General features: G+C 35.8%; 1 protein-coding gene and 2 pseudogenes across 1 annotated transcript; 1 reads left to right on the top strand and 2 right to left on the bottom strand.

Moving 5' to 3' along the window:
- Positions 1-17342: 17342 nt before the first annotated feature.
- Positions 17343-18795, bottom strand: LOC123000136 (calmodulin-like; annotated as a pseudogene).
- A 7219-nt stretch (positions 18796-26014) lies between these two features.
- GPR174 (G protein-coupled receptor 174) lies at positions 26015-88574 on the bottom strand. Its single transcript, XM_057312715.1, has 4 exons — positions 88525-88574; positions 88170-88274; positions 62084-62176; positions 26015-29405 (listed from the first exon to the last, which is right to left on the bottom strand). Exon 4 carries the CDS (start codon positions 28843-28845, stop codon positions 27853-27855), a length of 993 nt encoding a protein of 330 aa, XP_057168698.1. The 5' UTR covers positions 28846-29405; positions 62084-62176; positions 88170-88274; positions 88525-88574; the 3' UTR covers positions 26015-27852.
- An 11864-nt stretch (positions 88575-100438) lies between these two features.
- On the top strand, positions 100439-100728 carry LOC113242105 (U6 snRNA-associated Sm-like protein LSm8; annotated as a pseudogene).
- The last annotated feature ends 43451 nt before the right edge of the window (positions 100729-144179 follow it).

Below are 144179 nucleotides of genomic sequence, written 5' to 3'. Positions count from 1 at the left end.
TGATCCAGATTAGAGCAGAGATCAAGGAATTAAAAACCAGGAGCACAGTAGAGCAGATCAACAGAACTAGAAGCTGGTTCTTTGAAAGAATAAATAAGATCAATAAGGCACTGGCCAGACTTATTCAAAAGAATAGAGAAAGGACCTAAATTAACAAAATTATGAATGAATGGGGAGAGATCACAACCAACACCAATGAAATAGGAAGGATCATTAGAAACATTTATCAACAGCTTTATGCCAATAAATTAAACAACCTGGAAGAAATGGATGCCTTCCTGGAAACCTCTAAACTATCAAGACTGAAACAGGAAGAAACTGATTATTTAAACAGACCAATTAATTATGAAAAGATTGAAGCAGTGATCAAAAACCTGCCCCAAAACAAGAGTCCAGGGCCTGACAGATTTCCCGGGGAATTCTACCAAACATTCAAAGAAGAAATACTACCTATTCTACTGAAACTGTTTCAAAAAATAGAAACAGAAGGAAAACTGATAAACTCATTCTATGAGGACAGTATTACCTTGATCCCCAAACCAGGCAAAGACCCCATCAAAAGGAGACTTACAGATGAATATCCTGATGAATATGTGTGCCAAAATTCTCAACAAGATCCTAGCTAATAGGATCCAACAGTACATTAAAAAGATTATCCAACATGACCAAGTGGGATTCATCCCTGGGATGCAAGGGTGGTTCAACATTCACAAATCGATAACTGTGATAGATCATATCAACAAGAAAATAATCAAGAACCATAAGATCCTCTTAATTGATACAGAAAAAGCATTTGACAAAATACAGCATCCTTTCCTGATTAAAACACTTCAGAGTGTAGGGATAGAGGGTACATTCCTCAATTTCATAAAAACCATCTATGAAAAGCCTACAGCGAATATTATTCTCACTGGGGAAAAGCTGAGAGCCTTTCCCTTAAGATCAGGAACACGACAAGGATGCCCACTCTTGCCGTTATTATTCAACATAGGACTAGAAGTCCTTGCAACAGCAATCAGAGAAAAAAAGGGGGGATAAAAGGTATCCAAATCATCAAAGAAGAAGTCAAACTGTCTCTCTTCACAGATGACATGATACTCTATATGGAAAACCCAAAAGACTCTACCCCCAAACTACTAGAACTTATAGAGCAATTCAGTAATGTGGTGGGATACAAAAACAATTCTCAGAAATCTGTTGCATTTCTACACACGAGCAATGAGACTGAAGAAAGAGATATTAGGGAATTCATTTCATTTACAGTAGCACCAAAAATCATACCTTGTCTTGGAATTAACTTAACCAGAGATGTAAAGGATCTACATTCTAGAAACTACAAATCACTCTTGAAAGACATTGAAGAAGACACAAAAAATGGAAAAATATCCCATCCTCATGGATCGGAAGAATAAACATAGGTAAAATATCTATGCTACCCAGAGCAATCTACACTTTCAATGCCACTCCAATCAAAATACCAATGACATTTTTCAAAGAACTGGAACAAACAGCCCTTAAATATGTGTGGAACCAGAAAAGGCCCCAAATCTCCAAGGAATTGTTGAAAAGGAAAAACAAAGCTGGGGGCATCACGTTGCCGGATATCAAGCTATACTACAAAGCTGTGATCACAAAGACAGCATGGTACTGGCAAAAAAAAACAGACACGTAGACCAATGGAACAGAATAGAGAACCCAGAAATGGACTCTTGGCTCTTTGGGCAACTAATCTTTGACAAAGCAGGAAAAAACATCCAGTGGAAAAAAGACAGTCTCTTCAATAAATGGTGCTGGGAAAATTGGACAGCTACATGCAAAAGAATGAAACTTGACCACTCTCTCACACCATACACAAAGATAAACTCCAAATGGATGAAAGACCTCGATGTGAGACAGGAATCCATCAAAATCATAGAGGAGAGCATAGGCAGCAACCTTTTGACATTAGCCACAGCAACTTTTTTCATGACACATCTCCAAAGGCAAGAGAAACAAAATAAAAATGAACTTGTGGGACTTCATTAAGATAAAAAGCTTCTGCACAGCCAAGGAAACAGTCAATAAAACTAAGAGGCAGCCCACGGAATGGGAGAAGATATTTGCAAATGACACTAGAGATAAAAGACTGGTATCCACGATCTACAAAGAACTTCTCAAACTCAATACATGGGAAACAAAAAATCAAATAAAAAAATTGGCAGAAGATATGAACAGACACTTTTCCAATGAAGACATACAAATGGCTAACAGACACATGAAAAAATGTTCAAAATCATTAGCCATCAGCGAAATTCAAATCAAAACCACATTGAGATACCACCTTACACCAGTTAGAATGGCAAAAATTGACAAGGCAGGAAACAACAAATGTTGGAGAGGATGTGGAGAAAGGGGATCCCTCCTACATTGTTGGTGGGAATGCAAGTTGGTACAGCCTCTCTGGAAAACAGTGTGGAGGTCCCTTAAAACGTTAAAAATTGAGCTACCCAATGATCCAGGCATTGCCCTACTGGGTATTTACCCCCAAAGATACAGACATAGTTAAGAGAAGGGCCATATGCACCCCAATGTTCATAGCAGCATTGTCCACAATAGATAAATTGTGGAAGGAGCAGAGATGCCCTTCAACAGATGCCTGGATTAAGACTCTGTGGTCCATATATACAATGGAATATTACTCAGCCATCAGAAAGAATGATTACACAACATTTGCAGCAACGTGGATGGGACTGGAGGAGATAATGCTAAGTGAAATAAGTCAAGCAGAGAAACACAATTATCATATGGTTTCACTCATTTATGCAACATAAGAAATAGGAAGATTGGTAGGAGAAGGAAGGGAAGAATGAAGGGGGGGTTAACAGAAGGGGAATGAACCATCAGAGATTGTGGACTCTGGGAAACAAATTGAGGGCTTCAGAGGGGAGCGAGTTGGGGGATTGGGATAGGCCAGTGATGGGTACTAAGGAGGGCACGTATTGCATGGTGCACTGGGTGTTATATGCAAATAATATATCCTGGAACATTACATCAGAAACTAAGGATATACTGTACGGTGACTAACATAAGATAATACAAAATTATTATAAAAAAAATAACAATAATAGGGGACTTGAACCCTTCACTTACATGCAATCCAGTGATATGTCACACATGTAATTCTAGTATACAAGTTAAACATATCATAATAAAAAAATAATGTTAAAGAACAAAAGCATTAAAAATAGCCCTAGGTACAATAATTTGCTGACGGGTGCACAATATAAAAACTGACATCAAAAACATAAAATGTGAGGGGAAGAAAATGTTCATGTGTCATGTATCTGTTATGCCATTAATATCCATACTATGTAAAGAACTCCTACAACTCAACAACAAAACAACCAAATTCAAAATGGGCAAAGGACATATATAAACACATCTCCAAAGAAGATATACAAATATCCTATAATCATATAAAAGATGCTCAACTAGTCACTAGGGAAATGCAAATCCAGACCACAATGAGATACCTCATTACACACATTAAAATTACTTCTATCAAGAAGAAGAAGAAGAAGAAGAGGAAGAAGAAGAAAGAAGAAGAAGAAGGAGAAGGAGAAGGAGAAGGAGAAGAAGAAGAAGAAGAAGAAGAAGAAGAAGAAAGAAGAAGAAGAAGAAGAAGAAGAAGAAGAAGAAGAAGAAGAAGAAGAAGAAGAAGAAGAAGAAAAAGAAGAAGATAATCATGGGTGTTGGCAAGGATGTGGAGAAACTGGAACCACTGTGAATTACTGATGGGAATGCAAAATGGGGTAGCCACTGTGGAAAACAGTATTGTCATTCTTCTAAAAATTAAAAATTGAATTACCATATGATCCAGAAATTCTTCTTCTAGGTATGTATCCTATAATTCTTTAAAATAATTTAAATCAGGAGTTTGAACAGATATTTATACAATGTTCACAGCAGAATTATTCACAATAGCCAAAAGGTAGAAACAACCTTTTTTTAAATATTACGTGTAAAGAAATACTAATAAGCATATGGAACTATTATGCTAAGCAGATATTAAAGGACAAATACTGCATGACTCCATTTATATGAAAACCTAAAATACGCAAATTTATAGACACAGAAAGTAGAATAGTGTTACCCAGGGGCTGGCAGAAAGAGAAATAGGGAACTATTATTTAATGGGATGAGATTGATAGTAGCAATGGTTACACAACAATATGAATGTACTTAATGTTACTAACCTAAACACTTTAAAATAATAAATTTTATGTTATGTGTGATTTTATCACAATAAAAATAAGTATAAATATTTTCAAACATCTTTTTGACCTAAATTTACAAATACCTATATTATTCTAGACACTACACTAGATAAGTCATTGATCACGGATGATAAGTATTATGAGTGTACAACTTGGGTTCCAAGTAAGATTCTATCACTAATCAACTCTGAATTTGTGTAAATAATTTCTCCTCCATGGACTTTAGGTTTTTATCTGTAAAATAAAGGAGTTTAATTAAGTAAAATCTTAATTTACATTAGAATCATTTAGGGTATTTGTTAAAATGTTCATTACTTGGCCTCACTTGAGAGATTATGTTCATTGATTTGAGAAAAGAGATATTTAAAATGAATTTTAAACAAGTACTACCCAATTATAGTACAGGTAGGCTATAGGCCACTTTGAGAAATACTCTACCAGAATACATCAGAATTCTTTTAGCTCTAAAATCATATGAATCAATTTAATCCACTGTTTGTTCACAGTTTCTGAAATTTTCCCATCAACCATTTCTATTCTTTAGAGTGTTATCTCTAGTTTGTACCCTGTTATCACCATTAATATATTCATATTCATTAGCATGGATTATTTCACCAGATTAAATGAGCTTTCAAGATTTGGCACTGAGATAATGAGGCAGCTCAGGGGGCATATGACAAGTGCCATACAAAAAGGCAATGTATATCTGGAAAACAGAAAACAACAGGGAAGATTGGAAGGCCTAGGTTTTAAGAAAGAAATGATTTATTAGGTCTTTCCCCGTCCATCTGGTCTGGGTGAGTTAGCTATAAAAAGTTATTGAAAACCCAGCGCATTTGATGTTTTCCACCAAAATAACTGAAAAACTGTGACATAACAACTAAAGACAGAATATGTGTTAAGGGCAGAGCTGAGTTTTTAGGGATCTGGAAGTTGAAATACCTTGAAGACAATGCTTCCAATCTAGTTCTCAGAACAATGAGATCCACTGAAAGGTTTCTGTGAAATTTTCAGAGAGGGAAATTGCCTTTGGTGAGCTAGGTAGGCCAAGAAAAACTAGCTCTTATTTGAATACACAATTATTAATCTTATTTAGCTGAAAACAGAGTTAACAGTCTTAATAGTTTCGACAGGTCTTAAGTTATTCTCTATATATGGGCAGGGCCTTTCTTGTCATCTTCAGACAAAGTCAACTAACAGCAAATATTTCTTTCTTAGATCACTGGTTGGGTTGTGGTGTGTGGGGGCAAGAGACAGAAAGCAAAAAAAAAAAAGGAGGGTAGGAAGGAAGAAGGGAAGGAAGGGAGGGAGAGAGGGGGGATGGAAGGAAGGAAGGAAAGAAGGAAGAAAAAAAAGATTTTTAAGTGGTAAAGGGGTTGAGTGAGATGCTTTTATTTATTATGTATTTTTTTTCTATTTCTCAAGAGGAAGGGAACATACATTTCCATGCCAAAGCATCTCACAGAAATTACCTCATCTACTCCACGATAACCCTAAGAGAAAATGATGCATCAGAAGGGGAAGTGTGAAGGGCATTGTTGAGTTTGAGTTTGAAAATTGTGGAAAGGAGTGATCTAGGATGTACCCAGAAATGTAACGTGAAGGGGGGAGAGTTAGAGTTAAACTCACTATTTCTATACATTTGTGAATAGAAGCAGTGAGTTTAACCTTAACCTGAAAGAGTTGTTACTATTTTCATTTGATGGATGAGGGTTTTGAAGACATTGTTAATAAGTGTCAATGAGAAGATTCAATCTTATTCAGTTTTTTTCCAAAGTCACTGGTCTTTCATCTTTTCAATATGTATTTTTTAATTTGTTCTCAAAATTTGTTAGGAAATTTCTTCTGGACACTGAGCCTAGGCTCTTGGGCTCATATAATTTGCAGGAGCTAATATTTGGCCATGAGTCCCGTCACTACTCTACTTGAAACCTGAAAATGAAATTACTTCATTTAAACCTATGGAATAGTGGTTCTCAAATACCAATTAATAATAACATTTTCACAGAAATGAGAAAAATATAAATAATACATTTTCACAAGGCTAAATGTATTCCATTTAAACATTTTTTTTTTATTCCAAGCTTGGATTCTTACTTTAAATAAGGGTGGGAGATTAAAATGTCCTTTTTAGGGGCACCTGGTGGCTCAGTTGGTTAAGTGTCTGCCTTTGGCTCAGGTCATGATCTCAGGGTTTTGGGATCAAGTCCTATATCGGACTCCTTGTTCAGAGGGGAGTCTGCTTCTCCTTCTCCCTTTGCTCCTCTCCCCTGCTCATTCTCTCTCTCTCAAAAATACATAAATAAAATCTTTTAAAAAATAAAATAAAGTCCTTTTTAAAAATGAAATAATGGTAACAGTAGATGTATTGGCGATTTGCTTTAATGCATTTGGAAAAAAATCTATGTCAGTCCCTCCTATTTTTTTTTCTGTATGAAATATTTTCTGTACTGTGAAATACACGTCTATTGTGATAACAACCCTTGTTGTGATAACCTATTTGGTACATTCTAGGGATTTGAGAACCCTTAATTAAGAAGGAAATCAGAGGCAAACCAAGTAGCACTTTGTCTTTCTTCTCCCTAAACTGTTAAAAGGTTCTTACTCATTTCAGTACAAGGCACTAATCTTGACATAAAACACTAAGTTCTGAAATGCCTGTCTTTGTGAGCACCACACTGGGTAATTTTGCAATGTTTTACAATCTAGAGCAAATTTGTGATTTTCTTAACCAGTGAGGCCTTAGAAGACAAGAATATATTTACCCTCATATGTCATGGGATAGAGAAGACCTTCAGTAAAATTTCTGATTATACAGGTGATACAGATAATTTCATAAAACCACAAAATGTTAAGACTATAAGGGTCCTTACAAATCATAATCCAATAGCCTGAGTTTACACATGAAGATACTGAAGCCCTAAAGATAATTAGTTGGGTTTTCTAAGGATAAATAATAAAGCTGTTGTTTGTTATAATAGCAGTTCAGAAAGATTAATGTATTTGTCCAACAAGAAGTATTTTATCAAAGATAATTTGAGTGTAGATGACAGTTTAAAGGCTTTTTCTAAATTTTCGTTTACTTTGCTGTGAAAGGGAGAGCAGTTAAAAAGAAAAGCCTTGGCCTAATTTGTTCAGATAAGCCTGTTTCTTACTACAGCAATTTAGATAACTGGGACAAATCTCAATTTTTGCTTGGACTAGAAGAATAAATATAATGAGGTTATCCCTCAATAACCTACTTAAATGACATTTTTCTTAACCTCATTGAAACTCATGCTTCTCTTTAATAAATAGACAAAGCAGTCTCATGTCCTTCTCTAATTTTATTTATTTATTTATTTATTTTATCATGTTCAATTAGCTAGCATATAGTACATCATTAGTTTTTGATGTAGTTTTCAATGATTCATTAATTGCATAAAGATTAAAAATAGATTAAATATTATGAATAAATGCATAAATAAAAGGTATAATGCTTTTAGAGTAAAATATATTTCACCTTGAAAATTAAACATATAATTATGTCTATAGATAGTTAACTTTTAGCATACATTATTTAGATGATAAAATCCAGTGTCCAGCTATTATCTGGCACTAGTTGGTACTCAAAAAATATTTGTTAACAAGTGGATGAATAATAAAATAATGACAGAAGAAACCAGATTAAGATGGACTGAGAAGTGGGAGGTAAAGATGTGGAGACAACATCATTAAGCTGAATTTGTCATTATTTTCTTCATATCCCCAGTGCCTAATACAAAGCATGCTACATGGTACCCAATCAATATTTAACTATTTAATTACCATAAGTATTAAAACAAGTAAATTTCCATAACTTTGTTATTCTAGCTAATGTTGAAGATACAGCATATTGTAGATCACCTTAAACATCAAGTCTATTGCTTTGTTTCATTTTCATAGAGAAAGAAGAAAGAACAGTTTTGCAAATGATTTATATTAAATATATTTTATTATTATAAATGCCTTTTCTAAATATTTAATCTTCTCTAGTGGTTCTAATGATCCTTACTTCTCTAATTTCTCAAACCACTTCTCTTCCCCTACTTTTTCATAGCATACAACCAAAGTTGTCAGTTGATATAGAATAGTAGAATGCTGTGTAACTGAGTTAAACTTATTTACTTTCATTTCTATTCATCCATTATATATATATATATATATATATATATATATATATATATCCATTCAATGTATATATCAATATATAATTAAGATATATTTGACATACAACATTATATAAATTTAAGGTGTAACACATATTGATTTGATACATTTATATTGCGATATGATCATAATTGTAGCATTAGGTAATACCTTTGTTACATCACACAATTACTGTTTCTTCTTGTGGTTAAGAACAATTAAGACTTAGTCTCTTAGCAAGGTTAATGTTTATAATACATTTTTGTTGTCTATAACCCCCTTATTGTGTATTAGCTCTCCAGGACTGATTTATCTACTAGTTGCAAGTATGTACCCTTAAACACCATCTCTCCTATTCCCCAACCCCCAGTCTCTGATTCTACCATTTTACTATCCGACTTTGTGTGTTTGATTTTTGTCTTTTTTAGATTCTACATATAAAAGACACTATATAGTATTTGTATTTCTCTGTCTGACTTATTTCACTTAGTATTATGTCCTCAAGGTCCATCCATGTTGTTGCAAATGGCAGAATTTCTATTTTTTCACAGTTGAATAGTATTACATTGGGTATACATACTACCTCTTCTTTATCAATTCAACCACTGATGGAGACAGGTTGTTTCCAGATCTCAGTTCTTCTATATAATGGTACAATAAACATGGGAGTGCATATGTCTCTTCAATCATGTGTTTTTATTTTCTTTGGGTGTAAATCCAGTAGTGTAATTGCTGGGTCATATGACAGTTCTATATCTAATTTTTTGAGGAAACACCATACTGTTCTCTATAGTGGCTGAACCAGTTTACAATCTGACCAACTTTGCACAAATATTCCCTTTTCACTACTTCCTCACCAACATTTTTTATTTCTTGTCTTCTTGATGATTGTCATTTACAAGTGTGAGGTGATAGCACATCCTGATTATAATTAGCACTTCCTTGATGATTAGCAGTGTTGAGCACCTTTTCATGTACCTGTTAGCTATTTGGATGTCTTCTTTCAAAAAATGTCTATTTAGTTCCTCTGCCAATTTTTTAAATCTGACTGTTTGGGGGTTTCTTGTTGTTGTTATTGAGTTGTAAGTGTTCTTTATAAATTTTGGATATTAGCCCCTTATCTGATACATGACACAGTTTGCCAAAATACCCCGCTACAGACAGGGCACAGACTGGGAGCAGCAGGGAAAGGACTTTAGGTCTGACAGGATCCAGGAGCTGTGGGTGTGCTTGTGCAAACTGGGAGTGACTCGTGGTTTTAGAAGCAAAAAGGGCAGAGACATGCCCAGCCCTGAGATCCACTTCTGGGTGTGTTGCTGCGGGGCCCACAACCGAGGAGGCTGTGGGTTATAGCAGCACAGACAGAAACAGAGACTGTGTGTCCTGGAGAACTTAGTGAAGAGCAGACTGCGATGTTTCTGTTCTGAGACAGGTTTGGATGTGGTCACTTCTGCTCTGACTTTCAGAAGAGATATGGAAAGCTGCCAGGGAAAGCCACCAGAGAACAAAAGCCCAAAAAAACAATTTTCACTGAGTAACCCATATCCCAACAGGGGGCAGGACAACTCTGCCCAAGCAGGGTTGCCTAAGTAACAGCACGGTAGGCCCCTCCCCCAGAAGACAGACTGGAAGAACAAGAGGACAGCAACCCTAAGGTCCCTATAAAACAGGTGCATCTTGCTGGGGTCGTGGTTAATACTTGACTTTGTACATTCCCTCAACCAACCCTCAACAGAATGACTAAGAGGAGGAACCCCCAACAAAGAAAAGAATCAGAGACTGTGGCCTCAGCCACAGAACTAATGGCTATAGATATAAGCAAGATGTAAGAAATAAACGTCAGAGTAACAATTATGAGGTCAATATCTAGGCTTGAGAAAAATATTAGCAATAATATAGAATCTCTAAGGTCAGAAATGAGATCTAATCAGGCCGAACTTAAAAATGCTATGAATGAAATGCAGTCTAAGCTGGATACTCTGACTGCCAGAGTAAATGAGGCAGAAGAATGAATTAGTGAGCTAGAAGATAAGATGACAAAAAAAAAGGAAACGAAGGATGCCCGGGAAAACCAGACTAAAGTGCAAGAGATCAGACAGAGAGAGATTAATGACTTAATGAAATATTCCAATGTCAGAATTATTGGGATCCCAAAGCAGGTGGAGAGAAGGAGAGGACTAGAATATATATTTGAGCAAATTGTAGCTGAGAACTTCCCTAATCTGGGGAAGGAAACAAGCATTCATGTGCAAGAGGCAGAGAGGACCCCTCTAAGATCAATGAGAATAGACTGATGCACAGACATATAATAGTACAATTCTCAAATCATAGATCCAAAGAAACGATCTTAAAAGTGGCTACAGAGGGAGGAACATCAGAATAACGTCAGACCAGTCCACAGAGAACTGGCATGCCAGAAAGGGCTGGAAAAATATATTCAGGGTACTAAATGAGAAGAACATGCAGCCAAGGATACTTAACCCCGCAAGGCTGTTATTCAGAATGGATGGAGAAACAAGGAGCTTCCAAGACTGGCAGAAACTGAAAGAATATGTGCCCACCAAGCAAGCACTGCAAGAAATGTTAGGGGGGTTCTATCAAAGAAGAAAGACCCCAAGAGTAATATAGACCATAAATTTACAGAGACAATCTATAAAAACAAGGACTTCACAGGCAACATGATGGCAATAAAATTGTATTTTTCAATAATCACTCTCAATGTGAATGGCCTAGATACTCCCATGAAATGGCACAGGATTGCAGACTGGACAAAAAGACATGACCCAACCATATGCTGTCTACAAGAGACTCATTTTGAACCTAGAGATACATCCAGACTGAAAGTGAGGGGATGAAGAACTATTTTTCATGTCAGTGGACCTCAAAAGAAAGTGGGGATAGCAATTCTCATATGAGACAAATTAGATTTTAACCTAAAGACTGTAGTAAGAGATGCAAAATGACATTATATCATTTTTAAAGGGTCTATTCAACAGGAAGTTCTAACAACTGTAAATTTCTATGCCCCCAACATGGGAGCAGCCACCTACATAAGCCAACTCTTAACCAAAATAAAGAAACATATAGACAATAATACTTTAATAGTAGGAAAACTCAACACTGCACTCTCAGCAGTAGACAGATCATCTAAGCAGAAGATCAACAAAGAAACAAGAGCTTTGAATGACACACTGGACCAGATGGACTTCATAGATAAAGAACATTCACCTTGAAACAACAGAATACTCTTTCTTCTTGAGTGCACATGGAACTTTTTCCAGAATAGACCACATGCCGGGTCACCAATCAGGTCTCAACTGAAATCAAAAGATTGAAATTATTCCCTGCACATTTTCAGACCACAATGCTTTGAAACGGAAAGTCAATCACAAGAAAACATTTGGAAGGAATTCAAACACTTGGAAGCTAAAGACCACCTGCTTAAGAATGTTTGGGTCAACCAGAAAATTAAAGAAGAACTTAAAAAACTCATGGAAACCAATGAGAATGAAAACACATCAGTCCAAAACCAATGAGATACTGCAAAGGCAGTCCTAAGGCTGAAATACTTAGCCATCCAAGCTTCACTGAAAGAAAATAGAAAAAATCCCAAATTCATAAACTAACCTTCACCTTAAAGGAACTGGTGAAAGAACAACAAATAAAACTCAAATCAAGCAGAAGAAGAGAAATAATAAAGATTAGATCAGAGATCAATGAATTAGAAACCAGAAACACAATAGAGCAGCAGATCAATGAAACACGAAGCTGGTTCTTTGAAAAAAATTAATAAGATTGATAAACCACTGGCTAGACTTATCCAAAAGACAAGAGAAAGGACCCAAATTAATAAAATTATGAATGAAAGGGGAGAGATCATGACTAACACCAAGAAAATATAAACAATTATTAGAAATTATTAAAGCAGCTATATGCCAATAAATAAAGCAACCTGGAAGAAATAGATGCCTTCCTGGAAACCGATAAACTATGAAGAGTGTACAGGAAGAAATTGACAATCTGAATAGACCCATAATCAGTAACGAAATTGAAGCAGCAATCAAAAACCTCCCCCAAAAAAGAGTCCTGGTCCTGATGGATTCCCAGGGGAATTCTACGAAACATTTAAAGAAGAAATAATACCTATTCTCTTAAAGCTCTTTCAAAAGATAGAAACAGAAGGAAAACTTCCAAACTCATTCTATGAGGCCAGTATTACCTTGATCCCAAAACCAGGCAAAGACCTCATCAAAAAGAATTGCAGATCAATATCTCTGATGAATATGGACACCAAAATTCTCAACAAGATCCTAGCCAATGGGATCCAACACTTCATTAAAAGGATTATCTGCCAAAACCAGGTGGGATTTATTCCTGGGATGCAGCGGTGATTCAACATTTGCAAATCAATTAATGTGATAGAACACACTAATAAGAAAAGAGACAAGAACCATATGATCCTCTCAATTGATGCAGAAAAAGCATTTGACAAAATACAGCATTCTTTCCTGATTAAAACTTTTCAGAGTGTAGGGATAGAGGGAACATTTCTCAATTTCATAAAAAACCAGCTATGAAAAGCCCACAGTGAATATCATTCTCAATGGGGGAAAGCTGAGAGTTTTTCCCTTTAAGATCAGGAACACAACAAGGATCCCCACTCTTGCCACTATTGTTCAACATAGTACTAGAAGTCTTAGCATCAGCTATCAGACAACAAAAAGAAATAAAAGGCATCCAAATTGGCAAAGAAGAAGTCAAACTCTCTCTCTTCTCAGATGACATGATACTTTATGTGGAAAACCCAAAAGACTCCACACCCAAAATACTAGAACTCATACAGCAATTCAGTAATGTCGCAAGATGCCAAATCCATGTACAGAAATCAGTTGCTTTTCTGTACACTAACAACGAAACAGTAGAAAGAGAAATTAGGGTATTGATTCCATTTACAATAGCACCAAAGACCATAACATATCTTGGAATAAACTTAACCAAAGAGGTAAAAGATCTACACTCCAGAAACTACAAACCGCTTATGAAGGAAATTGAAGAAGACACAAAAAGATGGAAAAGCATTGCATGCTCACGGATTGGAAGAAGAAACATTGTTAAAATGTTTATGCTGCCCAGAGCAATCTATACTTTCAGTGCCACCCAATCAAAATAACAATGGAATTTTTCAAAGAGCTGGAACAAATAATCCTAAAATGTTTATGGAACCAGAAAAGACCCTGAATCACCAAGGAAAAGTTGAAAAAGAACAAAGCTGGGGGCATCACGTTGCCTGATTTCAAGCTATATTATAAAGTCATGATCACCAAGACAGCATGTAACTGGCACAAAAACAGACACATAGATCAATGAAACAGAATAGAGAGCCTACATATGGACCCTCAACCTTATGGTCAACTAATCTTCTATGAAGCAGTAAAAAATATCCAATGGAAAAAAGACAGTCTATTCAGTAAGTGGTGCTAAGAAAATTGGACAGCTATGTACAGAAGAATGAAACTTGGCCATTCTCTTACACCATACACAAAGATAACCTCTAAATGGATGAAAGACCTCGATATGAGACAGGAATCCATCAATATCTTAGAAGAGAACATAGACAGTAACCTCTTCGACATTGGCCACAGCAACTTCTTTCAAGAAATGTCTGCAAAGGCAAGGGAAACAGAAGAAAAAATGAACTTTTGGGACTTCATCAAGATAAAAATCTTCTGCACAACAAAAGAAACAATCAACAAAACAAAGAAAATATTACCAAATGACATATTAGGTAAAGGGCTGGTATCCAAGATCTATCAAGAACTTCTCAAACTCAACACCCAAAAACAACAATCCAGTTAAAAAATGGGTGGTAGCCATGAACAAACACTTCCCTAGAGAAGACATACAAATGGCTAACAGACACGTGAAAAAATGTTCAACATCATTAGCCATCAGGGAAATTCAAATCAAAACCACATTGAGATATCACCTTACACCAGTTAGAATGGCAAAAATTAATAAGGCAAGAAGTAACAAATGTTGCAGAGGATGTGGAGAAAGGGGAATCCTCTTACACTGTTGGTGGGAATGCAAGTTGGTACAGCCACTTTGGAAAACAGTGTGGAAGTTCCTCAAGACATTAAAAATAGAGCTACCATATGACCCAGCAATTTTACTACTGGGTATTTGCCCCAAAGATACAGATGTAGTGAAAAGAAGAGGCTCATGCACCCCAATTTTCATAGTAGTAATGTCCACAATAGTCAAACTGTGGAAGGAGCAGAGATGCCATTCAACAGATGAATGGATAAAGAAGATGTGTTCCATAGAGACAAAGGACTATTACTCAGCCATCAGAAATGATGAATACCCTCCATTTGCATTGCATGGATGGAACTTTAGGGGATTATGCTAAGTGAAATAAGTCAAGTAGAGACAGACAATTATCATGTGGTTTCACTTATATGTGGAATATAGGGAATGGTATAGAGGGCATCAGGAGAAGGAAGGGAAAACTGAAGGGGGGAAATTAGAGGGAGAGAGGAACCATAAGTGACTATGGACTCCAGGAAACAAACTGAGGATTTCAGAGGGGAGGGGGCTGGAGGGATGGGTTAGCCTGGTGTTGGGTATTAAGGAGGGCACATATTGCAATGAGCACTGGGTGTTATACACAAACAATGAAGCATGGAACTCTACATCAAAAAGTAATGAAGTAGTAATGGTAACTAACATAACATAATAAAAAATTAAAAAGAAGGAAGGAAGGAAGGAAGGAAGGAAGGAAGGAAGGAAGGAAGGAAGGAAGGAAGGAAGAGAAAGAAAGAAAGAAAGAAAGAAAGAAAGAAAGAAAGAAAGAAAGAAAGAAAGAAAGAAAGAAAGAAAGAAAGAATTGGGTTGTCTGTTAAAAAAAAGGCCAATGTCAAGGAGTTTTTTCCCTATGTTTTCTTTTAGGAGTTTTACAGTTTAAGGTGTTATATTAGGCCTTTGATCTTTTTAGAGTTCATTTTTGTGAGTGGTATAAGATAAAGGCCCATTTTTCTGCATGTGGTTATCCAGTTTTTCCAACACCATTTTTTCAAAAGACTTCCCCCCTGGCTCTTCATGAGCCCTAATCAAATATTAGTTGACCATATGTTCAAAGGTGTAATTCTAGGATCTTCCATTCCATTGGTTTATGTGTCTTTTTTTTTTGCATTACCATTACTATTTTAATTCCCATAGCTTTCTAATATAGTTTGAAATCTGGAAGTGTGATACCTCCAGCTTCATCTTCTTTCTCATGATTGCTTTAGCTATTCAAGGTCTTTTATGGTTCCATACACATTTTAGGATTTTTTTTCTAGTTCTTTGAACAATGCCATTGGATTTTGATAGGGATTGCATTGAATCTATAGATAGCTTTGGGTGGTGTGAACATTTTGACAATATTAGCTCTTCCAATCCATGGAAACAGGATGTCCTTCCATTTGTGTCTTTGATTTCATTCAGCAATTCTTCTACTTTTCATCATACAAATCCATTATTTCCTTGGATAAATTTATTCTTAGGTATTTTATTGTTTTTGATGCTATTTTGAATGGGATATTTTTCTTTCTTTCTTTTTCAAATGTCTCATTGTTATTGTATAGAAAAAAATCTGATTTTTGTGTATTGATTTTATATCTTGTGACTTTATGGAATCCATTGTTTAGATCCAACAGTGTTTTAGTCGAGTGTATGGGATTTTCAATGTATAAGATCATATCATCAGCAAATGGTGATAGTTTTACTTCTTCCTTTCAGATTTGAATGCCTTTTATTTCTTTGCCTTGCCTGTTGCTCTGGCTAGTATTTCCAGTGCTGTGTTAAGAATGGAGAGAGTAGGCATTCTTGTCTTGTTCTTAATCTTAGAAGACAAGAGTAATTTTTCCCATTAATATAGTGTCAACTGTGGGTTTGTCATATGTGGCCTTTATTATGTTGAGATATATTCTTTCTATACCTATCTGTTGAGAGTTTTTATCATTAAAATGCATTTTGTCAAATGCTTTTTCTGCATTTCTTGAGATAGTCATATGATTGTACCTTCTGTGGACTCTGGGAGGCAAATTGAGGGCTTCAGAGGGGAGGAGGGTGGGGGAGAGGGATAGGCTGGTGATGGGTTTTAAGGAGGGCACGTATTGCATGGTGCACGGGTGTTATACACAAGCAATGAATCATGGAACTTTACATCAAAAACTAGGGATGTACTGTATGGTGACTAACATAATAAAAAATATTATTTAAAAAAATGAAGAGTATCACACTTACTTATTTGAGTATTTTATTTTGGGGGGGTAAACTAATTTTTTATTGGAAAACGAATATGCAACTCGAAATGGATTTGTGGCAAATTGTGCCATAAGCAGATTTTCTTTAAGTAGCTAAACAAAGTTTAAAAAGTAAATAATAAAAGAAAATGTTTCTGGTATAGGGCCAGTAGTACAAAAAAAATAGCATACAAGTACCTGGATAATATACCCATTTTGCAGTAGGGTAACTTCTAAGTACATATTGTGGACTATCCATAGTCCATGCAGAGTTACAACTCCACACTTCAACAACAACATGCTGATAGTTCCTAAAGGAAACTATTTTAAAAAAAGGCATAACCCAGATGTTCCCTCATTTGACCAACTCCATCTAAGTTTAGATGTGCAGAAGAGTTTAGATACATCCAGAGTAAGCCACAGACAACATATTACTTGATCAATTTTCTAAAATAAGGTTTCAGGACAATGACAGTAAGATTAAGGAAGAAAACATGAGGAATGAAGCCCTACTTATTATACATGCATATTTATTGACAGTAGAGGAAACCTTCTACAGATAAGTTACAAACAAAGAAAAGGAAAATAAATAATTTTGTACAAGAAATTTAATATATTCTGTACAATGTCTTCATTTTGCTGTCATCATTCATACAAACTCTTCATAGTTTACTTGAACATCACTATCAATATCTGCTTCCCTGATCATTTCATCAACCTCTTCATCTGTTAACGTCTCTCCCAGGTTTGTCATCATATGGCAAAGCTCTGCTGCACTAATATAGCCATTGTTATCCTTATCAAACACACAGAATGCTTCTCTAACTTCTTCTTTACTGTGTCTTTCATTTTTCTTGCCATCATTGTCAGAAATTCCAGGGAGTCAATTGTGCCATTGCCATCAACACCTACTTCATTAACCATGTGCTATAACTCTGTTTCTGTGGAATTCTGCCCAAGAGACCTCATTACAGTTCTCAATTCCTTTGTTGTCACAATTTTTGTCAAATGATGAAAAAGTGTCTTTGAATTCTGCAATATGTTCTTCAGTCAGTTGGTCAGCCAAGCTGCAAGTGTACTGGTCTCTGAGAAATGACTACAGAACCATGAGAAGTGACTACAGAACCAGGCAGCTCGATTGTCCCAAACAGATTCATATTTGGTATTTGAGTATTTTAAATCATTCTTGCATCCCAGGGATAAATCTTACTTGGTCATGGTATCTAATTCTTTTGATTAGTTCTTAAATTGAGTTTGCTAATATTATGTTGAGAATTTTTGCTACTTTGTTTATCATGGATATTGGTCTATAGTTTTGTTGTTGTTGTGTTGTTGTTGTTGTTGTTGTTTCCTGTAGTGCCCTTATCAGGCTTTCATATTAGGGGAATGTTGGCTCCGTAGAATGAGTTTGGCATTCTCCTCCTCTAAAATTTTTGGAAGAGTTTGAGAAGAATTAGTATTAATTCTTCCCTAAATTGTTGGTGAAATTCATCTGTAAGCCATCTGGTCCTGGCGGTGTCTGTGTTTGGAAGTCTTTTTTTATGATTGAAGTATAATTGACATACAATGTAATATCAGTTTTAGGTGTTCAACATACTGATCTGACAATTCTATAAATTACACAATGTTCACACCGTGATTAAGTGTAGTTACCATCTGTCACCATACAGTGTTATTACAATATTACTGATTATACTCCCTATGCTATACTTCTGATCTTGATGGCTTATTTATTTTATGATTAGAAATTTGTACCTCTTAATCCCCTTCACCTATTTCACTTAACCCCCACCTCCCTCCCCTCCACCAACCACCAGTTTATTCTCTGTATTTATGAGTCTGTTTCTGTTTTGTTTGTTCTTCATTTGTTTTGTTTTTAAGATTCCACATATAAGTGAAGTCATATGGTATCTGTCTTTCATTGACTTATTTTACTTAGTGTAATATTCTCTGGGTTCAACAATGTTGTTGCAAAATGGCAAGATCTCATTTTTTATGGCTGAGTAATGTTCTATTGTGTGTATGTACACACACACACACACACACACACACACACACACACATACCAGATCTTCTTTATCCATTGTAAGATTGCTGACAACACTGACTCCATCTTTGGCCCTTCATCTTATTTATGCCCATGCGATGACCTCCCTCAAGGCTGTGTGTTTGAGGCACCTTGGAAGTTAACATACACCCTACCTGGAATGTGACAAGGCTTGTTCTGATCTTCCCTATAGTGATGCACAGAAGGCAACACTTTAGATAACCAGTAGACATGACTGGTGCATAGAAGGTGTCACTTTATATTATCCTTTGACCTCACCAGAATGTCCCCTGCTGTATAAAAGCTGTGGATTAAGGTCTGGACTTGGGCAGAAAGTAGCTGCTTTTGTGCCTGAATTATCTGTTTGCCCCATTCACCCAACAGTAAGTTACCCTGAATAAAATTCTGTAAACAGTATGGAGTGACTTGCATTGTTTTTTTTGGTCTCAAAATGGCTTCTCAGTCTGGAAGATATTTTGCTTTCCATCCTTTACCTTCTAACATCCATTCATCTATCAGTGGACACTTAGGTTGTTTCTATATCTTGTTTATCGTTAAGTAATGTTGCAGTAAATATCAAGGTGCATATATTTTTTTCAAATTAGTCTTTTTGTTTTCTTTGGGTAAATTTACTGGGTAAATACCCAGTAGTGGAATGACTAGGTCATTTGATATTTCTATTTTTAATTTCTTGAGGAATGTCTGTACAGTTTTCCACAGTGTTTGCACCAATTTACATTCCCCCTGGCAGTGCACAGAATACTTATTCTATTCCTTACTCATTTTTGGTCTGTTCATACTTGCTATTTTGTCCTGGTTCAGTCTTGGTAGGTTGAATGATCCTAGGAAATTATCCATTTCTTCTAGGTTATCTAATCTGTTGGCTATAATTTTTCATAGTAGTCTCTTATAATCCTATGTTTTTCTGTAGCATCGCTTATTATTTCTCCTTTTTCATCTCTAATTTTATTTGAGTCATCTGCCTTTTTTCTCCCATTGCTAAAGTTTTGTCAATTTTGCTTATCTTTTTGAAAATCCTGTTCTTCTTTTCATTGATCCTTTTTTTTTCCTAGTCCCTATTTCATTTACTTCCACTCTAATCTTTTTTCTTTCTTTCCCTTAAATGTGGGCTTAATTTGCTTTTTCCCCTAATTCCTCAAAACATAAAGTTAGGTTGATTGTTTGTCATCTTGTTTATTTCCTAATATATACATTTACCACTATTAACTTCCTTTTCAGAACTGCTTTTGTGCCATTGTATAGGTTTTGGTAAGTTGTGTTTCTATTTTCATTTGTTTCTAAATATTTTTTTGATTTCCATTTTGATTTCTTTTTTGATCTGTTGGTTGTTCAGGAGTATGTAGTTTAGTGTCCATATATTTGCAGATTTTCTGGCATTCCTAGTTTTGATTTCTTTTTTTCTTTTTTTTTTTTCCCAAAGGCCACTGAGAATTTATATTTTCCTTTTTTCACTTTTGAATTCACAGATTAGAGGACAATTTGTAGTACTTTAGTGTACAAGTAGAATCACCCTATCTCAACATTTTAAAAAACTTAAAAGGCAACACTGCTACTTTGGATCGACAGAAATTTACGTTGTAGTCTTCAGCTACAGGTTAATCATATGTTAATAATACAGCATAAACCAAAGGCCTTTTTTTGGTAATAAAACTCAGAGTAAATATAATACAAACGAGATTGTAGCTTCAGGCAAAGTAAAATTTTACTTTGCCTAGTTTTGATTTCTAGTTTTGAACCATTGTGGTCAAAAAAGATACTTTGTATGATTTCAATCTCTTATACATTTGCTAAGATTTGTTCTGTCTTATCATATGATCTATCCCTGACAGTGCTCTTTGTGCACTTGAAAATGCGTATTCCTCTTTTTTTTAGGTGGAATATTTTATACATGTCCGTTAGGTCCATTTTGTATAATATATATTTCAAGTCCGTTATTTCCTTGTTGATTTTCTGTCTATGTTATTGTATCCATTATTGAGAGTGAAATGTTGAAGTCCCCTACTCTTATTGTATTATTTTCTATTTCTTATTTTGGATTTGTTAGCATTTGCTTAATAGATTTAGGTACTCCAATGTTGGGTGTATATATATTTATGATGGCCATATCTTTTTGATGCATTGATCTTTTTATCATTATATAATGATCTTCCTTATCTTTTGTTACTTTTTTAGCTCAAAATCTATTTTTTCTGAAGTAGCTACTCCTACTTTCTTTTGGTTTCCACTTTTATGGCATAACTATTTACATCCCTTCACTTTGAGTTTATATGTGACCTTAAATCTGAAGTTGGCCCTTTTTAGGCAGCATATAGTTGATTTTTAAAAAAAAAATCTACCCAACCAATGTGTGCCTTTTGATTGGCAAATTCAATCCCTTTATATTTAGAATAATTATTGAAATATAGAACTTACTAGTGCCATCTTACTTTTGGTTGTTTTGTATTTCCACTGTTTCTTTTTCCTTTTCTCTCTGTGTATTTTTGTAAATTGGTTAATTTCCACAGTGATATTCTGTTTCCCCTTTGTCTTTGTGGATCTACTCCAGGTTTCTGCTTTGTAGTTGCCTTTTACATTATTTAAAATATGTAAAAATAAAACAGTCCATTTTGGACTGATAGAAACTTACCTTTGAATGTCTATAAAGTTTCCATTCTTTTAGTCTTCTCTTTTATATTATTGATGTTACAATTTACTTCTTTTATGTTATGTATTTGTTAACAATGTATTGTAGTTATAGTTACTTTAATTATTTTTTCCTTTGACTTTTATACTGTAGTTGAGGTGCTAACACACCATCCTAATATAGAGTTACAGTTTTTTAAGTCTGACTGTCTATTTTTCACCTTTACCAGTGTGTCATGTACTTTGATATGTTTTCCTGTCAGTGATTAGCGTCTTCATTTCAGCTTGAAGAACTTTTAACACTTCTTTCAAGGCAGGTCTAGTGATGATGAACTCTCTCTGCATTTGTTTGTCTGAGAAAACTTTTATTTCTCCTTCATATAAGAAGGATACCATTGCAGGATAAAATCTCCATCACACTTCTGCAGTAGAAGGCTCATCTAAGGAAAACAGAGCCAGGTTATTAGACATTTTTATCTTAGTTGGGACCTGTTCACATTGATCAAAAGAAAATTCTTATATTTGTTTGAATTTAGTGTTTGATGTTATTACTGAAAACATCTAAAATCATTTATCTTTAACCCCTTTTGATCATATATTGAATAGTTAATTTAAACAGTACTATAACTTATTTAAAATTTAAAGATGGAATTATATAATGTATGAAGTGTACTTTAATGTAATATGGGGTAAGGAGAATAGGTACAGGCATAGAAAAAGATTAGTCATGTGTTGATGTTGATGGAAGCTGAATAATGGGTACATGGGGGTTCATTATATTAATTGCTCCTCTTTTGAATATGTTTGAACTGTTCCATAGTTACCTACAGACTTATATGTATCTAAGTAAAAAAAGTTACTAATTTAGTGACATAGGGCAGTACTGTGATTTCATACCATTTTTAACCCAGTGTTACATATGTCACCTTATGTGAGCATGGTGAGAGTCTTATGATAAGGCTACTTCCTTCGTGCTTTCATTCCTTGAGGCCAATACTTGGACCATTAGTGTTTCAAGCTGGGTTTATTTATTTATTTATTTATTTATTTATTTTATTATTACATTAGCGTTTTAAAAATATGAATGATACTTGTCATTTTACAGGTTGTGGATATTCAATATTCCTTAGAAAATGTCAAGAAAAAATATTTCCATTATGCCCAGAATCAAACTTTGAACAGCAAAAGATCCTAGGTTTTCCTCTGAACATTGCTTCTGAAGCCCTTGCAAAAAGAAAATACTGGGGTCAGGGTGATAGGTCTAATGATAGTTCCCCCTTCCAAGGAACAGTTGCTCTATTATTCTTTGAAGAGATCTAAGAAGGCAAAGGTAAGGCATCAAATAAGAACTATGCCTATAGAGGAATCAGCAGATAGGAGTTAGATAAATAAAACTTACTCAACAAACAATAGAACAAGAAATGTGGTCTTGACAAAATCAAATAAGTGAGAAAGTTCTATTGAGGAAATGGTTAAAGAAATTCAAGAAAGTTACAGTACACTGCTTTGTTTCTCAAACATGCATTACATCCTCTATATCTGAGGAATAAGAGGTTAAAAGAGCTACATTTACTGGGGAGTTTATCTCTCACTCCTTCCCCCCAAAATATGGTGTGAAGGCAGTGAAGTTACTTCTGGTCTGGCTTTAGGAAGGCACAGAAAATGTGTATATGTGATTTGAGGGTATTGGAAGCATGGGCCAGATCCCATATTTATATCCCATTATTTTCATGTCTATCAAAACATCAGAGATTTCTCTAGGAAAGCTTTTACCACTTCTTAGGAAATTATTTCTGCAATAGCCAAAATGTGTAATTCCTTTTTTTTTCTTTTCCTTTTTCCTTTATTTTTTTTTTAATTTTTAAAGTTTATTTTTTAAATTCTAGTTAGTGTAATACTGGTTTCAAGAGTGGAATTTAGTGATTCATCACTTATATAATACCCCGTGTTCATCACAAGTTCCCTCCTTAATATTCATCACTCATTTAGCTCATCCCCTGCTCCTCTCCCATCCAGCAACCCTCAGTTTCTTCAAAATATGTAATTCTTAACAACTTGGTTATTACAGAAGATACCTGGGCCTTACCAAAGCACTAGAGATATAGTCAAGATAAAGAAGGAGTTGCTAAAGTGGAAGAAAGAGAAATAAGATGAGAAGAGGGCCAGAGATAATTGTACTGTCTTTGTATTTTTTGTTTAAGATCTGTTTTTGGAAGAGTAGAGGGGGACAGTGGAAAATTGTGGGTTTTTGTTTTGTTTTGTTTTCCTGGCAAACTACAAAACAAATCAGACTATCAGGTCTTAACAACCCTTAAGAATAGAGAGAAAACATTTATTCTGTCACTTTATCTCCTTTTCTGCCCATAAACTATATTCTAGAAAATACAGGTATTATCATTCAAATAAACTTGGTCAACAAGTAAGTGTGAGGAATAATCTTAGTAGGGTATGGATACTAAAGAGTCTACCTGTGGGAGAAGTGGATGGCAGGGGGTGGAGTAAGATGGGGGAAGTTCTTCATCTTTCTATTTGAGAATAGAATGGACCTCTCCAGGGAGAGAAAGGAAGAGTGAAGCCTTATGGGATTTATCTATGTGTGTGAGAATACTGAAAAAAATACTCAAGTGTATCATTTTCTGAAAAAGTCATTAAATATAACTTGACTTTCAGAAGCAGAAAATATGTAATTACAGAGACCATCTTTATTATTAAAATGCAAATTATAAGTTACAGATGAAAATAAATTCCAAGTGCAACATTTTCACAGTGTCTTGAAAGTAAAAACAGAAAGATTATATAAAAATGAAGTTGCATGAGAGACTATGGACTGTAAGAAACGAACTGAGGGCTTCAGATGGGAGGGGGGTGGGGGAATGGGATAGACTGGTGATGGGTAGTAAGGAGGGCACGTATTGCATGGTGCACTGGGTGTTATACGCAACTAATGAATCATTGAACTTTACATCAGAAACCAGGGATGTACTGTATGGTGACTAACATAATATAATAAAAAACATTAAAATTAAAAAAAATGAAGTTGCACAAAAGTTCCACTTATGTACGCTTTCAGATAGAGTTAGCTTGATCTGTTGTTCCTAGGGCAGATGGTTCCTTTTTTATGGAATTACAGGTTAATAGAATTAGCTGCTTACCTGAGTGACAATGAAAACATATAAACCTTTTGAATATAATAATAATAATAATAATAATAATAATAATAATGACAATAATAATAACATGGAAATCACCCCATATTCAAATCTCTGTTTTTGGAATAATTATGTGTATGTTTTGAAATCAGAACTCAAAAATCTTTATACAGGAAATGTGAGTTTATTTTGAATTGTATATTGCTATAGTTGAGGGTGTTTACTTTTGGCACCTTGATTTCATTGAACCCAGAGAGTGATAAGTGGGAGATTCAGAAAGATTTTTCAAGAAAAAGAGAAGCTCAGAGAGGAGACTGTTATCCAGATGGCAGCTGCAGTAGCATATCCTTCCTACTACTAAAAACAATGCTTTTCTCCTGGAAATAATGTCCAGAGTTGGAAGGGGAAATGTCAAAAAGAAAAAGGAAACAAGCAGAGATCTGAGAAGCTGATATATTGTGATACAGATAGATGATGATAGATAGATAGATACATACATACATACATACACACACGCTTACATACATAGAGGATATATTTCTTAGAATTATGGTAAGCAAAGTAGGTGACCACTTACTGTATGTAATTTAAAAGACACTGCTGTAAAATCCACTTTCTTAAAAAAATCTTCCTCTCCAGTTTTCTTCAGTGTCTTTCATCCTTCCATTAAAAGTAAGGTATTGACAGTTTGAATTATGGTTTATCCCTAAAACTTGAATTCAGATATCCCTGGGCAAGTTAATATTAAGCTAACATTAGTCACTAGCACCTTAGTATGAATAAATTGATCAGATCACTGACTAGAAGGACAAGGGAATAGGACAGAAGGAAAAACATATCAATGGGGAAGAGGGGTAAATAAAGTAAATTACAACACTTAATACAAACCAATATGGGCAGACCTGGGGAGAAGTGTTGGTCCTAGCTATACAGTATAAGAATACAGGACACTTATCCTTGACTCTAATGATGTAAATGATCTTCAAGGGCTTCTGGACCACCTAATAAGTGGGCTTTAACCCCCTCAACCATTCCTCTAAGAAATTCATTAATGTCCTAGAAATATTTCTTCTCCTTTTTAGAAAAAAAATAGATATGTTTAAAGTTACATTAGTATGTTAATAAAATTAAATCTCTGGTATCCCAAAATGACCCTAAAAAGTGTAATCCATGCTAATCTAAAAAATAGTAAGCAAATATAGTGTAGACAAGACTCTTCCATTATAAGTACCCACAAAATTATTACTTGTGATCCCATTACAATGCTAAATTGTATTCAAACACAACTCACTTTAAAGCAAACAGACCAGACATAGTTACAGTTACTCTTTTTAAAACACAATTTAACACTCATTTATAACTCATATAACAGATCAAAATATGTACCTTACAATGAATAATAAGGAGACAAACACACCATTGCTAGCAGCACAAAGTCTGTTTTCTAATAGGGTATTATTTTAATAACAAAGTACAAGCAAAATCAATACTTGTCTAGAGAAAACATTAGAAAACTACAGAGGGGAGGGGGGTGGGGGAATGGGATAGACCGGTGATGGGTAGTAAGGAGGGCACATATTGCATGGTGCACTGGGTGTTATACACAACTAATGAATCATCGAGCCTTACATCGAAAACCGGGGATGTACTGTATGGTGACTAACATAATATAATAAAAAATCATTATTAAAAAAAAAAAAGAAAATTTTCCATTCCTCTCAGATATTAGAATTAATTTTGATCTCCCAGTTCCCCCCAATCATATTGGTATCATAACTGTGTGCCTAAAACGACCCCTTTCCTGTGAAAATATGATGGAGCCCTTGGTTGATTTCCACATTCCTTCCAGATGAGAAGAAACATGTGTCTTCATTATATAGCACACAGACTTTTAAGTAGATCATTGTTTTAAATTAGAGGTTTTTGTTAAAACATGTTTCAAAGTACTGTAACATTTTAGACCTCATATTTAATGACTCATATATTGGGTCTGCTATCTGCATACTAGTACCAAACAGGTAGCAGGTAAATAACTGTAAGGGGAGTCCAGTGCTGCCAAAATTAACTTTTTTTTTTGCTGTTTTTTTTTCTCCAAAAAAGGTGAAAGAATCTCCTTCCATAGCTGCTGGGAGGTAGGCTGTGCAGTACTCACAATGGTATGACTGAGGCAAAGCCGGACCAGAAAAATTTCTGAAGACTCTAGAGTCCACATGCCTGGCTGCCTTCAGTTCATGAGGGTGGCTTGACAGTCGCCACTTAAAGTAAGAAATACAACGTGGTGAGGCTTTTAAGAGGTGTACCCATCCCTTCATCTTTTTGTTCTGGCCTAAGCTTACTAATTAATTAGTGCACTACTTCTTTCATAGGTTCAAAAAGTGCAGTAACCTGTCAGAGATATTCAGTGTTACTCTAGAAGCATGGTGGAAACTCCCTCTATTAGGCAGGTCCATACATTTCAATATGTATTCTTTGGAAAGTTTAAGAGAACCAGAGCTGTGATTGTCACTTATCTGCCATCTCCTGCACCTATAGAGGCAATTTAGGTCACATTGTATGTACTTTGGCCAGCTATCTGACCTGGGTGGATTCAATATGACATCTTACATAATCATAGAGGTTACTGTATGTAAATTTGTTTCTTGTTCTTATTTTAAACATACCAGAGGCCTGAGTTCAGATTTTCATTTTATGAATAAGTGTGACAGATGATATTTCATATTGACAGTTAAATGAAGAAAATAGTTATTTGAGTCTTCAAACCCTAGAGTATAATCACACATGGGAGATAAAAATGGTCCCGTGTTTAAACCACTTTGCTTTCACAGAATAACATATTGTCCATTCCAGTTAAAATACACCCAAAATATAGTATTTGAATATAAACTGTGATTACTAGTATAAATAGACAACTACATTGTCTCTAAATACAGAGACTCAGTGTCCATTGCAGCAAAACTAAGTGCTTATGATGAGCCCAAGCTAATAGTCTCTCTGTGTTTTGAATTCACATAAAACTGATGACTCTAATTGAGTGCATATATATATAGAATGTCACTGAAGTTTTACAGTTTAAATCCTGACTTAATAACAAATTATTACATAGACATTTCAACAACAGTGATGGTGGAATATAGTGCTTTAAACAAGTTCTGTTATAAAGATGTGAATTCCTCATATAGGTGAGATAGAGCATAAATGAAAAGCTGTGAGTGCTTCCTGTAATTACTTTCCAGTGGCTTGGGGTACTACAAATATGTTCTGATATACTTGCATTTCAGACCACAATCAGGTTTTGTTTTAATTTAGCATAATTCAGTTGTCAGAGTAGAAGTTGTATGGTTGTTTACAAAGGATTTTGCATGGAGTTGGATGCTGTCTTGCCTTGAAAGTCGTCTTCTGAACTCATTAGTGGTGAAGTAGTATATGACTGGGTCAAGACAAGAATTCAGACTAGCAAGACAGAGGGCAACAGAATGAAATATTAGAATCACCCTTCTGGCTAGGCAGCTTTGAATTTTGTTGGACTTGACCAGGAAATCTAAAGGAAAACTGAAGTGATAAGGTGCAAAGCAAATTAGGAATACTCCTGCACAGGTTAGAATCATCTTCAAGGCTTTCTTTTTCTCCCCAAGGTCTTGGGCCACAGGATATTTATCATGCAGTGATAAAACTGTCTTCCAGGTACAATATAGGACAATCAGAAGAGGAGTGACAAACCCAATCAACTCGCCAATGGTCATCATGGCAACAGAGTGGGCCAGGTTGACATTCCTGGTAGGAAGATCCACAAAGCATTTGGTTCTGTTGCCTGAGGTGTCATCACTGGTTCTGAGGAGAGGAAAGGGCAGACAGGCAAGGCAGATGATCAACCAGCCAGCAAGGCTGATGTATAGGTCATATTTCTGTTTGCAGTCATGGAAGCGAAAGGGGTACATGAGAAACCAAAATCGTCGCACACTTATGCAGACCAAGAAGTAGATGCTTGCATACATGTTGACATACTTCAGGTAGAAACAGAACATGCAGAGACCAGGCCCAAATGGCCAGTCATAATTCAAGTAGTAAAAGATCCTCAGTGGAAGGGAGAGAACTTGTAGTAAGTCAGCAATGGCTAAATTTATCATGAATATCACAGCCCGTTTGGTTTCCTTCATATAGCCATAAAATACCCATAAGGCTAATATGTTCCCTATGAGACCTGGCACAAGAATTACGGTATATGTCACTGCATAGATAAAATATCGAAAATCTGTCTTATTTCCATCTGGCCCAGCACATGTGTCATCAGCAGGCATGTTTCTTTCCAGAGCAGCTGTCTTTGCCAAACGGTGGTACAAAACACAAATTCACAATTAACTGCCACTCTTTCTAAAGGACTTATTGTCAATGGGTTGGAGAGAGTGAGTATAAAATTGCCTCCTTTTTACTGCATTGGTCTGAGTCTCTACACATAATCTGGGGTTTTTTCAAAGAACTATTTACATGTTTGCTTTGGATTTTTTTTATAGTAATTACACTGAAGTCTAGTGTGCAAGCACAGATAACAAGCTGTTATAATTTTCCCTCTTGTTTACTGTTATAAGGCCTTCTGGGACATCATGACAGTTGATTATCTCCCATTTAGATCGTGAATGTGCCACATAGAAGCTCCTCAAATTTCCATATGATGATAGCCATCTCTTTACAGGTGTTTGACAGGCTGTTTTTTCTTACGTTTGCCTTACATAGAAGAAAGGTTTGCTTTAGTACTCAGTAAGTCCGCAGTTCTTCAGAGGTGATTAACTTGGATAGATCAGCTTTCTGAGACTTTTTCAGTTATGTGTTGAAAGCTAAAAAATGGGAAACAAAGGCAGAGCTGCAAGTAAAAAAAAACAACAACAAATAAGCCAATTATTGTCTGGCACTTCTTGCAAAAAAAGAAAAAGACTATGTATACAAAAATCTATTCATTTGAAGGAAAATTCTGATGTACGTGAGGGTGACAAGCCAGTTTCTATAAATTACTTTAGAATCACAGGAAAGTATAGCTAGAAGTAACCTGAAAGGTAATATAATCTGTGACTGTGAACCAACTTTGAGAGCTTGTTAGAAATGCCGAAGACTCTCAGGCCCCACCTGGGACCTGCTGAATCAGCCTGCAGTTAACAAGAGCCACAGGTGGTTTTTATGCATATTAACGTTTGAGAGGCTCTGATTTAGACCACGGATTCATAAACCGCATTGTCAGACTCATCTGATGGAGTTTAAAAAAATTCAACTTTCTATAGCTTTCCTGGTGTCTCCTCCAGAGATTCTGATTCAGTATATAATGCCTCAAATTTGTATTTTTAAAAACTTCCCACATGATTCAGATATAGTCAACTGAGCATTTTTCCTTGAACCATCATTATAGGGGCCATTGACTTGGTCAAAATCCTCAGATGTCTGAAAATAAGTGGGTAACCAGCCTCTCTTTAAATACTTCATTTACATGGGTCATTTAGTCACCTTTCAATTATCTGAGATAACAGACCATAGCACCAGTAGAGAGAATCAAATCCCAAGATAGTTGACTCAGCTGGATCCATGACCTTTGTTCTGAGGTAAACAAATTTTAGCTTAGTGACTTGGATAGTTGCCTTAAGGCTGCTGAAATTTGGGAGGATTTAACTGATGTTAAAGATATGTGGGAAGGACAAAAATGAAATAGGAATTACGAAACATTCTGCTTTATATCATCAATTCCATGGGCTTTAAACTATGCTTGATTCAGCCCCTGAAGGAATTGTTTTGTTATTATTTTACCTCAATTGCTTGGTAAGAAAAACAGCATGTTTTGTTCAAAGACATGGTGCTCATTTTAACTAAAAGCCCTGATGAATGATATGCACTATGCATCAGATTGAAGAAGTTAAATACTTGAGATTTCTTAGGTAAGGACAAAGTAGAGAGACGGCTTTATAAAATACAAGGAAGCACAGCTGTAAAGAATAACATCAATATTGAAAGTGATTAAAATTAGAGATTGTTTAGTTCTCAAACTGAAATACATCTTTATAATATTTTCACAGGTAGTGATTTGGGATAAGTGACAGGCAAAATCAGGTGGCAGACCAAACAATCAAAAGCCCTGGGTTTTCAAACTCCTTTTAACTATTTATACAGAAGTCATTGTCTTCTATTGCCACTGAATAGACATTAGAAGTTTATACAAATATACATCCAGTCAATCTCTATTGAACATCCATTTTCCCTATCATGGGCAATGACTCTTAAATTTATATTTCATTTGAGCTGTAGTTCTCTTTCCAACTATATATAAGAACTCTTCTCTCGAATGTTTCGTTATCACCTTAAAATTCAACACATGAACATGAAATTATCTTCAATATTTATTCGAAATATGTCTTATCTTGTCAGATTATGTCATGTCTCTGATAAATATATCCTAATGACTTTTCCTCTCATTTAGAGGAAGATCAAAGTTCTTTACAATGGCCTACATCTTTGGGGTGCCTGAATGGCGCAGTCAGTTAAGCTTCCATCTCTTGATTGCAGCTTAGGTCTGATCTCAGGGTTGTGAGATCAAGCCCTGTGTTGGGCTCCATGCTCAGTGTAGAGTCTGCTTGGGTTTCTCTCTCCCTCTGCCCCTCCCCACTCTCTCTACCTCTCTTACTCTCTTTCTCTCAAATAAATAAATAAACAAATCTTAAAAAAAACAATAGCCTACATCTCCTTATATGATCTGGCCCCTGTTACTCTTCTGAGCTCACCTCCTAACATTCTCCATCTTGCACTCTGCTCCAGCCACTTTGCCATTCTTTCTGTTAGGGGAATGGACCAGGTACACTTTTGCTTTGAAGCCTTTGAACTGGCAGTTCCCTGTGTCTGAAATGCTTTAGCCCAGTTATTCACTCGTTTCATTCACTCACCTCCTTCTGATCTTTACCTCAGTGTTATCTTTCATGAGGCTTCCCCCAATCTTTCTATTTAAAACTGCATCTCTCCTCCAACATTCCCCAACTCCTTCAATATTTTATTTTATCCATTTTCAATCAGAATTAACATACTTTATGTTTTTTACTTATTTATTTTGTCTTTATATATTTTCCCTACTAGACTGTAAAGTCCAAGGACAGGAATTCTTAGATATTTTTTCTACCTGCTGTATACTAGAACCAAAGACTGTACAAGATGCAAAGTAAGTGCTCAGTATTTGTTGAATGAAATAGTTTCAGTAAATAAAAATTATTTAACTATAAAGATCAACATTCTCAAACAAAAATTATCATCTCTCAAAACTTAGAACCTGATTCTGCTCTAGACTTCCTTGTTTCTATTAAGTTCATCAATATTTTCCCAGGTTGTCTCAAAGTCTGGGAGACATTGACTCTTTGTCACTTGTTCTCCACTTCCAAACAAGTTTTTAAGGGGGGACAGAATACTTTGGGGGAATTAATGTATGTTTAGAAGTTTGAATGACCTGGTCTTAAATTCTTGCTCTTTCAATTAATAGCTCTGTGACCCTGGGTATATCACTAAACCTCTCTGATCCCTAATTTTTTCATTGGTAAAATGAGAAAAATCATAGTATCTAACCTACAGAATAAGTGTGAGAATTAATTGAGCTGCTGTATGTAATCTATTTAGCATAGTGTCTGGTACATAATAAGCATGAGTTATTATAACTGATACTATGACTATTTTCTGCAACTGTATTATTTTCACAACCATCTCATTTTTGAAATTTGCATTGTTTTTACTCTAGTTCAGGCCTTTATTATTGAATTTGTCTCCCTATCCCATATCTTGTCCTACTCTTTTGTGTATAATGCCGTCAGATTTTTTTTCTGAGATGAACTTTTTAAAGAGAATTAATGGCTCCCGATTACCCGTCAAATCACAAAGTGCAGTCTTGTAGTCAATGGCTTCCTTAAATTCAGTCCCTTCTACCTTTAGCTTTGTCTCCCATTACTTGCCTGCCATGATCACCACTCTAGCCAAACTGAGCTCCTTCTGTTCAAACTCACATTTTTTTTTACAAACATCTGCATATTATACTATTCATCCTGGATATTGTCTTTTTGCATACCAGTCCTACCTATTTGTAAAGACCTTTCTCAAATTTCCTATTCTTCATGGAAACTTTTGTGATTAACTCAGCACTGCTATGCTAACCCCCTTTTCAAATCCTCATTTGTATCTCTTTTTTTTTAAGATGTTTTATTTATTTGACAGCCAGCGAGAGAGGGAACACAAGCAGGGGGAGTGGGAGAGAAAGAAGCAGGCTTCCAGCAGAGGAGTCTGATGTGGGGCTTGATCCCAGAACGCCGGGATCATGCCCTGAGCTGAAGGCAGACACTTAACAACTGAGCCACCCAGGCACCCCTCATTTGTATCTCTCTTAAAGTACTTAAATTTGCTTTTTAGTTAGTAGTTTTTGTCTCTGTCTTATTTATGCCTCTGTTCCCCTGCCTATTCTACCTACCACAACGAGCCCAGAAATTCCTTGAAGTCAGGGGTTGGGGTTTAAACACCTTCATATCTCCTGGAGCACCTAGAGCCATGTTGGGAATGTGATGGGTTCGTCTAATATCTATTCAGCAAATATTTATTCAACATCTACCACTTGCCGGGCACCACACTTGGTACTGGGGATATAGACAGTGGAAAAAAGGATATGATCTTTGTCTTCTTGGACATTATTTTCTAGTGAGGCAGAATGATAATTGCCTCACAATAATAAAAAAAAGTGTCTTTGTAGGAAAAGTACAGTGTACTCTATAAGCACAAATGAGGGAAAACAACTAAAATATTAAGAACATATTTGCTTAAGTGAAGTGAAATCAAAGTCATGGCCACCCTCCCAAAGTCTATAATTTTCCTGTTGGTTATTCTGTCCTTGGCCACATTTAAGTGCATTTTCGTAGGTAAATATCCTAGCCTGTAACCTCAAAATGCTCCTGAATAGAGTATCTCCCTTACAATTCCTCTGGCTTCTTCTGGGAGAGTGGATGACATTTTTCCCTTTGTTTAAATAACATTATTTTCTAGTAGGAAAAGTTGTTTGGGATGACTGTAAAGGCTTTCCATCATGGGGGGAAAAACCCTACTTAGCTGTTCTATAATGAATATAAATTCCCCAATTTCTAAGAGTAATGGAGGCAAAAAAAGAAAAAAAAAAAAAAAGAAAACGAAGGTGGCTTTTTCCCCCCCAGAGCATGCCACTATTTTATGAGATTTTCCTTTCTCAGGAAAGAATCCCTATTATAACAGGCACTGAAACAGACTACAGTTTGAATGAGATATTTATTTGAAGAAACATTCCAGACTCCTTGATCAAATTATTTTTTGCTTTCAGGAGACTATTCTTCCTTAATTTTACTTACTTCCTTTTGGGAAGAAAAAAAAGAAAAAAAATGAAACTAATGGCCTAAATCTGGCCTGATTCCCAGCAATCTACAGGTCAGAAACTATTTCATATGGAGTTCTCATGAGAAGTTATTATTTTCATTTATGAATATTTATGTTTATCCAAACCTGAAGCTTTACTAAATTTCACTATGATATGGTTCAGGAGTATTTTCCAGCAATATTATGTTGCTTATCCAGGAAAAATGTGATTCAAATGAATATCAGGGGTAACTTTACTGAGATTTCCTCTGAACAAGTTACTATTATCTATGAAGATGCTAGACTTTGACCCACCAACATGTTTTTCTATATTTTAATAAAAGAAAGTGAATCATTAAAAATAATTAAACCGTCAAATGACCTAATTTTTAATGGTGGTCTTTGAGACATATTAGTGGCAAGTAAAGACTATATTTGGGGATGTGGAGTTCTGCCCAGCAACCATCCAGTCATAGGTCATAGGCAAATACTTACCCAAAAGCCAACTTTATTTTAGAGTTCTAGTTAGGTACATATTTTAACAAGCCAAGAAAAGGCAGACCTACTGCTTCAAGTGACTGCAAATGATGTGGGACTGAATAAGGTGTGTACATGTGTGTGGGAGGAAATAGTACCACTATGATACATAAGTAATCACAAATATTGGATGGAAAAGAGCAAAAATTTCTTCCTGATTCTGATAAACACACATAGCAAATATCAGGGATTATTTTTCACTTTTGAAGATCTTCAAAGTCAAATCTTTAATAATATATCCAGAAAACCTGTCTGACAACTGCAACTAGATAAAGAGCTGACAACGGCACATTAAGCAAAAACTTTAGAAAGTCTTTGCCTGGCTAACTCTGCTAGGGAATTCACCAGTTCTGCCTTACTGAAGGTTCAATCAGAATTTTTATTTTAAAGAAGGGTGTTCTGCTTGGAAAGCACATTCAATTAAGCTCCCAACTTCTCCTATATTTGATACCTCCTGTGATTCCCTCATAAGCCAACTTCATAAAGGGGAGAAATAACTATGTGTGGACAGAAAATGCAGTTATTGTGAGCATTGCCATTTTGCCAGGAAGTTCTTTCATTTAGCTGGGTCTAAATGTCTTTGCTGAGATCTGAGGCCCATTTCCTCTTCAACAGATAGTGCACCTTGTTACTCTGAATAGTACTCTTTTAATTACAAGGAGACAGCAAGGAGTACATTACTCAATCTCACACTACCAGTAAGTAATGCCCAGTCACATTGCCTTTCCTCAGATATCTTAGTTTGTAATCATTTCATATCCTGGAGACAAAGGCACACCAATTGGTATTGGCAACCTCAGATGCTATTTAAATCTGTACTGCTAATTAACAAGTACTTTAGCCACTATCCACTTCCTTGTTCCTACCATCCATTAAAAAATGTTTGTTTGTTCTTATACAGCTCCTATCTCTCAGCGTCTTGTTCTTATACACATGATTTAAAGCTGTTTATTTTTATTCTTTCAATTTTTCTTAAGCCATGTTTTTCAAAATGTGGTTTCTGCACTAACTGGAGTGCATATTAAAAATGAATATTTCCAGATGGAACAAATCTTAATTTCCAAAGGGTAGAGCCAAGGTAGCTACATTTTAACAAGCTTCCAAGAGAAACAAATCCGAGAGCCTTCAAATCTGAGAGTCTTCCTGGGGTTATAAGAGCAACATCAATATCAATTTAGTCATTTTCTTAAGCTCCATACCAAAACCAGTTCCTTGCAAGCATTCTCTGTGTTTTCCTATCTCCATTCCCTGGGTTCTTGATTTTCCCTCTGCATAAAGTGCTAGATCCCCATCTTTACCTATTGAAATCCTGCCCATCTTCTGAGGCCACTCTAAAAAATGCTACCTTCCTCATGAAAGCTTTCCTTATCCTCTGCCTGATTATGATCATACCCACCTATGAACTCTCATAGCATTTTGTATTATAAATATGCTTTCTTTTCTTATTCATTCCACAAAATTGTGAGCTCATTACCAGCAAAGACCATGTTTTATTGCTATATATATATAACCCTCCACCACTAAAGTGCCCAGCTATTTCACATGTAATGGGAACTCAATTACATTCAACTAAGTTTATTGAACATCTAGGCCAGAGCTTAATGCAATGGGGGGATCCCTTTACGTCTCATATATGCTGTGTTATTTTGTAAACAATTTGACTATAGCTCCATATCATTGACTATTATTTAACTTGTGGCTCATAATGGGTCTCAAGTCTTTATTTATGCATGGTTAAAATACAAGAGAGAGTAGTAAATCATTTTTCATAGGTACTATAAAACACTGAGCAAACAGTTTAGAATTACATGTAGCCAACTATCTAACTATCAGTGTCTCCTGTTTTTACAGCTCTGGGTGTATGTATCCTAACTTTCAGTTTAAAATACAGGTCACCATTTTACAAAGTTTCATTTTAAGCATTATATTTCAAGTATTTTTACTTTGTAGATGTGATGAGAAAATCACAAGTTATGGTACAGTGGGAAAACTGTATGTATTTCCTATTCTCAGTGCTGACATGGCTGTGGGGATTTTCTTCCACTCTTCTGAATGTTCATCTGGTGTTTCAGACCAGACATCAGAATTTGGACAAAAAGGGGATTTTTTTAAAGGAAAGTTAAAATCTTCCAAGTTTATATAAAATAAAGTAAGGTCCAATATAACCAGGTCTTTCTGGCTGTTTTCACTTTTTTGCAGTCCTTTTCTTGCAATTTTCTCTTTGAGAGTGTGCCCTATCCACTGCTTCGTAGGATTAATAGGCTGCAAAAGTGAAGGAGTAAAGCAACTTTATGAGGTCTGGTAAAAAGAGCAAGAGTGCAGTGGAAAATTAAACCAGTCTCCAGGGCTTCACTCCAGTGTTGGCTTTGATTTTGAGTGTAGGTGGCTACCTAATGTGGTGTGATTTCAAGGGCTGCCAAAAAGCCCTCCTGTAAGAAAAAAGAAAGTACAAATCCTGTCCAATTTGTTGGCTGGGGCCCAAACTCCTTTTTCTTAAGAATAAGACCTTTTCCCTATAGAGACAATTAAGGTTTGGAATGCCAGACTCCCACCTTTAAGATGGAGTCCAGGAACTTAAAACTGGCATTTTTTCCTGGGGAATATCAGTACCCCACACAAACTCAGACTTTCTGTATCATGTGTAATAGATACTAAAGTTTTTGCCTTCTATGCTTTTCAGCTCAGTTAGTGTATCAGTTTTTTGTTCTTGGTGCTTAGTATTTTCCCCCCATAGTTGTGTTTTACTTATATGTTGAGGACATTTTCTCTCCACTCTATTATTCAAAATCTATAACATTTTGTTTTATTTATTTTTTTAAAGATTTTATTTATTTATTTGAGAGAGAGAGAGAGAGTGCAAGCAGCAGGAGGGGCAGAGGGAGAGGCAAAAGCAGACTCCCTGCTAAGCAGGGAGCCCAACATGGAACATGATCCCAGGACCCTAGGATCATGACCTGAGCTGAAGGCAGATGCTTAACCAACTGAGCTACCCAGGTGCCCCTAACTAATCTTAATAGCATTTTGTTCTAAAGAACAAAAGGGGGGTGCCTGGGTGGCTCAATTTGTTAAGCAACTGACTTTGGTTTGGGTCATGATCTTAAGGTCCTGGGATCAAACCCCATGTTGGGCTCCCTGCTCAGCAGGGAGTCCCTCTGCCCCTACCCCCCTCGCTTGTGTGCTCTCTCTCTCTCTTTCTCTCTATCTCAAATAAATAAATAAAATCATTTAAAAAAAAAAAAGAACAAAAGCATATTACGGAAGCCTCTCAGCAGATGCCTGAGGTCTTTAGAAACTGCATTAAAAAATCCCCATTAAAAATGATTTAAATTTTAAGATTTTAAATACTAAAATGCAAGTGACAAACAAAAGAGATTGTTTAGCTCTTGGTAACTACCCTAAAACATACCCATGTAGCTCTTAATAATTACTCTAAAAAACTGCTTGTGGAATATTTGACATCCCAATAAAAGAACATTTAATCTAAAATATGGGGATCTCATTTTTGGATTTTAATAACAGATACTAGATCACGTCCTTAGATCAGACTTGGAGGGAGGCAAGGAAGAGTGGTACAAGACAATGAATGCTGCTATCCCAGATGATTAAACATAAGACTCCTCTAGTGTCAGTTTTGTCTTTGCTGGACTTGTCTTACTTTCTGGCTTTCAGTAGCCTGTCTCTTCTGGTACTCCAACTAAACAGGATTCTTTCTGTGCTTCTTAATTTTCTACCATTTTTTCCTATACTTGGAAAGTGGGCCCTATAAATTACGAAAATTCTAAAGAAGTTTACTTGGTCACTCACTTTAAAAATAAGCCTTCACTGCTCACCCCCACAGTGCAGCTGCATGTCACAGCCTGGCTGGGTCTTAGCTTGCCCCACTCACCCCAGTGCTACAGTGCAAGCACATGTTACAGATGGGTTGGGTGCCAGCCCAACCTATGTCTGCACCACAGATACAGCCCAACCACAGATGGGCACACACCACCAACCCAAGGGACACCTCTTAAGCACCTAGCTCTGGTGGTCAGAGGAGATTGTGCTTCTGGGCTCTATGTGACTTTTCCTATACAAAACCATTCCTTCAAGACTGGGAAAAGAGGTTGATTTGTGTAATATATAGAGCCAAACGTAAAGACTCAGGGAAAATAAGAAGACAGAGGAATATGTTCCAAATGCAAAAAGAAAAACCAAATATCGGAAAAAAATATATTAATGAAATGGAGATAAACAATCTATTTGATAAAGACTTCAAAGTAATGGCTATAAAGATGTTTACTAAACATGGGGAAACAATGAATGAACACAGTGAAATTCTTATAAAAAAATAGGATATGTACGAAAGTTCCAAACAGAAGTTATAGAGCTAAAGAATACATTTACTAAATTGAAAAAAATACACTAGAGAGCTTCAACAGGATAGTGGGTGAAGCAGAAGATCAAATCCATGAGCTGGAAGGCAAAGCAACAGAACTCACTCAGACAGAGCAGGAAAAAAGAAGGTAACTAAAGGGACATTTGCAACAATTTCAAGGGAATAACATTTACATTATAAGAGTCCCAGAAGGGGAGAGATAGAGAAAAAGAATGAAAAATCACATTTGAAGAAATATTGGTTGAAAACTTCCCTAATCTGGGGAATGAAACAAACCGGTTTAGAAAGCCCAGAGTCCCAAACAAAATGACCAAAAAGATCCACACCAAGACACGTCATGATTGGAATGGTAAAAGTTAAATATACAAAATGAATCTTAAAAGCAACAAGAAAAAAACAACTTCTTACATGCGAGGGAAATTTGAAAGAATATCAGAATTTTTTTTTCCAGAAACTTTGTAAGGCAGAAGAGAATGGCACAACATATTCAAAGTGCTGAAAGGAAAAACTTCCAACCAAAAATTATCTACCTGACAAGGATAACATTCCAAATTGAAGGAGAGATCAAGAACTTTCCAGATAAGCAAAACCTAAAGTAGTTTATCACCACTAAACTGGCCTTACAAGCAATGTTAAAGGGACTTCTCTAAACTGAAAGAAAATGGTACTAAATTACAAACAAGAATACATATGAAACTAAAAATCTCACTGAAAAGATAATTATATAGTAAAAGTAGCATGTCAATCACTTATAAAACAAGTATGAAAGTTATAATTAAAAAATAGTAAAATTAACTGAAAGGACAATGACTAATTATAGAATACATAAAATAAAAATATGTAAGGTGCACCTGGGTGGCTCAGTTGGTTGAGCAACTCTTGATTTCAGCTCAAGTCATGGTCTCAGGGTTGTGGGGTTGAGCCCCACATTGGGTTCTGCACTCAGCACAGAGTCTACCTGACCCTCTCCCTCTACTCGTCCCCTTGCTTGCTCTCTCTCTCTCTCTAAAACAAATAAATAAAATCTTTTTTAAAAAATATGTAAAATGTGACATCACAAGCAATAACAACAACAACAAAACATGGGGGAAAGATAAAAAATTGTTTTGGAGTGTGTTCAAATTTAAGTTGCTATGAACTCAAACCAGACTATTATATACATAGGAAGTTATATGTGAACCTTACAATAACCACAAAGCAAAAGTCTGTCATAAATATACAAAAGAAAACGAGAGATAAATCTAAATATAACACCAAAGAAAGCCATCAAACCATAAGGAAAGAGAAAAAGAAGAAATGAATACAGAGGAACTACAGAAACATTTAGAAAATAATTAATGAAATGTCAATAAGTACATACCTATCAGTAATTACTTCAAATATAAATGGGCTAAACTCTCTAATCAAAAGACTTTGAGTAGTTAGTGGGGGAAAAACAAACAAACAAACAAACAAACAAACAAACAAAAACAAACAAGACCCATCTATATGTTGCCTATGAGAAACACACTTCAGAAGTAAGGACAACACAGATTGAAAGTGAAGGAATGGATAGAGACATTCCATGTAAATCAAATAAAAAGAAAGCTGGTGTAGCTATAGTCAGCAGAAAAAATAAATGTTAAAGAAAGACTGTAAAAATAGATAAAGAAGGGCACATAGCAATAAAGGGGTCAATCCAACAAGAAAACCTAACATTTATAAATATATATATGCACACAACATAGAAACACCAAAATATATAAAACAAATACTAATGGAACTAAGAGGAAAAATTTAGAGCAATGCAATAATAAGAGAAAATTTTAACTCCCCACTTATATTAATGGACAGATCATCCAAAGAGAGAATTAATAAGGAAACAGCATCCTTAAATGACACATTGGACCAGATGGACTTAATAGATACATACAGAACATTGCATCCAAGAGCAACAAATACACATTCTTTTCAAGTGCTCATAGAATATTCTCCATTATAGATAACATGTTAAGCCACTAAACAAGTCTTAATAAATTCAGGAAGCCTCAAATTGCATCACACATATTCTCTGACCACAATGGTATGAAGCTAGAGATAAATCACAAGAAAAAATTGGGAAAAAACCCACAAAGATGTGGAGATTAAACAATATGCTTCTGAACAACCAATGGGTCACTGAAGCAATCAATGAAGAAATTTTAAAAATACCTAGAGAGAAATAAAAACAGAAATATGACATACCAAAATCCGTGTGATGCAGCAAGAGTGTTGCTAGAGGGAAGATTATAGTAATTCAGCCCTACCTCAAAAAAACTAGAAATATCTCAAACAATCTAACTTTATACCTAAATAAGCTGGAAAAAGAGTAACAAACAAAACTCAAATTCAGTAGAAGAAAGGAAATAATAAGATCAAAGTGGAAATAAATGAAATAGAGACTAAAAATAAAACAGAAAAGATAAATGAAACTAAGAGCTGCTTCTTCTCAAAGATAAACAAAATTGATAAACCCTTAGCTAGAATCTCCAAGAAAAAAAGATAGAGGGCTCAAATAAATAAAATCAGAAATGAAAGAAGTTACAGCAGATACCACAGAAGCACAAAGGATCATAAGAGTCTCCTACTAATATGCACTAATATCCCCACATGTCCAACAATTTGGACAACCTGAAAGAAATAGATAAATTCCTAGAAATTTACAATTTTTCAAGACTGAATCATGAGGAATTAGATTCTGAATAGACAGATTACTAGTTAGGAGATTGAATCAATAATCAAAAAACTCCCAACACAAAAAAGTCCGGGACCAGATGGTATTACTGGTTAACTCGAGCAAACATTGAAAGAATATTTAATACCTATCCTCAAAACCTTCCAAAAAATTGAAGAGAAAACACTTCCAAAGTAATTTTACAAAGCCAGCATTACCCTAAAACCAAAATTTGACAAAGACACCCCAAAGGAAGTAAATTACATATCAATGTTCCTGGTGTATATACTTGCAAAAATACTTAACAAAATATTAACAAAACCAAATCCAATAATATCTTAAAATGATGATGCACCATGATCAAGTGGGATTTATTCCAAGGATGCAAGAATGGTTCAACATCTGCAAATCAATCAATGTGATATATTACATTAACTAAATGAAGAATAAAAATTATATGATTAAATGATCATATATGATCACAGATGCAGAAAAAGAATTTAACAGAAGTCAATATTTATTTATGATAAAACAAAGAGGGTATGGAGGGAATGTACTTAAATATAATTCAGGCCATATATGATAAACCCATAGTTAACATCAAACTCAATGGTGAAAAGATGAAAGATTTTCTTCAAAGATCAGGAACAAGACAAGAATGCCCACACTTCCTACTTTTATTCAACATAGTTGTAGAAGTCCTGGCCAGAACAATTAGGTAAGAAAAAGAAATAAAAAGGCATCCAAAATGGAAAGGAAGTAAAACTGTCACTATTTGCAGATGACAAATACATTCCACTTTATACAGAAAACCCAAAATACCCCACCCCCAAAAAAAGCTAATAAATGAAATCAGTAAAGTCCCAGGATAGAAAATCAACATGCAGAAATCTGTGATGTTTCTACACATTTACCAAAAATCAGAGAGAAATAAAAATAATCCTTTTAAAATTGCACCAAAAAAATAAAATACTTAGAAATATATTTAACCAAGGAAGTAAAAGACCTGCACACTGAAAACTCTAAGACAGTGCTGAAAGAACTTAAAGATGACACAAATAAATGGAAAGATATCCTGAGAGAGGGAAGATGGCAGCAGAGTAGGAGGATCCTAGGGTTGCCTCATCCCACGAATACAAACAGATAACTATCAAATCACCCTAAATACCACAGAAATTGACCTGAAGACTGACAGAACAAACTCCACAACCAAATGGAGAGAAGACACCACATTGAAGACAGTAGGACGTACAGAGGCACAGTATGAGAGAGGAAGAGATCATGGACTCTGCAGTAAGGAGGGAGCCATGGTCATGGAGAAGGGTGAGAGACAGACTAACACACAGGGGAGTGCAAGGAGAAAATGAACTCCCATAGGAATTGTCTTGGAAAGCCAGAGGGGCTGAATTTCATGACTTCTAATAATGGTTGGGATTTAAAATCTGGAGTTCTAAAGGTCAGGGGGCTTGACTCAGGGAGAACCCAATGGCAAAAGGGTCACACTTGAAGAAAAGGAAGGGCAAAGAGCCTGTGGTTATATAGCATGGAACTGGCAACCTGAAGAGCATCTGGACATACAGTGGGGAGATTATTTGCTCATCTCAGAGGATGTCCCTGAGAAGCAGCATTCACGGAGAGAACCCTACTGGAACAAAGGAATGACAGGGGCCATTTCCCTCCCCTGCATCAATGTATAAGCAGAAAACCACTTGCAGGAACCAGCACATCACCAACACTCACTACGTAACTTATTTATGTCAAGCCCTGCCCTGTCATGCTTTAGTGGGACCACGCTTCCCAGTCACCCTTGCTTCAGACCCAGTGTGGCAGGGTCCCTTTCCCTGGAAGACCTGCTTATCTCCCTGACAACACCACATCTCCCCACTCTGGAGTTTTGCAAAGCCTCAGTTCTGGTCTTGGTGGCAACAGGTCTCATTTCACAAGAAAACCAGAACACATCTAGTTAAAACCCACCACATTCAGGCCAGGGACCAAACACTGCCCACAACAGGCAAAGAGAGCTTCTGCAGACAACTGGACTGAAAGCAGCCAGGACAAAAGAGCAGAAAACATGCAGCACACATTGGAGACACTCCTGCATACAGGCCCTGGAGAACAGGGGACCCTACATGACAGGAAACTACAGGACCTCTTCTTCATAAGGCCATAACCCTCAAGAACAGGAGATGTAGCTGACTTTCCTCACACACACACACACACACACACACACACACACATACACACACACAAAGGCACAGAGACTTAGACAAAGTGAGAAAACAGAGGGATTTGTCCCAAATGAAAGAACAGGAGAAGGCCATGGCCAGAGATCTAAGTGAAACAGAAATAAGTAACATGCCTGATGGAGTATAAAGTATTGATCATAAAGATACTCACTGAACATGAGTAAAGACCAGAAGACATCAGTGAGACCCTTAACATGGGAATAAAAAAAAGAACCAATTACAGATGAAGAGTGCAATAAATGAGATTAGAAACAAGCTTAATGCAGTAAACACCAGGCTGGAAGAAGCAGAGAAAGGAAGTAGTGACCTACAAGACAGACTAATGGAAATTAATCAAGCAGACCAAAAGAAAGAATAAAAGGATTATGCAAGAGGAGAACAGACTTAGGGAACTCAGCAATTCCATCAAACATAATAACATTCATATTATAGTAGTCCCAGCAGAAGAGAGAGGAAAAGGGGCAGAAAATTTATTTGAAGAGATAATGGATGAAAACTTTCCTAATCTGGAGAAGGGAACAGATATCCAGATCCACGAGACACAGACAATCCCTGCCAGAAAATAACAAAAGCAGATCTACACCAAGGTATATTATAATTAATAATGTAATAATGTAATGCAAAATACGGAGATATAGAAAAAAATTAAAAGCATCCAGACAAAAGAAGACAGTTACATACATGGGAAATCACACAAGAACATCAGCAGATATTTCACCAGAAAGTTTGCAAGCAAGAAGAGAGTGGCACGATATATATATGTGAAAAATCTGTCGCCAAGAATACTCTATCCAGCAAGGCTAACATTCAGAATACAAGAAGAGATAAAGAGATTCTGTGTTATATGCAAGTAATGAATCATGGAACTTTACATCAAAAACTTGGGATGTACTGTATGGTGACTAACATAACATAATAAAATTTTTTTATAAAAAAAATTAAAAAAAGATTCTGAGACAAACAAAATGAAAAGGAGTTCATAACCACTAAACGAACCCTGCAAGAAATATTAAAGGGGACCCTTTGAGTGGAAAGGGGAGACCAAAAGTGATGGTATAAAAAAGGAAACATAAAAGCAGTAGAAATGAATATTTCTATAAAATAATCAGCGAAGAATCTCAAACATACAAGGATGCAAAATATGACAGCACAATCCTCAAGGATGGGTAACAGAAGAGAAAAGAAAAAGCTCAAACTCAAACACATCAACTTAATATAGACTACTATATGCAGAAGAGATTACATAAATACCTAATGGTAATCATATATCAAAAACCACTAAAATATGCAAATAATAAAGAGAATGAAATCCAAATATATCACTAAGGAAAGTCAACAAAACATGAAAGGGAAAGACAAGAAAAGATCAGAGAAAATAGTCAAAAACAACTGCAAAACAAGTACTAAAATTACAATAAATACATATTGACTAAATGCTCCAATCAAAAGGCATATGCAGACAGAATAGATAAAAAACAAAAACAAAACAAACAAACAAAAAAACAAGACTCAAGTGTATGCTGCTTACAAGACCAACTTTAAACCTAGGCACCTAAAGAGTGAAAATGAGGAGATGCAGAAATATTTTTATGAAAATGGATGTCAAAATAAAGCCAAAGTATCAGTACTTACCTCAGACAAAACAGACTTGAAGACAAAGACTGTAACAAAAGACAAAGAAGGACACTATATAATAATAAAGGGAACAATCCAGCAAGAAGAAATAACAATTGTAAATATTTATACATGCAACATGGGAGCACCCAAATACATAAAACAGTAAATAACAAACATAAAGGCAATAATTTTTAATAATACAATAATAGTAAGGGACATTAACACTTACATAAATGGACAGATCATCTAAAAAGAAAATACACAAGGAGACAATGACTTTGAACAGCACACTGGAACAAATGGATTTAACAGATGTATTCAGAACATTCTATCATAAAACAGCAGAATTCACATTGTTTTCAAGTGCACATGGAGCTTTCTGCTGAATAGAGAACATATTAGGCCACAAAACAAGCATCAACAAATTAAAAAGATTGAAGTCATACCATGAATCTTTTCTGACCACAACAGTATGAAAATTGATGTGAACCACACAAAAAAAAATCTGGAAAGAACACAAATATATGGAAGTTAAATAAGATGCTACAAAACAATGAATGGGTCAACCAAGAAATAAAAGAAGAAATTAGGGTCGCCTGGGTGGCACAGCGGTTAAGCGTCTGCCTTCGGCTCAGGGCGTGATCCCAGCATTATGGGATCGAGCCCCACATCAGGCTCCTCTGCTATGAGCCTGCTTCTTCCTCTCCCACTCCCCCTGCTTGTGTTCCCTCTCTCGCTGGCTGTCTCTGTCTCTGTTGATTAATAAATAAAATCTTTAAAAAAAAAGAAATTAAAAAGTGCATGGAAACAAATGAAATTGAAAACACAGTGGTGCAAAACCTTTGGTAGGTAGCAAAAGTGGTACTAAGAGGGAAGTTTATAACAATAAAGGCTTACTTCAAGAAGTAAGAAATATCTCAAATAAACAACCTAACATTACATCTAAAGGAGATAGAAAATGATCAGCCAACAAAACATAAAATCAACAGAAGGAAGAAAATAATAAAGATTAGAACAGAAATAAATGATATAGAAAATTATAAAACAATACAACAGATCAATGAAATGAGATGATTCTTTGGAAAACTCAACAAAATTGATAAACCTCCAGCCAGACTTAAAAAGAAAAAAGAGAAAGGATGGAAACAAAGGAAATTACAAATGAGAGAGGAGAACTAACAACCAACACCACAGAAATAAAACACTATAGGACAATATTATGAAAAACTGTATAATAACAAATCAGACAACCTAGAAGAAAAGGATGAATTTCTAAAAATACATAACTTACCAAAAACTGAAACAGAAAAAAAAATCATACAGATCAATTACTGGCAAATAAATTAACTCAGTAATCAAAAAATTCCCAATGAACCAAATTCTCAGACCACATGTCTTCACAGGCAATTTCTACCAAACATTTAAAGAAGAGTTAACACTTATACTTCACAAAGTATTCTAAAAAATAGAAATGGAAGGGAAACCTCCAAACTCAGTCTATGAGGCCAGTATTACCCTGATACCAAAATCAGTTAAAGACACCACTAAAAAAGAGAACTATAGGGGTGCCTGGGTGGCTCAGTTGTTAAGCGTCTGCATTCAGCTCAGGTCATGATCCCGGAGTTCTGGGATGGAGCCCAGCATCGGGCTTCCTGCTCAGCGGGAAGCCTTCTTCTCCCTCTCCCACTCCCCCTGCTTATGTTCCCTCTCTTGCTGCCTCTCTCTCTGTCAAATAAATAAATAAAATGTTTAAAAAATAAAAAAATAAAACTAAAGAGAACTATAGACCAATATCCTTGATGAACAAGATGCAAAAAATCCTGAACAAAATACTAGCAAACTAAATCCAACTATACATTAAAAAAAAAATCATTCACCACAATCAAGTGGGATTTATTCCCGGATTGCAAGTGTTCAGAAATCAATCAACATGATACATCACATCAATAACAGAAAGGATAAGAACCATAGGACCATTTCAATAGAAGCAGAAAAAGCATTTAATGAAATATAACATCCATTCATAATAAAAACCTTCAACAAAGCAGCTTTAGAGGGAAAATACCTCAACATAATAAAGACATCATATGAAAAATCCATAGCTAATATCATTCTTAATGGAGATAAACTGAGAGCTTTTCCCCCTAAAGTCAGGAATGAGACAAGTATGACCACTTTCACCATTTTTATTCAACATAGTACTGGAAGTTCTAGCCAGAACATCAGACAACAAAAAGAGATAAAAGGCATCCAAATCAGTAAGAGGTAGTAAAACTTTCATTATTTGGAGATGACATGATAGTATATATAGAAAACGCAAAAGACTCCATCAAAAAAAATGTTAGAATCAATAAATGAATTCAGTAAACTCACAGGATACAAAATCAATGTACAGAAATCTGTTTCATTTCTATACGTTAATAATGAAGCAGCAGAAAGAGAAATTAAGAAAACAATTCCATTATAATTGCACCAAATATATTAAGATACCAACAATAAACATAACCAAAGAGGTAAAAGACCTATGCTCTGAAAATTATAAAATACTGATTAAAGAAACTGAAGATGACCCAAGAAATGGAAAGACATTTCATGCTAATGGATTGGTATAACAAATATTGCTAAAATATCTATACTTTCCAAAGCAAGCTACAGATTTAATGCAATGCCTATCAAAATACCAACAGTGTTATTCACAGAAATAGAAAAAACAGAAATAGGGAACCACAAAAGTCCCAGAATAGCCAAAGCAATTTTCAAAAAGAACAGTAAAGGTGGAGGCATCACAGTTCTGGACTTCAAGTTATATTACAAAGCTGTAATAATCCAAATAGTATGGAACTGGCACAAAAATAGACATATAGATCAATAGATATAGAAAAATGCAGAAATAAATCCAAAATCATATGGCCAATTAGTCTTTGACAAAGGAGGAAATAATATCCAATGAGAAAAAGACAGTCTCTTCAACAAATAGTGTTGGGAAAATTGGACAGGAACATGCAAAAGAATGAAACTGGACCACTTTCTTAAACCATACACAAAAATAAATTCAAAATGTATTAAAGACTTAACTGTGAGACCTGGACCCATAAAAATCCTAGAAAAAAATCACTTTCCATATTTTCTCTGACATTTGCCACAGCAAATATTTTCCAGATAAGCCCTCTGAGACAAAGTTAATAAAAGCAAAACTGAACTATTGGGACTACAACAAATAAAAAGTTTCTGCACAGCAAAGGAAACAGTCAACAAAACTAAAAGGCAGACTATGGAATGTGAGATATTTGCAAATGGCATATACAATAAATGGTTAGTATTCAAAATACATAAAAAACTGATAAAACTTAACATTGCAAAGACAAATAATCCAATTAAAAAGTGGGCAAAAGACATCAACAGACGTTTTTCCAAAGAAGACATACAGATGTCTAACAGACTCACAGAAAGATTCCCATCATCACTTATGATCAGGGAAATGCAAATCAAGACTACAATGAGATATCACCTCACATCTATCAGAATAGCTAAAATCAACAACACAAGAAAGAACAAGTGTTGGTGAGGATGTGCAGAAAAAGGAGCACTCCTGAAGGTTTGGTGGGAATGCAAACTGGTGCAGCCACTGTGGAAAACAGTATGGACTTTCCTCAAATAATTAAAAACAGAATTACCCAGGGTGCCTGAGTGGTTCAGTTGGTTAAGCATCCAACACTTGATTTCAGTTCAGGTCATGATATCAGGGTTGTAAGATTAAGCCCCGTGTCAGGCTCCATGGAGAGTGCTTAGTAGTCTCTCTCTGCCTCTCCCTCTGCCCCTCCCTGCTCTATCTCGAAAAAATAAAATAAAAACAGAACCACCCTATGATCCAGCAGTTGCACTACTGGATATTTGCCAAAAGAATACAAAAACACTAATTCAAAAGGATACATGCACTCCTATGTTTATAACAGCATTATCTACAATAGCCAATATATGGAAGCAGCCAAAGTATCCTTCAATTAATGAATGGATAAAGAAGTGGTACACACGCATGCACACACACACACACACACACACACACACACACACACACACACAGGAATATTATTCAGCCATAAAAAAGTGTGAAATCTTGCCATTTGCAATGACATGGATGGATCTAAAGAGTATAATGGTAAGCAAAGAGATTCAGAGAAAGACAAATACCATAGAATTTCACTCTTTTTTTTTAGAGAGGGAGAGAGAGAAAGAGACAGAGAGGGGGTGGGGGAGAGGCAGAGGGAAATGGAGAGAGAGAATCTTAAGCAGGTTCTATGCCCAGCATGGAGCCCGACACGGGGCTCAATATCACAACCCTGAGATCATGACCTGAGTTGAAATCAAGAGTTGATCACTTAACCGACTGAGCCACCCAGGCACCCCATTATTTCACTCTTGTGTGAAATTTAAGAAAGGAAACAAATGAGTGAAGGGCAAAAAAGAGAGACAACCAAGAAACAGACTCTTAATTATAGAGAACAAACTGAAGGTTACCAGAGGAGAGGTGGGTAGGGAGATGGGTTAAATAGGTGATGGGGATTAAAGTGCATTGTTCATGCAGAGTACAGATTGATGTATGGAGGTGTTGAATCACAACATTGTACACTGGAGATAATACAAAACTGTGTTAAATAACTGGATTTAAAACAAAAACTTATAAAACTTGGGAAGATATCTGTACTAATGGATTGCAAAATTAATATTGTCAAGACGCTCATAGTATCCAAAGGAATCTACAGATTTAATGCAATCCCTATAAAAATTCCAAAGTCATTCTTCACAGAACTAGAACAAATAATCCTAAAATTTGTGTGAACCCACAAAAGACCCTCAATAGCCAAAACAATCTTGAGAAAGAGAAACAAAGCTGAAGGTATCATGCTTCCTAATTTCAAAACAAGCTACAAATCTATAAAAATCTAAATGGTATAGAGTTGGCATAAAGACAGACAATTATGTTCAAGGGAACATAATTGAGAGCCTAGTATTAAACCCATATATACATAGGTAATCAACCTGTGACTGAGGAGCCAAGAACATACAATGGAGAAAGGACATTTTCTTCAATAAATGACACAGGGAAAGCTGGACAGCCACATGCAAAAGAATGTAATTAAACCTCTATCTGACTCCATACACAAAAATGTACTCAAAGTGGATTACATGACTGAATGTTAGCCCTTAAACCATGAAATTCCTAAAGGAAAACAAAGGTGGTAAGCTCCTTTACATTGGTCTTAGTGTTATTTTTTGGGGGGGTTGGACTCCATAGTAAAGTGAAACAAAAGCAAAAATAAACAAATGGAACTACATCAAACTAAAAAGCTTCTGCACAGTAAAAGAAACCATAATTAAAACAAAAGGACAACCTACTGAATGGGAGAAGATTTTTGCAAATTATGTCTCTGACAAGGGATTACTATACACAATAAAGAAATCATACAACTCAACAACAAAGATGAAAATAACTTAAAAACTGGCAGAGTATCCAAATAGATATTCTTCCAAAGAATGCATAAAGATAACCAACAGGTACATGAAAAGATATTCAACATCACTAAGTATTAAGAAAATGGAAATAAAAATTTCAATGACATAACACCACACACCAGTTAGAATGGTTCTTATCAAAAAGATGAAATAACAAGTATTGGAGAAGATATGGAGCAAAGGGAACCCTCATGCACTGTTGGTGGGAATGTAAATTAGTGCAACAGCTATAGAAGATTGGAGTATGCATTATTCCACAAAAATATAAAAATAGAACAATCTTATGATTCAGCAATTTCAGTTCTGGGTATTTAACCAAAGAATACAAAAATGCTCATTCAACATCACTGATCATCGAGGAAAGGCAAATCTAAATTACAATGAGATATCACTTTATATCTGTCAGAATGGCTAAAATCAACAACACAAGAAACAACAGGTGTTGGTGAGGATGTGAAGAAGGGAGAACCCTCTTACCCTGTTGGTGGGAATGCAAAGTGGTGCAGCCACTCCAGAAAACAGTTTCAAGGTTCCTCAAAAAGTGAAAACTAAAACTACCCTTCGATCCAACAATTGCTCTACTAGGTCCTTAACCCCCCAAAATACCAAAATACTAATTCAAGGGAGACATGAACCTGGATGTTTTTGGTTTTTTAAAAAAGATTTTATTTATCCATTTATTTGGGGCAGGGGGAGTGAATGGGGGAGGAGCAGAGGGAGAGGGATAAGCAGACCCTGTGCGAAGTGCACAGCCTGACACAGGGCTCAATCTCATGACCCTGAGATCATGACCTGAGTGGAAACCAAGAGTCAGATGCTTAACTTACTGAGCTACCCAGGCACCCCTACCCAGATGTTTATAGCAGCATTATCTACAATAGCCAAATTATGGAAACAGTCCAAGTGTCCATAGACTGATGAATGGAAAAAGAAGAGGACACACACACACACAGGAATATTACTCAGCCATAACAAAGAATGAAATCTTGCCATTTGCAATGACATGAATGGTGTTAGAGAGTGTTATGCTAAGTGAAATAAGTCAGAGAAAAACAAATGCTATGTGGTTTCACTCATATATGGAATTAGAAAACAAAACAAAGGAACAAAGGGAAAAAAGAGAGAGAGAGGCAAATGAAGAAACAGACTTAACTATAGAAAACAAACTAACCATTACTGGAGGGCAGTAGGGTGGGGTGTTGGTTCAATAGATGATGGGGATTAGGGAGTACACTTGTGATGAGCATTGGGTGCTATATGGAAGTGTTGGAATCACTATATATTGTACACTTGAAACTAACATTACACTGTATGTTAACTCTCTGGACTTTAAATAAAAACTTTTTAAAAAATAAAGAGTATTTAGAGTGCCCCCCAATAAAGAAATGAGGGCCCAGATAAATTGACTTTCCCATGGTCACACAGAGACATCCAATGGCAAAGATGGAACAAGAACTCAAGACTTCTCACTCTTTTTTTTTCTGGCACTTTTTCTTTCTTTCTTTTTATTTATTTATTTATTTATTTATTTATTTAATTTTAATGTTTTTTTATTATATTATGTTAGTCACCATACTGTACATCCCTGGTTTTTTATGTAAAGTTTGATGATTCATTAGTTGTGTATAACAACCAGTGCACCATGCAATACATGCCCTCCTTAATACCCATCACCAGCCTATCCCATTCCCCCACACCCCTCCCCTCTGAAGCCCTCGGTTTGTTTCTCAGAGTCCATAGTCTCTCATGCTTCATTCCCCCTCCTGTTTACCCACCTTTCTTTTTTCCTTTCTTCTCCTACCGATCTTCCGAGATAATGCTAAGTGAAATAAGTCAAGCAGAGAAAGACAATTATCATATGGTTTATCTCAACTATGGAACATAAGAACTAGGAAGACTTCTCACTCTTAATCTAATATGATTTTCATTACACTAAAGTTGCTTTGCTATAACTAATTAAAAAAAATTTATCACAATTTTTATTTTCAAATCAATGTTACCTTCAAATGGCCACTTTGCAAAACTATATGCTTAGCTTACTGATGCTGTGTCTTGATATTCTCATAACTTATTCTATGGAATTATCTTTGAGACTGGTTTGAGCTAATCAAGAAAGAGAGAGAGAGACAAACAAACCATAAAGCGGATTTTTAACTGTAGAGAACAAACTGAGGGGTGCCAGAGGGGAGGTGAGCTGGGAGGATGTGTGAAATATGTGATCGGAATTAAGGAGGGCACTTGTTGTGATGAGCACTGGGTGTTGTATGTAAGTGATGAATCATTGAATTCTACACCTGCCACTAATATTACACTGCATGTTAACTAACTGGAATTTAAATAAAACCTTGGAAGAAAAAAATGAGTCTTCCCACAGTATGGTCGTATCTTCTCATACTTTGCTTTTGACCAAAAATGGTGTAATTTTGTTCGTTTATTTTGTTTTTGTACTCTTTTCTTTTTATTATGTTATGTTAGTCACCATACAGTACATCATTAGTTTTTGATGTAGTGTTCCATGATTCATTATTTGTGTATAACACCCAGTTCTCATTACAACATGTGCCCTCCTTATTACCCATCACCACGCTACCCCATCACCTCCACCTCCTCCCCCCTGGAACCCTCGGATTGTTTCCTGGAGTTCATAGTCTCTCATGGTGATCCTTAACTTCATTGTTCAGGCTTTGTTCTGAATGACTTTTGACTATTTCCCAAAATCAACTACCCTTGAAACACAAGGATTCGTTACCACAATAATTATTCTAAAGTATGTGATGCTGGTTCTGAGTAGAATTCTAAAGGAAAATTACAAAATTTTCCTAAACAGTAGGAGTATAAATATAATAAGCATGTATCCTTTCAAAATGACACCTTAGGAAAAGCAAACTCACTTGGATGCTTGCTTTCTGATAAGCTTATTTTTTAAATTAATAGCACTATGGGGGAGTCCCATGTTCTAAAAGTTTCAATGCATTGATTGGGTCCAGAATGGTAATGTATGTGTAAGTGTGTTGTGTTTGTGTTTCTTGGGTGATTTTTCATAAATGTAGAGGTTCCTGATAGTACTATTCATCCTCCCAGGCAAAGGAGATTCCCTAGAGATGAATACCTTGCCATGATATGTAGAATATGTTGATGCCATAGTTGGAAAGGTTATGAAAGTAATAAGGAAGTCAGTTAGAGGCAGGGCTAAGGCAAAAACAAGGCAGATCAAAACAATGTTGTGAAGAAGATCAGATGAACCCAGAAACAGTCTACATAGGAGGCTAAGAAGAGAAGCGGTGGGGAAAAAGGGGGTTAAAGAAGATTCAAAGTTGAAACTTTGAGTTATTAGTGATATCAGTATTGTTCCCAATATTAGGAAGGACAGGGAAAGAGAAGGGTCTTGGTTTTAGACAAATTTAGAATTGCTAGCAGTTTGTTTTAATCTTTCTCTTATCTCATGTGCGAAGCCTTATCTAAGTGATTCATGTATGGATAGATAGATGATAGGTAGGTAGGTAGATGGATAGAGAGATAGATAGATAGATAGATAGATAGATAGATAGATAGATAGATAGATGATAGATAGAGATAGTTAAGGGCCATTAACAGAACAAACGATGGAAGTGCATAACCATTTGAAGGGATCTTAAAATAAAAATAACCAGACTTCACGTATTTGCAATTACTCTGTCACTGATGTCAACTGTTGATAAAACAATGGACTTTCCAAACTGTTAGAGTTATTACCCCAGTCACTTTGCACTTGACATATATTTGTGTTGTAAGTAGGGGGGGATCTGAACTCAAGCCATTTGCCATCTCTTAGACCTAAATTTTATTCATTTAACACTTGTTAAAATGTTACAAAGAAAACAGGGGTAAATACGATAAACTCAACCTAAATGCCTCTCAAGAAGTGGGTAGTCACCTACTTTTCATTCCAGTGAAATCTAGTCGTTAAAAGCCAACCAAATATTGCAAATAATGCTATTCATTGAGGAAAAAAACTTTTTATTTTGTTACCAGTTTTGGTTTAGAAATAGCTTCTCTCTTTAGTCTTTTGCAAGATGCATTTAAGGGGAAAGAATTAAAAATAAGAAGATACCAAGCTCATGACTAAATTAGTCCTAAACTCACCATAGGCCAAACTGATTCCCTAGGCTTACAGATAAGTCCACCTTTAATTTTTGAGTAGTTCATAACATAGAGAGGTAAGTGATTAACCTATTTCAGAAACAAAAGTGAGCAAACCAACAGGTAACTTTAATAAGAAAAAGTATGATTTTTTTCAACTGCAGGTTTTGGAGACCAGTGACCATTCAACACACTTTCAGGTACTTGGTGATTCCCCTTGTTATGGTGGGGGTGGGACTTGTCATTTCCTGCTATAGGAAGGCAGCAGGCTGTGGTAGAGAAAGTAAAAATAGTACCACATTGCCTCAAATTGTGCTTTACTCCATTTTGGTGTGTGAATGGAAGGGTGATTTTTTTTTTAACCTGACTTGATTTTATTTGTACTTCCTTTGATACTAATACAATGTGACTAAATGTATATTCTGAAGAGTTATAATTTAAAAAAACCAGTGACTGTATTTTGAGTTGTGCATTCTGCCTTAGTTCACAGCTTGCAAATAAAAATGGTAAATTTGTAGTTGGACAATTTTTTAAATGCTAAATGGACAAAGAGCTTATGAGGCCAGTTTCTCTGAAGATGTGTTTTCTTTTTGATTGTTTCCAAAATTTCTTCAATTTGATTCCCAAATATGTAAATGAATACATTGTAATTATTTCAGGGGAAACCATGAAGGAAATCCTAATCAGTTCACTGGGATGGCAATGAACATTTAAAGTCGCCTCATGTCATTATATCATTATCAATTAGTACCTATATGTTTGTTATTAATTGAGATTTTTTGAAAGAGAGAGAGAGCATGCTTGAGTGGTGGGGAGGGGCAGAGGAAAAGGGAGAGAGAGAATCCTAAGCAAGCTCAACACAGTGTGGATCCAGATGTGGGGCTTGATCTCACAACCCTGAGATTATGACCTGAGCTGACATCAAGTGTTAGACACCTAACCAACTGAGCCACCCAGGCACCCATTTGTTACTAATTGTTTTATATATGTGGGTGCTCTCATATTAGGTGCATAAATATTTACAATTTTTAGATCCTCTTATTAGATTTTACCCTTTGTTATTATATAGGGCCCTTCTCTGTCTCTTGTTATAGTTTTTTTTTTTTTAAGTCTTATTTGTCTACAATAAGTATTACTGCTCAGGCTTTCTTTTGACATCCATTTGCATGATAAAGGTAGGTGTCCTTAGGTCTAAAATGAGTCTCTTTTAGGCAACATGTGGATTGTTTTTTTTTTTTTAATCCATTATGACACCTCATGTTTTGTATTGGAACATTTAGTCCATTGATATTCAAAATAATTATTGATATGCATTTGTAGACTTTCTTACTTGCTTTATCATTGTTTCTGGAGTTTTTTTCTCATCCTTTCTTGTCTTTGTCACTTTTGGTCTCTTCTTTGCACTTAAAGAATTACCGCGAATATTTTTTGCAGAGTTGGTCTACTGGTCATGAATTCCTTTAGTTTTTGTTTTTCTGGGAAACTCTTCAATTCTTTTTCTATTCTAAATGATAGCCTTGCTGGATAGAGTATTCTTGCTGCAAATGTTTCCCATTCAGCCATTTGTCATATAATGTGACTCCCTCTGGCTTGCCAAGTTTGTTTTGGAACATCTTCAGCTAGCCTTAATGGTTTTCTTCTGTAAGTTAGGGACTTCTTTTGTTTTGCTACTTTTAAGATTTTTTTTTCTTTATCATTATATTTTGGAAATTTAATCACAATATATCTTGGTGTTGGCCTGCTTTTGTCAGTTTTGATGGGAGTTCTCTGTCCCTCCTGGATCTCATTGTGTGTTTCCTTCTGAAGATCAAGGAAGTTTTCAGCTATTATTTCTTCAAATAAACTTTCTGCTCCCTTTTCTCTCTCATCTTCTTCTGGGACTCCTATAAAATGAATGTTATTATGTTTGATGGAGTCACTGTGTTCCCTAAATCTACTCTTGTATTGCATAATTCTTCTTTCTCTCTTTGTTCAGCTTGATTACTTTCCATTACTTTGTCTTGTAGGTTATTTATTCATTCCTCTCTTTTTCCCAGCCTGCTATTCATTGCATCAACCCTGTTTCTAATCTCATTTATTGCACTCTTCATCTCTAAAACCTTTTCAACTCTTTTGTCTCTGTGGTAAGGGTCTCAGTGATGTCTTCTGTTCTCAAGCCCATTGATTATCCTCATGATTGTTGCTTTAAATTCTCCATCAGATGTCTTACATATATCTCTTTGGCTTAGATCTCTGGCAACGGCCTTGTCTTGTTCTTTCATTTGGGATAAATCCCTCCATCTTCACATTTTGTCCAAATCTCTGCCATCTTCTGTGTGTTAGAAAGGCCAGTTATGGGATGTCTGGGTGGTTCATTTGGTTAAGTGTCTGCCTTCAGCTCAGGTCATGATCTCAGGGTCCTGGGATTGAGCCCTGCATTGGGATCCCTGGTTGCAGGGAGACTGCTCAACCTCTCCTCTCTGCTTATGCTTTCTCTCTCTCTCTCATTCTAAAATAAATAAATAAGATCTTTAAAAAGAAAGGAAGAAAGGAAGAAAGGAAGAAAGAAAGAAAGGCAAGTTATGTCTCCTGCTCCTGAAAATAATGGCCTTATGAAGATGAGGTCATGTAGTGCTCATGTCCTGGTGCTTCAGAGTGTGTCACCAGTGTGTGCTGTGTGCACTCTCCATTTTTTTTTTTGATGCTGTATCCTTCAGGCCACTCATCTGCAGAAGTTCTCCTTGCCTGCTGTGGGCAGTGTTTCATACTTGGCCTGAATGTGGCAAGTTTTAACTAGTTGTGCTCTGGTCTACTTGTGAAATGAGACCTGTCACCACCTCCTCTGGAATTGAGGCCCTGTAGAGCTCTCTGGTCTGGAGAAGTGGTGTGTTCAGGGGCTGGTGCTGATGTTCTGGGTGAGGGGTCTGTCGTGGTGGGAATGAATCAAGTTATTGAGAAAAGCACTCTCATAAGATCACAGGGTTTTGGGTCTGTTGTATGTAAGTTAGGCAGTCAGCATGAGTGCTGTGGTGCTTCTTGCTCGTGGCTCTATGTTTATACTGAGGGTCAGGGGACGTAAATGGTGCCAGCCAGCTCCTTTGTTCCCAGTGAGGTGTGTCAATGAATGCAGCCTCTCAGGGACATGTTCTAGGAAGAGTGAATAATCTCCCCACTTTTGCCCCAGGCACTCTTCAGGTTACTGTTTACACACTGTCTGCCCTTGGATTGCTTTCCTGACTTCTCTCCAGGAGAAGTGCAGTGCCCTCCAGGCTCTGACCTGGCTGGCATCAACCAAGCCTGCTGATGTTTAATACTCCAGGCTTTAAGCTGGGCTGTTTGCAAGAACTCATGGAAGTCAGCCTCTCTCATTTTCCAAGCCAATGTCTTTGGGCAAACATTCTTCTACATTCCACTGTGTGCTTCTCTCTCTCTCTCTCACTCTTCTCTGTGACCATGGATCCTTTCCCTCTGTAGCACTTGCAGTCCGTTTCTCTTCTAAACCATATCTCCATGCTTCCTAAATTCTTCAATGTGGTCTCTTCTCTTCCTTTAGTTGTAGAGTTTGTTCTGTCAGTCTTCAGATCTATTTCTGGGGTATTAATATGATTTGATAGTTATCTAATTGTGTTCCTAGGATGAGGCAAGCCTAGGGTCCTCCTACTCTTCCTCTCTTCCTCCCTCATTTCTTCTTTGAAATGGGTAGATTAAACCAAATAACTTTTATGGGCAATTTTAGCTATAATATTGTATTATTTTACTTCCAGGTTTTAAATAGCCCTGGTATTCTATGCCATATTTGTGTGTGGATGCATATATAATTATTGCATAATATACAAATATTTTATAAATAATGAGACATCATTTGTAGTTGACAAGAACATGGAAATCTGGAGCCAGTCTGCCAGAGGGGAGGTGGCTGGGAAGATGGTTAAAATAGATAAAGGGGATTAAGAGGTACAAAGTTCCAGTTATAAAATAAATAAGTCATGGAAATAAAAAAGACAGTATAAGTAATATAGTCAATAATATTGTAATAACTAACATTGTATAGTTACAGTGACTATAGTTATCACAGTGAGCATTGAGTAATGCGTAGAATTACTGACACAATATTTTATACATCTGAAACTAACATAGCATTGTATATGCATTACGCTTCAATAAGAAGAAATTCAGACTCTGCCACTGACTAGCTGTGTGACTTGGGCAAGTTACTTAAACATTTCCATGTCTCGATTGCTTCATCTGTAAAAAGAGGTAATAGTGCCTACCTCTATGAGTATTTAATGAGTTAATATTTCTAAGGTTTTATAGTAAGTGGTATGTAAATACGTCCTTAAAAATGAACAAATTCTGGGGCACCTAGGTAGCTCAGTTGATTAAGTGTCCAACTCTTGATTTCAGCTCAGGTCATGATCTCAGGGGCCTGGGATTGAGCCTCATGTCATGCTCTGTACTCAGTGGGGAGTCTGCTTGAGAGTCTCTCCCTTCCCTCTGTGCCTACCCCCACTCACATTATTTCTCTCTCAAAAAAATAAATCTTTAAAAATGAGCAAATTCTTAGCATTTTACACAGTGTAAAATAACTATATGCATATCTAACTGTTGTGGCCAAAGACTGAATGCAGACTAATGTCTTCAGGAGGAAATCATTAGAAGAAATTACATGTTTTTTCATGGATATCTTTTTTTTTATTAGTAAAAATTTCTATTGTTGTTTGTTTTGTTTTGCTTTTTTTTTTTTTTTTTTTGGCTAGTAGTAATAGTTAAGTATTTTTCTTTCTCTCTCAAGCCTGAGGTTGTATCATGATTAGGGACTTCTATGCCTATTAATAAGTAAAAATGCACTTGAATTTCCCCAGTTAACTTGACTTTTATATCACAATAGGAACTCAGGTTCAACTAGCACTTTCATTTTTTAATACCTCCAATGGAGGTATAGTATTTTACTTGGGACAAAAGGTGATTATTTTTTACAAAGGAAGCATGCCATGTAGGCTACCCCACTTATTATTAATCCCTAATTTATGAGTGTTGCAAATATAATGTGCTTCAGACCGGCACCTAATTTTTTTTTTCTTCTTGTCTCACTGAGCTCTCATCCTGATTACATCAGGGAAAAAGTCTCAAGTAGTCTTGAACAGAGGTTCTTTCCCTTTTTATGAGAAAGTACAACTAGAAAGAGGAGATAGAATTGTTTCAATTTTGCTTCCAGATATTCATAAATCCATATACTAAATACTTAAGTTAAACATACACATATTCACATACAGATAACATGAGCACTCAAAGGAGTTGGGTTAGTTATTAAAATCCTGACCTCCTGGGTAGGGGTATAAGTGAATGTGAGCATATTTAGGGTCTTTTTTTTTCCTCCACGTTTAAGTGATATATGCCATCATTTTGCCCCTGATTTTTTTTGAAGTATAATCAGCATGCAGTGTTATATTAGTTTCAGGTGTGTAATATAATGATTCAATAACTCTACACATTACTTAGTGTTCATCATGATAAATGTTCTCTTAATCTCGTTTATCTATTTCACATATCCCCTCATCTACCTCCCCTCTTGCAACCACCAGTTTGTTCTCTGTATCTAAGAATCTGTAGTTTTGTTGTTGTTGTTTGTTTTTTTATTTGTTTGTTTTGTTTCTTTTTAAACTCTTTTTAGAAGTAGAGAGAGTGTGTGTGTGTGAGTGAGGGGGTGGTCAGAAGGAGAGGGAAAGAGAATCTTAAGCAGGCTCCACACCCAACATGGAGCCCAATGCAGGGCTCAATCTCAAGACCCTGAGATCATGACCTGACCTGAAATCAAGAGTCAGATGCCACTCAGGTACCCCTGTTTCTTTTGTTTCTTAAATTCCACATGTGAGTGAAATCACATGGTATTCGTCTTTCTCTGATTGACTAATTTTGCTTAGTGTAATACTGTCTAGGTCCATCCATGTTGTTGTAAATGGAAAGATCTCATTCTTTTTGATGGCTGAGTAATATTCATATATATATATATATATATATATATATATATATATATATATATATTGGATTATCCATTCATCTATCAGTGGACACTTGGGTTGCTTCTGTAATTTGCCAGTTGTTAATTAAACCACTTGGATTACACCAAAATAAACAGCTTTTGCACAGCAAAGGAAACCATCAACAAAATAAAAAGGCCATCTACTGAATGGAAGAAGATGTATGCAAATGATGTATTCAATATTCCATTAATATGCAAAATATATAAAAAATGCATACATCTCAACAGCAAAAAACTCACAAATAATCTTATTGAAAAATGGACAGAGGACCTGAATAGACATTTTTCCAAAGAAGACATACGAGTGACCAACAGACACATGAAAAGATGCTCAACATCACTAAGCATCAGGGAAATTCAAATCGAAGCTACAATGAGATATTGCTCCTGCTATTTTTTTAAAATGAGCTTAAGTATTAGACATGTCCTCCTAAAATAATTAGATATCTAAGCTGGTGCTTCAATAATACCTTTCTTCTAAGAATAGACATCTAGAAAAAGAAGCCAAAAGAAACAAAAAACACTCCCCTCTCTCCAAAATCTGCATCTTCCAAATCTGCTCTTAACCTAAGGTTCAATAACTTTTAAACTTACCAATCAATAGACACTTGCCTATTATTCATGTGATTCACTTACAACTACTCTATTATTCCTTCTCAGTAAATGGCATCCCCTTACTCAATGCACACATATTACTCTCTACTATATGACTAGAGTGGAGAACGTGTGCTGAGTGATATTTATTTATGTATTTGTGTTTGCTTAATAAATAAAGTCAGGGTCAGTATGATTCTTTTTTCCTTTTGCCTCAGTTTCCAATATGACTCAACAAGACAATATTTAAAAGAATATCACATTCTACCAAATACTTCAGAAACAGTAGCCTTTCATGTTCTATAAGATTACATTCATTGACTGTAAGACCCTGGTCATTATCTCATAATCTATCAATGGACCTGCAAATGTAGGAGGGGTGACTGGTGAGGGCTCTCAGTCCACTGTTCACAGAGTGAAAAAATGGAATCAGGATTATTTGAGTACCTACTTTTTTCTCCAATGGTGGTGAAACTCCTTAATCATAGCAACAGGGTCTTCTGAAGAAGCCATGGGGAATCTGGCTGGTTTAATTCATTTATGCCTGAAAAAAAAAAACAGAAGAGCAGTGGTCAAGTGCAGCATGAAGAATAGTCTCAGAGAGGGCTGGGATATTTCAGCAGATCAATGCTGAGACCACAAAAATGGATTATCATGGGTACAAATATTACAGAGAGAGTTATACTTAGCTGGTGGTGGTAGCAAAGTTGAGTGGGAATCCCTTTACCATCTGACATTTTTTTTTGACTTGGCAGCCTTTGGAAAGGGTGAGAGATTATAAGAATGTCAGTGGCAGGGTTTACATGTCACTCCTTGGTCACAAGGAGCTCTTAACTCTGACTGACTAGCCTGGAAAAATTCCACGGCTTCTAGTCAAACACAACACGGTTGGAGGATAGAAACTGACTTGTTCTCAGGTGGGGATTTTTTTTTCTGAGTTCTCATAACCACAACTGCTTCATTGATTAATGAATACACACAGAAAGAGATTCAAATGGCCACTGGTTGTCAGCACAGCTGATACTGAGATAGATTAACTTCTACAAAAAAAAAAAAAAAAAAAACCTGCCTTGCAGGTACCCTTGCAATGCTTGTAGATGTTTTCTTATATGGGGTAATTTAGGTATATCAAAAACCATACTTCATTCCTTTCTGCTCCATGTTGCATAATGATCTCTTGCCTGGGCTTGCCACCTTGCCTTATCCCATTATAGATTCAGTCCTTTAAGGTACTTTGTCTTTAAGAATTTCTTTTTTTTTCTAATGGCTTGTATTTTTTCTTTTTTTGAGAGAGAGAGAGAGAGAAGAGAGAGAGAGAATGCATGAGTGGGGGAGGGAGGAGCAGAGGGAGAGAGAGAATCTTAAGCAGGCTCTACCCTGACCATGGAGCCCAATGTGGGGCTCAGTCTCGGGATCTGAGATCATGACTCGAGTCAAAATCAAGAGTCAGATGCTTAACTGAGTGAGCCACCCAGGAGTCCCTCCAAGAATTTCTTAATAAATGAAAATACTTCAAGGAGGATTTTCACACTAACCCATTAACTGTAGTCAATAAGATATGCTAGCTTTCACCTTAGACAGTGGACAGAATGAAATATACAAATAGAGATTCATTTTACTTTGTGGGAGAAAGCAAGTAAAGGAACATAGATGGGGACAGTCTTAGGTGGTGTAATATATTAGTATAACCAGAGAAACCAGATTATATCCTAAGTGTTAGCAGAGAATTCTACAAAAAGGAGGAGTGGGCAGGAAAGATAGAAGGCACACAACCAACATAATAGCTTCCACCTAAACCAATTTGTGTCAAACTAGTCTTTTTAAGAATCTTTTCTCATCTAGACTGCAAGCTCTTTGGGAAGGGGGCTCCTTTCAAAGAGACTAGAGTTTGAATACCAGCTTCAGTTGGGAGATCTTGAACTACTTGCTTTCTGCTCTCCTCCTTGCCCTGACTCAGTTTATTCCTCTTGTACAATGAGTACAATAATGTATACTCCTAGAGTGTGTTGTTAAGATTACATAAGATATCCCAAGTAAAAGCCAGTAAAACAGTGCTTAGCACATAATAGATGCCTAATACATGTCATTTGTCTTTTTCTTCCGGCCTCCAACATATATTAAAGAAGATGTTTGGTACACAGGGACTTCTCAATAAATGCTTTAAAAAGACTCAATGAAGGAAAAGTTAGTTGTGAAGATAAAATAGACTACTGTAACCAAAAGGCATTCCCAGGGTCTTCAGAATCCATAGTAGTCTGTTATGTGGGCTAGGAAAGAAAACCCAGACAGAAAATTACAAACTAACAAAGTTATGATCCCTACTGGTACTTTGTTGTGTGTGAAGGCATAGCCAGAACTATCCAAGTCCCATCTGAGTGGGACAAATATATGAAGACAAACTAGAGCAATAGTTCATAGGGACAGAATTCAGTGACTGAGCAGTGTCACAGACTAATTATAAACATCATCAGGCAAATCCAGCTGGAGACAAACAGATTTTATTGAAGTAATGAACATTCCCAGGCACTTTTTTTCAAGGCTTTTTAAATTATATTTCATGAACAAAAGTCATGTAAGATATCAAAAAAAAAGGGTTTTAGTTTGTGGGTCTCTTCATCAATTTCTTTTAGAAAAGCCATATACCCCAAAACTATTCTGTGTTACTTGCTAGGTTTTCAACTCCCAAAACAGGTCACATTTATTATGCAAATGGAAACAAAAAAAGTGTGGTAGCAGTATTCATATCAAACAAAATAGACTTTAAATATATTTATTTATTTATTTATTTATTTATTTATTTATTTATTTATTTACTTTAGAGAGAAAGAGAGCACATGCATGAGCAGAGGGAGGGGCAGAGGGAGAGAGAGAGTCTTAAGCAGATTCCTCCCTGAGCACAGAGTCTTATGCAGGACTTGATCCCATGACCCTGAGATCATAACCTGAGCCAAAATCAAGAGATGGAGCTTAACCAACTGAGCCACCCAGACTCCCCAAACAAAATAGACTTTAAAACAAAGATTTCAACAAGAGACAAGAGGTATTATTATAATCATAAAGGAAATAATCAAACAAGAAGAAATATCAATTGTAAATATTTATGGACTCAACATGGAAGCACCCAAAGACATAAAGTAAGTATTAACAGACATGAAGGAAAAACTCCATAATAACACATTAATAGTAGGGGACTTTAACATTACACTTTCATGAATGGATAGATCATCCAGACAGAAAACCAACAAGGAAACAGTGGCTTTGAATGACACATAGGAACAGATGAACTTAACATATATTCAGAACATTTCATTCAAAAACAGCTGAATGCACATTCTTTTCAAGTGCATATGGAACAGTTTTCAGAATAGATCACATGTTAGGCCACAAAACAAGTCTCAGTAAATTTAAAAAATGTTGAAATCATATCATATTTCTTTTTCAACCACAATAGTATGAAACTAGAAATAAATGACAAGAAAAAATCTAGAAATAACAAATACATGGAAACTAAGTAACATGTTAGTAAACAATTAATGGGTCAATAAAGAAATTAAGGAGGAAATCAAAAACATATGTGGAGAGTAACGAAAATAAAAGCACAATGGTCCAAAATCTTTGGGATGCAGCAAAAGCTTTTGTAAGAAAGAAGATTACAACAATACAGGCCTACCACAAGAATAAAAAAAAAATTCTCAAAAAAGCAACCTAACCTTATACCTAATGTGCTAGATAAATAACAAAATAAAGCCAAAAGCCAGTAGAAGAAGGGAATAATAATCAGAGTAGAAATAAATGAAATAGAAACTAAAATAACAGTAGAACAGATCGATAAAACTAGGAGCTGTTTCTTTGAAAAGATTAACAAAATTGATAAACCTTTGGCTAAAGGTTAATATTAAAGGTTATTATTTAATGCTGCAAAGGACTCAAATAATAAAATCAGAAATGAAGGAGAAATAACAACTGACACTACATAAATAAAAATAATTATAAGAATATGACAAAATATTATATGCCAACAAATTGTTCAACCTAGAAGAAATGAATACATTCCTAGAAACATGTAACCTTCCAAAACAGAATCTGGAAGCAATGAAAAAATTGAACAGGCAGATTACTAGTTATGAATTGAGTAAGTAATCATAAATTCACAACAAACAAGAGTCCAGAAACTTCACAGGTGAATTCTACCAAACACTTAAACAGTTAATACCTATTCTTCCCAAAGTATTCCAAAAAACTGAAGAGTAAGGAAGGTTTCAAAATGCATTCTATAAGGCCAGCATTACCCTAATAACAAAAACAGATAAAGACATTGCAAAAAAAAAATAAAAGAAAGAAGAAAGAATGAAATAAAATAAAGAAAAGAAAGAAAGAGAAAGAAAACTACAGACCTCTAATGAACATAGATGCAAAAATCCCCAACATAGTATTAGCAAACCAAGTCCAATAATGCCTTAAAAAATCAATCACCATGATCAAATGGGGTTTATTTTTGGGATACAAATATGTTTCAATATTCTCAAATCAATGTGATATATCACATTAATAAGAGAAAGGATAAAAACCACGTGATCATCTCAATACATGCAGAAAAAGTATTTGGCAAAGTATAACATCCATTCATGAAAAAACTCTCAACAAAGTAGGCATAGAGGGAAAATACCTCAACATAATGAAGGCCATATATGAAAAACCACAACTAACATCATACCTAATGGGGGAAAACTGAGTTTTTCCTTTGAGGTCAAGAAGAAGACAAGGATATCCATTCTCACCACTTTTATTCAACATAGTACTGGAAGTCCTAGCCACAGTAATCTGACAAGAAATAATAAATAAAAGGCATCCAAACTGGTAAGGAAGAAGTAAAACTGTTACTATTTGCAGATGACATGATACTATATATAGAAAACCCTAAAGACATAAAAAGATTCCATGCTCATGGATTGGAAGAATAAACATAGTTAAAATGTCTATGCTACCCAGAGCAATCTACACTTTCAATGCCATCCCAATCAAAATACCAATGACATTTTTCAAAGAACTGGAACAAACAATCTTAAAATTTGTGTGGCATCACAAAAGACCCCGAATTGCCAAGGAAATGTTGGAAAAGAAAAACAAAGCTGGGGGTATCACGTTGCCTGATTTCAAGTTATAATACAAAGCTGTGATCACCAAGACAACATAGTACTGGCACAAAAACAGGCACATAGATCAATGGAACAGAATACAGATTCCAGAAATGGACCCTCAACTTAATGGTCAACTAATCTTTGACAAAACAGGAAAAAATATCCAATGGAAAAAAGACAGTCTCTTCAATAAATGGTGCTGGGAAAATTGGACAGCTATATACAGAAGAATGAAACTCGACCATTCTCTCACACCACACACAAAAATAAACTCTAAATGGATGAAAAACCTTGATGTGAGACAGGAATCCATCAAAATCATAGAGGAGAACCTAGGTAGTAACCTCTTTGACATCATCCACAGCAACTTCTTTCATGACAGGTCTCCAAAGGCAAGGGGAAAAAAAGCAAAAATGAACTTTTGGGACTTCATCAAGATAAAAAGTTTCTGCACAGCAAGGAAACAGTCAACAAAACAAAGAGGCAACCCACAGAACGGGAGAAGATATTTACAAATGACGCTGAAGATATAAGGCTTGTATTCAAGATTTATAAAGAACTTCTCAAACTCAACACCCAAAAAATAATCAAATCAAAAAATGGCCAGAAGATATGAACAGACAGTTTTCCAAAGAAGACATACAAATGGCTAACAGACACATGAAAAAATATTCATCATTAGCCATCAGGGAAATTCAAATCAAAACCACATTGAAATACCAGCTTACATCACTTAGAATGGCAAAAATTGACAAGGCAAGAAACAACAAATGTTGGAGAGGATGTGGAGAAAGGGGAACCTTCTTACACTGTTGGTGGGAATGCAAGTTGGTACAACCACTTTGGAAAATAGGGTGAAGGTTCCTTAAAAAGTTAAAAATAGAGCTACTGTATGATCCAGCAATTGCACTACTGGGTATTTACCCCAACGATACAGATGTAGTGAAAATAAGGGGCACATGCACCCCAATGTTCATAGCGGCATTGTCCACAATAGCCAAACTATGGAAGGAGCTGAGATGCCTTTCAACAGACGAATGGATAAAGATGTGGTTCATATATACAATGGAATATTACTCATCTATCAGAAAGAATGATTACCCAACATTTGCATCAACATGGATGGAACTGGAGGAGATTATGCTAAGTGAAATAAGTCAAGCAGAGAAAGACAATTATCATATGGTTCACTTATTTGTGGAATATAAGGAAGAGCAGGGACATCAGTAAGAGAAGGAAGGGAAAAATGAAGAGGGGGTAAACAGAGGGGGAAATGTACCACGAGACACTATGGACTCCAGGAAACAAACTGAGGGGTTTAGAGGGGATGGGGGTGGGTGGGTTGGCGAGCCCCATGAAGGTGTTAAGGAGGGCACATATTGCATGGAGCACTGGGCATTATATGCAAACAATGAATCATGGAACACTACTTCAAAAACTAATGGTGTACTGTATGGTGACTAACATACTATAAAACAAAAACCAAAAAAAAAAAAAAAGAATGTGGATGAAGATTGTGCGAATTTAGATGTGTAGAGTAGTAAGATACATAATAGCAAAACATCAGAAATCCAAGTACACGATATTTAAGGAATGCTGATAAAGGGAAATATTAGACAGATATTAAAAATAATGTGAACAACAACAAAAAAAGAAAACCCTAAAGATACTACCAAAAAACTACTAGAACTATTACATGAATTCAGTAAAGTTGCAGAAAAGAAAATAAACAGAAATCTGTTGCACATTTATACACTAATAATGGAGTAGAAGAAAAAGAAATTAAGAAAAGAATCCCATTTACAATTGTATCAAAAATAATAAAAAACCTAGGAATAAAATTACCGAAGAAGGTGAAAGACCTATACTCTGAAAACTATAAAACACTGCAATTACCATATGGTTTTACTCATATGTGGAACATAAGAAATAGAGCAGAGGACCACAGGAGAAGGGAAGGAAAGCTCAATGGGAAGAAATCAGAGAGGAAGACAAACTATGAGAGACTCTGGACTCTGGGAAACAAACTGAGGGTTACAGAAGGGAGGAGGGTGGGAAGATGGGGTGACTGGGTGATGGGTATTAAGTAGAGCATGTGTTGGGATGAGCACTGGGTATTATATGCAACTAATGAATTATTGAAGACTACACAAAACCTTATGACGTACTATATGTTGGCTAACTGAACATAATGAAAAAATTTTAAAAATTAAATTAAAAAACTGTAAAACATCGATGAAAGAAATTGAAGATGACACAAAGAAATGGAAAGACATTTCATGGTCATGGATTGGGAGACCCAATATTATTAAAATTCCCATACTACCCAAAGAAACCTATACATTTAATGCAATCCCCATAAAAAAATAGTATTTTTCATAAAACAAGAACAAACAATTCTAAAATTGGCATGAAACCACAAAAGACCCTAAATACCCAAAGCAGTCTCAAAAAAAGAAGAACAAAACTGTAGGCATCATAATCCCAGATTTTAAGACATACCACAAAGCTGTAATAATCAAAACAAATGGTATTGGGACAAAAATAGATACAGAGATCAGTGGAGCAGAACAGACAGCCCAGAAATAAACCCACACATTGTTAATTAAGCTATGCTAAAGGCAGCAAGAATATACACTGGCAAAAAGTCTCTTCAACAAATGATGTTGAGAAAACTGGACAGCTATATGCAAAAATAAAATAATAAAATAAAATAAAATAGGACCACTTTCTTACACTACACACAAAAATAAGCTGAAAATGTATTACAGAACTAAATGTAAGACTTGAAATTATAGCAATCCTTGAAGGAAATATGGACAGTAATCTCTTTGACATGCGCCATAGAAACATTTTTCTAGATGCATTTCATCTGGCAAGTGAAACAAAAGTAAAATTAAATTGTTGGGACTACACCAAAATAAAAGGCCTATACACAGTGAAGGAAACCATCAACAAAATAAAAAGGCAACCTAGTGAATGGGAAAAATTATTTGTAAATGATATAACCAATAAGGGATTATATTCAAAATATATAAAGAATTTATACAACTGAACACCAAAAAAAAATGATCTGATTAAAAAATGGGCAGAGGACCTAAATAGACATTTTTCCAAAGAGGACATACAGATGGACAGCAGACACATGGAAAGATGCTCAACATCACTCATTATCAGGGAAAAACAAATCAAAACCACAATAAGATATCATCTCACACATGTCAGAATGGCTAAACTCAAAAATACAATAAATAACAAGTGTTGCTGAGGATGTAGAGAAAAATGAACACTCGTGCACTGTCAGTGGGACTTCAAATTGGCACAGCCACTATAAAAAACAGTGAAGTTCCTCAAAAAATTAAAAATATATTTACCATAAGACCCAGTAATTCCACTACTGGGTATTTGCCCAAAGAAAATGAAAACACTAATTCTAAAAGATATATTTATCCTTATGTTTATTGCACCATTATTTACAATAGCCAAGATATGGAAGCAACCCAAGAGTCCATCCTCAGATTAATGGATAAAGAATTGGTATGGAATGGGATATTGCTCATCCATAAAAATAATGTGATCTTGCCATTTGCAACAACAATAATGGACCTGGAAGGTATAATGCTAAGTGAAATAAGTCAGGCAGAGAAAAACAGTGTCTCTATTTTTAAGTTCAAAATGACTGAAATTTGATCAGTGGATTTATACTAATGTATTCATGACCAAGAACTAGAAGACATTATCCAGGACCTTCACAGAGACCACGCAGGCACTTGCCTAGTAGTCTTCTTTTAAATCATATGGTTTCACTCATTTATGGAACATAAGAAATAGGAAGATCAGTAGGAGAAGGAAGGGAAGAATGAAGGGGAGGGTAACCAGAAGGGGAAATGAACCATGACAGACTGTGGACTCTGGGAAACAAACTGAGGGCTTCAGAGGGGAGAGGGTGGGGGAATGGGACAGGCCGGTGATGGGTATTAAGGAGGGCATGTATTGCATGGTGCACTGGGTGTTATACGCAAATAATGAATCATGAAACACTACATCAAAAACTGGGGTTGTACTGTATGGTGACTAATATAACAAAATAAAAATTATAAAAAAATAAAAATAAAAATAAAAATATATATAAATCACTCATGAGAACCATCATAGACCCAAGCTAAAAGGAGGGTGGTACAATGGGAGGAGAGTAGGAGAGGGGTTTTAACCAAGATCCACCTTTTAAATCTTATACTAAACTTGCTTATCAGCCTACACATGGAGTAAATAATTCAACAAGTTCAGTCAGCACAAACTTGAGTACCTGGAGTGGTATTTTTTTCTTTTGTCAATATGCTCTTTTCATTGATAAGCCTAATGATGACATAGGTAGTAATTCAATAAGCATTTTTTTTTCATTTTTTGTAATTTAAATTAAATTACCCAACATATAGTACATCATTAGTTTCAGATGTACAGTTCAATAATTCATCAGTTGCATATAACACCCATGGCTCAGCACATCACGTGCCCTCCTTAATGCCTATCACTCAATTACCCCATACCCCCCTCCAGCAACCCTCAGTTTGTTTCCTATAGTTAGGAGTCTCTCATGGTTTTTCTCCCTCTCTGATAACTTCCCATTCAATTTTCCCTCCCTTCCCCTATGATCTTCTGTGCTGTTTCTTATATTCCATCAATGAGCCTTATCACATTTTTTCAATTGATGGTAGAACTGATTGAACATTTTAAATAAATATTAGATTTTATTAATCTTTATTAATAATCTAGTAATCTCTATTAATGCTTTAGTCTTAAGAAACAAGGTAACTGAGGCCTAAAGAAAGTAAGGTATTCATTCTTTTTTTAAAAAGATTTATTTACTTATTTGAGAGAGAGAGAGCTTCAGTGGGAGGGGAGAGAGGGAAAGGGAAGGAAAACTCAAGCAGACTCTGACTTGGGGCTCAATCTCACAAGCCTGAGATCATGACCTGAGCCAAAATGAAGAGTCGGACACTTAACTGACTGTGCCACCCAGGTGCCCACAGTTTTCATTATTAGTTATATAGCAACTTAATGGCAGAGCCAGGACTAGAACCTAAGTTTTAATTCCAACTGTACATATGTGAGCAAATATTTCTCTTCCCATATAGTCAGACCATTTGGATGTAAACGTTGTTTATGTTATTAAAGGCTGTCAATTTTTAAATCACCAATGTACAAATCACTGAAAACACATGTCCTTCATTTTGCTTTCTGCAATGACATGGTAACCAGTGTTCTTGCTATGTGCATAAAAACATTAACACTTATTCCTTCTTTTTCTCCATCTCTCTCTCTCTCTCTCCCCACCCCCACATATAGAAACACAGACATAAAGACATGTATTTTTACTGGCATGCAAGACTGGAAGAAAGTAACTAAAATAGGACAAATGTTCTTTTTCTTGGCCAGCCCCTTTCCTGCTCCTACAGTTTATTAAATTATCAGTTTAGGAAAAAGGAATTCAGTGATGAGATGAGCAAAAACGTGTTGTAAATCAAGTTACTGTGCGAGATGCCACTGGAGACATAGCCTTTCTTCTTGAAAACTTATAGACTTTGTTTTTCTTTTTCAACATTTCCTTGGTGATTCAGGGTCTTTTCTGGGTCCATACAAATTTTAGGATTGTTTGTTCCAGCTCTTTGAAAAATGCCGTTGGTACTTTGATCAGAACAGTGTCAAAAGCATAGATTGCTCTGGGCAGCATAGACATCTTAATAATGTTTATTCTTCCATTCCACGAGCATGGAATGATTTTCCATCTTTTTCTGTCTTCCTCAATTTCTTTCATAAGTGTTCTGTAGTTTCTAGAGTATAGATCCTTTACCTCTTTAGTCAGGTTTATTCTTAGGTATCTGTTGGTTTTTGGTGCTATTGTAAATGGAATTGATTCCCTAATTTCTCTTTCTACTGTTTCATTGTTAGTGTATAGGAAAGCAAGTGATGTCTGTGCATTGATTTTGTATCCTGCCACATTATTGGATTGCTGTATGAGTTCTAGTAATTTGGGGGTGGAGTCTTTTGGGTTTTCCACATAAAGTATCATGTCATCTGAGAAGAGAGAGAGTTCAACTTCTTCTTTGCCAATTTGGATGTCTTTTATTTCTTTTTGTTGTCTTATTTCTGATGCTAAGACTTCTAGTACTATGTTGAACAATAGTGGCAAGAGTGGTCATCCTTGTCGTGTTCCTGATCTTAAGGGAAAAGTTCTCAGCTTTTCCCCATTGAGAATGATATTCACTATGGGCTTTTCATGGTTTTTATGAAATTGAGGAATGTTCTCTCTATCCCTACACTCTGAAGAGTTTTAATCAGGAAAGGATGCTGTATATTTTCAAATGCTTTTCTGCATCAATTGAGAGGATCATATGGTTCTTGTCTCTTCTCTTATTAATGTGTTCTGTCATATTGATTGATTTGCAAATGTTGAATCATCTTGCATCCCAGGAATAAATCCTACCTGGTCTGTTTGGATAATCCTTTTAATGTACTGTTGGATCCTGTTGGATAGGATCTTGTTGGGAATTCTGGCATCCATATTCATCAGGGATATTGGTCTGTAATCTACATTTCCTGATTTCAAGCTATATTACAAAGATGTGATCACCAAGACAGCATGGTACTGGCACAAAAACAGACATATAATCAATGGAACAGAATAGAGAGCCCAGATATGAATCATCAACTCTATGGTCAACTAATATTTGACAAAGCAGGAAAAAATATCCAGTGGAAAGAAGACAGTATCTTCAATAAACGGTGCTGGGAAAATTGGACAGCTATATACAGAAGAATGAAACTCAACCATTCTCTTACACCATACACAAAGACAAACTCTAAATGGATGAAAGACCTCAATGTAAGACAGGAATCCATCAATATCCTAGAGGAGAACATAGACAGTAACTTCTTTGACAGCAGCCACAGCAACTTCTTTCAAGACACAACCCCAAAGGTAAGGGAAACAAAAGCAAGAATGAACTTTTGGGGCTTCATCAAGATAAAAAGCTTCTGCACAGCAAAGGAGACAGTCAACAAAACAAAGAGGCAACCCACAGAATGGGAGAAGATATTTGCAAATGACATATTAGATAAAGGGCTGGTATCCAAGATCTATAAAGAATGTCTCAAACTCAACACTCAAAAAACAAATAATCCAGTCAAAAAATGGGCAGAAGACATGAACAGATACTTCTCCAAAGAAGACATAGGAATGGCTAACAGACACATGAAAAAATGTTCAACATCATTAACCATTAGGGAAATTCAAATCAAAACCACATTGAGATACCACCTTATACCAGTTAGAATGGCAAAAATTAACAAGAAAGAACACAACAAATGTTGGTGAGGATGTGGAGAAATGGGAACCCTCTTACATGGTTGGTGGGAATGCAAGTTGGTACAGCCACTTTGGAAAACAATATGGAGATTCCTTAGAAATAGAGCTACCGTATGACCCAGCAATTGCACTACTGGACATTTACACCAAAGATACAGATGAGTGAAAATAAGGGACACATGCACCCCAATGACATAGCAGCAATGTCCACAATAGCCAAACTGTGGAAGGAGCTGAGATGTCCTTCAACAGACAAACGGATAAAGACATGGTTCATATATACAATGGAATATTACTCAGCCATCAGAAAGGATGAATATCTACTATTTGCAACATGGATGGAACTGAAGGGGATTATGCTAAGTGAAATAAGTCAAACAGAGAAAGACAATTATCATATGGTTTCACTTATATATGGAACATAAGGAATGGCATGGAGGACATCAGGAGAATGAAGGGAAAAATGAAGTGGAAAGCAATTAGAGGGGGAGTCGAACCATGAGAGACTGTGGACTCTGGGAAACAACTGAGGGTTTCAGACAGGTGGGTGTGGGGGTTGGGTTAGCATGGTCATGGGTATTAAGGAGGGCATGTATTGCAATGAGCACTGGATGTTATACGCTAACAATGAAGCAAGGAACACTACACCAAAAACTAACGAAGTACTGTATGGTGACTAAAATAGCACAATAAAAAATAAAAATTAATTAATTAAAGGAAAAGAAAACTTTTATACTGGCAGAAGTGGACAATACACAAAACAAGAGAGAAATGAGTAAAATCAATTGCTTAATTGAACAAGCCAAATGTTAAGCTCTATAGAATGCTGCCATATATTTAGGTTAAAAACCCACCATAGTTCTTGATGTGGTTGGGGCATTATATATGACTTTTCTAAAAGCAGTGATTTCACTAGTTCATAAAACTCATACTTGTCTTTCCCGTTTTTTCAACTTTAAGCCTTATAACAATTCTGTTCATCATAAGCATTTTAAGGTGAAAGCTTGACCAAGCATAATGGTCCCATGCACTGAAGGAAATCTGACAGGCAAAAGGCAGGTGTTACCTAACTTTCCCAGTATAATTTCAATCTAATTGCACATGGCATTTTGCAAATTTTACAGAGGAATTCTGAACAAAGTAATGTGAAGTACCTATTTGGTATTTGCATGGTGAGTAATACCTCTGAGAGAGAGGTGCCCTCAATCACACTATTCTCACAAGTAGAGAAACTGAAAAATGAAGATGCTTACTTTCTTGTTCAGGTTTATGCCTCTAGCTATTCCCCAAAAAGCATAAATTGAAGCTCAAGCTTCTGATTAGTGCTTGCTGAAAATATGATTTAGAACAGAGTTCAGGGATGCATGTCCCAAGACCTTTCCTCTACTTCCTCTTGGTTAAGAGAGGAGGGCAGGGTGCAGAGAGCAGGGGGACATGGAGAATAACCAACATTATCAGGAGACAGACTATCCTAAACCATTCTGTGGGTTGCCTCTTTGTTTTGTTGACTGTTTCCTTTGCTGTGCAGAAGCTTTTTATCTTGATGAAGCCCCAAAAGTTCATTCTTGCTTTTGTTTCCCTTACCTCTTGGTTAAAAATGGAGGGCAGGGTGCAGAGGGCAGGGGGACATGGAGAATAACCAACATTATCAGGAGACAGACTATCCTAAACCTTGTACCTGTTTGTTTGTTTGTTTGTTTGTTTGTTTCCCAGAGTTCTGTAGCTGATAAGGTCAGATGGTTACAACACTGAGGTCCTAAACTTAAGTATGTGAGATAAATTTCATTAACTTTCTCTTTAATACAGCCATATATTGTATTCTGAACCTGTGACAAGATCCTGTAACTCCAAATCTTTGGTCCGAAGGAAAAAAAAGATGATTCATAAATACGAATAGAAATTTACTTTCTCTTCTTTTTTTATTTTTTATTTAAATTTTAGTTATTTAACATATATGGTAAAATTGGTTTCAAGTGTACAATTTAGTGATTCATCACTTATGTATAACATCCAGTGCTCACCGCAAGTACCCTCCTTAATACACATCACCCATTTAGCTCATTCCTTGCTCACCTCCATCCATCAATGCTCAGTTTCTTCTCTATAGTAAAAAGTCTCTCAAGGTTTGCTTCCCTCTTTCTTTTCTTTTCCTTCCCCTATTTTCTTTTGTTTTGTTTCACTTATGAGTGAAAGCATATGGCATTTTTCTTTCTCTGGTATTTAACTTATTTCACTTAGTATAATACACTCTAGCTCCATGCATGTCATTGCAAATGGCAAGATTTCATTCTCTTGGATGGCTGAGTAATATTCCATTGTGTGTGTGTGCATCGGTGTGTGTGTGTGTGTGTGTGTGTGTGTGTGTGTATCACTTATTTATCCATTCATAAATGAACATTTGGGGTCTTTCATTAATTTGGATATTGTTGATAGTGCTGTTATAAACATTGGGGTGCATGTGCCCCTTCAAATCTGTATCTTTGTATCCTTTTAATAAATATCTAGTAGTGCAATTGCTGGGTCATAAGGTAGCTCTATTTTTAACTTTTTGAGGAACCTCCATAATGTTTTCCAGAGTGACTGCACCAGTTTGCATTCCCACCAACAGTGCAAGAGGGTTCCCCTTTCTCCACATGATCACCAGCACCTGTTCTTTCCTGTGTTGTTAGTTTAAGCCATTTCGATAGGTGTGGGGTGATACCTCATTGTGGTTTTGATTTGTATTTCCCTGATGCTGAGTGATGTTGATCATCTTTTCATGTGTCTGTTAACCATCTGGAAGTCTTCTTTGGAAAAATGGCTATTCATGTCTTCTGCCCATTTCTTAACTTGATTATTTGTTTTTTGGGTGTTGAGTTTGGTAAGTTCTTTATAGATTTTGAATACTAACCCTTTATCAGATATGTCATTTACAAATGTCTTCTTGCATTCTGTAGGTTACCTTTTAGTAGTTTTGATTGTTTCCTTTGCTGTGCAAAAGCTTTTTATCCTGATAAAGTCCCAGTGGTTCATTTTTGCTTTTGTTTCCCTTGCCTCTGGAGAGGTATCTAGTAATAAGTTGCTATGGCTGAGATGAAAGAGGTTGCTGTCTGTGTTCTCCTCTAGGATTTTGATGGTTTCCTGTCTCACATTTAAGCCTTTCATCCATTTTGAAATTATTTTTGGGTATGGTATAAAAAAGCGTCTCACTTTCATTCTTCTGTGTGTTGCTGCCCAGTTTTCCCAACACCATTTGTTGAAGAGACTGTCTTTTTTCCATTGGATATTCATTCCTGCTTTGTTGAATATTAGTTGACCATCAATTCATGGGTCCAGTTTTGGGTTTTCCATTCTGTTCCATTGATCTATGTGTCTGTTTTTGTGCCAGTACCAAACTCTCTTGGTAACTACAGTTTTGTAATATAGTCTGAAGTCCAGACTTTTAATGTCTGCACCTTTGCTTTTCTTTTTCAAGATTGCTTTGGCTATTTGGGGTTTTCTGTGTTTCCACAGAAATTTTTGGATTGTTTATTCTAGTTCTGTGAAAAATGCTGGTGGTATTTTGATAGGGATTGCATTAAATGTGTAGATTGCATGGGAGTTAAAGAATATTCTACTAAAGAATGAAGGATAAACCAGGAAATTAAAGAAGAAATTTAAAAAAATACATGGACTCAAATGAAAATGAAAACATGACAGTCCAGAACTTTTGGAATGCAGCAAAGGTGGTCATAAGAGGAAAGTATATAACAATACAGACGTACCTCAGGAAGCAAGAAAAGTCTCAAAGACACAACCTAAACTTATACCTAACGGAGCTAGAAAAGGAACAGTAAATAAAGCCTAAAGCCAGCAGACTAAGGGAAATAATAAAGATTAGTGCAAAAATTAATGATATAGAAACAAACAAACAAAAAACCCAGTAGAACCGATCAACGAAACTGAGACCTGATTCTTTTAAAGAATTAATAAAATTGATAAAACCCTAGCCAGACTTATCAAAAAGAAAAGAGAAAGGATGCAAGTAAATAAAACCATGAATGAAAGAAGAGAGATCACAACCAACACCGCAGAAATACAAACAATCATAAGACAATATTATGAAAAATTATATGCCAACAAACTGGCAATCTGGAAGAAATGGATAAAATCCTAGAAATGTACAAACTACCAAAACTTTAACAGGAAGAAACAGAAAACTTGAACAGACACATAACAGGCAAAGAAATTTAATCAGTAATCAAAAATCTCCCAACAAACAAAAGTCCAGGGCCAGGTGGCTTCCCAGAGGAATTCTACCAGACATTTATTTATTTTTTTAATTATAATAATATTTTTATTATATTATGTTAATCACCATACAGTACATCCCTGGTTTTTGATGTAAAGTTCGATGATTCATTAGTTACATATAACACCCAGTGCACCATGCAATACGTGCCCTCCTTACTACCCATCACCAGCCATATAAAGAAGAGGTAATACCTATTCTTCTCAAACTGTTCCAAAAAATGGAAATGGAAGGAAAACTTCCAAATTCCTCTACAAGGCCAGCATTACCTTGATTCTAAAACCAAAGACCCAACTAAAAAGGAGAACCCTGGGCCAATATCCCTGATGAACATGGATGCAAAAGTTCTCAACAAGATACTAGCTAATCAAATCCAACAGTACATTAAAATAATTATTCACCACAATCAAGTGGGATTTATTCCTGGACTCCAGGGGTGGTTCAATATCTGCAAATCAAGTGATGTGATATACCACCTTAATAAAAGAAAGGATAAGAACCATATGATCCTCTCAATAGATACAGAAGAAGCATTTGACAAAATACAGCATCCATTCTTCATAAAAACCCTCAACAAAGTAGGGATAGAAGGAACATACCTCAACATCATAGAGCCCATATATGAAAAAACCATGGCTAATATCATCCTCAATGGGGGAAAACCGAGAGCTTTTCCTCTACTGTCAAGAACAAAACAGGGATGTCCACTCTCACCATTGTTATTTAAAATAGTACTGGAAATCCTAGCCTCCACAACCAGACAATAAAAAGAAATAAAAGGCATCCAAATTAACAAGGAAGAAGTCAACCTTTCACTATTCACAGATGGCATGATACTCTGTAGGAAACCTAAAAGACTTCATAAAAAAATTACTGGAACTGATACACGAATTCAGTAAAGACACAAGATATAAAATCAATGTGCAGGGGCTCTTGGGTGGCTCAGTTGGTTAAGCGTCTGCCTTTGGCTCAGGTCATGATCTCAGAGTCTTGGGATCGAGCCCCAGGTAGGGCTCCCTGCTCAATGGGGAGTCTCCTTCTCTGGCTCCCTTTCCCTCTGCCCCTCCCCACACACTCAAACTCTCTCTCTCAAATAAATAAACAAAAATCTTTGAAAGATAAAGTAAAATAAAATCAGCATACAGAAATCTGTTGCATTTCTACACACCAATAATGAAGCAGCAGAAAGAGAAATCAAAGAATTGATCCCATTTACAATTGCACCAAAAAACAAAAGATACCTAGGAATAAACCTAACCAGTGAGGTAAAAGATCAGCACTCTGAAAACTATAGAACACTTCCAAAAGAAATTGAAAAGGACACACACACACATAAACAAAATGGAACAGAACATTCCATGTTCATGGATTGGAAAGACAAATTTTGTTAACATGTATGTAGTACCCAAAGCAATCTACCCTCTCTTCTGATGGTTGGTGTGTAGCTTCAACATTGTGTGTGAAGGATCTAATGTTTTTCTTTCTAGTTTAGGTGCCCTTTAACTAATATAGAGTGAAGTTAGAAGACAACAAATAAGCATACACATGAATAAATCTATTCTTCTGGACATGTTTTAGAGATTCTCTATGTATAATTTTCTTCTGAGCCTTTTCCTTGTGTAGATTTTGACTTGCATCTAAAACCACACATTCTGTCCTACTATCTGATATAGCCTTATATCTGGAATTCAGTACCTTTGCTCTAAACTCAGCATAACATAGATTAGCATAACATAAGAAAACAAATATTTTGTGAAATCTCTAATATGATTTCCTTTTTGTGTCACAGCAACTTAAATGTGAATGGGGATGATGACTTTCTGTTTAATGCAAACTGTGTTGTGAAGTCATACACCTTTTTCTAAATTCCTTTTGTATAGTCAGATTTAATATGTGCTACTTTATCTTCCCCAAGCAAAGAAGCTCTATAAGGGTACAGGATATTTTATATGACTCCTATTATTACTCATACTACACTTGAAAAATAGTAATCACCATAAACTTTGGTCAAAGAGAAAGTATTTCATCTATGTTTTCTATGATCCCCATTTTTCAATCTATTTTATTCCTTATTTTATATGTTTTACTCTCCCCCATTTCTCAGTTCACCTAACCTAAGTCTAATAAAAGAACAACCTATTTTGAAATTGGTACATCTTCTATTATTAATTTTTTTGATTCTCAAAATAGTGAAATAAAGCTGTATCATATATACACAGTATAGCTTAATGGAAAGAGCTTTAGCAACAAATAGAACTGTTTGAAATGCAACCAAGACAGTTATACAACCTTGGGCAAGTTGTTTAATTTTTGGTTTCCTCATCTATAAAACAAGGGAAATAATAGAGTTATTGTAAAAATATAAGATATCTTGCCCAGTGCTCAGTACATCATAAGTGCACAATAAATAAGAACCATTATTATTTTTGGTGAGAGAGAACCTAAAATCAGAGTTAGAGCCAGTAGTAGATAGGCACCAAAAGCTGATAGACTCTAGGTAGCTGCTCAGATGCTTATTAGCTTTTTCTGGAATCATTACTAGGAAGATAATCATTTTAGAATAGAGTATAAGTTCTTTTGGGAGAAAATAAAAAGGTTGGGTATAGCATGGATTTCACGTAGACCCTTACTCCATGGTAGGAAGCACTAAATGTACTTATAAACCCCAAAATCATATTGGAGAATTCTGATTATTTTTCCTTTGCTATAAAAACCTTATTGGCTTCCCAGAGCAGTGAGAATAGACCAAGGCCAAACACTCAGAATTCTCCATGAAGAAAATGAAGTCAGCATGCTTAGGAACAAAACCAAGGAAATAAAAACCAATTTACATTCCAAAGTGGATTTTTCAAACCTAAAAATGACTCCATACCACAAAAGGGTTATGTAAAATTAAAACTTTATTTTGAAAACAAATTTTTAGGTATGAAAATAAATAAATTCTATCTTTTTAATAAATGTGCTGAAAATTTACAGAAAAAGATAATGAACTGATAACCACTTCTTAGTATTTCATATTTCAATATGACAAGGGGATTAACACATGAAAACATTGATTTTAGACTTAAATTTTCCAATGCAACATGATACAAGCTTTGAAGGGCAGTATATTATGGTGGTTCACCAGCAATTTAACTGTATATGTATCCAAAATTTTTTCAAAAAATTCCCAAATGTGTTGCTAAATGAAAAGTCTGGGGGGAAAATGTATCTTTATTTAGTGTAATAAAGCATCCCACATATTGGAGATTCCACAGCATTTGGGGAAAGCCAGCATGATTAACCATCATACCCATATTCTCCAGATATTGGTTTAGCCTAGGTTTTCACTCCAGCTATGCTTGGCCCAAGTCCCAGTTAGAAAGTAGCTTATAATCCAGGGTAATAAAACTTAGTATCTCTACCTGATTGAACCAGGTCACAGAGATTTTCAAATTTATTGATTCCAAGAGGTTACACAGTTTTTATATTTTTATTTTATTTTATTTATTTATTTTTATTTTTTAATAATTTTTTGTTTTTATTTATTTATTTTTGATGTAAAGTTTGATGATCCATTAGTTGCGTATAACACCCAGTGCACCATGCAATACGTGCCTTCCTTACTACCCATCACCAGCCTATCCCATTCCCCTACCCCCCTTCCCTCTGAAGCCCTCAGTTTGTGTAACTTTAAAGAGTGATTCTCCCCCTCCCCCAGGAAAGGCTCAGGCATGCAGATGGCATTTATAGATGTGAAATTCTCACAACTTTAACTTAGAACCAGGATGGTTATTAATAAGTAATTCTATGTCAAATACGACACAGGTCTCACTCTGTGAATTCTGATAAACATCACTGTTCTCTCTGCAAATTGCAAAATATCTTCATAGTGCTTCACTTAATCAAATTTCATGGTCCAAAATTGAGGAAAGCTTACTCTATCCTCCGTGACCAAGAGGACCTTTCAGCAAATGGCCAGAACAAAGATGGGTACCCAAAATCCAATGGATGATCACCCACTCTGGGTGACTCAGGCCCCCAATCAACTTTCTTTAATTCATCTGAATCCGTTATCTAGACTAGCCACTTCACTCTCTGTCATATTCATACTCTGCCTCAGCTAGGTAAATAATCATTGAGTTAGTTTTATTATATCTATTGGTGTGAAAGTAATCACAAATAATTTTTTCTTTTTTAGTCCTGATAAGCTTTTGGATGTGATAAACTTTCAGAGGAAAAAGCATTACTGTACCAGATGGCTTGTTGTGGATGTGCCTGCTTTTGAAAACGAAAACAGATATTTCTATTTTCAGTAGTTCTTCCATAGAGGGACTAATGCTAGGTCAAGTGACCAAACTTTCTTTTATCATATTGAGCTTTATGAAATATTAAAAATCAGTAACACATAAATTTAACCCCAACATTCTTAGAAAAAAAGAGAAATCTGTTAATACCTTAGAATGCAGTGGAAAAAAAGATTAAACAACAATAATAGCCTTGGCTATTCGGTGTCTTTTGTGTTCCATACAAACTTTAGGATGTTTGTTCTAGCTCTGTGAAAATTGCTCTTGGTATTTTGATAAGGACTGCATTAAATATGTAGATTGCTTTGGGTAGTATAGACATTTTAACATTTGTTCTTCCAATCCATGAGTATAGAATATCTTTCCATTTCTTTGTATCATCTTCAATTTCTTTCATCAGTATTTTATAGTTTTCAAAGTACAGGTCTCTCGCCTCTTTTATCAGATATTTCTTATAAGTTAATTACTTATTTTTATATAATAAAATAATTCTTACACTTTATTTATACGATAACATTAATGGTAATGATTTATTGCTTAGAGTATATAATCATTTTTAGGTGACATAAGGTGCTCTGTGAGTTGGTTATTTAAAACTAAATATTTTGAGTAGATCCTCTATTTTGAATATGTCAGACTAAATTGTGTGCCAGAAAATAAATGACATGTAAAGGGCAGACTGATTTATTATCCATCAGCTGTGTTTTTTTAAACACCCACTTAATTCTAAACCTACAGAAGAAAATGTTTTCTTGACATTTCTGATTGATGTCACATCAATATGTATAAATAAAGCCACCATGATTATGAAGGTGAATAAAGTAGGACAATGATGACAAACAACAGAAACATTTTCTGTTATAAATTAAGCTTCACAATTCTAGACTTCAAGTTATATTACAAAGCAGTAGTGATCAAAACTGTATGGTACTGGCACAAAAATAGACATGTAGATCAACAGAAGAGAATTAAAAACCCAGAAATGACCCCACAACTGTATGGCCAATTAATTAATCTCCAACAAAGAAGGAAAGAATACCCAATTGGAAAAAGTCCCTTCAACAAATGTGGAAAAACTGGACAGCAACATGCAAAAGAATGAAACTGGACCATTTTTTTACATCATACACAAAAAATAAATTCAGAAAAGATTAAAGACTTGAATATGAGACATGAAGCCACAGAAATCCTAGAGAAGGACACAGGCAGTAACCTCTTTGATATTAGTCGTAGCACATTTTTCCTAGATATGTCTCCTGAGGCAAGGGAAACAAAAGCAAATAATAAACTATTGGGACTTCATCAAAATAAAATCTTCTGAACAGAGAAGGAAACAATTGTTAAAACTAAAAGGCAACCTATGGAATGGGAGAAGATATTTTTAAAAGGCATATCTGATAAAGGGTTAGTATCCAAAAATCAATAAAGAATTTATAAAACTAAACACCCCAAAATTAAATAATCCAATTAAAAATGGGCAGAAAACATGAATAGACATTCTTCCAAAGAAGACATACAGATGGCTAACAGTCACATGCAAAGATGCTCAACATCACTAATCATCAGGGAAATGAAAATCAAAACTACAAGATATCACCCAGCAATTGCACTACTAGGTATTTACCCAAAGGATACAAAATACTGATTTGAAAGGATACATGCACCTGATGTTTATATGTTTATAGTAGCATTATCTACCATAGCAAAATTATAGAAACAGCCCAAGTATCTGTCTACTGATGAATACACACACACACACACACACACACACACACACACACGATGGAATATTACTTAGCCATAAAAAGAATGAAATAATTTCATTTGCAATGATGTGCATGGAACTAAGGAATATTATGCTAAGTGAAATTAGTCAGAGAAAGACAAATACCACGTGATTTCACTCATATGTGGAATTCAAGAAACAAAACAAAGGAGCATATAGGGAAAAAATAGAGAGGGAAGCAAACCAAGGAACAGACTCTTAACTATAGAGAACAAAGTGATGGTTACCAGAGGTGAGGTGAGTGGTGGGGATGGGTAAAATAGGACATGGGGATTAAGGAGTGCACTTGTGATGAGCATGGGGTGTTGTGTGGAAGTGTTGAATCACTAAATTGTACACCTGCAACTAATATTAAACTATATGTTAACTAACTGGAATTTAAATAAAAACTTTAAAAAGGAAATATGTGGTAATATGTGCTTAGCTTTATAGAAATACCTGAATGTGACCTGCCGAGTACAGCTGAAAATAATTTTAGCTAAGTATTTATAATTATAACAAAATTAAATGCTTTCTTCTGTTGCTGAAAATGTGGAGGAAACCTTGCCATTCCCTTCCATAAATAGTGTGACATTGAGCAAAAGCTGATAGAAGAAATAAATATATTGTCAAGAAGTAAGAAAGGAATTGAAGGGCTTTTTGAATTAATGGCTGATATTTGAATATATTTTAGGGACCTAATGAGATAGTAATTAGGTTGTCCAAGATACAGTTGAGCCTGAATGGGAAGGCTAGGCTCATGCTCTTACTGGGAGCCATTCTTAACGTGATTTACCAAATGATCATGGCCAATGGTTTAAACCTTTGTTTCTTCACTAGCTAATTAGATTTAGTGAATTTCTTGGCCCATATACATCTTCAGAATCTATACAGACTTGGTTTTGGTTAAAAACCTGTACTTCTGATTATTTCTCAGGAACTCTGTCTGCATCTTGATTCATAGTGTATGCTAATGTAGTCATTGCTGCAAGTAAAAGTTATTCCTCTGAAGCACACTCTCCTCTCTGGATTATCTTTTAATGACTATACCTAGAGACCCCACTGTAATTTTCAAATCCCAGATATCATGTTGTTATATGATAAGCAGTAATAGTTAAGCCACTAATGACTGCATCCTCTTCTGGATTCACATACCGCTAATTATTGTATTAACTTCCTCACACTTTATTCTAAGTCTGTTTTGCCTTTATGCTTACCCTGTAATCTTGACTCTACTCAAACTTGGAATCTCCAAGAACTTAGGACTTCCTGAGTACTTTCTGTTGTCTTATAACTTGGCCAAAGTATTGCCCTGGGATGTGATATAGCAAATAAGCATCCAGTACATGGCCGGGTCTGTGTTAATGTTGTATTATAGCATATTGTGCATATTCATTTTCATTTTAGTTTTTCTTTTCCTGTGGGCATAGTAGAATAATTATCTCCTACTCTTGCAAGGAAGCAGTGATAAAGCCCAGCAAGGTAAAATTTGCTACATTATAGCGTCCTTGGGAGAAGCCTGAAGGGTGTGCCTCTTCATTTTTGAATGATTTCAAAATGACATCTTTTAACAATTCCCAATGAATAATATGTGTGTCTCTTAATCCTCAAGCCTTGTGAAGCAGTAAGAAAAAGTGAAATGAGCACTGGATGAGGTGTCAGAGATGTAGGTTGTAGTCTTTTGTCTGTCATAGACTCATAGAGGTACTTGGCCCAGTTATTTCAATTATCTGAGCCTCAGTTTTTTCCAATTGTAAAATGCAAACTGTCAAAGTATGCCATTTTTCAAAGCATAAAAGAATCTTAAATGTTTTCCATTGCTCCCATCAGTGACAAGATTTGAATCTGTTTCTGACAATTTTCTTTGACTCAGGATCTCCAGACTGATTCTCTAGACCTATGGCACAAGGAAAAGGCTTTTGGGAGGTCACTTTAATGGCCAAGGGAAAGAGCACTATCTCTGGTCCTTTCAGGATTAGCTAGGGTTCAGAAGAAAGAGTTAAATTCCCTTTCTGGTTCTGAGTATCTGATTAATGTCAAGACTGTCTATGAGAGGAATCCAGAAAGCATGCTTTTTTTTTTTCCTATTCATTTCAGTTACCTAGTGCAAAGGGGAAAAATTGAGTTCATTCATTCCTAAGGGTCTCTAGATGAAAATCCAGTGAAGTTTTTGCAGGAGTCAATGTACCACTTTGTATTTATTCACCTTTGCAATATTCAGTACCATATCATACCGGCCCAAACAGAATAGATATATTAGATGATTACTGTCTGACAGAAATATTGCTGAAAATATATAGCAAGATAGCGCAGTACATGTGTTTACAAGTGCAAAGAATATTTTCTATAGTAAAAAAAGTCCCCCCCCCCAGACACAAACTTCTTGAAGGATGGTTTTTATGTGATCCAACTATTTGCTAGTGTAGCTGGTGGAATCTTTCCTTCAGCTGAAAAACTTGAATCCTATTTATAAGATTAATGCCTTTGCCACAATACCTGATATTTACAGCAGCTGAAGGAAAGAAATACTCCTTGCTGAATCATCCAAAGCTCTCTAACAAATGTAGTTCTAGTTGAATAAAATTATACTTTTTTTTCTTCCCTGAAAAGATTAGAGCAGTATAAAATGAAGTCCATGAAAAAAAATAATAAAAAAATAAAATGAAGTCCATGCACACCATTGTTGACAGAAGAGAAAGGAGCAGGAAAATCATTTGAGATTTCATCGTGGGTCATGCTGGAAATCCATCATTTCTTTTTTTATAACCTCTGAATGCATCTCCTAACAGTTGCATGCTACTGACAACCCCGTCATTTGGTTTAAAGTTAGAAGGCACCTTCCTCAATATTTCTACTTGAGCACAAAAGCGAAACAACATGTAAACCAGGAAACAATTTTACTTACATTTTGTCAAAATAAGTTGGTTATGAATATCCAAAAATGTAAATTTAACCTAAAATCATTTAGCTCATTGTTGTTTTTTATGTACCGATTATTCTGATAGATACAGCTTATCTATGAGAAACAAAGCAACTATATATCTTGTCTCCATATTTCTTTTCTCTCATTATAATTGTGTTTTGTTGTCATTGTTGTTCTGGAGCACATTCTTTGAAAGCAGAATCTCTACACCTAACATTAACTACAGTTCACATTCGCAGTAAAAATATGTAACTTATCCAAGCTGATAAGAACATTCATTCATGTTAATAAAGGTCCTGAGACATTACAGTTCTTATTTTTTAATCATAGCTCATTTAAAAAATAACAGAAACCTAACCATTTTAATCATTTAGCAGATAAAAATATCACCTCCAAAAAGTTACAACAAAGAGTAGATAAAAAACATCCTGCACATTCTGCAAATAACTCTACTTAATACAGAGTTGGTTAAATTACAAATGTTCATGGGGCTATTTTATTCAATATCAGTTGAGTGAAATACATTAGGAAAAATCTCTCCATATCAAACTTACATTTCTCCTCATTCTAAGTTACCTCCCCCTCCCACATCAAGCAGCCAACTGTATAATTATTTTTGTTTGTGCAAATACTAAGGAAATTATATACAAGGATGGTCCAGGTTCATGATATCCATACCACCCTTAGATCTGACAGGTTACCCAGAACTTGATGTGAAGAGACCAATTCTAGATATTAATAGTAAAAGGCTCAGATAAGATCTAATTATTCATTAAAAAAGGAGCCTACCGTTTCAGTTTCTTTCTGTTTTCTCCAGCGATCTCCAATGAATTCAAGTGACAGCCACTCCAACAAGGATGCTACTGATATATGCATCAATTCCAGCTCCCTGTTCTGAAAAAAAAAAATCCAATCCTTTTTCACTACAAAAAAAAAAGAAGATGAAAAGAAAAGAAATACAGACAAAAGGAAAGGAGATAAAGAAAGAAAGAGAAAGAAAGAAAGAAAGAAAAGAAAAGAAGGGGGAGAAAGGGAGATATGGAAGGAGGAAGGGGGGAAAGAATAAAAAGAAAAAAATTTAAAAAGCCAAAAGAAAAATGAAGATAGCAAAAGGAAAAAAAGAAAAGAAAATTCTCAGCATTACCTAACCACTACCATGTTGGAAAACATGGTAGTGAGATGTCAGAATGAAATATGCAAGCCTCTGTGCACACTGAACATTTCCGTTTTCCAGGGGGTAGCTTGAGCTAGCAAGCTCGCTGGTGCTCAGTCTCTCTCTCTCGCTCTCTCTCTCTGATTAATGATGCAGAACTATGCTATGGGTTGTACATAATGCCTGCTAAGCTTCACACTTAGCAAAGAAACTCTTGTTTCTATTTATAGGGCCACCGTGCATTGTCTTCCAATCTTGTGGTTGCACTAAGCTTTGAGTTTGTGACAATACATGGTCTATTTGTTTATGGAGAGTTTTGCAGAAGCTATGCATCTACTGGCCCCTTTCACAGATAGTGGACCACCGCAATCTTCACTGTGATCCTTTCTCTCAGGCCCTGAGTTGTAGTGTTCAGGTACCAAAGTAAACACTCCTTACCTAAAGTTGCCCTTAGGTAGCTCCCAATAAGAGAGTTCAAAGGGGGAATGACCTCCGCCTAGGGTATTCTTAGATGTGTAGACCTTTAAATCCCTGAGATTAAAATAAATACTCTACTCTTTAAGAAAAACTTGAAGATACCTAACTCACCTCCCACTTCCTGTTCACCCTCTCCCCATTCCCCCCAGAGTCCTGGGCCAGGAAGTGCAAGTAAACCCCCATTTCCTCTCAGTGGTTAAGGATAATTGGGTGAAAAGAGCTTGATTTCCTGTAGCTCAGACCCTTAGCAACAGCCTGTTGAAGATGGTGTTCCAAGGGGCCTCAGAGCTCCAGAGCCCAGCACCACATTGTACTAGACACCTAACATACCACCACCAGCAGCAGCACTCCTGAAATTTGAACAAGGGGCAGCTTAAGACAATCTCCAAGACTTAAGTAGTATTTTAGATCAGAGCAAGGGAACTTTTCACAAAGACCATGGGAGAAAGAAGTATATTAATGCAGGTCCAACCTCATGCCAGGAGATACTTTCACAGTACATTATAGGAAGCATCTGTAGGACTCTGCCTCAAAATATTTTCTTCACTAATGCCTGAAACACAAGTCCTTTGGAGACAAGCATTCCCTTCTTCCTGAGTCTTGATTTTCAAATCCTGACACTCTTAGAAATATAGTTAGCTGAAAACTTTGATGTGAATGAATTTGTTAGAATTGGAAAGATAAGAGTAGATAGTGGGAGCAGGATATAAAAGAAAAATGAAAAGATTCCTGGACACAAAAACTGAATTATAAAAATAATCTTTAATGATTTTTGCACTAAGCTAGCTATGGTGAGAATAATTCTGAGCAAGTGTAGAAAATATAGGGAAAGGGGTAAATTAATCTAAGTTTGCACTGGGTCAAATATATTGATAACAGATTACAATTCATTGCCCCTGCTGTATCTATTTATTCTGTACTTCACAGTCCGGCAGAATATGGCATTAATGCTTTATTTGTTTATTTTATTTTTTTTTAAAGATTTTATTTATTTATTTGACAGAGATAGAGACAGCCAGCGAGAGAGGGAACACAAGCAGGGGGAGTGGGAGAGGAAGAAGCAGGCTCATAGCAGAGGAGCCTGATGTGGGGCTCGATCCCGTAACGCCGGGATCACGCCCTGAGCCGAAGGCAGGCGCTTAACCGCTGTGCCACCCAGGCGCCCCTTTATTTGTTTATTTAAAGAAAATTTTCCTACTTGCTTTTTGCTGTGTCTAGATTTTATTGTGATGCTCTCTCCCTTCACGCAGACTTAGCTCCATTCAGCAAACTCCCACTGAATAACTGCCAAATGGAGACCAGTAGATCAAATATAGCTGAAGAAGAGAGAATGAGAGAAAAAGATTAAGAGATACCATCTCCCAGCAACTTTTTAGAATGTAGTTAAGCGGATAAGATATTATGTAGTTGCCTCAAATAATAAGGCAACATACATGTCATAAGGGCCTAAAAATGTCATATCTACTGCTGTAAGATTTTCAGAAGTCAGGGATCCCAGGGGGGCTGGGATAAGGAATGGAATTTCAGGATGTGAGTCAGATAAGTCTTCCAGGAGAATGAGAGTTTGGGCTGGGCCTATTAAGAATGGAGGGATTTCAATAAGTACAGAACAGAAAGATATATTTTCGATTTCTAAAAAACCCATAAATGTTGCTGCTTTGTATAGGCTCACCTTTTATTATCCTCATGTTCTTCCTGTTTGCTTCCACCAAGTGAGATTTGGGCGTAAACATATCAGTTTTGAGGTTTCAGCTGGCTGTCCCAAATAGAACTCATAGGAGCCAATCCTCATGTACTGTGACATAAAATATCTGGTAGTAAAATTTCCTGACCTAGACTGTACTTATCTTTCCTATTTAGATCAAAGAACTTTAGCCCAATTAGAAACAAAGTAATACCCCTATAGGAAAATTGTTAAATTCCACTCCACATTGGTCAAATAAGAGTACTATATCATGGGGCACCTGGGTGGCACAGCGGTTAAGCGTCTGCCTTCGGCTCAGGGCGTGATCCCGGCGTTCTGGGATCAAGCCCAACATCGGGCTCCTCCACTATGAGCCTGCTTCTTCCTCTCCCATTCCCCCTGCTTGTGTTCCCTCTCTCGCTGGCTGTCTCTATCTCTGTCAAATAAATAAATAAAATCTTTAAAAAAAAGAGTACTATATCAGAGCTGAATGGAATATGAATGATGATTTAGTCTAAGCTCTAATTTTAAAGATGAAGAAGGTAAGAGAGAAGGACCTGATTCATGTCTCAAAGGGAATTAATGATAAATTTTGGACTTAAACCCAGGTTTCTTGACTTTTAAGACGATGTCCTCACTAAGGTCATTTCTATCTGGCTAGTGTCTCATGGCATTAATGATATGGGTAATTTGTTCACAATTATATCATCTGTGGCAAGGCTTTGTCTTAGTTACAGAGGAAAGGTCAAATATCAAATAAACTCAAAAGCTGAATTCTATGCCTCTGCCTTTATACATAAAAAGGGTGGACATTTAACTCACTTAGATCTATTTTAAAAAGAAAAAAGTTCAAGCCCACTCAAATTAGACCTACAGGCCAAGACAATTTGTAAATCTTTTCTCGATAGTTTAATTTTGAAATATGAAATATATTAAAATGGAAAAAAACAGAGAAAGGTGGTGGCAGGGTAGGAGGACCCTAGGCTCACCTCCTCCACAAATACAACTAGATAAGTATCAAATCATCCTAAATGCCTCAGAAATTGACCTGAACACAGCCAGAACAAACTCCACAACTAAAGGTAGAGAAGAGGCCACGTGGAAGAAGGTAGGAAGTGCAGAGACACAGTTTGTAGAGAAATGGATTGTAGTCCCTGCAGTGGGGATGGATCCATGGTGGTGGAGAAGGATGAGAGACAGACTAACCCAAGAGGGAGTGCATGGGGAAAAGGAATCCCCATAGTAACTGGCTTGGAAAGCAAGAGGAGATGAATTTTGTGATTTCTGGCAACCAGCTGGGCTTAAAGCCTGGAGTTTTAAAGGTCAGTGGGCTTGGCTCCAAGATAATATAGGGAACATTGGGGCTGCTTTTGGAGAGAAAGCAGGGCAAAAAGGCTCTGAACATACAGCATGAAAGCAGCAATCTGAAGAGCACCTGGGGCACACAGTAGGGAGGTTATTTGCTTATTTCAGCATATGTAGCAAAGCGGCAGTATTCACAGAAAGACCCCTCCAGTAACAAAGGAACTGGAAGGCATCATTCCCCTCCCCTCCCTTCAGCATAAGCGCAGGGCCACCTGCAAAAACCAGGAAGACTCCAAAGTTCGCTATTTAACTTGCTTACACCAAGACATGGACTCCTTCACTCCAGTGGAATCACCCTTCCCTTCCCAGTTATGCTTATGTCAGTAAAAAGTAGTGGAACTCCTCCCCCAGAAGTCCTGGGAATTTTGCAGGGACATGGTTCCAGAGATGGTGGCAACAGTATAGTTTCAGAAGCAGACCAGAGCACACCTTCTTAAAACTCACCACATTCAGGTCAGGGACCAAACACTGCACACAACAGACAAAGAAAGCTTCTGCAGACTACTGGCCTAAAGATAAAGCAACCAGGATAAACCAGCAGAGTCCACACTCTGAAACACCAGGTCCTGGAGAATGAAGGGCACTATACTGAAGGACAACATGGGACCTCTTCTGCATAAGTCCATTGCCCTCAAGAACAGATGTAGCTGATTTTCCTAACACAGAGAAACAGACAGAGACTTAGACAAAATGAGAAAACAGAGGAATTTGTCCCAAGTGAAATAATAGGACAAGGCCACAGTCAGAGATCTACCAAAACAGATGTAGGTACATCCTGACAGAGAATTGAAAGTAATGGTTCTAAAGACACTCACTGGACTACAGAAAGGAGTGGAAGGTATCAGTTAAACCCTTACCACAAAGATAAAGAATAATATATTAGAGATAAAGTGTTCAATAAACAAAATGAATAACACACTACATAGTATGGGCAGCAAGCTGAAAGAAGTAGAGGAATGAATTAAGGACCAAGAACACAGTAATGGAAAGTAATCAAGCTGAAAAAAAGAGAAAAAAGAATTATGCAAAATGAAGATAGACTTGCAGAACTCAGAGACTCCAATAAACATAATAACATTCATATTATAGGGATCCAAGAAGAAGATAGAGAAAAGGGGGTAGAAAATATATTTGAAAAAATAATAGCTGCAAACACTCCTAAGCTGGGGAGAAAATAGATATCCAGACCCACGAGGCACAGAGAACCCCCAACAAAATCAAGAAAAGCAGATCCACACAAAGACATATTGTAGCTAAATAGGGAAAATGTAGTGACAAAGAAAATATTTTAAAAGAAGCAAGACAAAAAACACAGTTACACACAAAGGAGAACCCATAAAGCCATCAGCAGATTTTTCAGCAGAAACTTTGCAAGCAAGAAGAAAATGACATGATATATTCAAAGTGCTGAATGTGAAAAATATGCAGCCAAGAATACTTTATCCATAGAAGCTATCATTTGGAATAGAAGGAGTGATAAAAAGTTTCCCAGACAAACAGAACTTCAAGGAGTTTGTGACCACTAAGTCAGCCCTGCAAGAAATATTAAAAGAGACTCTGAGAGGAAAGGAGAGACCAAAAGTGATAGTAAGAAGGTAGGAAATACAAAAGTGATAGTAGGAAGGTAGGAAATACAAAAGAAGGTAGGAAATACAAAAGGAAACTAATAGCAGTAAAAATCAATATTCTGTAAAAAAAAATCACTCAATAAAGTCACAAAGTAAAAGATGTAAAATATGATAATGTATACCTAACACTTGAGGAGAGGAGAAAAGAATGGGTTCGAACTTAAATGACCATTGACTTAATATAAAGTGCTGTATACAGAAAAGTTTATATAAAAGCATAATGGTAATCATATATCAAAAACCAGTAATACATATGCAAAGAAAAACACAGAAAGAAATCCAAATATATCACTAAAGAAAACAAAAAAAAAATGAAAGAGAGAAAGACAAAAAAGGATGAGAAAAAATCTTCAGAAACAACCACAAAACAAATAATAAAAACAATAGATGCATATCTATCAATAATTACTTTGAATGTAAATGAACTAAATGCTCCAATCAAAAGACATAAGGTGACAGAATGGATAAAAAAAAAAAAGATCAATCTAAATGCTGCCTACAGGAGATTCATTTTAGACTTAAGGAAACCTACATATTGCAACTGATGGGATGGAGAAAAAATTATCATGCAAATGCTGTCAAAAGAAAGTTGTAATAGCAATACTTACATCAGAAAAAATAGATTTTAAAATAAAGACTGTAACAAGAGACAAAGTAGGACCCTATATAATAATAAAGGGGACAATCCAACAAGATCATATAACAATTGTCAATATTTATGCACCCAACATGGGAGCACCCAAATAAATAAAACAGTTAATAACAAACATAGTGGAACTGTTAATAAAACAGTAATAGTAGTGGATTTTTTTAAATTTTATTTTAATTCCAGTTATTAACAGGCAGTGTAATATTAGTTATAGGTGAACAATATAGTGATTCATCACTTCCATACAACACCCCTTGCTCATCAAAGCAAGTGAACTCAACTTCTTAAACCCCATCACCTATTTAGCCTGTTCCCCACCCACCTCCCAAAGATTTTGGATCTCAGTGTTTTCATTTTCATTGTTTCCTTATATTTTTTTGATTTCTCCTTTTATTTGATGGTTGACACATTCATTGTTTTTTTTAATTTTTTTATTATATTATGCTAGTCACCATACAGTACATCCCTGGTTTCTGATGTAAAGTTCGATTATTCATTAGTTGCATATAACACCCAGTGTACCATGCAATACATGCCCTCCTTACTATCCATCACCAGTCTATCCCATTCCCCTACCCCCTCCCCTCTGAAGTCCTCAGTTTGTTTCTCAGAGTCCATAGTCTCTCATGCTTCATTCCCCCTTCTGATTACCCCCCTTTCTTTATCCCTTTCTTCCCCTACCGATCTTCCTAGTTCTTATGTTCCATAGATGAGAGAAATCATATGATAATTGTCTTTCTCTGCTTGACTTATTTCACTTAGCATTATCTCCTCCAGTGCCGTCCATGTTGCAGCAAATGTTGAGAACTCGTTCTTTTGATTTCTCAATGGGCATTCTGTCCATTGATATAAGTGTGGTGTTAAAGTCCCCTATTATTGACACTTGGAACATTCTCCAGAATAGATCACATATTAAGTCACAAAACAGGTCTCAACAAATACAAGAAGATTGACATCAAATCATGTGTCTTTTTTAACCACAAGCCTCATGAACCTGGAAGTCAACAACTACAAAAATATCTGGAAAGATCACAAATGCATGGAAGTTAAACAACATGCTACAAAACAATGAATGTGTCTTTCTGATAGCTGAGTAATATTCCATTGTATATATGGACCACAACTTCTTAATCCAGTCATCTGTTGAAGGGTATCTCGGTTCCTTCCATGATTTAGCTATTGTGGACAATGCTGCTATGAACATTGGGGTGCATATGGCCCTTCTCTTCACTACCTCTGTATCTTTGGGGTAAATACCCAGTAGTGCAAAGGCTGGGTCATGGGGTAGCTCAATTTTTAACTTTTTAAGGGACCTCCACACTGTTTTCCAGCGTGGCTGTAGCAACTTGCATTCCCACCAACAATGTAGGAGGGATCCCCTTTCTCCACTTCCTCTCCAGCAATTGTTGTTTCTTGCCTTTCCAATTTTTGCCATTCTAAATGGCGTAAGGTGGTATCTTAGTGTGGTTTTGATTTGAATTTCCCTGATGGCTAATGATCTAGGGTCTTTGGGCAACTAATCTTTGATAAAGCAGGAAAAAACATCCAGTGGAAAAAAAGTCTCTTCAGTAAATAGTGCTGGGAAAATTGGACAGCTACATGCAAAAGAATGAAACTTGACCACTCTCTCACACCATATACAAAGATAAACTCCAAATGGATGAAAGACCTCAATGTGAGACAGGAATCAATCAAAATCCTAGAGGAAAACATAGGCAGCAACCTCTACGATATCGGTCACAGCAACCTTTTTCATGACACATCTCCAAAGGCAAGAGAAACAAAAGATAAAATGAACTTGTGGGCCTTCATCAAGATCAAAAGCTTCTGCACAGCCAAGGAAACAGTCAGAAAAACTAAGAGGCAGCCCACGGAATGGGAGAAGATATTTGCAAATGATGCTACAGATAAAAGACTGGTATCCAAGATCTACAAAGAACTTCTCAAACTCAATATGCGAGAAACAAATAAACAAATCATAAAATGGGCAGAAAATATGAACAGACACTTTTCCAATGATGACATACAAATGGCTAACAGACACATGAAAGGATTAAGGAGTGCACTTGTGGTGAGCACAGGCTGATACATGGCAGTACTGAATTACTATATTGTACACCTGAAACTAAAATAACACTGTATGTTAAATCTACTGTAATTTTTTTTAAAAGATTAATAAAAAGGAGTCTGTTTTCCCTTGTTCAGGGAGTCATGGCTTTGTAAATTATTCTCTGTAATCTCCTATTTATACAAATAATGATGATCTTGTGAGGCAAAATAATAATAACAATAATAATAATAATTAATAGTAAAAGTGTAGGGAACTTGGGTGGCTCAGTCGGTTGATTTTTGCACATTGCTTTTGTATCCTGCAACTTTACAGAATTCATTTACTAGTATGTTTTTGGTAGAGTCTTTCAGGTTTACTACATATATGACGTAATATAGTATGTCATTTGCAAATAGTGAAAGTTTTACTTCTTCCTTGCCAATGTGAATGCCTTTTATTTCTTTCGTCTCAGGTCATGATCTCAGGGTCATGGGATAGAGCCATGCACAGGGCTCCATGCTCAGCGGGGTGTCTGCTTGAGATTCTCTCTCTCCCTCTCCTGCTGCCCCTTCCTGCAATTGTGCAGTATCTCTCTCTCTCTCTAAAGTGGATGAACAACCCTTAAAAATAATAATAATAAAGTGTAAATAATGGAAAAGTTTGAGCTTTTATTATTGGTTCAAGGAAAGAATTTTCTCTTTAATAAATGTTTCATTATCATTTAATGTTTACCTCATGATTCTAAAATTACTCTTTCAACTTAGCTTATTGGGTTGCATATAAAATACTGCATAATACAATATAGATTATCATCAAAATAATTTTTCTAAACATATTCATACCATCAGACCTATAATTTTAAATACCAGTGGTTCTCCCTTTCTAAGAATTTTCTACAGTTTAAACTTTTATTGGTTGTGATTTAATCATAACTAGCATTTGTTCAGCACTCTATAATCTGCAAAGTGCTTTATGCTTTGTTATGTAATTGCACAAAATTAACACATCATCCTCAATAAAACATTAGAGTGCTGCAATTAACAAATTAAAATACATTTAAAAGTAGGTTACCTAAATTATTTTCTTTGTCAAGTTACCAGTTAAAATACTAATCATACGTATTCCTTCTTTAAGTAAAATACTTTTTTTGCAGAGTAAACACTCTGGCCTGAGAGTTGGCAATTCACTAAGCATTGTGTTACCAAGTTTACATTTGTTATATTATTTACTCATTCAGACAACCCTATGTTGTAGATATTATTTGTCCCCATTTTATAGTTAAAAAAACAGGCTAGAAGCTGTTAAGTAAATTTCTCCAAGTTACACAGCTTTGATTGTCAAGAAACGCTAAAAATTGATTTGCAGTTTTGAAATTAAGATTTCAAGACACAGGGACACCTGGATGGCTCAGTAGGTTACGTGTCTGTCTTCGGCTCAGGTCATGATCCCAGGGTCTTGGGATTGAGCCCCACATCCAGCTCCTTGCTCAGTGGGGAGCCTGCTTCTCCTTTGCCTGCTGCTCTCTCTCTCTCTCTCTCTGACAAATAAATAAATAAAATCTTTTAAAAAAACAGCTTAAAGATTTCAAGACACAATATCATTGCTGATTCTCAGGCTGTAGTGATACTTATTGATAAAGTATAATATTGCAACCAAATTATGTTAATCATTATAAATATGAGGACAATAAAAGAATAACTTATGAATGTTGATTCAGGAGATGCACATGGCCAAGAGAAAAATTCTGACAGCTTTGGGATTATGGGGTTATGACATAAGGTAGATTCTGTATTTGTGGAAAGTTTTTTTGTTTTGTTTTGTGTTTTGCCAAAGTTTTCAGTGGTATCTTTGTTTTTCCTTGGGGGACAGTCTCTGACTTGATCATGAAAGGAGATGGGAAAACAGAATTCACTTTACAGAAAGTGAAGAAGGAAGAAAGCAAGGGGGAATTGGTGGAAGGTTGTTTCTATTCCAAATAGTGCAGTGGCCAAAGAATCAGTTTACTCAGGACCATGCTCATTTGTTGTTACGCATTGGGACAGGACCAGATGGCTTCACAGGGGAATTCTACCAAACATTTAAGGAAGAGTTAATACTTATTCTTCTCAAACTATTCCAAAAAAATAAAAAATAAAAAAATAAAAAATAAAAATAAAAAAAAGGAAAGGAAAGAAAAATTCCAAATTCATTTTGAGGCAAGCATTACCCTGACACTGAAACCAGATAAAGACAATACCAAAAAAAGAGAACCACAGGCCGATATCTTTAATGAATAGAGTCCAAAAACCCTCAGTAAAATACCAGCAAACCAAATGCAACAACACATTAAAAAAGCATTCACCACTACAAAGTGGGATTTATTCCTGGTATGCAGAAGTGGTTCAATAGCTGCAAATCAATCAACATGATTCATCACATCAATAAGAGAAAGGATAAAAAACATACCATCATTTCAATTGACACAAAAAGGGCATTTGGCAAATTACAACATCCATTCACAATAAAAGCCCTCAACAAAATAGGTTTAGAGGGAACATACCTCAACATAATAAAGGCCATATATGAAAAACCCACAGCAGACATCATACTCAATGGGGAAATACTAAGGTCAGGAACAAGACAAGGATGTCCACTCTCTCCACTTTTATTCAACATAGTACTGGAAGTCTTAGCCATAGCAATCAGATAATCAGTCTGGGGCCTGGAGGGAGCCTAATTTGTTATTTTGAAAATGTTCAGAGAACATTCTACTAAAAGTCACAATGTAAGTGCAAATGAGCACCAAATATCTCAAAAATAACCCTCAAGGGAAATAAGCAAAGGGATGCTGTTTGGATCTGCATACTTAGGCCAGAATTCAAGGCAGGAGTGGTTTTATTGTTACTGATTTTAAGTGTTTATAATTAACAATAAGTGAGATTATCTATTGTATCAGACCCTTGTGATAGGGGATTCAGCAGGAGCCCACAAAGTTCACTTTATAAAGCCTGTATTCAGATATACACATGTGGTTTGCACTTCATAGCAAGTAACACCCTTATCCATAGATAAACTAGGTCACTTGTCCTACACAACACAATATTCAATGTAAGTGTTATAATCCCCAAAAGTCCACTCATATACCTGCCACCAGGTCTGAAAAGTCAGTATTCCAGGTATGTCCTTTTTGGTTCTTCCCCTTCATTGTTCTTTTTGCAAAGGCAAACTGTTGAGAAGGGTAACATGTATACCCTCAAATTCCTTTCTTTATGTAAATCTATTAGGTAAATCTACTCTCAGTGGGGATCCTGGCAATTTGGGACAATTAACAGGAAAGGAATGCTGGAGAGGAATGGGAAGGGTGTGGGGAAGTATCCACCACCCATTTTTGCCTTCAGTCAAACATGCTTACCACATAAGAGACGCACAGTGCATTGGAAATAAAAGGATTTTTAAGGAGGGCACTTGATGTAATGAGCACTGGGTGTTATATGCAACGGACGAATCACTAAATTCTACCCTTGAAACTAATAATACAGTATATGTTAACTAAATTGAATTTAAATAGAAAAAATTTTTAAAGCATCTTCCTGTACAAGAGTGTTTTACTGGTGAGCCATGCATGCACTTCAGAAGGTCCTGAAATCTCTGAAAGCATTTATAAAAAATTTCTGTGTTCATACATATGGGCACTTTTTTGGGGAAAACGTCCATATTTTAATCAGATCCTTGAAGGGGCTGGGACCAAAAAATTTTAAGAACCACTGGACTAATGAGGGTTGCCACCATAGATTGGCTGCTATCAGAAGTGCAACCTAGTAGGAAGGGCCCAGAAAATGAGGGGTTTTAGATAATAATCCCCCAAATTGTTACAAACTGCTTATCTGTCTAACTTCCTCATTTTATAGGTGAGGAAACTGAAGCCCAGAGGCAATTATACTAATTGTCCAGTAAAGTATAATTATAATTACAGTATACTGGTATAGTGTAATATAGATGAGCTCAGGCAGGCGTTTTTAGCTTCACTTGTCACCTGCATTGCTGTGTTGCCCAGAGCAGCTGAGCCCACCATCATGACATCTGCCTTGGAGAACTACATCAACAAAACTGTTGCAGTTATTACTTCTGAGGAGAGAATGATTGTGGGAACACTGCAAGGTTTTAAGTAGACCATTAACTTGAGTTTGGATGAAAGCCATGAACTAGTGTTCAGCTCTTCACAGGAGTAAAACAAGTGGTGCTAGGGATATACATCACAACAAGTCACAACGTTGCAGTCTTTGGAGAAATTGATGAAGAAACAGATCCTGTACTTGATTTGGGGAATATTGGAGCAGAACTTCTAAACTCTGTAGCACACTGAGGAAAAACTACATACCTTGGACATCTGTAAATCTTTGTAGAGAAACTGATTATTCTGAGGATGATGTATGGAATTTTTATGAATGTGTAATGGTGGACTTTTGACTCCATATTGATTCATTGTAATATGATATGTAAATTACAATATTCCTACATTTCTTTGAATAAAATATAGATGAGCTCAGTGTAAATTATTTTGAGTCTAATGAGAGATAATTTCCCTTATCCTCTTTCTATTTTCCTTGATGTTTCTTTTCTGAGAGTCACTGTAAATGGAAGAGAGGGTGCTCATTGTGTTGGATATAGGCTTATGCTGGTATTTTTAGATCTGAGTAATGAGAGAAGAGAAGAAGTGGTATAAAGGGAAAATAAATGTTGAATTCCGGTGCTATTGCCATGATAGTTGATAAAATTTTAAAACACAGGTCCCTCAGCTGGCAGAATCTCTGAAATTGTATGAAATTTTTTGAGTGTGTGTGTATTTTATGGAAAATATTCTACAGATTTTATAAGCTTCTTAAGAGTCCATGACATGCAAAAAAGTTAAAAATCACCGACCTCATTTATTTATTGAAGTAAACTAAGGCCCAAAGAGAATAAGGGACTCACGTGTTCTCATAGTTAGGAAGTAAAAAGCTAAGAGCCCAGTCTCTCAACTTTGGTTCAGTGGTTTTTACACTGCGCCCCAAGCAACCTTTTTCTCTACTGCCTTATCTTTCTAAATAAGATGTATTTATGCTTTTTGCCCTATTTAATACCTGTGGGAAAGACCTGATGAGATATACTCAATACCACAAACACTTGTAGACTCAATACAGAAAAGTATTTTTAAATGAGTGCAGGGAAGTCTTCTGAACCTCAAATCATTCAACTAATGCATTTTCAAATGAATCTAACCACTGTGATTGGGGTAAGAAGTTAAAGTTACATAGGTTAAGTTTTTAGTTATAGACACTGTAAAATTGGATCTACTTGATTTATATAGGAAGCAATTTATTAAAGATTATTAGATAAATCACTGGATTTCCAGGAAAGACCAAAAAACAGGCTCAGATGCCACACAGCTAGGGATAATTCAGCCAGGAGCAAAGTCACATCATGAGAATATTCTAGGAAAATATTCACTATGCAACACTTAGTATTATGACATTAGAGACTGTATGTGACACTTTGCCCAGATTGTCTAAAAGAATTGGATGCCTCTGTCATAATGATTTCTGTAAGATCCAAGCCCACCCATATGGCCCCAGCCTCATATTGCTTTCTTCTACTTCCAAGTGTCATAAATTTTCATCTGCTTAACCAAATTTGGGTCACATGCCTGTACATCAGCTGCCAAGGAAATAATTTAAAAATATATGTGTTTGTGTATGTATGCATACATGCAACATAGATTTTAGTTTTCTAACTTAATTATATAAGAATCCAAACTAGAATGAGGTTGGAATGGGTATTGGATAAACAAATATAGAATATCTTCCATGGGAGGTAAGGGAGGTAACATTAGCCAACTATTCTACACTGCAGTATGCAAAGGAGGCTAGGCTTAGTGGGTCACTCAGGAATAATTTAAAATCAAAAGTGACATGCTGAAACCCTGGGATGCTACTAAACCAGTGAACTTCATAGTGCATTGGTATGACACAAAATTCTTTGGAATTTTAGTTTAAGCCAAACAGGATTAAGAAGGTGAACATTCAAAAAGGTAGAATACCCTAAATCCATGTCTACAATTCTTAAATTGAAATGCCTGTTTTAGGAATTGTCTGTGTTTTTGCATGTTCCCATAGAGAATTGACCATATCAGAAGTTTGAAGAGACTGAAGGGTGGGACCCTGCCAGCTCAGGAATGCCAGATCCTGGTTCAAGAGCACAATGAGGTAAAAACAAATTAACAACAGAGTAAATGGAATGGGGATAGATAATTAGGTGCCAGGTATAGAGAGGTGCAAAGAGGCTGATAATTACGGGGAAAGAAAGAAGGAAAAACGGATTAAAGGTGGAGGTAGTGAAGAGAATTTTCAGCTGCAGTAAAATGTGAGAAGTTCATAGACAACATTCTCTGTGTTTTTGCTGAGCTCTGGAAGGAGGCAGTAGTCTTGGGGGACCAAGGAAATGGGGCCAGTTGGTGGTCACAGTATGTTGATCTTCCTGCCCTGCATCCCAGATCTGACTGAAAGAGCAGAAGCTAATAACTTATGAAGATGCTTTTCTTTTCTAGGTCATATGGAGAAGTCTTTTATATAGGTGTAGTTTCCATAGATTATTCATATACAGTAGAAAATAAAAAATGATCAGTAAAAAGCAATTTTTCCTTGGCTTAAGGAATTGAACTAAATTGGTTCCATCAATCCCTTCTAATTTCAAGGGTTTGCTGAAGCTTCTTTCGGTTGGGGAATAGAAAGTTAATTTGAAACCATCAATCAGAGCAAAATATCCGTACCCAAATGGGCTATTTATATTTCTTCTTAATTAGGATGTGCAAATTTCATGAGCCACACTGCCTATATCTCCAATCTAGAATGTGCCTACTTCTTTTGAGCCTATTTATTTTCCCAGTCATTTTGCTTTGAAAATTATACACAGCAATAATGAAATCTTTAATATTGACCTACTTTCTAGCTTATATTAAACCAAAGGTACTTAAAACTATTTATCAGCAATTGCCTTTTTAGTTTTGCATGTCATCACTTATTAAACAAAGGTCACATCTCCAGCTCATCATAAGCATCAACTGAAATGTTAATAGGAATAGCATCAACTCAATTCTCTGTTAGCCCAGCAAAATGCAAGTGATGTAGTATGACCAAACTGCTCCCCTTGCCACTATGTACAGAGTATCTGAATCCCTGGTTCCCCATCCCAAAAGGCCATGCTTCATCCCAATTAATTAATTAAATACCCAATAGGCAAGTTCTCAGCCATCTGCTCCTTTTTGGAGCCTTCCTATATGTCTCATTACTATTCCTTTCACTCTGTTTTCTGTATGTCCTGGGTAAGGGAAAGCACACTAAGATACCACTTTACGGCAGTTAGAATGGCAAAAATTGACAAGGCAAGAAACAACAATTGTTGGAGAGGATGTGGAGAAAGGGGATCCCTCCTACATTGTTGGTGGGAATGCAAGTTGGTACAGCCACTCTGGAAAACAGTGTGGAGGTCCCTTAAAAAGTTAAAAATTGAGCTACCCTATGATCCAGCAATTGCACTACTGGGTATTTACCCCAATGATACAGATGTCGTGAAAATAAGGGGCACATGCACCCCAATGTTCATAGCAGCATTGCCCACAATAGCTAAATCATGGAGGGAGCCGAGATGCCCTTCAACAGATGACTGGATTAAGAAGTTGTGGTCCATATATACAATGGAATATTACTCAGCTATCAAAAAGAACACTTTCTCAACATTTGCTGCAACATGGATGGCACTGGAGGAGATTATGCTAAGTGAAATAAGTCAAGCAGAGAAAGACAATTATCATATGGTTTCTCTCGTCTATGGAACATAAGAAGTAGGAAGATTGGTAGGAGAAGAAAGGGATAAAGAAAGGGGGGTAATCAGAAGCAGGAATGAAGCATGAGAGACTATGGACTCTGAGAAACAAACTGAGGGCTTCAGAGGGGGGTGGTGGGGGAATGGGATAGGCTGGTGATGGGTAGTAAGGAGGGTACGTATTGCATGGTGCACTGGGTGTTATACGCCACTAATGAATCATCGAACTTTACATCAGAAACCAGGGATGTACTGTACGGTGACTAACATAATATAATAAAAAAATATTATTATATAAAAAAAGAAGTGTAGGCATTTTAATCCTTGGGGATTATCATCATATTAACCAAGATATCCTCTGCCCTACCCTGGATGTTTTAGTAAGGACTGTGTCATATGCAAGTGACTAAAACCCAATTCGAACTGGACCTAGGAAAAAAATGTATTAGCTGATGTACCTGAAATTTCCAGGACTTCAAACATTTCTGGATCTAGATTACAGACAATGAAAGTAGAAACATGTTTCTTATCATATATCATATGTTATTTCCTCTAGCTTGGTTTTATTCTTAGGTAGGCTTTCCATAAGTGGTAATAATCTGTACTTCCAATAGTCTGAAAGATAAGTAGAGCAGGTATTATTATATTCTTCTTATACATGAGGAAAATGAAACACAAACGACTTGAGAGGATTGCTCAAGGTTACATAGCTTGGAAGTAGATGATTGTATCAGACACCTCACAATATTTCAGAGCTATATTTTACTCCTGCTGTTTCTGACAATTAGCTATAGACAGATGTAACTTGACAGCATCATGCCTCAACCACACCATATATTTGTTTCATTTTTGGCTCAAGGTTTCTCTGTGGTGCATTACATGCTTACTGGAAAACTTGAAACTGTGACCATACTTTTAAAATATTCATAACTGTAGATCCAACAGGACTTAACTAGGATTGGCTTTAATAAGATGGATTTTAAGTAGGAAAAATGTCTTACCTTACTCTTTTATTTAAAAAAAAAAATGCCATCAGCCAGAGAACAGTAGCATTGTAGCTAAGCAGCAACACAAGTAGAAAAGAGGAGTTTCAGCTGATAACTCATGCTCAGTGAACAGTAAGCAACAATCACCAGAAGCAACAAAAATAAATGTCATGTTAGGCTGAGTTATTGGAAATATACTAAGATGATAATATTGATAGTTACATTCTACTCTAAGCTAGTCAGACCACTCCTAAAATAGTTTAAGAAGTTCAGGAAGTCACACTTGAGGAGAGAATATGATTACAAAAGAACACCTAAGATGATAAAAAATACATTTACAAGATAAAATATTTGAAATAACTGAGGACATTTAGTGTGCAAAATGTGGGAGTTTGGAATAAAGAACATGATATCTATCTTTAAATAACTCAGTGGCTGTTACACAAAATAATAATACCTTATTCAATGATTACTATGCACCAGCTACAGAGCCAAGTCCCTTATGTGAGCAGATCAGCACAATACTAAAGGGAGAAGTACTTATTGGAAGAAGTAAATACAAACTCCCAAGAGACATATGTTTGCTGAATGCAAGAAAAACCATTGAAGCAACTGTTGATGTCAAATGTTAGAAAAGACAGCATAGGCAAGCAAATGAGTTCCCTATCCCTACAGAGGTCTGAAAGCAGAAGCTGGACTATTCATGATGGCAACTGCTATGGACTGTTGAAGCCTTAATTTCCAATGTGACCATATTTGGAGAAGAGGCTTGTGAGGGAGTTATAGATTAAATGAGTTCATAAGAATTGGGCCTTAATCCAATAAAGCCGGTACCCTTACAAGAAGAGGAAGAGACACCAGAACTCACTTCCTCTCTCTCTCTCTCTTTCCCTCTCACTATGCACACGCACACACACACACACACACACACACACACACACACACACACACTCTCTCATGTAAGAAAGGACCTATCTGTAAGCCAGGAAGGAAGCTCTCACCAGAAATTGAACCTGGGTCTGGGACTTTCCAACTTACAGAACTATGAGAAAATCAATTTCTGTTAAGTTACCCAGTCTATGGGTACCATAGTCTATGGTATTTTGTTTTGGCAGCCTGTATGGTATGTGCCGAATAACAAGTTTGTGCAAGCACACCCTGACTGTCCCTGTTAATCTTGAGAATGTAGAGATCCCACCCTTTTCTATATTCCTATCAATCAGAATGTGTAGAAGAATGTGTTGTTCAATCTTCAAGGTCAGGGGTTCCAGGTGTGACCAACCCAGAGCATCTCCTTTAAAATGAAGAATGTCCAGATGGCAAGCCTTGATTTCCTTGGAATGCTGGTTGTGCAAGGAGGGGAAGGGCTACACATAGTTGCTAGGCTACTCTATAAAAGCTTGCTGCATGTAGATCCCAGAAGCAGATGTTTAGACCCATTGGCTGCTCCTAAACTCTTTGTATGTAAGTTCCCCAATAAACATATGCCTCAATCACTATCTCCAGATCTTTTCTTTGGCTTCACCAAACCATCACCCACCTTCGCTTAGAGTCTGCTGGCGTGCAGTTACATACATCCTGAGCAAACTAAAACAAGAATGTTGAAGAAGAAATTTAAGCAAAGAAAGAAAACAGTCTACAACAAAGCTTCTAAAATTGTTTGAAAAAGCCCTGGGGGATCTACAAAGGCAGACAACAACTTAAAAAAAAAAAAAAAAAAAAAAAAAAAAAAAAAAAAAAAAAAAAAAAAAAAAAAAAAAAACGATGCAGGGGCAAATGGCTTTCCTGGCTGCTTTTATGATTTTTCTCTTTATCTTTGGCTCTTAACATTTTGACTATGTCTGTTTGTAGACTTCTTTGTGTCAGTACAATTTTGAAGGTTTTTAAAATTTCTTGAATGTGGAAGACTAGTGTTTTTCACCAAATTGATAAAATTTGTGACCATCACTTCTTTAAATATTTTTCTGTCATTTTATTCAATTTCTTTTCTTCTGCTATTTCCATTATGCATGTGTTAGTCTGTTCCATCTTGTCCCACTTTTCTCCAAGACTGTTCACTTATCTTCTCTCCTATTTATGTCTTTCAGATTGCATAATACATATTGATCTATCTTCAAGTTTGCTGATTCTTTATTCTGAAAACTACGTGTACTCTTGAACCTTTCCATTGAATTTTTTACTTTGCTTAATGTATTTTTTATTTCCAAAATTTTATTTCCAAAATTTCCATTTGTTATCATCTCTATATCTTTATTGATATTATGCACTTGATAATATATCATTTTCGTGTCTTTATTTAAGTCATTAAACAGTTTCCTTCAGTTTTTTGTACATTTTTATAATAACTACTTTGGAATCTTTGCTAAGTGCAATATCTGGACCCTCTCAAAGATCTTTTCTATTGTTTGTTTCTTTTTCCCGTGTATAGGTCATATTTTCCTGTTTCTCTACATATCTTAAGTTTTTGTTGATAACTGTACAAATGATACATTGTAGTAACTTGGTACTGAGTCTCCTCCCTTGCTGGGACTTGTTGTTTTTGATGTTTATTTGGTCATTTGTTTGATTAATGACTTGGGTGAACTACTTCTATGAAGTTTATTTCTTTTGCCATTATACAGCCTCTGATGTTGGTTCTCAGATTTTCCTTTTTTAAAAAAAATATTTTAGTCTGGCTTTTCTTGTTCACCCCTTGTTTCTTATAAGTCACTTATTAGTCAAAGCTTGTACTTAAGGTCACTAAATGAATTAGATCATTGGACGTGTGTGTTTCTACAGTTCAGGAAACTTGGATTTTGCTTCAATCTCATCCTGGGATGAATGGTTCAGACGATTCCTCTATGGTTGCCTGTGGGAGAAGTACCTTCTTTGGTTACACAACCTTGGGTATGTGCAGTCTTCCAGACCACTAGAGTTAAATGTGACCTTATTTTTCTGCCTAGATTTTAGGAGTTACCCTGGGGTCAGAATAGTTTATTTTATTGCCAGTGCTTGGTCAGAGGTTGTACTCAAGCCCCTCAAGCCAATAAGGCTTCTACTTTTTCCTGAGTGATTTGTATGTGGCTTGGAGAATGTTTTTAAGCCTGCCCCATAGCCTGCTATGACTGTTCATGAATAGCAGTGTACACAACATTCCCAGCTTCCACAGTCAAGTGTGATCCGAGGAGAATTATTCTTGTTTGTCTTTCTCTAGTTATCTCTACTAAACCTCTGGCTGCTCTGCTGTTTTGTTTATATCAGAACTACAGGCTGCCTCTTAGTTGCTCTCCATCAAAACCTCCATTATTTGGTAAGGCCCTCAGACATGGAGTTCTCCAGTATGTATGCCAAAAAGTCAGTCTGTCCCCTCAGGCAGAGTTGTCATTGTGGTTTGTTTCTTTTCTTGGGAAGATCTATGCCATCATTGCACAGGAGCTAAAGGTGGAGACAGCATATTGCTTCTCTTGGAGTGACAACCTTGCTCCACTAGTGGGTTCTGGTGAAGAGAAAAATGTAGTTGCTCTACCAATGGGTTCTCATGTGGAAAGAAGCATAGTAGCCCTTGATTGTTATTCAGCTTGCCTCTCCCAGAGTGGAATCTCTGCCTTGTGAGCAAATTGGGGTGAGGCCAATCAGGCTGCAGTATTCTCTGTCACTGTTGGGGCAAAGTCCTAGCCCTATGAGTAGGATTTGGGTGGAAGGAGGGACTTTCAATCCTCTCATCCATGTCTTCTGAGAATAGACCTTGAGCAACATAGCTCTGGAGGAGGGCATGAGATACACATATGTCCTGCCCTTGTAATGTTCAACTATACAGTGCCCAGAGTAACGCTTCTTTAACATAGAGAGCTGGGGATGGCAGAAAACAGGAGAGGTTCATAGCTCAAATACCACAGACTATGACTCTTATTGCTAAGATTTACTGGATTTAGCAGATTTTCTTGGATAAATGCTTCATCATTTACTATGTGCTGCTTAGATCAATTTTCAGATAATTCAAATCATTGTTTTCTGTAATTTTCAACACTTAAATGTTTCTTGCTCTGCAGAGAGTCTACTGAGGTCCTCTCACTACCAGCCTGTCTTCATAAGTGAATTTTTATTGTGATATACCTATGTTCATTCATGTATGAACTCATTCATGAATGTATGTATGCCTATGTCTACTTTTAAACTCAAAGGCAGAGTTGAGTAGTTGCAATGGACATCATAGGGCCTACAAAGCCTAAAGTATGCACTCTCTGGCCCTTTATAGAAAATGTTTGCCAAATTCATACTTAGAAGCCTTCTTTTAGAAGCCTTCTCTTTTAATACAAATGATCTTAGAGAACTGTGAGAATATTGTTGACTTGATCAGTGATCCAAATCACGTTACAAATTGGTATGATCAGCTGCTCCAAGGGAATGGAAATTCCAATTTGGAAGCTGATGGCTATGATCTGAGAAGTATCTAGAGATTCTGGTGATTTTAGAGAAGGGCAGGCTTGAATAGAGGGCTGAGGAAAGGAATTTTGAATAGTAAAAGGACAAAATGAGGCTATAGAGTGTGAGTGGAGAGATGGAAGAAAAGATTCACAGAAGTGCTAAAAGAAGATTGAGAGGTACCTGCACCCAGTTTCCCTTGATGCAGTTTGAATCACTCTGGCTTATTGATCTCTATTTTCAACATTATGCTTCCTGCCTTTACAAGAAAAAATACACATTTTTAATTATCAGATTTATAAAATATCAAACACAGCAGAGCAGATATTTTTTTAGCTTTTTGGAGGCTACTCTCCTCCCAAACTCCTAGCCATCTTTTACTTGGAGATTCAGGCATATAGGAGTACATGTTTCTCATGCTCTACTCACTGTTCCCAAGATGGAATATAGCTTTTCCAAATTTGGCCCTGAAGCTGTGAAATTCCAAGTATGATTTGTAACTTTTCTATTATCTCACAGCTGTGCACAGCTGTTTCCCTTGTTACGAAATGCTCTCTTGTCTTCCTCCTAGGTATTTGTACTCTGTCCATGACTAAATCCCCTCTGCACACAGAACAACTATATCACTCACTTTTCAGGTTCTCTGGGTAACTGGACAGTAGGGATGCATAATTTTAGGTAATCTATAAAGCTGAAATTGGTAGTCTTTTCTAATGGTGTCTCCCTTTAACTACAAGGTGCCTCTGCTCAAACTGCTGTTTTCTTGTTACAAGACTATAACTGTCTCTGAAGTACAAAGACATAGAAAAAAAAAACTACAGACATGGAGTGCTAAACTGGGCTTTCACCCCAGCCCTCTCACTAACTCAGTATGTAACCTAGTTACCCCTACCTCCATTCACCCAGACCTATTTCTTCCTCTATAAAAAGAAGGTGTTAGGTTGGATGATTTCTTAAGCCACTTACAACTCCACAAATCTCTGAAATCTGCTAAATCTTTGATTATTTTTTTCCCAGTTGTGTCCTTTGGGTTGGAAGAGTTTCCTACTGCTGGGGGGGGGTGGATTTTTCCAACAATATATAGAGCCCAAAGCATACATTTCCCATGTTCCACTCATATCATCCAGTTTGGGTCACAGCCTCTGCAAATTTGGCCTCGGAGCTGTGAATTCCAAGCTTGATGCGTAACACTGCATTTCTCTCACAGCTGTGAGCTGCTGTCTTTCTCCATTCTGGCAAGTCCTCAGAGGCCCTTCTTTTTCACTTGAGGATTTACGCTCTTGGAGGATGAAAGCCTCACATATACCTGTAGATCAGCACTTTCTCCCTTCAACTGTACAGCAAGCATCCCCATAATGCAAAGTACATATGGTTTTGAGGTCTTGCAAATTGAGCAACTGAAGCAACTAAAGAAGATGCATACAATTATTTCTAATAGAAGTCTTACTTAACATAGTATGTAAAGGGCCAAGATATTGAGCTATGTGTAATAGTCTCAGAAACATCACTTAGTTAATTTCTAGAATTTAAAACGTATATGAGATTCTCTGGACTTTTTTTCTCATCTGTTAGGTGAAGATAATAATGCTTGATCCACTTACTCCATAGTTGTAGGTGCTCATCTAAGTTAATGATGTGAATGAAATTTTAAAAGTATTCAGTACTGAACCATAGATATAGTAAATGCTTGCAACCTTTTTTTTTCCAATGGTAAAAAAATAAATTGTTGCTATTGTTGTATAAAAATTTGTTAAAGGGATTGTCTTGACACTTACTGTGTGTATAACATAACTCTGGCCACCTTAAAATGTTATTAATTAGGATGATGGAGAGAGTGTTTCTTTCATCTGGAGAAGCCAGCTAATTTATCAGTATCAACAAAGGGATTATTTTGGGATCTCAACACATCCTCACAGTGAATGATGAAAGGAAAACTTTGATTTTTAGAAACACGAATTTTGGCTTTTCAATCTTCCTAATGTATATCTCTTTTAGAACCACCAAAGTATGTGGCTAGATTCGCCAAAAAGACCCCACAACAAATATCTCTTCTACTTTCCTTAAGTACTTAAAATATCCCCAAGAAAAATGTGTGTGTGTTTGCCCACATGTGTGCCTGTACGTGCTCACACACACACACACACACACACACACACACACACACACACACCTGGCCTTTGTTTAAAGCCTTCACCCCAGTTCAAATGAAATGAGAAAACTTACATGTAATAGATGCTAGAGATTTGTTGAGCGTATTGAAATGACAGTCCATTCTAAGGGTAAGCTGTTCTTAGCATCTTAGGGGAAAGAGTGGAAGTTAAGTCAGAACAGGAGGGAAAGAGTAGCTTAATGGGAAGAGGGGAGAAAGGACAAAAATCTAGAAAATGGGGGGGAAAAGAAACCTATATTTGCATGGTTTTCTCTAGCATTGGCCAGAACAAAAATACAGGTGTAGCCTTCTGAAATAAGGCTTGTAGTGACTGAGAAGTTAACATGCCTCAAGTGTCAGGTTTTTTGCATTCAGGCAAAAGTAGAGTTAATGTAAATGCTTATTTTCTGGGTTTTTATTTATTTTTTAGTTTTTAAAATTTTTTAGAAGGGAGGTAGATTTCAAAGAAATGGCCCTAACATTTTTTTCCCCTATAATTTCCTTCTACTTTCATAATGGCTCATTGAGAGAAATGGAATTCTTGTCAGGGCAATGATACTCATTAGGATATTTTTTTCTGAATTTCCTAAACTTAATTTTCAGGAATTCATAGAAAAGTCTATTATTGTGGAATTTACATGGTTTCTCTTTATTATTCAGACATAAAATTTCCCTTTGAGATACTACACTTGAAACTGAAATTTCAAAGTTTCAAACTGATATTTAAGGCACTTACTTGGTTTTAGATTCTGGCTTGAACTCTCATATTCTCTCTTAGAGAGCTGAGTTGGTTGACTCCTTAAGGTTCTCTAATTGTCAGGCTTGCACCTCTGGGAAACAGAGTTTGAACCTTGAAGCTTCTCGAATTGAAATCATGTCTCTGAGTGCTTAACCTATTGCTAATTTTAAAAGTAAAGAAGCTATTGTACTGTGTTTAAGCTGTCTGCCAACATTGAGGATTATTTAGTGAGTGCCAAGTTGTGTTTGAGGAAAAGACTGATGTAAATGCAGGTGGGGATGAGTGCTATGGAGAACATATTCAAGGGGTACCATATCAAAAATTAAAACATAAGTTAAGCTGATTGCTTTGGAGAAAGAGGTCAAATTTCTTTGTTTAGTTTTGTATGTGTTTGGAGCTATATTTCAACATAAGTTTAGTTCATGAACTTTTGTGGCTTAAAAAATAACAGCTTTTCCTTTGTCAATTAGGCTTATTTCTTTAGATTCATGGAGTGAGTGCAACTTAAGTGAAGAGACATGGGTAGAAAGAACCAGCTAGTGTACACTCACCACATTGATCAACTAATCCTAATAGAAACACCAAAATAGTCTGTGAAATGGAAAAATATATGCCTTTCTACTAATTTGAATCAAAACTACCCTTTATCCTTCAAAGGCCCTTGCAAATATTCAACAATTATCAATCTCTTAGAACTTAGGCTTATATTATCCTCATTTACAATGAATTTTAGTATTCATTACTTTTTTTCTGGGTATACTCCCCTTCATAATTAAATGATAACTAAACTCTTAGAGAACACAGTCCGTAATAAACTCACTTAGAGCCTATTGATTAAATGGCTGAACAAATTCGTGTGGTCTTAGAAATGAGTAAAAAGCAAGGAGAAAACTGATTTTGGGAGGTTACAGGGCCCAAACAGCATGTTATATGTTTATTCCAGTGGTCTGCATGCTAACCTACATGTCTTAAACTTTAATGTGTATAGCAGGGATTTTTTTTTTTTTTGGCCACCCTGCTCTGTCTCTGTGAGAGGTGGGGTTAAAGTCTCACTTCGAATAAGGCATGCTGTCTCAATAAGATGGACTTGAGAGATCTGGATAATCTCTTCATGATGCCATGCCTCTTGTTAAATTTACTCTCCAGTAACTTCCCAAATCTATACTTTTTTTCATTAACAGATAAATACTAATGAGTTTTAAATGTCTGATCTCACATATTCACTTTGATTGTAATAGTTACTCTTGTAGGGGATTTTTGTTTTAAACCCAAGGAAGTGATGTTATATCCTGTTTTTGCCAGTGGTTTATGAATAGCAACCGAAGTTCATTTCTCAGCAAACTAATGAGTCTGTAAACTGAAACAAATAAAATAATTGATTCAGAACTTCTTCCATATAGTGCCACTGACTTAATATAAGAAATGCAGAATGCAGGTCATCCTGAAGCCAAGAGTTTTGAAATAATGCAAAGTAAAATCTTTCTATGCTTGCCACTGTTCAAGGATAAGCTGTAATCCTAACAATGACTATTAATGATCACACTAATAATAATGCCAGAATACAGAGAAATCAGGAATCTCTGCCTCAAAACATTCATAGGACTATTATTAATATCTTAGAGTGTTGGGATTAGATTAATCAATCATGTCTTTATTGATAACTGAAATTTATACTAATATTACTAATTAGCTCCATTTTTGAACACTTAGTATGTATTAGTCACTGTCCTTGATATTTTATATGCATTCTGCCATTCAATCTATGAGGTATGTGTTACACTATCATCTCCATATTAAAAACCAGGAAACAGGGGCGCCTGGGTGGCACAGCAGTTAAGCGTCTGCCTCCGGCTCAGGGCGTGATCCCGGCGTTACGGGATCAAGCCCCACGTCAGGCTCCTCCGCTATGAGCCTGCTTCTTCCTCTCCCACTCCCCCTGCTTGTGTTCCCTCTCTCGCTGGCTGTCTCTATCTCTGTCAAATAAATAAATAAAATCTTAAAAAAAAAAACAGGAAACAGACTCAGAAATGTTAAGTGATTTGCTTAGAATCATACAGTCTGTAAGGATAGTAGCAGAACCCTTTATAGTCCTTCAACCATTATGCAATATTTTCAATCCTGAATCAAGCTTCAGGTAGAATTCAAAGAGGCAAAGGACAAGATTCCTGCTCTCTAGGAGCTTATAGGCTAGTTAGTAAGGCATGCCTCACAGCCAGATACATTTCACTATAAGGCACTATAAGTTTTCAGTCTCAGGGCACTATAAGTTTTCAGTCTCAGGGCTCTAGCTTTGAGTGCTATAAGTACCCAAATATTCTAACTTAGTCCAAGGCACTTATCAAAATCATGTGAATGGAATTTGAGCTGGTTTTACTGCACTGAAGAGTCACCTAGGAATAGCAGAGGTAAAGAGGAAAACCACTAACATTTACTGCCCATTTACTATTTTACAGGTACATAATTTCTTTTAATTTTTAATAAAAACTGTTTCTTGTATATAACAAGCATAGAAAAAATTTGTTGTTTTAAGTTTTTAAAGTTTTTATTTTAATTTAAGTTAGTTAATGTACTATGTTATATTAGTTTCAGGTGGGCAAGGATGTGTAGGAAAAGTTTTTTTTAGTGAAAGTTTCATAACATTATTCAAAAGTTTTGAATTTTGGGGGAAAAATATTGCAAAGCTAAGGCAAAAATATTATTTGACTGTCAAAACAAATGATAATCCCTTTCATCATATTCTGTATTTAAAGCAAAACTTTCAATTCAATTAACATAAAGAGGCTTTTAAGTTGCCATGTCATCTGCATTAAGATTTTTTTTTAATTTGAGTATAGTTGACACATGTTACATTAGTTTCAGATTCAACTCTTCTATATATTATGCTATGTCCACCACAAGTGTAGCTACCTTCTGTCACCATACAATGCTATTACGATAATATTGACTTATTCCTTACGCTGTGCCTTTTATTATGGTGGCTCATTCACTCCATAAATGGAAGCCTGTATCTCCTACTTACCTTCACACATTTTACCTATCCACCTATTCCTCTTCCCTCTCGTAACCGTCGGATTGTTCTTACAGGTACACAATTTCAATTAAACCCACCACAGGCTTTGTTAAGGAGTATTTTTCAAAGAAGGAAATTTAAATTTACAGAACTTAATTTCCCAGGATATTCCTGCAGAAAGTGGTGGGCCTGAAATTTGGATCCACGTGTGTCTGGTTCCAAAACCTGGGAAACAAATATTTTACTATTGGAAGAGCATAATTATGAAGCTTCACTCTTCCTATCAGTAAAAGTGGGATGAAAATAATATCAATCACCTTATAGTTACAACATTGAATCACAGAGTTAAAATAGCATTACCTATTCAATGATTTTTTCAACTTTTTGGGTAAGGTTGTTACATGAAGTAAATAAAATGATGTATGTATGAAGTCTCTTGTATATATTAGGCAGATGATAAAGTTACTGCCATTTTTATTACTGTAATGCATCAAAAAGCATCAAAAAGGATATTTATAATGATGCATTAATTTTGAAGCATTTTGGAGTGTTTACTAAAATGTGAAATAATCATATGTGTCATAAGTTCAGTATTAAGTATATTGAATCACAGACTTAGGAAAGCATTTCCTCCTCAATTTTCTTTTAATATTTCTGATTATATTGAAGATAAAGTCTCTGGCTTTAGCCATTTGTGTTTCTTTAACATTTGATAATTTCCCTTTTTATCATAGAAGGAACAGACCTCAGGGTCAGAACCTTAAGCAGACCCCAGTGTCTGCAAAAAAATTAATTTTAATGTTTTTATTTTACTGAATGTATTTTTAATATTATTTTATGTCTGTGGTAAATTGTGCTGATTTTTATTTATGATAATAACATTTTCAAATTTAAATTTAATTAAGAAATAACAAGGCATAAGTCAATGTAAAGGAAAATGAACTTAATTATAACTCATGGTAACCAAGTATAGCAAAAATCAAAAAGATGGTATGAGGTGTGGTAAACACACAGACACAAAAAAACTATCATCCATAGAAACAAGAACTTAATCTCATATTCTTTTCTAATTTCTGTGAATATTTAGTGATCATAGAATTATGTAAACAAAATGAATCTGGGTGTTTTGATTAAAATTATCACTTTTTTAATGTAATCAAACTCATTTTTATGTGCATGAACATCTGCAGCAAAAGAACTGAATGCAAATTGTCAGAATATGAATAAAGTTCCTCATTAAAAAGTTGTTCATTCCTACAAAATATATACTTTGGATATAATTTAAGAAAAAAATATATAAAAGTATAAATACAATTAAGGCATAGGGACTGAAAGGGGCCCTTGCAATGAAAGGCCTTGACATTTAAGCTTCATTCACATAATGCTAAATTTTCCTCCATGTAGACACTGTAATTTTCTTCCACATTAGCCATGAACACTCACAATTTTGTGAATACTTTTGGTTTCCAAGACTAACATCTGGACAGTCCTCTCAGGTGAGTTAAAAAGAAATAAGCTAATAAGTACATGCACAGTCTATTTGGGTCTCCTAAAAATGATGTTCAGAAATCTAATTTGGCACATCTTTGAAGTCTTATAACAATTTTCTGTACTATCCTTTTCCATTTTATTGTGACCTTTCAGACAAGCAGAATACAATGAATTAGGGGAGGAGAAATATTAGAAAAATGACAGTATGCTTAGTCATGTAAACTTTATAAAGGCAAATTTTAGTAAAGTGTTATAATCACTCATTAATAAGAAGTTTATACAAGTAGTCTTAATCATAGTCATGAAAATTACATAGTTTCAGTGCTAGAAAGAACCTGTCAGTTCATTTTTTGTCCAAATAAAAAGTCAATTCATGATACTTCATCTTAACACTACTCATTTAATTATTACCTCTTATATATCTTTTCCAACTCAGAGAATGACATGGCACAGTAAGACTTGCATTTTTTACTTTGCATTAAAAGTATATCTTGTTAAATGAATAAGTCGTGGTGATATAATATAAAGCACAGCATGGTGACTATAGTTAATAATAAGGTGTTGCATATTTCAAAGTAGCTAGGAAAGTGGATCTTGAAAGTTCTCATCATAAAGAAAAAAATGTGACTACATATGATTATGGATCTTAACTGAATTTATTCTGGTGATTATTTTGCATTATGTACAAATACCAAATCATTATGTTGTACACCTGAAACTAATAATGTTATGTCAATTATGTTTCAGTAAAAAAAGAAAAAAAAGTTTAAAGTAAGAAAAAAGTTGTTCATTAAAAGTTAATGTTGCTCAATAAAATTACTTATTTACCTCCCTCGAGCCAACTTTCAGCCAGTTATGTTTGGTTATTCTGGGAATAAATGACACACACAAGCACATATGCATACCACACATACACATTATGCCCCTCTCCTGCTAAACACACATACACACATCCATTTAGAGTGTACTAATTTGTACCTGAATTTGGTCTGCTCGGTTTACAGTCCATGAGATGTTGGAATAATAATTCCACTTTTTTTTTTGCCATAACCTGAACCATGACTAAAAACAGTTAAGACTTTCCAGCCAGATGTATTATCTCTAAAGTTCTAAATTTAATTGAATGCTAAGTGAGAGTGAAAAATAAAGAGGGAACTAGATGCATGATGAGTATGGAAGATAGGATTCTAAAAATAAGATGATGATTATGGAAATTTTCTCCATCATTGAAATTTATAGGGATAGTCTCGTATGACAAAAAGCATAATAGGTAACATTTATTGAGTATATACTTGTGACAAGTATGCTGGACATTGGAAATATAAGTTGAAAAATAAGATGTGGTCCCTATTCTCAAGATTCCAGTCATTAAGAAAAATAGGTTTTTAATGTAATGAGACAAAAAAAAATGCTGAATGGAATGTTACATTCCCAGGTAGGAAGTTTGGTGCCTACAGAATTACATTAATTTTCTGGGGTTACAAAACTCCTCACTTGGTTCATCAACATTTACTGGGAATTATATACTAAGCAGTATATAGCAATCTTTTGAGCCAGATAGTTTGATCCCATTCACTGAACTGTCCTATTGCTAACTGGAAATCTTCATTTTCAAGCCCTCGTATGTCACACCTTTTGAGGCCTTAGAAGTTTGAGGATGGGGACTTTAGAATCAAAGACTTGAAATTGATTATCTTCACCATTTATAAGCTGGGCAGCCTTTAATTTTCTAAAATTCGGTTTCCTCATTTTAAAATGGGAAATAATAATAGTATTATAATAACAGAATCCACATTATAAGGTTTTTGATAATGATTTTGTGAGATAAGTTATAAAAAGCATTTATTACAGTGTTATAAGTGTAACACTTGATAAATAGCAATTTTGTTATTATTAAATAGCATTTCCCAAAGTTAGTTCTTTTGAATATTTGTCTGAAAGCTAGTTTACATAAATATGTGAATCAACAAGTAACTCTTACTACTTTTCTAAAAGGGCTCTATAGACAAACACTTTGGGGAAATGCTGCCCTCAGCCTCCATTAAGAGATTATCAAGGCAATTAGCATATTAAAGCCTCTGCAAATTTCTGCAGTAGAGAAATCAATTAAATATTAGCTCAGTCAGTATCTTAGAAGAAAACAAAGTTCACCTCAAGTAATTGGCATAAAGATATTTTAGTCAAGTAACATCTTAAGAGTCCTGGCCAGAGGTAGCTGAACAAACAAGGGATGATGAGTCATCCAAAGAATAGCCACAAGCCTTTTTTACCTTTAGGGCTAAAGGGACCAGGGAAGTTAATAGCGTTTGAGAGCCAAACTCCTAAACATTCTTCAAGATTCAGCTCAAATATCATTTCCTAGGTAAAGCCTCCAATTATTTTCACCAACCCACTAATATTTTATAGGTATCTCTCATTTGCCAGGGAACAAGAGATCACAGATGATGAAATTCTCAGGAGTTAGCTTTCAGGGACACAGCAAGACAAGAAGAATGGCAGAGAAGGAGGCCAAATAGGGAATATCCAATGCCCTCAGTGTTCTCTAAATATATTTCACTAAAGAATAATATCTTTAAAAATAATATCCAGTAGCCTACTCTCTTCCTATGAAACAAGTTTTAAGAAAAATTATTATAGGGGCAATGATCTTCTTTAAAGTCTAACTTGTCCCAGCAGCTGCAATGTAGGGAAATTTTGTCCAGAAGACCTGGATTCAGTGAATATCATTGAAGGATAGCCCTTACATATTAAATGAGGCAAACAGATTTCAAACTACTAAGTATAGTTCTAATTTCCATAATAAATATGCATGCATTTGATGGAATCTTCAAAAAACAACCAAAGACAAACTAAAATAAGTTTATAGAAGCTTTGAGAAATAATCAAAAGTTAATAGCAATCAAGCAAATGCCCAATCAAGAAAAGCCAAACAAAAACTGTAGGAAATATTATATTATTTTTAGTCACCCTTGTCCTACTCCTTTACCTTATCCTATACCTGGCATGGTGTGACCTTGGTCTGGAGTAGGTAGCAGTTCAGCTTTTAATTTACTCCCAGGAACAAAAAGGAGCAGAATAGGCCTTATTATTTGCAAAATTAAACCAGTCTATGGACTGTTTCAAAGACTGCTATCTGTTTTTCCTAACCCAGATCTCAGGCAAGGATAAGTAGCATAACTCAGTTCTCACATGAAGAAAGTATTAGAAAGCAGAGGGCACTGCTCAGAAAAGCTGCAAGGGAACTACAAACTTTCAGATGCCTGGAACAATAGATTATGGGTGGAAACATACAAGAGACCATCTAAGGACCCAAAAGAAGCTGAAATGAGATTGGGACATTAAATAATTGAAAAGCAGCTGTGTATACAATGAAATTTGAAAGCCACATGTAGGACTCAACAAGATGCACACTCAGTAAATACCTGAGAAGACTCTAAGCTTTCATTTCAGGTTGATCTCAAGTTTCAAAGCATGCTCAGCTACTCAGTAGATGTTTAAGGAATCTCTGTAAAAATGATACTTTACCACTAAGCTAATGAAACACAAACATCAGTGCTCATACTATAAAACAACAATTACAAAAATGGTTTATAAAAGACAATAAACAAACAAAAACAACAAAAACCTAAAACAAACAATAAAGAAAACTCCCAAAGAAGGGAGAAATCTTAATTCCAAAAGCTGATTTCTAAGAGTTGCCACATTACATTACTAAAAATGTCTGGTTTTAAACAAAATATTGCAAAGCATACAAAATCAGACCCATTCATTCACAGGGAATAAAAAAAGGATATGAATACAAACTGTTTCTGAAAAAACACAGTCATTGTATTAATAGACAAAGGCTATTATCAACTACCTTAAACACACTCAAACAGCTAGAGGAACCATGCACAAGGAACAACAACAAAAAAACAAGCAAAGAAGCAAAACAAACAGAAGAAAAAATCTCATCAAATAGAAAATATCAATAAAGAAATAGAAATTATAAACAGGAACTAAATTGAAATATAAATATCAACCAAATTGAAGCTGAAAAATATAACTGCTAAAATGAAAAAAAAAATGGGAAAGTTTCAACAATTTGAGTATACAGAAGAAAGAATCAGTGAACTTGAAGACACACCAATTGAGATTATCCAGTCCAAATAAACAAAATGAGCCTAAGAGACCTATAGGACATCATCACATATACCAACATACACATAATGGGAGTCCCAGAAGAAGAGGACAGAAAGAGGCAGAAAGAATATTTGAGTAAATAATGGCCAGAAAACCTTCCCAAATTTTAGTGAACTATATGAGTTTACATATCCTAGAAGCTCAAAAAATTCCAAGATAAACATAAAGTGATCCACACTGAGATATATTATAGTCACTTTCTCTTTGGAAACTGTGGATAAAAGAAGACAGTGGCATGACATATCTTAAGTGCTGAAAGAAAAAGCTGTCAACCAAGAATTTTATATCTGGCAAAGCTATCCTTCAAAAAATGAGATGAAAAATGAATAATTTATCCTGCTTTGGTATCAGGGTGGTAGTGGCTTCATGGAATGATATTGAATGTGTTCCCTCTATTCCATTATTTATAAGATTTTGATAAAGCTTGTCATTATTTTTTTTAATGTTTGGTAGAATTTACCAATTAGGCCATGAGGTCTTGGGCTTTTCTGTGCTGGGAGATTTTTGATTCCTAATTCAAGTTTAATTCCTGGTATTGTTCTAAGAAGATTTCCTATTTCTTGGATTTAAGATTAATGATTCAATTGTGGTAATTTGTTCATGTTTAGGAATTATCTGTTTTTTCCCCCTAAGTTATCTGATTTGTTAGTATATAATTGTTTATAGTAATGTGTTATCACACTATGTACTTCTGTGATTATCTGTTGTATTGTTTTCCAGTTCTTATTTTGGTTTTGAGTCTTCTTTCTCCTTTTTTTCTTAGTTAATGTAGTTAAAGCATTGGAATTTTTGTTTGTTTTAGTTTTGAGTTTTTTTTTTTTAACTGGCCATTACTTTCAATGTTATGTTATTATTTATATTTACCTCTATTTTATTAGTTTGTGATTTTTCTTTGTTGTTTCCTTCCTCTACTATGTTTTAGCTAAGTTTCTTCTTTTTCTAGTTCCTTGTGGTGTAATATTGTTTATTTGAACTTTTTTAAAGATTTATTTATTTATTTGAGAGAGAGAGAAGAGGAAGGGGTAGAGGGAGAGAATCTTCAAGCAGACTCCCTGCTGAGCACAGAGCCTGATGCAAGGCTCAATCCCCTATGAGATCATAGCCAAAACCAAGAATTGGACACTCAGCCAACTGAGCCATCCAAGTGTCCCCGAAATTTCTTTTTCTTTATAAAGCATTCTTAGCCTAAATTTCACTCTACTATCTGCTTTTGCTGCATCCCATAGGTTTTAGAATATTGTGTTTTTCTTTTGTTTTGAGCCGTATTTTGATTTGCCATTTGATTTCTTATTTGGCTTATTACTTTGCAGTGGCATGTTGTTTAATATTTACATATTAAATATTTAATACTTACATTGTAGATTTTTCAACTTTGTTTTATTACTCAACTTCAGTTTTGTACCATTGTGGTTGAAGAATATACTTGGTATGATTTCAGTTTTCTCAAACTTGTAATATTTGTTACATCATTTTTTTATGTGATCTAACCAGGGGATTCTTCTGTGTGTACTGGAGGAAAATATGTATTATATTTTTCTTGGATGGAATGTTTTATATACATCTTTTAGAACCATGTATAATGAAGTGTGCTTCAAGTAAAAAATGTTCTTTTTGAGAAAAGAATAGTAACTTTAACTTAGGGTACTTCTTTTAAATAAAGTGTAACAGAGGGAAAATGGTTAGGGGGTATGGGTGAAGGGGATTAAGAGTACACTTATGATGAGCACTAAGTAATGATGTATAGGACTATTGAATCACTATATTGTACACCTGAAACTAATATAACACTGTATGTTAACTATACAGGAATTAAAATAAAAAACTTAATGAAATAAAAAAATGAATAAATTTATTGCCAGATAAATAAAAGCTGAGAGAATTTTTTACAAGTAACCCTGTCCTATAAGAAATTCTAAAAGGAGTCCTTAGGGCTGAAAAGAAAGGGTATGATACAGCAATTAAAAGTTATACTAAGAAATAAAGAACAATGTTAAATGTAACTACATAGGTAAATATAAAAGCCAGTATTGCTGCATTATTGGTTTGAATCTTTCATTTTTCTATGTCTTAAGACACAGATGATTACAACAACAATTATAAACCTATGCTAATTGACACACAACGTAAAAAGATTTCATCTGTAACGAAAACAACATAGAAAATTAAGAGATGGAGATATGAACTAGCAGAATTATTGTATACTATTAAAACCAAGTTGATGTTTGAACTTCAATGTAATAAAGCAAAGATGTTAATTGTAATTACCAGGGTAACTACTAAGAAAAAAATACAAAAAAAGAAGGAGAACATAATCAAAATAGTAAACTAGAAAAAAAAAATCACAGTGAAAGCAGTAACAAAGAAATTGTGAAACAACAATGAAAAAGACAAAACATATTGAAACCAAATAGGAAAATAGCAGTAGTAAGTCCTTCTTAATCAACAATTACTTTAAATATAAATGATGATTTATTAATTGAATAAAATTAAAAAGTAATTATTTTAAATGTAAATTTAAAACTTTAGTTAGATTAACCAAGGAAAGACAAAAAAAGAATATAATCACTATAGTTAGAAATAAGTGTGGGGACATTATGTAAATAAAAAGATTATGAGACTACTATGAACAATTCCACACCAATCAGATAATGCAAATGAAACAAATTCTTAATAACAAACTATCAAAAATGACTCAAAAAGAAAGAGAAAATATGAACAGACCTGAAAAGAAAGTAAAGAGAATCAGGAATCAAAACTTCCCACAATAATAAAGGAAGAAACAAACAAACACACAAACAAGCAAACAAACAAAAAACACCACAGGACCAGACAGCTTCACTAATGAATTTTACCAAACATTTGAAAAAGGGCACTAATCATTTTAAACCTATTTCAAAAAACAGAAGTGGAAAGAACACTTCATAACTCATAGTCTGAGGCCATGATTATGCTGATACAAAAGCCAAATAAGGAAAACATAAAAGACAACTATAGACCAATACCCTTTGTGAATATCTATGCAACAATCTTCACCAAAATTCTGACAAACCAAATCTACCAGCATGTAAAGAGCATTATACACCATGACTAGTGGGATTTACCCCAAGATTATAAGGCCTGTTCAACATAAGAAAATCAATTAATGTAATAAACCATAGTAATAGAATAAAGAAAAATTAAAACAATGATGACCACAATCAATGCAGAGAAACATTTGACAAAATCCAACATGGTTTTATGACAAAAAATACTCAGCAAATTAGGACTAGAAGAGAATTTCCTAAACTTATAAAAGAGCCTTTATGAAAAACTCACACCTAACATTATAATTCAATTGTGAAAGACTGAAATCTTCCCCTCAAAGGTCAGAAACAAGGGCAAGGATTCTTGCTTTTACCACTTCCATTCAACACTGCACTTGAAGTTCTAGTCAGAGAAATTGTGTAAGGAAAAAAAAAATCCAAATTGGAAATGAAGAAGTAAAATTACCTCCATTCTCACATGACATAATCTTATAAAATCTTAAGGAATCCAAAAGAAAACTGATTAGGTCTAAAAAAGGAGTTGACCAAAGTTGTAGAATACAATATCAGCATGCAAAAATCACTTGCATTTCCATACAACATCAATGAACAGAAATTAAAATTAAGAGTTGTTTTTACAAGAGCGTTAAAAATATTAAAATACCAACAAATGGAAAGGTATACCATATTCATGGATTTGGAGACTTAATATTTTTAAGATGGCAATATGTCCTAAAGCATCTACAGATTAAATGAAATACTTATCAGAATCTCAGTACCCCTTTTTACAGAAATGGAAAATCTAACCCTATTCATATGGAATTGCGAGAGACCCTGAATAGTCGAAACAGTCTTAAAAGAGAAGAACAAATTTGGAGGATGCATACTTAACAATTTGCAAACGTAATGCAAATCTATAGTATCAAAACAAGTGTGGTATTGACATATGGATATACACATAGATCAGTGGCATGGAGTTGAGAGTTCAGAAATAAAATTCTTTGCTTATGGTCAATTTATATTTGACAAAGGTGCCAAGACCATTCAATAAGGAAAAAAAATTGTCTCTTCAAAAAATGGTACTGGGAAATGTACTAGTCAAATATAAAAGAATGAAGTTAAACGTCTACCTCATATATATGTGTGTATATATATACATATATATAATTTATATATATAATTATTATATAGAATTTACATATAAAATTCTTTTTTAAATGGCATTCAAAATATTTTTTATTTATTATTTTTATTTTTTTAGAATAACATTTTATTTCTTTTTTTTTAATTTTTTTATTATATTATGTTAGTCATCAAACAGTACATCCCTGTTTTTTTATGTAAAGTTCGATGATTCATTAGTTGCATATAACACCCAGTGAACCATGCAATACATGCCCTCCTTACTACCCATCACCAGCCTATCCCATTCCCCCACCCCCTTCCCCTCTGAAGCCCTCAGTTTGTTTCTCAGAGTCCATAGACGCTCATGCTTCATTCCCCCTTCTGATTACCCCCCTTTCTTTATCCCTTTCTTCTCCTACCAATCTTCCTAGTTCTTATACATACTTACATATATATACTTACATACATAAACTTCTACCTCATGATATATATATATATATATATATATATATATATATATATATATCTGATCTGTCTATCTCTCATCTATCTGATATCTATAGATATCTATCTCTCTCTCTCTATATATATATATAATGTATAAAATCTAATTCAAAATTAATCAAAGACCTAAATTTAAGAGTTAAATGGCCAATAAACACATGAAGTGATGCTCAATATCATCAGCCACCAGGGAAATGCAAATCAGAACCACAATAAGAAGATAATTTATACCCATTGGATGGCTATATTTAAGAAGGTGGAATAAATGAAACCTTCATAGATTGCTGGTGGAAATGTAAAATGGTATAGCTGCCATGGAAAACAGTTTGTCCCTTTAAAGGTTTTACACAGAATTCTAATGACCCAGACATTCAACTCATATTATATACCAAAAACAGTAGAAAATAGGTGTCCAAGAAAAAACACTCATCTATGATTGTCCATAGCAGCACATTTACAATAGCCAAAAGATAAAAACAATGTGAATGTGATAGACTGATGAATGGATAAACATGTGGTATAGCCATACAATGGAATATTATTTGTCCATAATAATGAATGAAGTGCTACAACATAGAAGAGCTTTGAAAATATTACGGCAAATGAATGCAGCCAGACACAAAAGTCACATATTGTATAATTCCGTTGATATGACATATCCAGAATAAGTAAATGCATAGACAGAAAATAGATTAAGTGATTGCCAGGGCTGGGGAATGAGAAGAATGGAGAGTGACTGCTTAATATTTATGAGTTTTCCTTTTGGGTCATAAAAATGTTTTGGAACTAGATAAAAGTAATTGTTGTACAACAATTTAAATATACCAAATGCCTTTGAATTGTACATATTAGAATAATTAATTTTATATTATATAATATTTTTACACCAATTTAAAAAACTTATTATTGGGCTCTACCCAAGGCTATTTAAATCATAACACCTGGGCCACAACTCAATTAAAAAAATAAAACTGAACAGTTTACCAAGTAATTCTAAAAGTACAGCCATAATTAATAACCACTTTGACTAACAGAGCTGAGAAAAAAATGGATTGTGACATGACATCCATAAGTGATTATAAAGCTGACCTGCAATTAATTGCTTATCATCCCAACCTCAGGATTTTTTCCATATGAGGAAAAAGTACATTAAAACAAACATTGTGATACAGGGAGTTAAAAACAAAATACTACTTTAAGACGTGTTCTCCTTAGAAGAAGTTTCAAGAACATAGTGTAGAGAGATACGGGCAAGATGGCAGAAGAGTAGGGGATCTCAGTTCATCTGGTCTTTTCAATTTAGGTCAATATCTATCACACCATTCCGGACACCCATGAATTCAGCCTGAGATGTAAGAAAATATATCTGGAACTCTATAAGCAGAAAAGCAACTGCTTTTTGCAAGGTAGGAGGTGCAGAGATGTGAATCTGCAGGGAGATATCAGAAGATAAATGGAAGGGGGAGGGAGCATCCATAAGCTGGCTACTAGAAAGTGATATAGCCCTAAAAGGTAAAGTGGGAACCCTTAGAAATCTGCTCCAGTGAGAAACATCCCTGTCTGAAAGGGGCTTAGGGGATGAAAAGGGCAGAATTCTATGTGTGTCAGTATCAGTGTGGTCTCAGGATCCCAGGAGTCACAGAATGAACGGGGGTGACTGAGCCACTAAATGGAGTGGGGAAACTGGTTATGGTCAGTGAGCCCAGGAGGGGACTCTCAGCTCGGGCCACCCTAAACTGAGAGCCATGCTGGTTAGGTGACCCCTCTCCCCCTGAGCACCCTGAAAAGGACTGGAACATGCAGGTTGTCTGTCATCTGCTGGGAGGAGAAAAACAGGTGTGCCCATGACCAGGCAATAGCTCTCAGGGTGGGGGGCCCTGAAAGGAAAGTAGGGTGACACTCAGCTATCCCTGGGAGCAGCTGAGCAGATAAGTGCAAGAATCCTCAACTGCTCTTAGCCCCAGTGCACACAAAAGGCAGTAACATCATACCCTCAGACTTCTCCTGGGAGGACTGCAGTGGGCACACACCGGAGGATTGTGTTGAGTTTGGCACACACAAAGGTGAAGACTGTTTATCCCAGAGGATTTATTGAAGAGGAAGGACTGTGATCTTTCAGCTCTGGGGCTGGAAATCAGGGCATGACCATTCTGTTCCCTTAAAGAGGTGCAGAAAACCTCCAGGAAACAAAAGCCACACAGAGAACCAGTTTACATTGAGCCCAGCTCCCTGGCAAAGGGTGATGCAACTCCGCCCAGGTAAAGACAAATGAGAAGCAGCACAGCAGGACCCTCCCCCAGGAGACCAACTGGAAGAATAGGTGAACAACTCGTTTATAGATCCCACAAAACTGTAAAGCTCCAGAGCCAGGGTAAACTAGTATATTGAGCTTGAGATTTTTTTTTCTCAAGATTCATTTATCTCTCAGTCTAAAATTTTCCATTTCATTTTTTTCCTTTTTCCCTGTTTCAACTAGTCTTTTATTTTACCAACCATTTTTAAGTCACTTTTTAACTTTTATTTTTTACATCTACATTTTATAGATACATGCTTCATTCAGGACTTTTTTCACTCTATTTGATTTTATTTTTGTATATATATAAGTTTTGCTTTCTTTGCAATTCTGGATTTTAGTGTCTTCTAACATACAGACTAAAATACATCATGCTTTGCCCACCTGTGAGATTATAGCGTCTCCCCCTTTTTCTCTTTATTCTTTTTTGTCCTATTTTGCTTTGGTTTTGTTTACGTCGCTTTTTTGGTTTCTGAATGATTTAGATTTCTCTAGTGTGTATTTTGCTTGGATCATAGTTGATATTTTTGACTCTACTCACTCTCTCACCCATTCATCTCTGGGCAAAATGATCAGAAGGACAAATTCACAACAAAAGAAAGAACAAGAGGTAATCTTCTCTGTCACAGATCTAATCAATATGGATATAAAGAAGATGTCAGAGATGGGATTCAGGAGAGCAATTATAAAGTTAGTAGCTGGGTTTGAAAAAAAAACCATAAAAAATGGTAGAGAATCTTTAAGTGCAGAAATGAGATCTAATCAGGCCAAACTTAAAAATCTTATAACTGAGATGCTGTCTAAATTAGATGCTCCAAGAGCTAGGGTGAATTAGGGGGAAGAGAGAGTAAGTGATCTAGAGAACAGTGTATCCAGCAAGGCTGTCATTCAGAATGGAAGGAGAGATAAAGAATTCCAGGGCAGACAGAAACTGAAAAAATATGTGACCACCAAGCCAGCCCTACAAGAAATATTAAGGGAGATCCTGTAAACAAAAAGTAACATAGACCAGAAAGAAACAGAGACAATCTAGAGAAACAGGGACTTTACAGGCAATACAATGGCACAAAATGCATATCTTTCAATAGTTACTCAAATGTAAATGAGATAAATGCTCCAATCAAAAGACACAGGGAATCAGATTGATTAAACAAGCAAGACCCATCCATATGCTGTCTATAAGAGACCCACTTTAGACCTAAGGACACCTCCAGACTGAAACTGAGGGGGTGGAGAACCAATGACCATGTTAATGGACCTCAAAAGAAAGGTGGGGTAGCAATCCTCATATCACACAAATTAGATTTTAAACCAGAGTCTGTAGTAAGAGATGAAGAGGGCCACTATATCATACTTGAAGGGTCTATCCAACAAGAAGATCTAACAATTGCAAATATGCTCCCAACATTGGAGCAGCCAGTTATATAAACTAATTAATAACCAAAATAAAGAAACACATTGATAATAATACAATAATAGTAGGGGAATGGACAGATCATCTAAGCAGCACACACAGCAATGGACAGACCATCTACACAGAAGATTAATAAAGAAACAAGGGATTTGAAAGACACGGTGGACTAGATGGACTTCATAGATATATATAGAACTTTCCACCCTAAAACAACAGACTACTCACTCTTCTCGAAAGCACATAGAACTTTCTCCAGAATAGATCACATTCTGGGACACAAATGAGATCTCAACTGATACCAAAAGATTGAGATTATTCCCTGCATATTTTCAGACCACAACGCTTTGAAACTTGAACTCAATCACAAGAAGAAATTTGGAAGGAATTCAAACCCTTGGAGGTTAAAGAGCATCCTGCAAAAGAATGTTTGGGTTAACCAGGAAATTAAAGAAGAATTTTAAAAAATCATGGAAACTAATGAGAATGAAAACACGTCTGTTCAAAACCTTTGGGATACAGCAAAGGCAGTCCTAAGAAGGAGGTACATTAAAATACAAGCCTCTCTCAAAAAATTAGAAAAATCTCAAATACATCAGCTAACCTTATACCTAAAGGTCCTGGAGAGAGAACAGCAAGTAAAGCTTAAATCAGGAAGGAGAGGATAAATAATAAAGATCAGAGCAGAAATCAATGAAATAGAAAACAGATGAACAGATGAACGAAACTAGAAGCTGGTTCTTTGAAAGAATTAATAAAATCAATAAACCTCTGGCCAGACTTATCCAAAAAAGAGGGAAAGGACCCAAATTAATAAAGCTGTGAATGAAAGAGGAGAGAACACAACTATCACCAAGGAAATAGAAACAATTATTAGAAATTATTATCAGCAACAATATGCCAATAAATTAAGTAACTTGGAAGAACACAACCAACACCAAGGAAATACAGAGAATTTTAAGAATATATTATGAACAACTATATGCCAACAAATTAGGCAATGTGGAAGAAATGGATGCATTCCATGGTATTTTAATAGAGATGGCACTGAAAGTGTATATTGCTCTGGGAAGCATAGACGTTTCAACAATGTTTATTCTTCCAATCTATGAGCATGGAATGTTTTTCCATCTTTTTGTGTCTTCCTCAATTTCTTTCATAAGTGTTCTGTAGTTTCTAGAGTATAGATCCTTTACCTCTTTGGTTAGGTTTATTCCTAGGTATCTAATGGTTTTTGGTGCTATTGTAAATAGAATCAATTTGCTAATTTCTCTTTCTACAGTTACATTCTTATGTATAGGAAAGCAAGTGATGTCTGTGCATTGATTTTGTATCCTGCCACATTATTGAATTGCTGTATGAGTTCTAGTAATTTGGGGGTGGAGTCTTTTGGGTTTTCCACATAAAATATCATGTCATCTGTAAGGAGATATTGGCTTCTTCTTTGCCAGTTTGAAAGCATTTTATTTCTTTTTGTTGTCTGATTGCTGATGCTAGGACTTGTAGTACTATGTTGAATGATAGTGGTGAGAGTGGGCATTCCTGTCATGTTCCTGATCTTAAGGGAAAAGCTCTTAGCTTTTTCCCATTGAGAATGATATTCACTGTGAGGTTTACATAGGTGGTTTTTATGAAATTGAGGAGTGTTCCCTCTATCCCTACACTCTGAAGAGTTTGAATCAGGAAAGGATGCTGTATTTTGTCAAATGCTTTTTTTTACATCAATTGAGAGGATCAGACAGTTCTTGTCTCTTCTCCTGTGAATGTGTTCTATCACATTAATTGATTTGCAAATGTCGAACCACCCTTGCATCCCAGGGATGAATCCCACTTGGTCGTGATGGATAAACCTTTTAATGTACTGTTGGATCCTATTGGCTAGGATTTTGTTGAGTATTTCAGCATCCATATTCATAGGGGATATTAGTCTGTAACTCTCCTTTTTGATGGGGTCTTTGCCTGGTTTGGGGATCAAAGTAATGCTGGCCTCATAGAATGAGTTTGAAAGTTCTCCTTCTGTTTCTGTTTTTTGGAACAGCTTCAGAAGAATAGGTATTTCTTCTTTAAATGTTTGTTAGAACTCCCCTGGGAAGTCTTCTGGCCCTGGACTCTTGTTTTTTTGGGAGGTTTTTGATTACTGCTTCAATTTTGTTACTGATTATTGGTTTATTCAGATTGTCAATTTCTTCCTGTTTCAGTCTTGGTGGTCTGTAAGTGTCAAAGAAGGCACCCATTTCTTCCAGGTTACCTAATTTTTTGGCATATAGCTGCTGATAATAATTTCTAATAATTGTTTCTATTTCCTTGGTGTTAGCCGTGATCTCTCCCTTTTCATTCATAATTTTATTAATTTGGGTCCTTTCCCTTTTCTTTTGGATAAGTCTGGCCAGAGGTTTATTGATCTTATTAATTCTTTCAATGAACCAGTTTCTAGATCTGCTCTATGCTTTTTTTGATTTCTATTTAATTGATCTCTGCTCAAATCTTTATTATTTCTCTTCTCCTGCTCGGTTTAGGTTTTATGTGTTGTTCTTTCTCTAGTTCCTTTAGGTGTAAGGATAACTTCTGCATTCAGGATTTTTCTACTTTTTTTAGTGAGGCTTGCGTGGCTACGTATTTCCCCCTTTGGACCACCTTTGCAGTATCCCATAGGTTTTGGACCAGTGTGTTTTCATTCTCATTGGTTTCCATGAATTGTTTAAGCTCTTCTTTAATTTCCTGGTTGACCCAAACATTCCTTAGCAGGATGGTCTTTAGCTTCCAAGTGTTTGAATTCCTTCCAATTTTTTTCCTTGTGATTGAGTTCCAGTTTCAAAGCATTGTGGTCTGAAAATATGCAGAGAATAATTTCAATCTTTTGGTATCTGTTGAGACCTGATTTGTGATCCAGTATGTGGTCTATTCTGGAGAAAGTTTCATGTGCTTTTGAGAAAAATGAGTATTCTGTTGTTTTAGGATAAAATGTCCTGTATATTTCTATGAAGTACATCTGGTCCAGTGTGTCATTCAAAGCTCTTGTTTCTTTGTTGATCTTCTGCTTAGATGATCTGTCTACTGCTGAGAGTGGAGTGTTGAGGTCTCCTACTATTGAAGTGTAATTATCAATATAATACTTTTTTTGGTTAACAGTTGGCTTATGTAGTTGGTTGCTCCCAGATTGGGGGCATAGATATTTACAATTGTTAGATCTTCTTGTTGGATAGACCCTTTAAGAATAATATAGTGTTCCTCTATATCTCTTGTTACAGTCTTTAGCTTAAAATCTAATTTTTCTGACATGAGAATTGCTACCCCAGCTTTCTTTTGAGGTCCACTGGCATGAAAAATAGTTCTCCATCCCCTCACGTTCAGTCTGGATATATCTTTAGGTTCAAAATGAGTCTCTTATAGGCAGCATATGGATGGGTCATGTCTTTTTATCCAATCTGCAACCCTATGCTGTTTCATGGGAGCATTTAGGCTGTTCATGTTGAGAGTGACTATTGAAAGATATTTTAGGGCTTTCTTTTTTCCTGTTTAGTCCCTGTTTCTATAGATTATCTCTGTAAGTTTCTAGTCTATATTACTCTTGTGGTCTTTCTTCTTTTATGGAATATATATATATTTGAACCTCATGATAACCACAAAGCAAAAATTCATAGTAAATACACAAAATGAGAAAGAAATTTAAATATAAGACTAAAAATCCATCAAAATACCAAGGAATAGTGAAGAAGAAGAAATGAACAGAGAAGAACTATAAATACAGCCATACAACTATAAACAAAATAGCATTAAGTACATAATTGTCAAAAATTACTTTAAATATAAATGCACTAAACTTTTTTTATAATAATTTTTATTATGTTATGTTAGTCACCATACAGTACATCCCAAGTTTTTGATGTAAAGTTCCATGATTCATTACTTGTGTATAACACCCAGTGCACCATGCAATACATGCCCTCCTTGCTACCCATCACCGGCCTATCCCAATCCCCCCCCCAAATAAACTCTTTAATAAAAAGCTATAGAATGTCTCAATGCTTTTTGGGGTTTTGGTTTTGTTTTTTAAAAGGAAGAGTCACCTATATGCTGTCCATAAGAGAATCACTTCAGAAGCAAGGACACACAGACTGTAAGTGAAAGGATGAAAAAGATATTTCATGCAAATGGAAACAGAAGAAAGCTTGTGTAGGTTTACTTATATCAGACAAAATAGACTTTAAAACAAAGACTGTAACAAAGACAAAGATGGGTACCACATAATAATAAAAGAGATAATCTAGCAAAAAGACATATCATTTAAAAATATATATGCATCCAACATAGCACCAATATATATATGGCAAACATTAATAAACCTACAGGGAGAAAATTAACAGAAATACAAAATTATTAGGGGACTTTCACTCCACTTACAGTAATGGATAGATCAACCAGACAGAAAATCAATAGGGAAACATCAACCTTAAATGACACAGTCCAGATGGACCTAAAAGATGAATACAGAACATCTATCCCAAATCAGCAGAATACACATTCTTCTCAAGTGCACATGGGATATTCTTAAAGATAGAATTCTTGATAAATTTGAGAAGCATTAGATCATATCAAGCACATTCTTTGACCACAATTGTATGACTAAAAATCAATTACAAATAAATTGAAAACAGCACAAAAATGTGGAGATTAAACAACATGTAACTGAACAATCAAAGGGTCATTGAAGAAAGGAAAGAAGAAAGCACATAGAGGTGAATGAAAACAGAAACACAACATAAGAAAATCTATGGAACACAGCAAAATTAGTACTAAGTGTTAAGTTCATAGCAATACAGCCCTGCCTCAGGTAACAAACAATTATTTTCAAATAAATAATCTAACTTCATATCTCAAGGAACTACAAAAAGAAGAACAAATGAAGTAAAAGAAGGAAATAAAAAGATCAGAGTGAAAACAAATGAAATATAGACAAAAGCAATAGAAATGATCATTGAAAGCAATAACTTGTTCTTTGGAAAGATAAACAAAATGTACAAAACTTTAAGTGGAATAATCATAGAAATAAGAGAAAAGGTTTAAATAAAATCAAATGAAAAATAAGTTAAAACTGATACCACAGAAATACAAAAGATTATGAGACCACCATGAACAAATATATGCCAACAAATTGGAAAACCTAAAATAAATGGACAAATTCTGAGAAACACCATCTTCCAAGACCAAATCATGAGAAAATAGAAAAATCTGAATAGACCAATTATTAGGAAGAAGATTGAAAAAAACCTCCCAATAAAAGTGCAGAAAAAGTTTCACTGGTAAATTCTACCAAACAATAAAAGATGATTTAATAACTATCTTTCTCAAAGTCTTCCCAAAATCTGAAGTGGAATGATTGCTTAAAACTCATTTTCTGAGGCCAGTATTATCCTGATACAAAAAGCAGACAAGGACTACACACACTCACAAAAGAAAATTTTTGGCCAATATCCTTAATGAAGATTGATGCAAAAATACTCAAGAAAGTATTAGTCAAATGAATTCAACAATACCTTAAAAAGATCATATACCATGATTAAGTGGGATTTATTCAAGGGATGCAAGAATGGTTCAACAACTGCAAATCAATCAACACAATACACTACATTAACAACTTGAAGAATGAAAATCGTATAATCGTCAATAGATGCAGAAAAAACATCTAACGAAATTCAACATCCTTTTATTATAAAAACTCTCAACAAAGTGGTATAGAGTGGATGTACTTCAACATAATAAAGGCTATATATGACAAACCCACAGCTGACATCATGGTCAGTGGTGAGAAGCTGAAAGCTTTTCCACTAAGATCAGGAACAAAACAAGGATGTACACTCTTGCCACTTTATTCTACATACTACTGGAAGTCCTAGTCACAGCAATTAGATTAGAAAAAAGAAAACAAAGTATCCATTTCAGAAAAAGATTAAGTAAAACATTCACTATTTTAAAATGACATAATATTTTATATAGAAAACCCTAAAGGATCTACAAAAACCAAAAACCTGTTAGTACTGTTAGAATAAATTAATTCAGTAGTTTCAGTATACAAAATCAATCTAAAGAAATGAGTGACAATTCTATACAGTAATAACAAGCTATAAGAAAGAGAGATTAAGAAAACAATCCTATTTGTAATTACATCAAAAAGAAAAAAATACCAAGAATAAATTTAATCAATGAAGTGAAAGATCTATACACTGAAAACTATAAGACACTGATGAAGGCAATCGAAGACACAAATACATGAAAAGATATTCCATGTTTGCAGATTAAGAAATAAATATTGCTAAAATATCCATGATACCTAAAGCAATCTACAGATTCAATACAATCCCTATTAAAATGTCAATAGCATTTGTCAAAGAATTAGAACAATAATTCTAAAATTTGTAATGAATCACAAAAAATTCTGAATAGCCAAAGCGGTCTATAGAAAAAACAAAGCTGAGGGTATTCTCCCTGACTTCAAAGTACATTAAAAAGCTACAGTAATTGAAGCAGTATGGTACTGGCATAAAAGAAGACATACAGATGAATGGAACACAATTGAATACATATATATATATATATATATAAAATATATGATGAAGGGACCAAGAATTTACAATGGAAAAGAAAACTGTTCAATAAATAGTGGTAGGAAAACTGGTCAGCCACATACAAAATAATGAAACTAGATCACTCTTTTACACTGTATACAAAAATTAAGTCAAAATGGAGTAAAGACTTGAATATAAGACCTGAAACAATACAACTCCTAGAAGAAAACATAGGCGGTAACTTCCTTGACATTGGTCTTAGTGATGTTTTTGTGGATCTGAATCCAAAGGCAAGGGGAACAAAAGCAAAAATAAACAAATGAGATTACAACAAACTAAAACTCATTTTGTACAACAAAGGAAACCATCATCAAAATGCAAAGGCAACCTACTAGAAGATATTTGTAAATCATATATCCAGAAAGTCGTCAATATTCAAAATATTTAGGGGCACCTGGATGGCTCAGCCGTTAAGCATCTGCGTTTGGCTCAGGTCATGATCCCAAGGTCCTGGGATAGAGCCCTGCATCGGGCTCCCTGCTTGGCAGGAACCCTGCTTCTCCCTCTCACACTCCCCTTGCTTGTGTTCCTTCTCTTGCTGTCTCGCTTTGTCAAATAAATAAATAAAATATTTTTAAAAATATGTAAAGAACTCATAAAAATTAACAACAAAAAAACAAACAACCTGATTAAAAAATGGGCATAGGACCTGAATAGACATTTTCCAAAGAAGTCATACAGATGGCCAACAGGCACTTGAAAGTATGTTCAACATCACTAATTATGATGAAAATGCAAATCAAATGTGATTACAATGTGATATTACCTCATACCAGTTAGATTGGCTATCATCAAAAAGACATGAAATAACTGCTAGAGAGGATTTGGACACAAAAGAACCTTCATACACTGTTGCAGGGATACAAACTGGAGCAGCCACTATGGAACACAGTATGGAGATTTTTTCAGAAAGTAAAGAATAGAAATAACATATGATCCAGCTATTCCACTGCTCAGTATTTATCATAAAAATAAAAAAGAAAACACTAATTTAAAAATATATATGCACCCCGATGTTCATAGCAGCATTATTTACAATAGCCAAGAAAAGGAAACAACTTAAATGTACATCAGATAAATGGATTTAAAAAAAAGATCTGTTACATATACATCATATAATACTACTCAGTCATAAGAAATAAATCATGCCATTTTCAATAACATGGATGGACCTTTAGGATATTATGTTAGGTGAAATAAGCAGAAGCAGAAAAACAAAAATAGTACGATTTTACACATAAATGGAATCTAAAAAAAAAAATCACAACCAAACCAAACAACTACAACAAAACAAATAAATGGGGGGGGGGACAAAATAGAAACAAACTCATAGACACAAAGCAGAGATTGGTATTTACCGGAAGGGAAGGTGTTTGGAGGTGGGCAAAATGGATCAAGGGGGTCAAATGTATGGTGACGGATGGTAACTAGACTTTTGGATGTGATTAATTTGTAATGAATACAGATGTCAATTTATAATATTGTACACCTGAAACATATAATGTTATATATCAATTTTACCTCAAAAAGAAACACTTTTGCTCCTTGGCACTGTTGAGTTCATAATGCAATTCAACTCTATGAACATAAAGTATCCTTCATTACTAGTGAAGAAATAAATTGTTCTGGCAAATACAGAGGGAGTTGTGTGCATTTTCTATGACAGCTGTTTATGGAATGTAAGAGAAATGTTATAATTAGTACTTTCCAAGGCACTAATTTGTCAGACATATTAACATCATGTCATTTCAACTCAATTTTTCTCTTAAAGACAGGTAGAGCAAGGTCTAGACCCATCATTTTTCCTCCTATATACAACAGGTGTTAGTATTCATTCCTTATTTGAAAACCTCAATGCACCAGAGACAGACCCATATGGGATTCTCATTGTCTGCTCACTTCAGGGACAATTAGAGGCCCATTTAGCAGAATAATTTGTATGACTAAACTCACAGGCTCTGAAGTTTGCAAGCTTAATTTCATACCCCAGCTTACCAACTATTTTCTATGTGACAGTGACTTGCCCTCTCTAGTCTCTGGCTCCTTATCTTAAAACCTGTTGTTAGGATAAAATAAGATTAAACTTTTAGAATACCTAGCAAAATTGGAAGATGGCAGTAGAGTAGGAGGTCCCTCGGCTTGCTTCATCCCACCAATACAAATAGATAACTAACCAATCATTGTAAATACTCTCCAAAAATGACCTGAAGACTGGCAGAACAAACTGTAAAACTAAGGGTAGAGAAGAGACCACATTGAAAAAGGTAGGAAGTGCAGAGATGTGGTTTGGGAGGGAAACAGATTGTGGCTACTGTGGTAGGAAGGGAGCCATGGCTATGAAGAAGGAAGAGAGAGACAAACACACAGTGGAGTGCATTGGGAAAATGAATCTCTATACCAATGGGCTTGGAAAGTGGGGGGGGGGACAAATTATGTAACTTCTGGCAACCCAGCAGGCCTTAAAGCCTAGAGTATTAAAGGTCAGTGGGCATGGCTGGGATGAGCCTGGAGGGCACTGGGGCTGCTCCTGGAAAGAAGGCAGGCAAACAACCTGAGGACACACAGTGTGGAAACAACAATCTGAAGAGCAGATGGATACATAGTGGGGAGTTTATTTGCTTATTTCAGAGCATCTCCCAGAGAGGCAGCATTCCTGGAGAGACATCTCCAAGAACAAAGGAACTAACCAATGCCATTTGCCTACCTGTCCCTCACCATAAGCACGGGGCCACCTGTGGGAACCAGTCTGGCACCAACACTAACTATCTAACTTGCTTACGCCAAGCTCCACCTACACCACCCTCCATGATCCAGTGAAACTACACTCCCCAGTCTCACTTGTCTCAGTCCCAAGAAGAATGGCCCAAAACCCTGCATACATCCCATATCCTGACTTGGGAGTTTGGCAGAGGCTTGGTTGCAGTGGCACTGGTGACAGGTTTCATTTCACAGGTAGATCAGAGCACCCTTAGTTAAAATGCACCACATTCAGGAGAGGAACCAAACACTGCTCAAAACAGGCAAAGTCAGCATTTGCGGAAGATTGACCTGAAGGATAAAGAGTCCAGGACAAAGCAGCATATTACATGCAACACATATTGGACACACTCCTGGAAGCACCAGGCCCTGGGGAGCAGGGGACATTGCCTAACAGGGCACTACAGAACTATTTTTTCATAAGGCTGTTACCCTCAAGAGCAGGAGATATAGCACACTTTCTAAAAACAGGGAAACAGGCACAGAGACTTGGACAAAATGAGAAAACAGAGGAATTTCTCCCAAATGAAAGAATAGGACAAGGCTACAATCAGAGATCTATCAAAACAGATATAAGTATATGCCTCATAGAGAATTGACAGCAGTGATGGTAAAGATACTCACTGGACTACAGAAAGGAGGGGAAGGCATTAGTAAAACCCTTACCACAAAGATAAAGAATAATATGGTAGAGATAAAGGGTTCAATAAAAAAAATGAGAAAGACACTTGATAGAATGAATGGCAGGCTGAAAGAAGCAGAGCGATGAATTAAAGACCAAGAAGAAGACAGTAATGGAAAGTAATCAAGCTGAACAAAATAATTATGCAAAATGAAAATAAACTTAAGGAACTCAGTGACTACATCAAATGTAATAACACTCATATCATAGGAGTCCCAGAACAAAATGATAGAGAAAAGGGGGCAGAAAATTTATTTGAAGAAATACTAGCTGAAAACTTCCTTAATCTGGGGAAGGACAGAGATATCCAGATTCAGCAGTCACAGAGAACTCCCAACAAAATCAACAAAAGCAGTTGCACACCAGTATATATTGTAATAAAATTTGCAAAATGCAGTGATAAAGAAAAGTTTTTAAAATATCAAGACAAAGGAAGACAGTACTATACAAGGGAAACCCCATAAGGCTAGCAGGGAACTTTTCAGCAGAAACTACCCAAGCCAGAAGGCAGAGTCATTATATATTCAAAGTACTGAAAGGGAAAAATCTGCAGGCAAGAATATTCTATCCAGCAAGGCTATCATTGAGAATAGAAGGAGAAATGGTTTCCTCTACAAACAAAACTAAAGGAGTTCATGACCATAAAACCAGCCCTGCAAGAAATATTAAAGGGGACTGTTTGAGTGGAAAAGAGGGACCAAAAGTAATGCTGTGAAGGTAGGAAACACAAAAGCATTAAAATTAACAATTCTGTAAAAACTCAGTCAAGGAATTTACAAAATAAAAGAATGCAAAATATGACAACATATACCTAAAACGTGGGGAAGAAAGGAGTAAAGAATTGGTTCAAACTTAAATGACAATCACGATAAAATAGAATGTTTTATGCAGAACAGGTTTTAAATAAACCTGATGGTAACAATATATCAAAAAATACTAATATATATGTAGAAAATAAAAAGAAATCCAAATATATCACTAAGGAAAAGCAACAAACTATAAAAGAGTGAAAGACTAAGAAAGATCAGAAAAAATCTTCAGAAACAACCATAAAACCAGTAATAAAATGAAAATAAATACATATCTACCAATAATTACCTTGAATGTAAATGGATTAAATGTTCCAATCAAAAGATATAGGGTGACAGACTGGATAAAAAACACAAGATCCATTTATATGCTATGTACAAGAGACTCATTTTAGAACTAAGGACACCTGCAAATAGAAAGTGAGGTGATGAAGAAACATCTATCGTGCAAACTAATGTCAAAAGAAAGAAGAGTAGCAATACCTGGTTTGGACAAAATAGGTTTTAAAACAAAGACTGTAGAGAGAGAGAACAAAGATGGCAGAGGAGTAGGGGACCCCTTTTTCAGCTGGTCCCCTGAGTTGAGCTGGATAAGTACTAGAGCAGCATAAATAACCACGGAATCAGCCTGAGACGCAGGAAGATACATCTGGATCTCTACAAATGAACATCTCCAGCGCTGAGTATTGAGGTACGAAGAGGGAGCCGTGAAACCGCGCACAGATGTCAGAAGATAAACAGAAGGGGGAGGGAGCCGCCGCGTTCGGGTGCCGGGAAGCGGCAGCCACCTGCACGGGGGAGCGGGCGGACTCATGGACGGCACCCGCGAGAGAGCTGACTGAGACCACTGAGCCGGGAACGCGCACCACCAGGCATCTCGCAGAACACCGGAATCCCGGTGTGCTCACGGGATCCAGACTGAGACCAGGAGCTCCCGGAGCATGTGCGGGGTGGCTGGCGGCTGGCGGGCCGCCTGCAAGGGGGAGCGGGGGGACTCGTGGTCGGCACCCGCGAAACAGCAGACTGAGACCCTGAACCGGGTGCGAGCGCCACCAGGCTTCTCACGGAACTCCGGAATCCCGGTGTGCTCACTGGGCATACACTGAGACCGGGAGATCCAGGAGCGCGAGGGGCGGCTGGCGGCTGGCGGCATTAGAAACACAAAGGACAGAGACGCGCTGGCCCTGGAAGTGAGGGCAGGGATGCTGAGTGTGGGGCGCACATCCCGGGATGCTGCAGGGTTGAGCAGCACCAACAGTAACAGAGTTAAAGTGGCCAGAACATCAGTGGAGAATGGGCCACAATCCCTCTGTTCTGTGACAATTCAGCCTCTGCAGCTCTGACTCTCAGAAGAGGCACAGCAGACCTCCAGGGAAAGCCGCCAGAAAACAAAAGCCTGGAAATACCGGCTCACAGCGTGCCCATCCCCATCCCCCCTCGCAGGGGACACGGAGACTCTACCCAAACAGGGTTGCCTGTGTATCGGCGTGGCAGGCCCCTCCCCCAGAACACAGAAGGCAGGCTGAAAAATCAAGAGCCCACAACCTGGGGCGCCTGGGTGGTGCAGTCATTGAGCGCCTGTCTCCGGCTTATAGCATGATCCCGGCGTTCTGGAAAGGAGTCCCTCATCGGGCTCCTCCGCTGGGAGCCTGCTTCTTCCCCTCCCACTCCCCTGCTTCTGTTCCCGTTCTTGCTGACTGTCTGTCTCTCTCTCTCAGATAAATAAATAAATAAAATCTTTAAAGAAGAAGCCCACATCCCTAAGATCCCTATAAAACAAAGGGCACGGCCTGGGACCCAGTCAATAATTTGGGCTCTGGACAACCCCGCAACCTCTCCTCATCAGAATGACAAGAAGGAGAAGCCCCCCCAGCAAAAAAAAAGACAGTGAGTCTGTGGCCTCTGCCACAGAAATAATGGATATGGATGTAACCAAATTATCAGAAACGGAATTCAGAATAACGATGGTCAAAATGATGAGTAGAATTGAAAAAAGTATTAACGAAAAGGTTACTGAGAATATAGAATCCCTAAGGACAGAAATGAGAGCGAATCTGGCAGAAATTAAAAATTCTATGAGCCAAATGCAGGCAAAACTAGAGGCTCTGACAGCCAGGGTCACAGAAGCACAGGAACAGGTTAGTGAATTGGAGGATGGGTTAATAGAGGAAAAAAACAAAATAGAAGCTGCTCTTAAAAAAAATCCAAGCCCACGAATATAGGTTACGGGAGATTACTGACTCGAAATGATCCAATGTTAGAATCATTGGCATCCCCGAGGGGGTGGAGAAAAACAGAGGTCTAGAAGAGATATTTGAACAAATTGTACCTGAAAACTTCCCTAATCTAGTGAGGGAAACAAACATTCATGTCCAAGAGGCAGAGAGGACCCCTCCCAAGCTCAACCACGACAAACCTACGCCACGTCACATCATAGTGCATTTCGCAAATATTAGATCCAAGGATACAGTATTGAAAGCTGCCAGGGCAAAGAAATTTCTCACGTACCAAGGCAAAGGCATCAGAATTACGTCAGACCTGTCTACACAGACCTGGAATGAGAGAAAGGGTTGGGGGAGCATATTTAAAGCTCTTTCAGAGAAAAACATGCAGCCAAGGATCCTTTCTCCAGCAAGGCTGTCATTCAGAATTGATGGAGAAATAAAGACATTTCAGAATCGCCAGTCATTAACCAATTTTGTAACCACGAAACCAGCCCTACAGGAGATATTACGGGGGGTTCTATAAAAGTAAAAAGGCCCCAAGAGTGATACAGAACAGAAAGTCACAGCCAATACAAACAAAGACTTTACTGGCAACATGGCATCATTAAAATCATATCTCTCAGTGATCAGTCTTAATGTAAATGGTTTGAACCATCCCATAAAGTGCCACAGGGTTGCAGATTGGATAAAAAGAAATGACCCATCCATTTGCTGTCTACAAGAGACTCATTTCGAACCCAAAGATGCATTCAGACTGAGAGTAAGGGGATGGAGTACCATCTTTCACACAAATGAACCTCAAAAGAAAGGTGAGGTAGCAATTCTCATTTCAGGTAAATTGGATTTTAAACTACAGACTATAGTTAGAGATGCAGAAGGGCACTATATTATTCTTAAAGGAAGTATTCAACAAGTGGATATGACAATTATAAGTATATATGCCCCCAACAGGGGAACAGCAAGATACACAAGCCAACTCTTAACCAGAATAAAGAGACATATAAATAAAAATACATTAATAGTAGGGGACCTCAACACTCCATTATCAGAAATAGACAGAACGCCCTGGCAAAAACTAAGCAAAGAATCAAAGGCTTTGAATGCCATACTCGACGAGTTGGACCTCATAGATATATATAGAACACTACACCCCAGAACCAAAGAATACTCATTCAATTCTAATGCCCATGGAACATTCTTAAGAATAGACCATGTTCTGGGACACAAAACAGGTCTCAACCGATACCAAAAGATTGAAATTATTCCCTGCATATTCTCAGACCACAACACTCTGAACTCAACCACAAGGAAAAATTTGGGAGAAACTCAAACACTTGGAGACTAAGAACCATCCTGCTCAGGAATGACTCGATAAACCAGGAAATCAAAAATCAAATTAAACAATTTATGGAGACCAATGAGAATGAAAATACAACAGTCCAAAACCTATGGGATACTGCAAAGGCAGTCCTAAGGGGGAAATACATAGCCATCCAAGCCTCACTCAAAAGAATAGAAAAATCTAAAATGCAGTTTTTATATTCTCA

Source organism: Ursus arctos, chromosome X, assembly GCF_023065955.2.
Source record: "Ursus arctos isolate Adak ecotype North America chromosome X, UrsArc2.0, whole genome shotgun sequence".
In the NCBI taxonomy this organism is placed as follows: domain Eukaryota; kingdom Metazoa; phylum Chordata; class Mammalia; order Carnivora; family Ursidae; genus Ursus; species Ursus arctos.
The sequence above is the reverse complement of the archived record's forward strand: the minus strand, read 5'-3'. Positions and strand labels throughout refer to the sequence as shown.

What these genes read in the sequence shown, in the direction of transcription:
- GPR174 (XM_057312715.1), bottom strand. Translation starts at nt 28,845, where the DNA reads ATGCCTGCTGATGACACATGTGCTGGGCCAGATGGAAATAAGACAGAT.